Source organism: Corvus hawaiiensis, chromosome 13, assembly GCF_020740725.1.
Source record: "Corvus hawaiiensis isolate bCorHaw1 chromosome 13, bCorHaw1.pri.cur, whole genome shotgun sequence".
Taxonomy (NCBI): Eukaryota; Metazoa; Chordata; class Aves; order Passeriformes; family Corvidae; genus Corvus; species Corvus hawaiiensis.
The window spans coordinates 8,302,106-8,424,001 of record NC_063225.1 but is presented as its reverse complement, the minus strand read 5'-3'; the positions used below and the strand labels follow the sequence as shown (position 1 = coordinate 8,424,001).

The window sequence follows — 121,896 nt, the reverse complement described above, 5'->3', positions numbered from 1 at the left end:
GCATAGAACTTCCTAAAACCAGAGATAAACCACGAACTTAAGTCCTCCTCCCCCATCCCGGAATTAAACAGGTAAATACACTACAATACATCTGCTACAAACTTACTGTGACAAGTAAACAAATCAATCGCCTATGGACTTAAATGACTGCAAATTATAGAGAAGTAAGGTGGTTTCTGAAAGACATTTATGACAGCCAAACAAGTTTCAGATATCAAATAATATTTTAATTTCTGAATACTTTCAATTTTCCTTGGAATATAACACACAAAGACTCGACCAAACAGTTCAGTTATTATAACTTTTACAGTATACAGAAATGTTGCACTTAAAAAAAAAAAAAAACCTTCAGTTTTTTTAAACACAAAACTGTAAACTCTAAGATACTGAATCAATCACGTTATCTATAAGTGCCAACAGTGTTATTTTGTCATGCTGATTTCAATGGTATTTTTTAAAAAGGGAAAATATCAACAATTATTATAATACAAAGGGCTTGCAAATATACAAACAGATAGAGGAGTTTAATAACAATTCATGATGAACTATGTGGAACCCAATTCAAATTACAAAAGTTCACTTTGCTTGTTTGTTTTTTTTTAAATCAAAACCGTAGTGTGTCTTGGACACAAAATCCTTCTACCTATAATAAATCCCCACAGTTCATTTTCTGTCCGAAATATCAAAAAACCTAGATTTGGGGGGAGTTATATGACACGTGTGGTTCATTTGGGTCTATATAATTATAGCTCTCTCAGCTTCAAGCTAGATTTTGGGTCACCACCTTAAGTGCGCTTCCATCATTGTGTTGTTGAAGGGTTTTTTTTTTCTCTTTTCCTTTCTTCCTATGATACTTTCGTGGACTCAGTTTTAATTCTTTCAGAACATATATTTTTAAGGATACACAGTTTATTTTTTTTTAAAGAAGCCAAGGTTATATCAAAAATTATTATAGAACCACAGAATAAACTGGTTTGAAACCAGAAAAATACAAAAAAGAACAGCTATAGGTACATAGACACATAGGACAATTAATAATTTGGAAAAAAAAGACTTACTTTCTTCCGTTCTGCTAATTTTCTCCAAATTTCCTTTAAATGCACTTTAAGCGAGATTTTTTAAAAAGTTTACCCCAAAAAAAAAGAAAAAAAAAAGAAGAAAAAAGAAAAAAAGAAAAAGCCCACCATCGTTTCTTTTCTTCTTCTTTCTTTTTTTCTTTCCCTCTTTTTTATTTTTTACAAAAAAAATGATAAGTAGCAAGTTTTTTTTCTGAAGAACATGGGAGTTTTTAATGCATTCTGTAAAAGTTCATTTGACAGTCTCTTTTTTTAATTCACAGTCCATTAATTTTTTCCTGTCTTCTCTTAGCAAACTTGTAACATCCTTTTACATCCTTTCTTAGCAGAAGGAAATTTAAGAAACAACCAGAACCCAAATGTCATTTGCTTTCCTTTCACTCTCATCTCCCTTCTCAATTTTGAAATTTTTTTAAAATTTTTGTTTTGTTGTTTTGTTTTTTTTTTCTCTCTCAAATGTTTTATTGAATGGACATGTAAGGCCAGTTAAAACTGCTGCCAGACAGTAACATATCCCTGATTAGGGTTTCTATGGGGGTTTTACCTACCAAACGGACGAAAAACAATTGCTCTATGACAGAAGAGGAGACAGTGCGAAGGGAGGGGAGACGTAGTAATAGCTTCCCGAATCGTGTTGGCTGGTTGGGATACTGGCTCCTAACATACTCTTCCAAAGCACACTGTGACTTCTCCTGTAAACTTTCAACATGGGCTACATCAGAGAGACCACAGGCATCTAGAAGAAAGTGTATTAAAAAAAAAAAAAAAAAGAAAGAAAAGAAAAAAAAAAAAAAAGAAAGCAATCATCAGATTAAAAAGGTTTTGGTGGTTTTTCTTTTTTTTTTTTTAATTTTTAATTTGATTTTTTTTTTAAATTTCTAGGTTTAAGAGTCGATTGTGCGCCATCACCTCGCCCCCCAGAGTTTAAGTGGGTTTTACCAAAAGGGACAATCTCTCTGTGCATGTGTGTGTGTTTGTATTTCTCTCTCATCTAGAGGGTCTCCTTTAGGACTGAGCACAGCTCCCAGAGTCGAGATTTCTAATGGCACAACAGACCTGAGAGGTTGGCAAGGAGGTGCTGGCCAAGCTTCATTTCATATATCTGTATTTTTTGGGGGAAAGGCTGGGGGGGCGGGGAAGGCTTGAGTCGAAAGGGGGGAAAGGGAGCCACTATTTCTCCACACCCCCCCCCTCCTCGGAAAATAATTGGGGAGAGCCTAGCCCTGTGATGAGAAGGAATACTACTCATAGTGATAGAAATCATAATAATAATAAAAAACTGGCCCAGCCAAAGATAATGGCGCCCCGGATCCAGCAACAGATTCTCCCCCAAAGAAGACAACGCGTTTTTCTTCAGTCTTTGAAACTGATTTAAGTGGCCCTTTAAAACTGATCTTGTCAGTTTAGCCTATTCAGAGGCAGCCATGCAAACTGTGATCTCTCTGTTCATTTGAGCTGTTTCTTTTCCCCCCTCTTTTCTTTTCTCTTTCTTTCTTCCCCCCCCTCCACTCCCCCCTCTTTTTTTTTCCTCTTCTTCTTCTTTTTAAACCTAAAGGCCCTTACAAGAAGAAAACTCCCTGATAGGGTCTGGACATTTTTTTCTTTTTTTTTTTTTTTTTTTCCTGATACGCTAAAATACAATAAGTTCCCTTTAAATCAGAGACGTCTGTGCTGAAAGAGCACAGGTTGTGACCTGACCTCCCTGTGGCTTTCCTAGGCACAGGGCTAACACATGCATATTCTGCGAGTCATTAGAACCCAGATTTTTCCCCCCTCCCTCTTAAAAGAGGCTGCAGCAAACATTATATGCATCTATGTGCGTCTGCTTTACATCAGGGAGGTTATTGGGGTGCTGCAGAAGCTGCAAGCATCACCCTATATTTTTTTGCATGCGGCTGTCTCCCCCAGAATCAGATAACAAGAAACGTTTATCTAGTTGGGAGGCAATTTACACGCCAGGCCTCACATTTTGAAAATAGTCATAAATTAAACAGTTACGACAGGATCGGACGATTGTTTTCTCAGAAGGCTAAAAAAAAAAAAAAAAAGAAAAAAAAAAGAAAAAAAAAGTGATTTGGGAGAAAAGGCAGGATTGGAAATAAACTCCTTGGTGTGGGTGTGAGCTGGGCAGGGGCTGGGGAGGGATGTGAGTGTGTGTGGGATCCTCGCTGAGCGGCTGAGCGAGGGAGAGGAAAATGCATCCTAGAAAAACGACAGAAAAATAAAATAAGCACCCCACGGGCACCCCTTCCCATTCGGGATCCCTGTCTCCCTGTGGCTAGATGTGCCCTGCTCATTGATCACCTTAGGATTTAGCACGAGTAATTTGGGGGGGGAGGAAAAAAAAAGGAGAAGTTTTTTATGTGTAAAGCAATAATATATAAAAGGAAGTTTAGGTCACGACCCAGAACCTGGACAAAGTCCAGAAAATGACTTCGTTCCCCAGACCCCCTTTAACACAACAAGGAATGGATTGTGAGCCCTTCTTTTCCCACATAAACTACATTTTTTTCCTGTTTCCTGATATCAGGCTTTAAAAAACTCTGATGAGTAATTATTTTGCAGGTCCTGCTTCCATTCATATGTTTATCGCGTGGCCACTTTCCCAAACGTCCAAATGAGTTACAGATGAAATATATGTATTTTTAAATTTAATCCCCGAACTTCGAGGGCTCCAGCACACTGGGTTGCCGGTGCAGCCTCAAAGTTAGTGATCTGAGATAACGTATTGCACAAATTAGCGAGCAGATTTTTTTTTTTCCCCTCAGAAGAAAAAAAAAAAAAATTTAGCCTCCAGAGTTAATATCAGGATTATTACTCACTCAGGTTAAACTCTAGTGCAAGCTAATTAGATTTCACAACGCACTCAATTATTGCTTTATAACTCATGCACTATTTCTAGGCAGCAAAAGTTGACACATATTTCCCCCCCCCCTCCCCTCTTTGATTATCTAAGAAACACCTCGAGGTCTTTTCCTCGGGAGAGTCATGGTTGTGCCACCCCGGAATTACACTGCAGAGCGGCAGCTTCAGCCTCCTCTTACTTTTCCATACTATCCCTGTCTACTTATGGTAATGATCTTTTCGCACCCGCTACTCGCTTTGGACTATGCAGTTCCTGCTGGGTACAAATGCAAACTTTTCCCCTTAGCTTAAATGACACAGAACTGCTCACTGCCACATTCTGTTTAAATCAGAGACAGCTCTTTGCAAAGTTGATTTATTTTATTTTATGGGATGGCAGGGAACATATTTTAAACTCAGCTTTGCACATTTAACTTTTTTTTTTTTTTTAAATTCAATTTTTAATCCTGCAGGGCTTTTTTTCCTTCCTGGCTGCCCATAAAATGATCCTCTTTTTAAAGTGGTTTCACTGATAGGACGACTTGTATTTAACAACATCAAACAGATTTTGCTGCTGTTCGGATGCGTGTCATTAAATGCAACAACCCAGAGCTATACTGTTAAATAAAATATTATTTTCAATGGGAAGAGCGCAGTCTCTCGTGGCGAATGGGTGCCTCTTCCCAGGCCCCCTTCTTTCACAGTCCCCAGCATTATCCAAGCTAGGGTTGGGGTGTATTTTGGCTGCCTGTTTTTTTCTTAAAAAAAAAAAAAAGTGTGTGTGTGTGTGTGTGTGTGTGTGCATTTTATTTTTATTTTATTTTTCTGATTTGCACTCCCTGGAAGATAGGATGCTCGGATCCGAGGCCCTGAAGGGGAGAGCACAGGGCACCGCTTCCTAAAAGGAAAAGAGACCGCGCTGGTTCTCAGGGGGCAGGGAGCGGGGATGGGGTGCAGGCAATAACACTTTGCAAGAGCAAACAGTTCTCAAGGGGGGCCCGGGGAAGGAGAAAAAAAAGGAGCAAAGAAATGCCGCCTACCTGAGGTGAAGAGGACTATGGCCTTTAAACAGCTATATTCTGCAGAGTCGACATGCAATGCTTTCAGTTTTTCTACTTGCTCTTGGAAGATTCGTATGTGGTCCATAAAGGCGACCACTCGGTCAGCAGACATTGGCGAAGCGTGAAGGCCAGCAGCTGCCAGGAGCGGAGCTACGTGGAGGGGCATGGAGCACTGGGCAGCGTTGAGGACAAATAACTCGCTCCAGGTCAGCCTCAGGAGGGCCACCTGGTCTGTGATCTGGAGGTCTGGGAAGAAGGGGATATTCCTGGCCCACTCCACCGCGCTGAAGAGCATCCTAGCTGCCAGTTCACAAATGTTCTCGATGCCCATGATGTTGTTGGGTTGCATGCACTGACTGCCAAAGCGGGAGGTGGGGTAGGGCTCTGCTCTCAGAAGAAGGGAGATATATCCGGATAGGTAGGAATGGCAGTTGAGAGGGTCCCCATTTGTCAAGGCGAACTGACCATGAGTTGGCTGTGTGGGTGGCATTCTGCCCCTCTGGACCGCTGCAGTAAATAAAGAAGAAACTACAGCTATTAATATCTGAATTGCGACCATCGGTTCAAATACAGCCTGCTTTGTGTGCTTGTGCGTGCCTGTGTGACCCCGGACCCGGCCAGCTTCAGGGGGAGCATGCATTTTCCCAGTCAGAGTTCAGCCCCAGCCCCGCTCTAAGGCTCTGCAGTTCTCGGGTCAAGTCAAAGCAACAATAAAAGCTGAGGGACACTGTGGGCTCGGCCAGGGCTGCTGCGGGAGCCCAGCTCCTCACTTCCCAAAACACACCTCAGTTCAGTTATTTCCCCCCTCCCCTCCACCGCCACCCCCTCCTTCAAGGGGTGCAGGATACGTCTTTGTGTGTTTTTTCTCCATTACATCTAAACCAGCTCATTGATTTGAGGCTGGGGGAGCGGGATGGGGAGGGAGGAGGGGAGAAGGAAGAAACACTTCAGTTCGAAATCCCCGGCTCTGGTCCCACACGCGTTTCTCGCCCACTGAATACATTGTTGCTGCTGGTATTATATATCCCCACTCTCGTAAAAAATACCAAAGGAGGCGAAATCACCCCACAACATCCCCGGCAGGTCCCCTGGTGAGGCTGAGGGCATTATCCAAAGGCACCTTCCCCCGCTGCCCATGGAAAGTGGGCCTTTCATTTTGTTAATAAATTTACACGGTGACAGCGAGAGAAAAAGGAAAGAGAAAAAGGGCTCAGAGGCAGAGAGACGACAAGAAGGGAGAACGCCTAAAAATGTGCTTGATTTATATTTGTTATCGCCTGTATTCCAAGGTTAGTTACTCTTGCAGAAACACAAAGAGAGGAGCCCGGCGAGTCCCAAGCCCCCTCACCCTTAACCTACATAGCAGCGTCCAGACACAGAGCACGCACTGGAAAACTGCAGGCTCACATTTCCCGTCTAATTTTATATCACAAAGACTCCACTTGCAGAGATCCGAGCACCCCACACTTACTTCTGGACTGCTCCCTACACCCCCCACCCCATCCCTTCTACCCCCTCCTGCCTCTCCTGGAGGAACAAGAAAATAAGAGGAAGAGGAGAAAAGTGAGGTAATAACAACCAGTGAAGGCAGGCACACTGCAGTGTGTATATACACACACACGCGTGGAGATGTGTGTGTGTACATATATTTTTAAAGGAGGAAAAATCCGGCTGGAAATCCACAGTGGAGTGCTGTAGAGCCTCGGTAGGGTGAGTCCCATTGTAATAGTAATTTGAACCGCCTGTGTAAAATTGCAATCTAAGGCAGGGTGCTGGAGGATATATGTGTGTGTGTGTGTGTGTGTGTGTGTGCATCTCGGGAGGCTCCGTGTGTGTGTGCACACAGAGGCACAGACACACACACACAGGGCTGCTCGGGGGACGGGGGCTAAGGCTGAGCATGCAGGAGGAAACACGAAGGAAAAGTAACCACACGTCAGAATCATCATCTCGCTCCTAAGCAGCGTGAAACTAAAAATCCACTTTCAATAAACCTCCATCAGCAAAATCAAAACAAACACAAATCAATTACGAGTGCAGGAGAAAGCATGCGAGAGCCCCTGCCTCCCTGCCCACCCTCCCCAACACCGCTTTCTTTCATTACGAGAAAGTTTCTGGCTGGTTTATTTGAGGGGGGTGGGTGGGGGGGAGGAAAGGTTCTGGTTGGGTTTGGGGTTTGGAGAAGGAGGTTAAAAATATTAAGAGTAATTATATATATTACTTAAAAATAATAAAAAAAAAAGAAAACCAAACAAACCCCAAAACGCAGCGAGTGAAAAAAAATTGCAAAACAAATGAAATCCCAATACCTTCCCGTCTCATGCCAACTTTGAGGCATTTTTTGAGGCGGCAGTACTGACACTGATTGCGGTGGTGCTGGTCAATGGGACAGTTCCTGTTGGCACGACAAGTGTAGCTGAGATTCCTCCTTACACTCCGCTTGAAGAAACTCTTGCAACCCTCGCAGGTAAACTGGCCATAATGTTTGCCACTAGACTTGTCCCCACAAACCACACATTCAATGTGCTGCTGCTGCTGCTGCTTGTCTCCTTGGTTCTGCTGGCTCGGCGGGTTGGTCTGGGCTGGCGTACTGGGAGGGCCCCCGGGCCCCGGGGTCTGTGGGGTGTGCGGGGCCCCGGCCGGGGGTCCCTGCACCGGCGGGGCTTGCGAAGGCTGCGTTCCCTGAGCTCCGGGCACATCGTCCTGGGGGTCTCGCCACGCACCGACTACCATTGCCATATCTATTGGACACCGTTGCCAAACTTCCTGTTCCCCCTTTATTTTCAAAGTTTGTTTGCTTTGCTTTTCAGATCAGCTTTGCAGCAGTCTTTTTATTTTTTGTCCTCCTCTCTCTCTCTCTCTCTCTCTTTCCCCCTCTCTCTTTTGTTGTTTTGCCTTTTTTTTTTTTTTTTTTTTTTTTTTTTTCAGGAGGGTCGGGGTGGGGGGGATCTCCCGGTACCGGCGAAGGTGCAGAAGCACGGGGCGATGGAGGTGTGTGTGCGGGGGGGTGAGGTGCGAGTCGATTGTCTGGGCTCCAGGAGAGCAAAGTAAAGGGGTGGTGGGGGTGGGGGAGAGAGGGGGAGAGAGAGAGAGAGAGAGAGGAGAAAAAAAAAAAATCTCTTCAAAGATCTCCCTCTCTCTCTCTTAGAGCTGATCTGCAGCAGAGTAGTTGAAGGAGGAGAGGCGGGTGTCTGGGGGCCAGGTCCAGGGAAGCTCGCAGTCAGCCATTCAGGAAAGCCATCAAAATAAGAATGAATAAAAGGTTAAAGATTACACACACAGCGGAAAAAAAACACGCACAGCAGAGGAGACTCTTCTCGGCGCGGAGAGCGGTCGGTCTCGCCGTAGTTTTTGGAAGTCCAGCTTGCAGCAGCAACATCAACTGCGATCGCTTTGTTTTTGTGGGCTTTTTTTCCTCCTCCTCCTCTTTCCTCCTCTCTCTCTCTCTCTGCTCTGTCTCTCCTCCCTCCTTCGCTCGCTTTAATTCTTCCTCTCCGCCGCTCCGCCCGGCCGCTGCGCTCTTGCTCTCTCTCGCTCCCTCTTTTGGGCTCGGGGGTGTGGGGGGGCTGTTGGCTTTTTTTTTCTCCTCCTCCTCCTCGCTCTCTTTTTTTTTTTTTTGTTTTATAAAAAAATTCTTATTATCGTTATGATTACGATTATTATGAATTATTATTATGATTGTTTATTTGTTCCTCCTCCTCCTCTCCGGCGCCGCCGCTCTGCTCTGCCCCGCTCCGCCGGTTCGCCGCTCCCGCCGCGCCGCGTCCCCGCCGCCGCTCCCGCTCCCGCCGCCGCTCGGGTGCTGCTGCCGCCGCTCCCGCCGCCGCCGCTCCCGCCGCCGCTGCCGCCGCCGCCGCGCTGCCTTATGCTGCTTCTGCCGCCTCGCAAGTGGGCTCTCGCCTCCGCGCCGCCGGTGCTCACGGCGCGGGCAGGGGGAGGGGGGCCGCGGGGCGGGGGGGAGGGAAGGAGTCAACTCGCCAGCGCAGCAGCGCCCAGCCAGCCAGGATGATAAAAGAGGGGAGCGGGAGGAGGAGGAGGAGGAGGAGGAGGAGGAGGAGGAGGAGAGGAGGAGGAGGAGGAGGAGGAGGAGGAGGGAGAGAGAGAGAGGGAAGGATCATAACCCAGCGCGCAGCATCGTTCCTCAGCCGGGGAGGGAGGGAGGAGGGGAAAAAAATCACCACGGGGAGAGCGCGCCAGCGCTCTCCCCCCCCCCGCCCCAAAATAAAAAGAAGCGGGGGCTCCCCCCCGCTCCCCTCCCCTCGCGGCGGCGGGGAGGGGCGGCGCGGGGCGGGGCGGGCGGGCGGTGCGGGCGGCGTGTGGGCCGAGGAGCGGCGAGCGCGCTCCCCGCCGGCCGCTCGCCCCGCTGGCGGGAGAGTGAACTTTGACACGGCTGCTGCAACTCAGCGCGCGTCGCCATGGCGACCGCGCGCCTTATAAGGCAACCGGGCCGGCGCCTGACTGGTCAGGAGCGCGCGCCCCGCCCCTCGGCCCTCATTGGGCCGCGCCGCCCTTGCGCGGCCCGCCATGGCCGCCGCCGCCGCCCGCGCGGTCCTAGCGCCGCCCGCCGCCCCGCGCCCGCCGCCCCGCGCCCCTCGCCGCGCCCTCCCGCCCCGCCGGGGCCAGGGGTTAAGGCGAGCCCGGCGTGCGGAGCGCGGCGCCGCCGCCGCCGCCTCACCTGGGGCTGCCCGCCGGGGCACGGCCTCGGGGGTCGGTGCAAAGCCTCGGGGGGCGGGTGCAAAGCAGAAAGCAGGCGCTAAACCGAGGTAAAACTCCACGGAATAAAGTAAAGCCGAGCCCCGGCGCTGCCGCCGCCGCCGGGAGGAAGGGGCGGCCGCAGGTTCCGCGAAAGCGGTCGGGGCGCACAATGCGGGCTGGCGCCCGCCGGGGATCTCACAGCGGAGCCCCCCAGCCCCGCTCTGGGCACCTGCGCTCGCCGTGGCCGCCCCGTGTCCCGCCGCCCGCCGGAGTCGTGCCCCGGCCGCCCGCGGAGCCGCGCCGAGCCCAGCCGGGCTGAGCTGAGCCGCGCCGAGCCGAGCGTGTCCGCGCCCGGCGCTCCGGGACCGGCTGCTCGCACATTCCGGCGGGACGGGGGGGGGCTCCGCCGCTCCGCCCGACCGCTCCTCGTCCCCGCTCGCCCCGAAGCGAGGGAACCGCGGCTCCGCTCCAGACACCACCGAAGCCCGGCACGCCGCTCTGCAGAGCGTGACACCCGTGCCTTTTGCACGGCATCGCTACGGCGTAGCTCGTCTCAACCCCTTTAACTTTATTTCGGGATTTTGCGGCTTCGGGGGTTTCATGACCACACGTACCCTGACACTGTAACACGACCTCCGTGCCGTGCCATGAGCAGGTAGCAGAGCTAAGCACGGGGACGTGTTTATTTCCCGCTGAATGGAGCTACCGGCCAGCGGAGCGGGGACTCGAGTCCGTCTCCCGGTGAAAATGGCCAAAAGACACTCGAACAAGCGAAGGGACGGAGAGATAAAATAGAAAACAGGTTAACACAGACAGATAAATGCACGGCCGGACCATTCCTCCTCTGCGAACACACGCGTGTATGAGCGCTTACATCTGAGCCGGTCACCAAGCACGGCCGCGGGGACACAGACCTGGGCACAACTCTGTAAGGGATTAATTGCCCCTTACCTCCTCACACACACTTTTTCATGTTGCCACATGCCCACCTACTCCTGCCGCAGAAATAATACTAAAGCCGCAGGTGCGGAGATGATTGGAAAGTTGTAAAAAGCACCTCGACCTGAGAGTGTCCTGCCTGGAAACCTGGTGTGTTCAGACCCCACGGGCGAAGATGTTTTTGCAGCTCAGTTTCAAAGACAAGGCTGCACCGTTCCCACTGATCCTCACGGAGCAAAAAATAACCTTTACCAGAAACAGGGACCAGGAGGGACTGGGAAGCCAGAAAGGGGGAAAGCAATCTTTCCTAGTTAAAATGTGGGGAACTGCCTTATGATTTCCAAACAACCCAGAGCTGAGGAGGTCACCTTTCGGGGAGGGTAGGAGAAGGTGGAGGGTTCAAAATGCAGAATAGTCGCACATTGTTGCTGATGTTGAATTTCCTGAGGGAAAAAAAAAAGCCAAAACCCAAACCACAACCCAACACCAACCTTTCCTTTCTCGAATCTGACAAAGTAAACAGGATTAATTCACCATATGAAAAAACATAAACGCCATCCTAACAAATGCAGAAATCAGAAGAGAGCGGTTTTAACAGGACGCACAATATTAATAGTTTGAACGTATGATCGTAAAAATGAAAAGCCATTGATATACGCTTAAAAGCTGCCGTATACGCTGATTGCTCAAGCATTAATGAAGAATGCCCCAGATTAACTATTTGCTCTTCGAGGGATGCAGCGATATAACTATCTATTAGCACCATTAGATGCTTTGCTATTTATTTGAAAACACCCCTGCGAGTGGGCTGAGAGAACAGATGAATGTAAAAATGAACTGCAGCTAATTTCGCTATATAATCCTCGAAACCTGAGCGCCTCGCAAGGAAGGGGGAGATTCTCCACTGTCCTTCTCCGAGGCAAATGACAATAGAAATGCTCTGGTTTAAAAGTGAGACCGTGTTGGTTTTCCAAATAAACAAATGCATCCCTCCTGCCATTTTACTGCAGATGTAAATTTATTTTAATGAGAGGGAGTGGAAGGATTTATTTTGCTAAAATAGAGTTGGGGATAGAGCCGGTGTAAATCTTTAGGTTTCAAAAAGAGAGGAGGAAGGAGGGGGAAGCTGCTTTCCTGGCAGAAAGCTGCCTAACAGTCCTCTAATTCTTTCTAGATTAAATCGCAATATGAATACAGCATCGAACAAATACCGAGTTTCGCTCTGAACTCAGTGGAAAGCAGTTACGTCTGACAGAATTCAATGAATTCCTCTTCTCCCTCAATGTAGTATGTGTGTGTTTTTCTCTTCCACCACACTGAAGTTCCATGAATAGGGAAAGTGGCTCCTATTGTGTGCCTCTGAACTTCCAAGTCAATGCAATTTTTAACCACTGGCTTGTGGTACTTTGAAAATCACCAGGGGCTGTCAGAGTTGGGTCCTCTGAAAAATTTACAGTGCTAAATCAGAGCATATGCTGTGAGAGAGGAAAAAAAATTGCTTAAGATTGGAGCAAGTACAGTATCTGGCTGCCCCCTAGTGTAAGTCTCTTATCTGCCTAAAATTCAACTTTAAAAGAAAAGGATCTCTTAAAGGGAAACGACTTTTGGCTCACGTATGCATACGAGAATGAAACTTCTGTACATTTTAATCTGATTAATTCCTGAGGATTTAAAATTAATTGGCTTGGGCACTCCTAGACCGGACTATAAGATTTCTGCATCAGGGTTTCTGCGAGAGCTGTGCCGAATAGGTATTTTTAAAGGATAGTGGTAAGGGATTGGGGGGGGGGGGGGGGGGGGGAGATCCTGTTTTGTGATTTTTTTTTTTTTTAACGAGGATCCGTGCCTCGCTTGCTGTTGTCAGAGCAAAACACTTCTGCTGCTTAAAGTCAGATCTACGTCTTTTGCAATAACACTTAAAAAAAAAAAAAGGATAAATAATTGCCTTAAAGCCTCAGCCGAACTGCCAACCACACCTTCGGATGGTGAGTATATTCCAGCTTCTTTCCATTGTACTTGCTTAGCCAGGGAAGGGACCGGAGGGGGAGAGGGGATCTCGGCGCTCTACCTTCCCCACCGACCTTTTTTTTTTTCCTTCCCCCCAAATAAACGCTGCCAGCTGCACACGGCGACACGATCCCGGGCAGTTTAATACCTATCACTTAAGTTAAGAGCCTCGTCCTGCCCTCCCACCCTCCGGAGCAGGTCGGTCCGCGCTCCCCCCGAGCAGCCCCGGCGCCGGGCAGGGGCGGCAGCGCCCGGGCGCTGCTCCTGGGGAAATGACTTGGAAGCGCTTTGCCTCGGACCTGGAAGCTGGGTCCGGTCGTTGGGTTTGTTCGCTTGTTTGTTTGTTTGCTGCTTTGCTTTATTTAGCTAAAGGACGTGCTAACTGATGGTGCTGCAATTACACATACTTGGGTCTGCCCCCCTCCCCTCTTCCCCTCCTTAGAGCAACCCACGTAACCTTAGAAACGATCGTTTAAGACGCACGTTAGCTAACATTTGCTTTTTTGGATTTTTTGTTTTCCTTAAAAGAGAAACACAAGAATCACAACACATTGCCCGAAAAAAGTGTCAAAGAAGAAGAAAAAAAACTATAAGTAAACATACCAAAACCATATTTGCCTTGTTCAAGGTCCCAAATCGCTTGCATCTTCCTTTTTCTACCTCTCCTTTAGTTTGGCAGGTGAAACAAACAAATAAAAAAAAAAAATTCAGACCGCTGTTTGCCCCCCAGAAAGATGTGCGTTGGGTAATTAAAGAGAAGTCTCCTTCTTGGTGTTTATCTAAGCGATTGTGCAAACTGATTAAAAAAAAAAAAAAAAAAAGAGAGAGAGAGAAAAAAAAAGTAAAGTTACAGCCTTCGGGGGGGAAAAAAAGGAAGCAAGGTGAAGGGAATAGATTTCCCACAACCTAAAGGGAAGTGCTTTCGATGTATTATTAGCGATCAGCCTTGGGAGAGAGAGGAAAAAAAAAAACCACCCTGAACACACTCTAACTTTACACAGACAAGATTTCGGGGGGGCTTTGTACACAGCTGCTTAGGAATGTGCGCCTTGCCTTTAAGAAAAAATCCCCAAGCCCAAGGTAGGAGATGTCTTTGAGTGATCCTTGTCTCATTTCATTCCTTAGAAGGAAGAGCGTCTCGCTACACCTTGTTTGGAGCTGGAAAGGCGAGACTTTAAAAAAAAAAAAAAAAAAGGGGAAAAATATTCACAACCCACCCTTCCAACTGGGGAGAAAAAAAAAAATAAGAGAGGGAAATCTCCTAAGTTAATGACTGTGGGGGTAGGATGGATGCGACGGATTTCAGCCCCCCCTCCCCCCCCTTTCCCACCTCTCCCCTCCCCAGCAGGAAAAAAAAAAAAAAACGAAAAGGGTAAAAAAAAGCCAACCGCAAACAACTACAGGCTGAACTATCAACACATGCACCGAAGGGGAAAAAATATATAGTGTCCTGTGTAGGGTCGGCAGGGAACGCAAGCACACGCTAAAGCAAGTTGGGAAAGAATCCGAGCTAATCAGCAATCTCTTTCTCTCTCTCTCCTTCTCTCCCTCTCCCCCTCTCTCTCTCTCTCACTGCCCCTGAGATCCCAGCTCGAAAGAGGTACTCCACATTTTTTCATTACCAAAAATCCGTTGCAATAATCATTTGTTGCTAATTGAAACCCTTGGAGACATTTTTCCCCACCCCCTTCACAAACATGGCAACTTTTAGACATGGGAAGCACGTTTAGTTTTATTTTATTAAAAAAAAAAAAATACGGTTAGGAAGAGGCTGAATCTTTCACCCACGAGAAATATCAGCGAGTCAGCCCCCTTCCCCGGGATGGGAGGGGGGGAGTGGGGGGAACGGGACCCCGGTACAGTGAGGGCTTGGGAAAATTTGGAATACATTATACCGCCTTTGGCAGGAGAATACTCTCCAACTAATGGATTCCTGGTCCTTTTTGTGTGTGTGTGTGTATCAGTGTGGGGGGTTTCTGGAAAGAGGGGTGGTGGTCGTGGTGGTGGGGAGCCGAGCTTTTATTTTAAGAAACTGTTAGGGTAGGGAGTGTGTCATACTTGACAAATGGAACAAACGCTCTTCCATTTCTTGCTTGTCCTTGCCTTAAAACAGGAATTAAGTTAACCACAGTGCTGCATGTTAATTGCATGTTTACTGGGCTAATGAAAATTACAAAAGGGTTTTGCCACCTCGATCGGTGATGAAAAAGTATGAAGGCGATTGTCATTGCAGCCTTCGGGGAGGGCCCGGGGGGTGGGGGGGAAGGACCGAGCACGAACAATATTGATCAGAAGAAGGATAAATCTTTTAACTGCTTGTTAATACCATAAATATGGTCTACACAACTTTCCACTCTTGTTAAGTCTAATCAGTACATGGAAGATGGAGACATAGCCCACTTGAATGAATTTTTATTATTGCCAGAGGGGTACTTGCATCTGTGGGCTCCCTCCCCTCCTCTATTTGAGCACCCCCCCGCCCCCCCTTCCAAAATCACCCCTTGCAGAGGAGGATCATGAAGGTGTGCAGAAAGCAAAGGAGACAAATCCAAGCTTTTCATCCTTTCTTCATTTTTCCAAATGCTCCTTTTTTTTTTTTGTAAAGCTGAATGGGTGGTGGTGGGGAAAGCCTAAAGGTGGGAGTCCTCTCCCCGACCCACCCAGCCCCCCTTTTATCCTTGAGCTCTCTGGATGAAAGGCTGACCCAGTAATTCAGTTTGATGATAACCATTTTCATGCTTGAAAACAATCTGCCAAATTAAACCTAAATGGAAAGAGCAGTGGGAAAGGTAGTGAGAGCAGGGCATTTTGAAATCCCCCCCACCTCTCCGAAAGGGATTGTTTGGCCAAAGGAGGAGGGAAAGGCAATTAAATAGACTAAAGATGATTTAAATCCCAACCAAAAATAATTCCAGGGAGAAGTTTGCCCCCTCCGGTGTTGCCCAGCCCTGGATTTGAAAACTTTGGCCCAACTTGTGGCAATAGCTACAACTTTGCTCTGCAGGGGTCAGAGGTGAGGGCTATTTTAACCCTAAAAGCCTGCGAGTGACCAAGGTTGCGGCTGGGCTCGCAGCACTAATAGCCATAATTACCTCCTCCCCTTCCAGGGACATTCCTCGCAGCAGCAGTGTTAGACGCCGAATTGAAGAAAATCCTGGAGTTGAACATATCTTCGGGGGTAAATAACAGCAATATGAAGGAATTTCAGAGCTCTCCCTTTTGCTTGGGGGGATTGAAGCTTTTTTCCTTTTTTTTTTTCTCTTTTTTTTTTTTTTCCTCCTTTTTTCCCCCCCCTTGCCAGCATTCCCAAGGCGCTGGGTCTTTGTCTTAGAAGGAATGGAGTGTCTGAATGGTGTGAAAGGGACAGAGAGGGTTGCTTCAAATCGATTTTACTTGTCCTCTCTGTCTTTTCGGATCAACGCCCTTCAATGGACACATAGGTGCTCTTTCAACCAAAAACTTGTGCAACATTTTCTGCCTGTATTGGTGCTAAATACAATAAATGCTGGGCAGATTTTTTTTTTTTCTTTCTTTCCAAAGCAGAAAGAACCCTAATTAAATTGTTTTATATGGACAGTCAAGACAGACCAATTAAGTATGCATTAGTATAAAGATATATTCGAGAGATAAGCGCTCTATAGGAGCCCTGTCTAGGCAAGGTGTGGAAAGTGTCCTCTCGCAGAGAGGCTGTGAGCAGGGTTTCATATGGATTTTTCCCCACCATTGCCTCCTATACTCGAGTAACGGGCTGAATAAGTTAGCGAAAAGCCATTAGTGAAAGTGGTTTCTAAACAAAGTTAACAGGTGGATGTAGCTGGTTTTACATTTGAATAACAGTCGCACATCTGTAATACACAGCCCTGGATTTATGCAGCGCCTGTGCAGGCAATGTCCATTTGCAGAGATAAACGCCTTCGACCTAGAGCTGAGGTGCAAACGCACACGCACGGGAATAAAGTAAATATCTGGGCACCTCTGTGGGCTGCAGGACACGATGCGAGTGAGCACAAACAGACGATGCAGATAGAACTGTGAAGCCATTGTGCGGAGGCACCCAGCCTGCGCCAGACCGGCACCCACACACCAGGCACTGCTGGCTCTGACATCTCACCGGGCACAGCACACTCCTGGGGTAATTACAAGGGGAGGCACTGGCTTTCCCAGGAGTGAAATAGCAGATCAGGATAAAGCATACACATACACACGCGAACTTCTCTTTCTGCCCATTTTATCACTCTGGGAAAGCTCTCGTTATGGTTAACCACAGGAAACGGTCTTTAAGCTCTTCTCCATTTCCATTATTATTACTTTTTTTTTTTTTCTTCACTGCAGATTTTCCATGTCGTTCAAAAAAAACACCCCAAACAAAAACCCAGACAAACAAACAAAAAACCTCTGAAGCCACAGCCCTGCCTCAGCCTGGTCCTGGGGCAGGCAGAGCCGCGGGATGCGAGGAGGAGGAGGGAGGTGGGCTGGAAGTTGCTGGGGCACCCTCCATCCCTGGGCACATCATTTCCACCCGCTGAGGCTGAGCTGTGGGAGCGAGCCCTGTGCCCGAAGATGCTGCAGGGTGCGACTGGGGATTCGCCCTTTTGCCGTGACACTGCATCGCAGAGAGCGGACGGGGTTTTTCTGGAGGGGTCGGGGAAGAGGGGATCGAGGGGTTCAGGGATGCAGAGCAGCGGTGCGGGGGCTGCCCGCTTTGGTACCCATTTTCCAGCAGCGCTCTGCATGTGTCAGCCCATCCCAGGGATATGGGAGACGGGGAGGAGTAAGCCATTCCTTGCTTAGGTGCTTTAATGGCACGGTAAACAGGTTAGAAACAGACGTTTTTAAAGACTCAATTTTTCTTTATTGGTCACCTTCGAGGATAAATCATAACAGACAGTATGAGGAGCAAAGAATTCATCTAAAGGAGATCTCAGCAAGTCACTACCCGGACAATAGTCCACCTCCTGTTGGGTTGCGTATTGATCAGGAGAGGAGCTGAGGATGTCGCCACACTAAATATTTACTGATCACACACAAATAGCCGCGACTTGAACGATTTTCTCCTGTGAGGAGAGCAGAGAGAGAAGGGTAAATCATTTTATTAGTGTGTATAAAGCAAAGAGCACACTCTGGCTTGGAGTGTTTTAAGATGTGTCTTCAGCTGGATGAAAAGAGTTAGGGAAATCGATATGGAGTGATTAGACGAACCAGTCGTGTCAAAGAGAGAGGCTGTGAATTTCATGGATTTGGTTATAGCGGGAGGGGGAAAATATACCGAGAGATTAAAGGGAGGAACCCATTGTAGCAGAGCCAATGAAAAAATAATATCTAATCAGAGCCGGCAAAGGTAGGGACGGGATAAGACCCACATTTCTAAAGAATCACATCAGCTGGAGAGGGATCAGGGACACACATGAAAGAGGCAAGCGGGGGGAGAGCTGGAGAGTAGGAGCCTAGAAATGCTACAGAGCAAATCTAGGAAGAGGCAGAGAAAAGTCGACTCTGTGGAGCAAAGCTGAGATACCACGAAAATGGGGACAAAAGGCTCACGAGCGAGGGAGAGGGCTGGAGTAATCGGGCGCCTGCCTTGGAGGTGAAGTTGAGGGGTCCCCAGCCCTTGTACCCACCAGGCAGAGAGGGCTCTAACAGCAGAAGCGAGGGCACATCCAGCTCCCATCCGAGGGGTTTAAATCCTTCTCCTACAAGTTTGTCCTACCCTCTCCTTCCCGCCCCCCTCCCTCCCCACAAGCAAATGTGGTGAGTAAAATGGATTTTAGCGTTTAACCACCTCATTTTATCCACCTAATGACAAGGCTCGTAATATGTAATCTACAGATTACTGCCATTCGAGGGTGACCACAAGTGGCATAAAAAAAAATTTAAAAAAAGAAGAAAAAAAATATCAGCATTTCTGCAAATGAAAAAAAAAGGCTAAAATCAGTCCTTGCTTTAAGTACTGAAGTTGGGGAGTTGCTGCTGCAGGATTTTATCGGTCGTAGGGAGCAATGTAGCCGTGGTTCAGGTACAGCCTTGGGGTGTCTCGGCGGATTAAAGAAAACTTTGCTGGAGACAAGCAAATATCTGAGTGCCAAAGGGCAGAAAGCTGGGAGTAGGGCAGGACTCTGCCAAGATACGTTAAAATACGTTCTGTAGGGATGCTCGGGATTATTATTATTATTATTTTGCCTCGAATCCGTGATGTTTGGCCCGTGTTCACATGCTACCTTCTCTCCGCGTATTTTTCTTTAGCAGAAAATAGGATGCGACTGCAGAGAACTAAGTCAAATGAGCGAGAGAAAGTTTGAACCGCACTTTAAATGATGCTGTTTGCTGAGAGGGAGGAAAGGCATCTCAAGCTAGGAACCGAGGAGTAAAACTAATGTGAAAACAGCTTTTCACTTCTCCTCCAAGTGCTAATTTTGCTACTGTAAACAAACACTGAAGTTAGAAACAGCTGCAAATAGCCTGCCGGGCACCCAGGGCTCGGGGACCGGAGGGGGTTGACTTTTGTTCATTTCTCGGGCTGAATGTTCCCCCAGCTTTGCCTTTTTTTTTATCCCGAAATCAGGGGCTGATGCTGATTTCAGTCGTGGAGAGGGGACAAAAAGTATAGGCATATTAAGAGCATTTCATGTGAGCCTGTGGAGTGCAGGCAGCTCGGCTGGATCACTAATGCAACAGGAAACCTCGGGACAGACTCAGCCTAATTAACAGTTTTCCATAGCTGAAGCGATTTTTAAGAATCCCAGTGGATTAGCCCAATATGTTCAGGTGTGAGGCTACGAGGGCCTATAACTCCTTTCACTATAATCTTATAACCTCCTTACCTAATTCCTTAGATTGCAGATAGGAAGAGTCTGACCCTGGAGGTCGTAAAGAGCTGGGTTTCATTAACCCTTCCCTCCCCGGCGCCGCTCCAAGGTTAACTGCGCCGGGCTGTGTGCTCGGGGGAGCGAGGGAGGGCGGCCAGGAGAAAGGGATTTGCAAGAGGGGTCGATCCGACGGGAGGGCAAAGCTTAAAATGTTTTCTGCTCCCTTCATTCCCTCCCTTCAACCAAAGGAAATATGGAAATAGGGAACTTTTCTCTCCCATGCATCCGGAGGTGCATAAATGTACGGATGTTTGTGAGGCAATTCCTCCCCTTTACACCATTTCATTACTGTTTATTATTTCTAATTTTTTTCCCCCCAAACGTGGAGGAAATGAAACATTCTAGAACCATCAGCAAAAAGCAAAGCAATCTCCATCTTTAGGACCAGCACCAATCTCTTGAGCTTCTTGTCCACAGTAGAGCTGTAATCTTTAAAGAAAAAAAAAATACCTAGAAAAGCTTCTCAGACTGTATTTGCCTGGGAACACACCTGGTTTATATTTTAATAGGTAGTTACATTGTATTGATTCAGGGTACATCACTGATGTTGAAAGTTAATAACTCTCAAATTATATCTATCTGCCTACATACATAATTGCATACACAGTATAACACTGGGGGAATTTGCATTTTGCAGCACATTCTTTGTTCTTAAATCTTTTAACACATTGAATTGTTCCTTTGAAGAAAATGTTATTGAACCACATGTTTAAGGAAAAGATGCTTCTAAACTATATGTTTAAGCAATGAAATTGTTGAGTGAAATACAGATTTCTTTGTATCTCACACAAACCTTGCCACACGCCAATCTTAACCTACACATCGAACTGCCTTTTTTTTCCCCCTCCCAGTTAGAAGGCAGAAATATGTGAACTGCTGAGAGAGGTGGGTACTTTTTGGTAAGTATGTTTAGATATGATCTTCAGATACATTTATTGTACTTTCAGATTCTTGGGATACTAATTGAGCTAGCAAACAATATCCCAGCTGAATGTCTCAGCTTCTTGCCTATTTAACAGGCTTTAATATAGAAGTATATTGTAGTCACCCTTCTACTAAACAATGCAGCTGAGGAGTCAGCAAAAAATGAAAAAAACGTGTTAAAATCAAATTATAATTGCTGCCTTATATCTGACTCTTCTTCCTTTCCGCAGTCCTAATGAACTCTTTAAAGTTTTATTTATTTATTTTTTTATTTCTGAATGACAGATCAAAAATAATTAGCAGAATCAGAAGCAGCCGGGAAGCTTGAAATAATGTGTCTAAATATTTCATATTGCTACTTATAATACCAGCCCTTCAGTTGTAAAAAGGAGCCATTCCCTATTTATTCTGTGGTGGTTTATAAATACAGAAGGATAGATTCTTTTTTTTTCCCAGGGCCTGCCTCAGCGATGCCATAAATAGAGATAGGGCTATCAGGAAGAAAAAAAAAGAGAAAGAATAAAATAAAAGCAAAACCCTGGACAGGAATAGAGACAGGCAGATAAATGTATAACTGCATCTGAACAATGTTACGTAGCACATTAGGAGTTGGTAAAAAAATTAAATCTATCGCATATTTATAACCTCATAATTAAAATCCATTCTTATCTCTCCCTTCTGAAAGGTTGCAGCTTTCTTGGAAGTATTTTGAGTGCATATTTTAAACTCCATGTCTCGAATTGAATTAAGATGAGCTGTTTTGCCCAAGAGTAAAACCCTTGTTTACAATTTAATGTTTAACTTTCAGCTGCCTACCCATCGCCATATCATTTTCTTTAGATTTCACCTCCTCACATTTGCAGACTTTATTTAAAATGATATTCGCTTATATCAAATCCTAATTTCTTATCATGAGAGATGAGTCAATATAATCCAAAGCAGTCCCCCTGGTCTGATCGAGGTGAACTGGATGAGAATATTTCACATTCAAAGGGTTAAAGCTGAACCGAAAACTTTAAAGCAAAGAGATACCAGAAAACAGTGAAAAATGGTACATCTGCTCTCTTTTGACAAGCTTGCATTATATCACATGTAAGGAAGCCCAAATTTTTGAATCTAAGACCAGTTTTAGTTTTTAATAGGAAATAATTACATGGAACTTTATTTCCAGAGAGAATGTCCCTTCCAGCTACAGTGTTTTGCTTTGATCTAGGTATTAACTGGTAATAAAATAACCATATTTTGGATCTTAAGCATATTGATGCTTAGAGGAATGTTATGCTTTCAATCAAATTTTAACTTTATATCCGAAGGTATTCATCCCTCTTTTGTCAAAAACCAATTTGCTCTCTTACTCCTACAGATACTCACATGCGGTTTAGTATACTTTGTTATTTTATAGTGGAATTTGCACTATCGAGGTGGAAAACTTTTAGATGGAATGAGATCATGTTCCAGCCTGGCAATTTGGGCTGTTTCTCATACAGGTCTCCAGTCCAGCCCTTCTTTACACTTGTTGTGCACCACCGCCATGGCTCACCTCTGAGGGCGACCGCCACGTCAGGATTTTGTTTTAAATATTCAGATTTTTTTAGGGTTTTTATTTTTAACCTGGAGAATCAATCATTTGGACCCATCCTGAACAATTAACCTCCCCTTTATATTACAGCCCCAAGTGCAGTACTTCATAAAGACATGAAAAGGACATCCCAGTCAGCAGGACCCGAGCCCAGGCCTGTCACAGAGTATAAAAGGAGAGAGAAGGGGAGTTTTTATCTCTTTGCCCTGCCAATTCTTAATAGTTCTAAGTTTCGATGTGACAATAAAACAGTTTTGATAACATAGCTCATGGGTTTCTCTGCCACATAAAGTTTTCTTAATAATAAAAAAGAAGAAACTTTATCCCTGCTAAATTAAAATAGGGCAGATGTTGGATATGGTTCATATTAGCCAGCCTTTCACCCCTTTGCCCCTGGCACTAAAGTTCTGACTTTTTCTTTCTACTATGTCTGTTTCTAACTGAAAGGTATTATTCCTGCCCTGGCTCTCTTCTTCTATTTATTTTTTCAGTGTCTAAAATTAAACCTATTCATTTAGTAATATACATTCTATTTCACATTGCTAAACCTGGCCAGGGAGGGGAAACGTTTTCCAGAAAAGTGATGCACCACTGACCTTAAAAGAAAACATGCAGCAGGGAAAGCTGCTCTTAAAAGGTTTATTTCTAGAGAATTTTGTAACTCTGTTGACATTATAGGGATAATGGCTGTATTGCAATGGGCTTTCAAGGCCCAAGAGGTTTATGTTTCCTTCTGACCATAAGTCTAATAAAATTTTAAAGGTGCACAAAGTCTCATCACTTTAGATATTTAAAACTAGCTTGAAAAATCTCTTGGGAAACATACACTACGGTGGATAGCCCCACTGAGAAAGCAGGGGATAGACAAAAAAAATACCCTGAGTCCAAATCCAAATAAGCCCCCCCCCAGTTTTTTTCATGCTAGCTCTAGGAAAATCCTGGCTATTAAACTCCCAAGGATAGTATAGCTCTTTTCTCCAGGGCTGTGCAGATAGAATTTATTGTCCATTTGGAATGATCAGGTTTAGGCTAATAAAAGGTCCTCTGTAAGCAGAAATGCCCAAGTTGATGTTTGGCAGAGTTTTCAATGGTGGAGTTTATACAGGACAGGGGCTCTGCACTATTTGAAATTACTCCTATCCCAGCAGCTGAAGATGATCTGACACACAAGTAAACGTTAGCAGGCAGTGACTGAAGGTTAATCAGCACTGCTTTCTGAGCTGGGTGCTTGAAAGCAGGAAAAAGTGAAAGCTGCTCTCTCTAGCCCTTCCCTATGCTAAGGTGCTGCTAACTTTTATGATTTTTCCCCCCTTCCTCTTTTACTATCTGTCTTTATGCCTGAGGGCCAGTGAAAGAACACTGCAGATTCTAGATTGCTTTCAGAGTTTCCCTTTGCTGATGATGGATTACCATGTCAATTTAAACGGCATAGGATTAATTTGTTTCAATGATTTCTCTTTAGGCTGAATGCCAGTCTTTTTTTCTATCTCTCTCCTTGCTCTTCAGAAAAAATAATAACAATAATAATAATAAATCCTTAAACCCCCCAAACAGTTTTGATATCCCATGTTAAAAAGACAATAATAGAAATAGACAAGTTAGGTGTAATGTTGCAACACAGTTGTAGGTTTGAGTGTTTTTATCTCATTCTGAGGGGCTGCAGCATACAGTCAGTCACATTAAAATGAAATTGGATCCAACGTTTATTCAATAAATACTTGTCTTGTAGGTAATCCAGAGCAGAGTGCTTTTGACACATAAGGACTTAATTTGTCTTGGATAACAAGTTATTAATATGGCACATTTAAACTTGCCACCTACAATAAGGTCATTTAGATCTATAATACGACTCATGAGAGAACTTCATAAAGCCAGAAACAAAGTTTGAAACTGCCTCTGAGGCGTGGAGCAGACGCACGGCTCACGGTTTGCTCTTTTCAGAAGAAAGTTCAGAGCAAGTAGGAGCCACCCAAACCCAAATGGTGTGCATCTGCTCCTCTCTGAAAGGCAAACGTAAATGGAGTAAGGAGGGGAGAAAAAAAAAAAGGAACCCAAACACACATTTTTGAATGAGTAAGCTTTAAAGCTGTGCTGCGTCTGCTCGCAAACTCATCGCAGCTTTGAAAGTGAAAAAACAACATTTGGTTCAGAGTGGAAATTCGCCTGCATTTGCACCCTACCTCTTCCATGTGCTTCGCAATTTACTCGCTTTTAATAATAAGTGAGGAAGTTGGAACATAATCCACCCATAAATGTTATTGCTGTAATTTTGACTGCTCTGTGTTTGTTCATGCATTAGTTGTATGTGTGAAAGTGAAGTGTGGGGATGGATGGTCGGGATCCCTGTACAGCACGAACAAACAGAGGTGTTTTGGATTTCAACACCCAAACATCCTGCAATTGTTTTCAGTTTTGGGGTATTTTGTTTCAGACCTGTCCTAACCCAATGGTGCCTGCAAGAGGTACATCAGGAGGGGAATATCGTTGAGAATGCTGCTCAGGACGTGTTTGGTGATTGGCGATTCGGTCTCCACACTGTGTCCTTGAGCTTTATTATTCTGCTTTTATGTACTAAGCTCTTGGTTGCTCTTGGCCTGGCAGATTCTGTCTCTTTAAGTAACTAAATCTCGTTTTTAAGCTATTCCTGGGAAAAGGATGTTACACATGAGTAGAAAAATGCAGGCAAGAAAGGCTAATTGAATGAAAAGAGAGAATTAGGTTAAAAATAGAGTACAATCTAGTATCACATTTTCACTAGTGTAACCTGAAATGAAGGTGTCTCCAAGTCCCCAGTGATGCCAGAGAGTTTAGATGTTGGGCACAGATGGAGACACCTATTGAAATGTGTCTGAAGAAGATTAATAGGACTTGTCAGTGTTGGGAAAGCACTGCTTTGCTGTAAATTTCTACTAGCACAAGATGAATTACCGATGAATGCTCAGTTATCAACCCCATCACTATCATTGGACACTAAATCAAATTGAGCAGTTATCTACAATCAGAAAATTTCTTTTAAAAATAGGCATACACCTTTAGGCTTAAACTCTTTAATAAGACAATATCCTCGATGGTATGTGTGTGTTCACAAAGGGATATGATTTAAAGTTTCTATACAGAAAGCTTCTGTTCAGAAATGAGCTCCAAGTTCAGTGTGAAATCAGGGTTGTCAAACAATAGAAGATACTCAGAGAACGCTGGTTACATAATACAGAGTTCTGCTGGGGGTCTGATCCAAAATGGATTTTCATGCATGTCATTAGATTTTGGATCCATCCTTATTTATGAGAGGTTTTTTAAATCTCCGCTCTCCTCTTATTTATGGTGATGATAAACCCCCCCTCCCCTCTACCTTAAAGACTGAGCATCCAAATCATACATTAATGCAAAATAGCCATCGTGACTCAGGATATTTGTATAATAATAATACCACCCCCCAACATATTTAGGAAATTACAGTTTAGTATAATGAACTATGTGATGAAAGAGTCAATGAATAATGTTTTAACTGAGAATATTTCTTTCTCTCCTTTATGAAAAGGGAAGCTGTCACAAGTAAAACTACCACAAGCATTTACCAGCCTACTCCTGAGAATATTACCTGCATTTGCCCTGATGATGCTGATGACAGTGATATTAAATAAGCGTTATATACTTTTAGTTTCTAGGATTTCTTTCCCTCTCACCCAGGCACTGCATATTTTATCCAAGGAGATTTATCACGGTGTGTTTTCCAAAGTCAAATTTTCCCTTTTATTAGAGACAAGGGCAGTCATTTGTGTTGAGGGAGGGAGACAGGTACAGAGCCTTTATCTGATCTGCGTCCCCAGCCACCACTACCTTCTTAATCGACGGCAGATTCCCACTCTGGAGGATCTGGCCCTATCTGGGTTACTTCTTAGCCAAGGAATGTATCCTTCCCTTCATCTCTACATATCACACCTGTGATGTATGCTGCTTTTTGAGAAGGGAATAATATGTTGTTTACCACATAGCACAATTTCAAAGCCTTTGTGTGTTTCTCATCTCCAGCCAAAGCTTATTATTTACCACCTTAAAAATTTACCAGGATAAGAAAAAGCAGAAGTTATTTTCTTCATTTTTACACCCTAATTTTCACGCAGCAAATACCCTGCATTAGGACCAGATTCCACTCAGATGGAAGTTATCAACTTTCAGCAGAACGGGGCCGATTTCAGCCAGCCACAGCCTGTGCCCTTCGAACACAGTCGCTTTACAGCATCCCTGTGTTTATTTTTTTTCTTTGGAGGGCATGATTCTTTAAACATATTTGTTTTACACAGAGCAGCAGTTGAATCCTAACTTTTTTCTCCCCACAAACACGTAAAGAGAATATTAATAGGGAATATTAACAGAGGTGAGTGCAGCATGATGCTAGTTAGGTTGTAGTAGCTGAGAAATATGAACTAGTGAACATAATCCATAAACTCCATTTGGTTACTATAATATTCCAATCTGTATTTATTACAACCCCACTCTGATGCTTATACAACTGCAATTGCTAGATTTATACACTCTAATGGTTTCACAATAAGAAAAACCTGTGTCTTTATCTTTCTTTTCCTGTCCAAAATAACCCCTTCCACATATACTTCAGGCTTCTCCGGACCTTGTCTGGGTTTAATCACAGGCTTTGGGACAAAATGTGCATTATTAAGAAGTATAAATATTTTCAGAAGCAATCAAAGGGTTGAAAGATTGATTCGGCATGTAGATTGGATTTAATTCGAAGCAGCTTTGTTCTAATGAGGACTACTGGGATACAAAGACGGCAGCCGCTTATGGCCACCAGTTGGGAACTTTGACTCGCTGCAGCAACCTGTCAAGAATTCCAAGAAACTTCCAGGTATTGAACAGTGAAGCGGTGGGGAAGACGGTCGTCTATTGTTTGCAGCCTCCTTCGGAGGCTGGGTTAAGATTTCATAAGTCCTTATTTTACTAAAATGATAATTAAGCTTGTTGCTGCCCACACGGCCAAATCCTGCAGTCCCTCACCTGAGGAAAACCCCTATGGACTTTGTGGGTGGCTTTGCCTTGAGGGAAAGGTGGCAAAGCTTGGCTGAGCCTCAGCTCCAGCCAGTCTGGGAGCTGTGTAGCAATTTGTCCTGCTCCCAGACCTGGTTGCTTTTGCAGTGACTTATTCCATTCAGTTTTGCTATCTGCACTTCTAGATGTGATGGGACCTTTTTGCATAGGGAGGTGTTTATCCCTAGGGAGAATTACAGCTCTGTTAGGGCTTGGAAGCTCCTGTCCTTGTTGGGTGACCCAGCAGAACTGATGGACCGTCCTGTTTCCTGCCTGCAACATCCAACAAAACATTCATGGGATGATGCCGAACCAAAGGGGACCCTTGACTGCTTTCCCCTCAGACTAAAAAACCCCAACAGTAAAATGTGAGTGTGGGCCATGGGGGGTGTCACGTCACAGGTACTTGGTTTCCTAAACGCCGAGCGTACAGTCAGAATCACAGGATATACAGGATCAAACACGGACCAGTTTCTCTCTCCCCTTAGGCCCCCCCTTGCCTACTTTTGTCCATAAAAGCAATAGAAAGAGAGAAGGCTTGAATTTTCTGAACTGTTTCACCCATCCACAGCTGGAATTCCAAAGCGAAATGAAAATGCCTTTAAAATCAACCCTACATGGGAGCCTGAGAGAACAAGTTTTCCTTTGTTGTAGGGTATAGTATTATTTGCTGTAGGTTTTTGATATACATTCTAAATTAGGCCTGCAAAGGAATGCTTCATCTTTAATTCATCACTCTCAGCTGAAAGAGATTAGCAATGTCTAGCACGCACCCTTCGTATGGTGCTGACCTCATCAAGTATGGCCTGAAATTAATTAGCCTCATTCATTCCAAATGGAAAAGGATAATGGAGCTGCATTTTAGAGATGACCATCACAAATTGTATGCAGCATATTTAAAATCTCTCCCCCCTCGCTTCCCTCCCCATTTAAAAAAAACCTATGTAGATTAAAATTCTTTCCAGAACTTGCAACATGTCGGAATTATCGAGGCATTAGGAGCAGAAACCATTCTGTTTTTATTTGTGGAACTGGGAGCCACATTTTGTATGTGTGGCTGTAAAAGCAGCAAGCCTGTCTTAATGGCAGAACACCTGGAATTAATTTGATATTTCCAGGTGCTCTGGCAAACTGGTACATCAAGCACTTGATGTTTAAACATTCTTCCACTGGCTTGCTTAAATCAATATGAAAGTGGTGTCCCTTTGTCATTCATACATGCAAAGTGCTAGCACAAACTCCAGCTTGGCTTCAGAGTCCTACATCACTCATAATCTAATTAGAAATCAGAGCAGAGCTGAAGCAGCATTCTTTGTGGATTCTTGGGCAGCAAATAGGGATACTTGTCTTTTGTTTCCCTCCTCGATTGCATCGTTCACAAGCTTTCACACCACATCTCTAAAGGTGGTTAGGTGCCTCAAGATGTTGACAGGCATGAAGGACAAGATTATTTAGGTGCCTAACCCGGGTGATTTCAAATGGAATTAAGCAACTGGATGTTACTGGGCTGGGGGGGGGGGGGATGGTGGTGATGTGGGGATGGGGAAGAAAAAAAAAAAAAAGCGGCCAGTGCATATTAAAATCTCTAATTTGTTTTCCTAAACTCTAGCAATGTGGGTGATGTTTTTCCAGGGTAAAGTTGCCTGCAGGGTACATTTGCTGAAGCCTCTTAATTTTTCCTGAGGTCAGCGGGTACCCAGTGTTGGGCAGCCCAGCCTCTCCTGGCCAGGCACGGTGGCCGTGTGTGCTCCGGCCGCTTCCCAAGAGACAGGGACAGTGACGAAGAACGCGGGATTTCCCAAAGGAATTTGGAAGAGGCCCATGTCTAAGACAATGCTGAGGATTGGGCCAAAATCCAGATCCAGCCCTGATTCCTTCATCCAAGTAACCCTGTGCTGACCCACGACTGCTGATGGATTGCAGCGATGCGGACCTTCCTCTCTCCTCACTGCCCTGCATCAGATCACCAGCAGGACCTGAGAGTACTGTGAGTAAGAGATACATTTTTTTCTCACACCAAATAATTTGTCGCAAAACTTCAGATTTTGAAATTACAAGGTCAAAATGGCTCATATCTGCTATGCTGGGGCTTGGGGAACATTCCTGCAGTTCTTATACCCAGGAGGAAACACAGGGAAAACATTTTGTGATATGCGCTATAATCACCTCATACCCAGAAAAATGGAGAATTAATTATTTCTCTTTTAACACAAACAAACATTTGTCTTCCAAAGACTCCATTCATTAAGAACTGCCATTGAATCCAAGATTGAACCTATTGTTATTAATCCTAAATGAATTCAAGTTTGTCTACCATGAACAAAGCTGCTCGCCATCTGATAGTCCAAATTTGCTCAGGAAAAAAATGAGCAAATGTTAGAAGCAGCAGGTGAAATCATACCACAGTTATTAAGCCTTCTTTCAGGGGAAGCACAGGATAGATTAAACTGTTATGTTAGGCCATGTTGTGAGTCCACGTCAATTTTGTCTGAGATCTTATCTTAGCTCAGAACTGTTTCCTCCTAAATGAAACTAAACGTTGAAGACATGAGAAGCATATTGACCCAAAGATTCAAAACTTTGCATTCAACAGACTTCTGGTCTTTTGTCCACAGAGTATCAAGTTGTAAATCTGTGGAATATTAAATAATCATGATTATCTTCAACTTGCCTAAGTTCATTTGTCATGCTGGGACACTGGCACAGATTTTCCTTGCTGTTTTTTTTTCAGAACCAGGCACTAATTTTGCCTGCTAGCTGGTGTAATTTGCCACAGACCTTATAGACTGTGGTCCTATATTAATATTAAGTCTCATGCACCAACTGTGGGCTGTAATTCTGTCTCTGGTGCTCTTAACCTCTCTTTTCCAAACACCATTGTCCAATAAAGCAGCAAACAAAAATCTTACAATCAAAACAACCGAATTATGCTGGTACTTCGATCAGCTTTTATCAGGCACAGGCAGTTCTTGAGATTCAGAAATGCAGTGTAATTCACCTGGGATAAGAAATCAAATTTAAAAATGAGCTGAACAGACATTTTTGGGAATAAGTAGATTTCTAAATAAACCAGCTTTTTTGTTCCGCCTTTTCTACATTAGAACAAATCAATATTGTCTGCACTTGGAGATGAGTTTTAACTGTCATAATTAAATATCATCCTGCTTCTTGCAGCACAGCCATACGAGGACTTGTACTCCTGACACAAGAGTTTCCTCAAGTAGGGAAAACTTCCTAAATTATTACAGCAATGATTTAAGCTCCACATGGTTCCATCATATTTTTAAAAACAAATCTGTGCCAAAACACATGGCACGATTCATCCCTGGAGTCAGAGCACTGCAGAGATGGAATAATAGAAGAAATAATATATTTTAAATGCTTTTTAAATACAAACATAATGATGATACATTAAATGTGATCTACTCAGACGGACTTCTAATTATCTACATGCAAACCTCATGTTCATTCATCACTTCATTCTCTTCAGCTGTAGTGTTGGTTTTTGGTAGACACTGACACTGAGCCATAAGTTTGAATGGGAAGGAAAACAAGGACAGTGCAAGGCTGTATATTAGCTTAGACAAGTAGGATGTCATTGCCAGCCTGAATTTGTTGATGACACCAGGTATTAAGCAAGTAAATCTTCAGCCACTGAAGCACGAGTTTGCTGACTTTAAGTAATGACATCCAGGAGGTGATGCAGTGGATTTACAGTAGCAAGTACCTATGGACTAATAATGACCACTTAGCCCTGACCATAAAATAACGAGTCAAAATGGAGGTTCACTTTCCCCTGAAAAGAAAGATTTTGTTTTTCCTTGTTCTAGCCTCATTTCAAATGTTCAAGAATCTGGTTTTGATCTTCTTTGAGGATGAGGAAGGACTTTTGTCTATGAACAATCGAGCTCATGGAGTCGCTTGGTGAATTCCCATTTGTACCCAGCAAAGACTATGGAGATGTTCAATGATACAAAAAGGCATCAGCTCCCAATCTGGGGGGTGAGTGTGAGGCTGGGCCTTTCTGTGGGCTGTGGTTTGTTTCCATTTGTACCAGACATCGGTGATCTGTAGTGGTTTCACCTAAATCCCTGGACATTGCAGGTCCACACACACATGGTGACTTCACGTGCTGAAAACAGAAGTGTGTCCCGTAGCCATCATAGTTTTTTGTCCCAGCTAAACTATTTAGCTCCCCTTCTGCAATGTTTTCTTTCCATACATCCTAATTCTACCATCCTTTTCCCCTAATAACAACATAAAGGAGTACTCAACAGGAGTAATTACAGTAATAGCTCTTTTACTGCAAATACTAGAAGCCTGTAACCTGTAATTCACTTTTTCTGATAGTCTCTCATTCTAACACTAGACATGTTATTTTAAAATGTCTAGGACCTGAAAGCTAAATTTATAGTGATAGATAGTAGCAATGGAAACCAAGCCTCCTCCTTAGCTCAGGCTTTAGAGGCTGTGTTGTATCTCTTGGCCAATTGTTGCCTTGTTCACCTAGAAATATCATACCCACCACTCCCTCAGTGATTCAAATATCAGAGTTAAACAGAAGGAAGCAAAATACATCTGCATTCGTTTATTTTAAGGTAAGAATCTGTAAAAACTCAAGGCATACTAACATGCAATGTCTTTTTTTGAATTATTCCATGGCAAATTCTGGGGCAATTATTGCTTCTCCACAGTGAATCTCCCATATTTCTGATAACATGAGCTACCCTTCTTTTCTAGGGATGCACCATCACAAACCCATTGGAAAGTGTGGGGACCAAGCACAGGGAGAAGGCTGATGCAGCTTGTTCTCTGGCCCTGGGCAGTGGGTCAGCTCTTGGTCATGGCACAAGCCACCAGAAGCCAGAGAAACATCATGGGGACTGTTTCTGTCTTGGCTGCTCCTCATCAGTGCTTTGAGCTGCATGAAGCCCTGAGAACCAAGCCAACACAAGTGCACCACCAGGGATTTTCTCCTCTCATGGTCTACACCTGAAGCACAGCACAAAGTTCCACCCTTTGCCTCTGCAGGTAGGAGCTCAATCTAATTTACAGATTTAGTTTTAGTGAGAAGCAAGGCAATAATGCTAAAATAACTCATGCAAATGGTCACCCTCTTCTAGAACCAACATTGTTTTGTCATTTTCTGTCCATTTTCTGGATGAAGCAGCCAGCGTGAGGAGGGCATGCTGGCACACACCCCACTTGATAGATGAAAAGAACAAACTGACAAACATTTAAAATATGCTGCAGCTTATCAACATCCCAGTGAATAAAAGGTGAATGATATTTTCCACTGGTTATTCATAGATCTACACGGATATGCTGATAAACTGCCATTTAGTCCAGAGACTGGACAGAAATAAATCACCAGGTAAAATACAATATTCCTAGTGAAATCCTTTATGGAATGTGTTCTTGCCCCAAACCCCTCCTGGAATAGGCACAGTAATGCTCCCTGAGACCTGGCAGCCCTTCTAAGTGAGCATATGGTCTGCTCAGCTCTCGCAGTACTGGTGCTTGGTGAGTAAACATGCCATACTGTCAGAGCAAACAGGGGGCTCTTTAATAGCATGAAATTCTGTGCATGCTTCAAACTCCATCAGTACTCCAGAAATGGATTTCTCTTCTCTTTTGGAGTGTGCATGGTTTGCAGGAGGGGCAGGATAAAAAGTGAGAGAGTCTCCTTGGATGGTGTCTGTAACCATCTCCCACAAAGCTGGTAATGCAGCGGAAGGGTCTTGGCATGTCAGAAGTTACATTTTCTGGTGATACTACATCACCTTCTCTGTTCTTTTGAGATGTCCCCTGATGCATTATAACTCACACAGTAATTGGAAAAGAAAGAGGGACCTGAAGGTAAAAATCCCGATGTTAATCAAGGCTGGTAAAGGCCAGAACATTAGCTGCAGTAATTGTTTTTCTGAGGGAGTCAACAAAGCCGGGCTCGTCTGCGCTAGCGAACAGATCCGGTCCTGCCTCTGTGTTCCTCACACTGGCAGAACAGTGCCCTGAAATCACTGGAGCAGGGATCGGGCCAGGAATGAGCAGCTAAGTTGCAAAGCAAATTAATTCCTGCCAAAAAAGTTCAGCTATGCTCAGAAGTATGCAAAGTGTCTGATTTGAGAAGTGTCAAGTAGCATTTGTGACCAATTATCCAAGATGAAGGGGGCAGAGCTATGTTTACATGTACTAATCTTCAGCCAAAGTTTGAAAACTCCAATTCATGGACACGCATCAAATTTCCTTTCCAGGCTTGGCATTTGCCTGTACGCACGCATGCACATTGCTCGGGGATGACAGGAAAACATGATTATGACTTGCAAATAATACGAATAAAAAAAAAGAAAAAGTGAGAAGAGCTGCCATGCAGCAGCAGTGTGGTAATTAAACCTATACTGCGATATGCAAAAAGAATCATGGACCACTGTATGAGTAAAATAGCTTTATCGACTGTGCTGAAATATGATGTGTGGTGTCTCTGTATTGTTATTTTTCCACAACCTGTGAAGACCTGGGAAATGATCTACACAAAAGAACAAGAAATAAAAGCTGCCTCTGCCATCTTCTGTTTAATTAACATAGGTATACCAATTTAATGCAATTAATCAAGATAGGAGGGATTAAACAGTAACTCACAGTTGACAATGACAGTGTTAGCATTGCTGTGGCATAAGAAGGGCTGCAAAATGAGAGTGGTGACTGGGAACACTGTGAGGAAGAGCAAGCTGGCTGCAGTTTTGGGAGGTTTATGCAGATGTATTGAAATTTAGGGGCAGCTGATTTTCCATGTGGCCAAGTGTTTATCTGCCCCTGCCCCTTCCTTTACCCTCTCAGACCTTCCAGGGTAATCCCCAGAGTGGCAACAACTTTTAAAGTGACTCCTCTTTCCTCTAACAGATTCCTGATGCTAAAGGTCTGACCTTAAAATGAGCAGTGCATAGGGCAAGAATGGGTACTGCAGTGAGCTTCTGGCCTTCAACCCTTCCAAATACAGCTATTTTGGTAACCAGAACAGTATATTCATGATGGGTGAGGGAACAGAGCCTTCCAGTGCAGGGCTTCTCAGCACATTAACTCTATCAGTGCTGGATGCTGCGTACCTATGCAAGATGTCTGTGTCTTTTTAAGACTATAAATGCAGATTTGCAGAAGTCTGCAGCATTCTGTAACTTCATGGTTGTGCTTTAGTGCCTGATGCACCTAAAAACTGGACTGAATTCTGTGGATTTCCACATGGATCTGGGAAGAACTGTAATCACTTGCTGCTGAGAGTAGCTCGGATTTGGATTTCTTGTTGGCAGGAGAGGCACAGACTAGTTTGCTACAATGCGACAGTCCTCATTAATGTTCTTCAAACCCTGATGTACTGGGACTGCCGCCGTTGGGTCAGAAGATGGCTGAGTTTTCCAGGCTCATTCTCTTGTCTTCAGAATGTTAAATTGGGTGATAATGAGTGGTAACTGTGTCCTTTTTTATGGTGAAGTTGACACTTGCCTTCTAGTAAACAGACACAGAGATGACCCTCCTCATTTCTCACAGGTCACCAAACAGCCCCGGGATGGTAGGGGTTATTGGCCATTTACCAAACTCTGTTTGACTTGGGTTCATGGGTGAGAGATGAAAGGCTGTATATTGCATTACCAATCCCTGAGGCCAGCCAGTCTCCCTAAAGAAGCATTTCATTTAGCAAGGCAACTGCTGGCCCATGGGAATCGGAGACTTGGGAAAAAGAGGACACAGTTTCAATTGCAAATGTTTCCTTAGGGCAGATGTCTTAAAGCCACACAGAAACTCACTGATTCAGTGTCACAATAGTTGCTCCAGGACACTTAATGACCAGCAGATTTTCCCCTTTAATTAATCTCCCCTTTTTCCCAACAAAACATCCGTTAGGTTACTTGTGGTGTTTCTGCCTCTGCCCTGCTGTTTTGTCCATCTCCTTGGGCAAGACCATTACAGCAGTTGTGAACCTTTTCCAAGAGCTTCAAAACTGACAGACGAAACAAGGAGTCCTCCTATCACGCTTAGAGGTGTTGGGCTCTTGGGAGGAGAAAAGAGTACTCCTCAAGTGTCCAAATATTTTCCTTACCCTAGAGAAAAGACGCTGACTAATTTTCTTGGCTGTAGTGGAGTAGTCATTGCTATTGCGGTAGTCCAAGTGCTGCCTTTTCACAAATGATGGATGCAGTGCTTGATGGTTACAGGAAGAAGGATATCTGGTTCAGACCAAGAATTCAACCCAGACTTGTCCTGAATTTCCAATGATCTGAAAATCAGTGCTGTTCCAAATTCATTATCACTGATTAAAATCCTCTTTCAGTTTCCTCCCTTGTTCTTTGTGATGTGAGTCATGAGACATTCAGAAGTTGCATTTGTAGTTCGATAATTTTACATCATTGTTGTATTAGTGCATCTGCCAAGCCAGCAGGTTTTTTTCTGTTTGTTTATTTATTTACCACTCCATTTCCAGCAAGTTCTTGTTACCCAGTTCCCACTGACAACAGGGAAAGAGGCACAAGTCAGCTCAGAAAATGAACGACTAGAAGGTAAGTGAAAAGAATAGTAAATGCAGGCCATTCATGTAACAGGATCCAATTCATTTTTATGCCAGGGAGATTTTTAAATGGGACTTCTCCCAGTGGAGAGCTCACAATGCTCAAGGCCTGTTTCACTATAAAGACAATACATAATTATTCTGGGCTTATTATTATTTTTTATCACTCCTTTTCCAGTTGCAGGGAGTGAAGGCAACGATGAGATCAGGACCCAGTTTATTACTGTGCAGGCTGTGCAGCACACGGGGCTGCAGGACTCTGTGGAGGCAGGTAAATGCACCCAGGCTGAAGGTTCAGGTGACAACGTCTGAGATGGGAGAACCCATCACAGCAAAAATAGGGACTCCAATCCTGGGATCCTACTGCTTGTTGCTTTCAGCATCTTTTTTTTTTCATGCTTATTCTGAATCACTGGAATGATGAATTGAAAAAATGCCATGTCATTTGAAGCACTCTTTATTGTATTTATAGGAAACAGATCATCTGTTCTCTCAGGATAGTGGAAACTCAGTATGATGAACTCATCAGGAAAAAATGTAGTTTGGGTGTGACAGAGAAACTTGTGTTTTTTACCACAGTGCCATCTTAATTTCTGGTTTTGCTATGACAGACTCAGGGATACTGAACCATCCTGGTTCCTGCTTTCAGGCTGGGGTCACAAGCTGGACTTGGAAGAAGAAACTTCCATGCAGAGATGTGACTACAGTGTGAATACTGTGCCAGGGTAAGAAAAATTTTGTTTAATTCAGGGTTTATACAATGTATAAAGTCCATACAAAGTCTGTTGTTCATCCCAGCCTAGTGAAACTGCATTTGACCACTACCACAGCAACACCTGCTCTATTTATATATTAAAATTATTTTGCCAAGTGAGCCCTCTAGGACTTAGCATTTCATTCATAAAGGATTTTATAACACATGTCCAGTTGTGCTCTTTCTCTACTTCCTGATGATTTGGGTGATTTTCTTTAGCCAATTTATATTTTAATTAGTTGTAACACTTCTTTACTTTCTAATTTTAACAACTGAGACTTAAAAAAAAAAAAGCTAAAAAATAACTCTCAAAGTCTGAATGGATACTCATTATAATTTTCTCTTCAGTACTTGCAGGACCTAGGTTATCTTAGGTGACATTTTCATGTTGACTGCTCTGTGTTAGTTCTGCTCAGACAGAAGGTAGTGACAATGGATCGTGTGTTAGAGGTTTCTCTGCAGATGAAACCTACAGAGTGTCCTAAAGTCCAGCATCTACTCAATACCAGCAACTTCCACATCCCTCTGTGCTCCTACCATTGCTTTGAACCAATTTATTTATTCATTTGGGCTTTAAGTACTCAGATGCATTCCTTCTTGCTGCAACAGCAGGGATACAGGAAGGGGTGTTTGAAACCACGCAGTCATTTCCACCCTGGATTTCATGAGGAGTTATTCTTGTCTCAGAGATGACGCATTCAAATATCCTCCTATGGATTCCAGGTGAGTTAGTCACATTTAGATGCTTCCAAGTAATACAGAGAAAGGTGCTGAGAAAATGATGAGTCTCTGCCTCGTCACAAAAAAAAAAAAAAAAAAAAAAAAAAAAAAAAAAAAAAAAAGCTTAGAAAAAGTAGATCTGAGCAAATTAAATGTACTAGCCCTCAAAATGTTCTAAGAAGACCTGGGACCAAAGGACTTTTACCTTAAAAACAGTAGGGAGGCGCAGTATTTACTTTACTGACTGACCTATCAGCTGCTCTCTGTCCCCAGAAACAGTTCAGGAAATAACTGGAAGTATCTGAAGACATAAAAAGGATAATTAAGTTTCATTGTGGAAATAAGAGGGTAATCTGTCCAGACAAATCTAGGACCCAGTACTGAAAGCTGTAGTATCTGAATATAAAAAATGAGTAATTTTGAATAAAGATGTCTATCAGGACTGTAAATTCAGAGAGTAAAAAGTATCTTTGCTTAATAGACCATCTCTCTCTCCATCTCCCTCTAACTCATTTTCTTATTCTCTTTTTTCCTTTTGTGTTATTGCAAAAATGCGTGCGAAATCTGATATTGAGAATGCTTTAGCTTCATTTCAATCTTCTATTCTCAAAAGGTTTTGTTCCACTGGGAAGGTTCCCCCTGTGAGATAACCTCAGCCGTGACTGCATGAGGCTTGTGGGGTGACTTATTTGCAGAGGAACAGCTTTATTTTGAGGTGGCTCTGAGGCAGCCAGGTCCCCACTCTTCTGAGGCTCTTAAAGATGTTTGTGAGCTGGCATGAGAAATCACCTGGGACTCAGAGCACACCACAAGTGCTTAGGACAGTGTTTTCTCTGCACCTTTTTTTGCTGAGCAGAATTGCAGCACTATAAACAAATGTGAGTTTTGCCTCATTCTTAGATCCTGTGAGTTATGAAAGCCCCCTCCAGAAGTAATGAATGTATAGATCATTTTGACCAGATCATAATCTATTAGTAAATAATGCTCTCTGAAAGTGTATAGGTGAAATAAAGAACTTCTTGCTACTATTGCTGTATTGGTATCAAGGATTACTGAGGAGGCCAGCATGATCCTGAGGCTTTGTGCTGCTGACATTTAAATACAATGCAGAATTAACTACAGGGTTGGGTTAGCAAATTCCTTTCTGGATTAGGATATTCAGGATTTACACTGCTGGAAACAGAACCCAAAACTATACAAGGCTTACCTGTGCCTTGGCTGCATCACCAACACCAACTTCAGCTCACTGACACCCTCACTCATATTTACAGAATTTTTCCATTAGATTCCTAATTTTGGTGGTGATGTTAATTAGCAAATCACACAATACTTTTCAGAATGAGTAGAGTCTGATAGAGCAAAACCCTATAAGACCTATGACTTTTCTTCACTCTCCCTGGAGGAAGCCCAAGGATACCAGACTAAGGCCTAAGGCCAATTTTCAGCACAGTCTATAGGCCATGGGAAAGTTAGGTTTAAAGAAGATGTCACTTTAGGGACATCTGTGTGACACATGCTGCAGTGTCCAGACATTGGAGACTATGTTTTTGCTCTAAATCTAGAGAGGAAGTCACTAGGAAAAAAAAAGGGAAAGAAGCACAGGGGAATAAAAGTACTTTTGAAAGAGAAGAAATCTACATTTCAATGAAAATCCTTTCAAGGCATTTCAAATAAGAGTCTGAGAGAAATAATTACAAAGTTTGGAGAGAAAGAACGTTAGCTTTGATATCTTTTTCTTCTATGAAGCAATTAAAATAAGCAATTTTTCAAATACTAAGCAGAAAATTACTAATGGCTGAACCCAAAAGCTTTCATTTCCTTCTTGGGGCCTTTATTCTTCTAAAAAAAGACCAAAAAAATGTGAAGGTGGTTTTCCAGATAGATTAATGCTTAAAGCAGTCGCTAGTTGGATGTCATAAAAACTACAGCAGCATAGAATAGCTGAGATTAAGGGCTAGATTTAAATCATGCAACAGTCCAGTTAATATCAATGTCTAATTAAGAAATGCATAAGAAGTCTGTAATGTTGATTTGATGGAGAAAAACTCTAATAGGGTTTCTTTTGGAATTTTCCATTTCAATTGCTGTGTAGACTTTTAATGGATGTCCTATCCAGTCTTTGGTATTAGCAGAAATCACCCTCAAATTAAAACCAAGGCCTAAAATGCAACACAGGTAGACAAATTAGCTGGTCAGGGAAGCAGCCTGGGTAGAATGATAATGTGAGCTGAAGCTGAAATTTTAGTACAAATAAAAGAGAACAAACGTCTCAAATCTGGTGTGGAAACCCTCTCTGCTTCTTTTTTGAAACAATCTAAAACCCTGTAATTTGAAACAATGTGATGTTAACCCATTTCCCCACCTCCCTAAGACTGCAGAAATCCCTGACAATTCATACTTAGACACCTAGACCACTAAGCATTATTAATTAGTCTTTTTTATTTAAAAGACTTTCCATAGTTATGCATATTAGTAGTGTGTAGAGGTGGGTTCTTCTCTGCTCACGATGGGATTTAGAGCACACAGGTCCCTGTCACCATCAGCGAGAACCATTAATCTGCCACTCTTCTTTGGGTAACTAAATCTCTTAAACCTCTGGAGCAAAACTAAGCCTGTAACATCTTCTGTGTCCCATGGATCAACCAAGATGTTTGGTCTCTAGATATGAAAGGGAAACTGGGTTTGTGTGTGTCACTAATGCCCTGAATTTGCTAAAAGAGCAGCAGTGTAACTCTTGCTATGCACAAATCCACTTAGCAAAGAGGGGGAAAGCACGGTGCTGGGTTAAAGCAGCGGGGTATTTGTTATCAACACTTTGTTGTTGACCCGACAAATCCAGAGGGAATGATCTCAAGAATCCAGGAAGATGGCACACTCAGAATAACCCCTCTGACCAATGCATGCTGGGAAGTATAAAGTTCATTAGAACACATTAAAATATAATACGTCAGCCATGGCAAAGCAAGGCACATGATTCCATCTGTCCACTTGTCTCTTTCAGTACTAAATCCATCCAGAGACCTTTCAGAATTCTATCATTAAGTCTTGTCACTTCCACAGAGAGTGGAAAAACTGGAGGTGAAAATTAGAGCAACAGTGAAATTTTGGTGTTTCTAAGCCACTTTTATTTTTGGGTCACTGCCTGAAATGTCATGGTCCAAATTCAGGCCTGACATTGCTCTGTTGATCCATGAGGCACAAATACGTCATATTAAAGAGCGATACCATGGCCCTGGGAGATGCTCCAAGGATTTTTCTCCTTGAAAGAGATGGGGACAAGGGCACTCCCAGTGAGGCATCTGCCTTCTCAACGGTACAGAAGGTCTAATGTGAGGGCATTCAGGCTGTTGGAGGAGTCTGGGTTTTTTTTCCCTGCTCTTGCCTGTAAGACTGGGAGGTGCCATGGGTTGGGATGATGCTAATATGATTATTATATGATTTATTATATTATTATATGATGATATTATTATTATTATATGATGCTAGAGGATTGTTCAGGTGGAGCTCTAATAGGGTGCTTTCTCTGCAGCCTTTATTAGATTTATGCAATATTTAGGGAAAAAACCAAGAATATGAAGCAGGCTGTCTTTTGCAAACACATGCAACAGAAAAAAACCCAAACCTTAACTTGCCCAACACACTTGAGAGCCACAAATTCTGTTACAGTTTTGCTAAATGAGAGGAATATTTCTCCTCTTTTCCATAAAACCATCCTTTTGGACATTACTGCAGTCATGACCTTACTGCAGTTCCTGGATTCCTTCTGAAAAGATTAAAATGAACTAATACACCAGTGATCTCATCACAGCGTAAAGGACATCTTACACAGGGGGAAAAAACTAATCAGGAGAACTTCAGTGCTGCATTTGTAGTAGCAGTAGAAAAAGCACTGTAACACCACTGTGGAAAAACAAGCTAAAGGTACAATGCCAGAGAGGCATTTTTCCATCTTATGACCCATTTGGATTTGTTCTACCTGATCCTGCCTGTCACACCTGTCATCCTCTTAGCTGTCTCCACATCTATCATCTTTCCTTTTTTCCTGCCTTCATCTACAATTTCCCTTGTCTCTCCTGTGCCCTTCCTGCCTGTTTTAATATTCCTGGTAACTTTGAATTGTACGCACTACTATTCTCAACTACGTCCAAAATGCATTTTGCAGAGTACGTATTTACAATCACCTTGCACAAAAATATTCACACACACTTCATCTGTAGTTTATGTTATTCTGGATTAAGAACACCTTTTCCATGTTTTTATACAGTTCTCAGACCACGGGGTCATGGATGATGACAGCTCTCATCTACTTTGGAGCTGTTGTATCTTCTAAGAGAAATCAGAAAGATGAGTAGAGAGAGATGCTTTGCTTTCTTTGGTAGGAGAATCTATAAATTAATATTTATGTAAGTGAGACTTTCACCACACTTTTCATGTTGTATCACATTTTGAGGTTGGAAACTGGAATAGCTTGGGACTGGGTGATTAAGGTCTTTTTCAACCCAAGCCTTTCTATGATTCTATCATCTTCAGGACATGATGAATACAGTGTTAATAATGCAATCTTATCTGTTGTGCCCACAGGTGCTCCTCAGCTCTGCCTTGAGGTGACACCGTTAAGCAAGAGGTGACAAACCGGTTTCCTTTCTCAAGCCGAATGTCACGTAACTGCCCAGGGGCCCGTTTTGGTGGGGGTTGCACCCTGACTTTTCGAGGAGAGATGTGCTGCTGTGGCCCCTTCCCACCCTGCACCCCTGGCAGGAGGAGACGAAATTGCTCATTTACAGCTGTGACATTTCTCAGGCAGGAAGAAAGGCAGAAGGCTGTAGGGGGGGATCAGAGTAGCCACTTTTAGACACTGACAAAGAAACCTCCAGAACCCATCCAGTGGAGATGACCTCCTAGTGGTAGACCATGTTGGTACAAAGGATGGTGGTACCTTTCTATCCACCCAACAAGACTTGCTACTCCTAAATGGGGGAGCAAATACAACCAACCCCAAATACTCTGCAGTTGATAGACCTGCTTCAGTGAAGAGAGCCCTGATCAGTGATGGAGTGTTGTAGGATATGTGCTGCAGCATTAGGAAGGTCCAAAAAGCCCAAGGAGCGGTGCAGAGCATCTGTTACCAACAAGAGAATAGCATGTGAAAAGCTGTTGTAATTCCTGTCCCCAGCAGCCTAACTGGAAACACAGACTTCCCAGGGCAGAGAGGATTTGGAAAACTCAGGATCTTCAGTGAGATCTCTCCCCAAGCCCTGCAGATTTACCAGGTCAGCTCAGTCCAGGCCAAAGTTGCCGGGAAAGGTCCTCGGCTCTACTCCAAGTTCATTGCTCTATTGATTGGGAAGAGGTATTTATTGTAGATCAGGATCTTGAGCCAAGAAAGCTGAAGCTGCACGGACTAAATGGTCTATTCCCAGCCCACAGATAAAACAAATGGCCAGTTTTAGCCTAATCATCACTTCTGCTGGAGGAAAGAGAAACTCTTTGAGGTAAGTTCCCTTGGATATAATTCTTTCTTTCTAGGTTAAAGAAGGGCCACAGCTAGTACATATCCTGAGTCATAATGTGGATTTGCACCTTTCCTGTTAAATATAGCTGGTTTATGTCCAAAGGATCCCTTCTTTCCCTAATGCTCACTCATATTGTTACAACTCCTACATTAGTTGCAGGTGTGAAATGCCAACTGATCTACACTTCTAGTGCTGTCAGCAGGGGAGTAATGTGTGTCAAAGGCCTGCTTCTCAGAGGGGAGGTCACACAGATCTCCATTTGCACATCTGCTTTGCTAAACACAAAACTCTGGAGGTTTGAAAAGCTCCAATATGCACAAAATGGGATGTGATCACTATGGAAGGAACTTGGAATGTGCCTGTCATTTAGTAGGCAGGACACAGAATTTTCCCTCTGTACAAAATACTTCCTCTATTACAACAGGCAATCTTTTACTTTAAAGTTCTATATTAATAAGGAAAAAACTACATTTCTCTGCATTCCATGAGAAGACAGGATACCAAGAGGTTAAAAAAGAACCTCACACATTAAGCAGCTTCAGAAAGATTCTAATGTTCAGCATGTCCCTGCTTGGAGTGTGCAGATACAAAGAGCAGGAAAGTGCCTGATCAGAGCTCCTGGAGGGACTGTGCTGCTGGAGCCTGCCTTACACAGAGGCATCCTGGTTTGGTTCTGAAGGCTTCCAGAGGAGCTTTCAAATGTTTCTATTCCCTGCTGTTAGTGGATTTTTTTCATACCTTGGAATAAGTCTTCTGATGGTAATGTGTTTGCAGTTGATGCCTAGATAATAGTTCTTGCTCAGGGGACCTCTAAAACACAGTATTTTATGCTTTCTACATTTTATTTGAGATCAAAGACTCCTCCTATATATACATATATGCCTAATTCTTTCTTGATTTCTGCTAGAATCCAATATATCCCCCAGTATCTGCCATAAGGATGCTCACAGGTAACCTATACAGAGTACTTTTTGCTCTTCATGCGTTTGGCCTTTTAATGTCACGTTTATGACATCATGATGCCACTTAGTCTGCGCTTACAGGACATTTTAAACACATGCATCCAAGCATCCAAGCATCATTCACCATTATGCACTGTATTTTTCCTCCCCCAGTTGACTATTTCCAAATTTTTTTGGAGGGTAGTGAAAGCAACATTGATCCTTATATCCAAAATGAGGAAACAGGGACATGGTCATCAGCTGTATGCTTTGTTACATGAAATTTAGACCTTGCACCCTCACAGTAACTTAGCTGGAATTAAAGAAAAGTGATTTCCCCAAAGCATACTGGGGAGAGCTGAGCACATAGGACAGAGCATGTTTCATGAACACCTGAAATTCCAACCCTGAGTGTCTGCTGCTTGTAATGGACATCTCCTTAAGGAATCTGTTGAAAATAATTTTCAACAGAATCAGAAGAGATTCAATTTTAATACTGAGGAAGAGGATCACTTGCTTTTTAAAGAAAAGTTTAATTCTGGAAAAGACTCTGTGTTGGTAAGTTAAAAGAACTGTGCTGTAGAAGACGGAGTTGTTGGTTGGCTCTTCATGGGAGTGTCTGTTGAATTCAGAGGTGGCCTTTCCCCTGAAATTTACACCAGAAATTCAGAAATTTCATCTTTGATCAGAACAACTTCATTACCTTCCTGACTAATAGGAATGACATTTGTTTCCCTGGGCTGTACAGTATAGACATAATAGACTCATGAAAAGAAATGGAGAAAGGGATACTGATTTTCTTGGAATGAAATACAGAAAGTTTGGCCTAGAAAAACATTTGAGTATAATATGCTGAAAGTTTAAAGAAACATTTTCAAAAAAATATTTTCCAGGAGCATGCCTGTTAGTTTTATCATCATTTTTGCCATGTATAATTATGAGAAAAACAGACAACTCATAAGATTTTTTTGTTTCTGTTGAGAATTGCCTCTTCCAAGATAATTCTGTACGCTATTACTTTAGCCCACTGGGTATCATGTAGGGAAGGTGTAAGATTATGCACATGAATATTTCTGTCTACCACTTATGCGTGCTGAGACAATATCAACTTATACTTTCTCCTGTCATTGGTCCTTATTCCATAGAGGATATTCTTAATTACCAGCAAGACAATTTGGTAATATCATGTAAAGTGTAACAGCATAATTTCTGTGATGATTTACACCTGCTAAGGATCTGAATACTGAATTTTAAAACATATTTTAAGTTCAGAAGACAGAGTATTTTTTATACAAGGCACTATTTCTATTTTTAATAGAAATACTCTCATTTATTTAATTTATTGTCACAGTTCTTCTAAATGAAATGGAGCTTTTGAACATGAAGACACCATTTTTACACATTTTCACTGCCCTGAAAAATTTAGAACACACTTCTGTACTGGATTAAATCAACTCGAGTCTAAATGCCTAAACACTATTTTTGACAACTGTGCATGAGGGACGTGCCTGTACAGGGATTCTAAAGAATAAAAAACCTAAAAATATCTTAGTTGCAAAGAAAATTCCCTGTATTCCTTCTTACACTTTGTAATAGTGGTTATATATATATATCTTTTTAACCCTCACGGGTTTATCCCTAATTCTGTTGAAAATGATTGAAATGATTCCATTGACTTTAACAAACTCTGCTTCCTACTGGATTAAAGGCGGTATTTGTGCATTAGATTTGCTGGTGATGTCCCACTAATGAAACAGGTAATTTTATAAACATGTCAGGGAGGGTAAGTACCCAATAAAAAGATGTCAGATAGAGATCCACAAATTACAGTCTATTTGTAATAGAAATAAAACCAGGAATTCTTACTATGAGTCATGAATTTCTTTATAATTGCTTCCACATTTGGGACAACATTCTCCTAAGTTGTCTACAGAAACCCTGCCATTCTTTGTGCTTTTGATGGCAGTTATGGTCACAACAACACATCTCATTTCTGATAAAAATTACTTACTTTGGGAAGGATTGTTTTTTTCTCAAATTGCTTTTCTGAGTCTTAATTTTATCTCCAACTATTTTCTTATCCTCCTCCTCATTTTCTATTTCTAATATAAAAACAGAAGTCCTTATCAATTTAGAAGAGCAATAAAACTAAAGAAAATTCTGGCAGAACTGTAAAGCATGGTCTATTTTAAAGTTCCAACTCAGATAATAAGACTCTGCTTGTGCTGCACCTCACTCATGGATTCAGTTTTTCATAGTGCATTCAGTGTTGTAATAATGCAAATCAAATACAATTTTAATAACTCCTTCCATTAATGTTTTAAGACTGCAACACTTATGAGCATGATTCTAATTGCATGATTTTGCTACAGGCAAGTTTTATAGATCTGCTTGATCTTTGGATATTTGCACCGTTTGGATTATTTTAAATAATTAATTTTTGGAAGCATTTCAGTCTCAGTAACAACAGTTGGGTTTGATAGTGGTTGTCTTGTCAGTAATTGTATGTATCTGCTTCCATGCAAGGATAAACTAGATAAATTTAGAACTCTTTGGAAGGAGATGGCTGAGGTTTATATCATGGCAAATGTCACGAAGAATGTTCTTAGGACGTGAATATTTATAGACTATGTTAATACAAGGAGCAAAAGAGGTTTAAAGTGAACAAAATTTTTTCATGCAGCACAATTAGTTAATTAAATTGCAGGAATTTCTGCCAAAAGAATATGAAAAATATTATCAACTTAAAACATTACATACCAGTAAACATTCTTGTTTTATGCAACTTCCATTGCCAGTCTCTAATGCACTGAGTGATAGGAATGGGGAAAATACCTCATGAGAAGAATTAATTTGACTTCTGACATTTTTCTGTATATCTGCTGGGGGTTTCTGCCACAGGGGTCATAGAATCATGGAATCATTAAGGTTGGAAAAGACCTCTAAGATCATCAAGTTCAACCATTAACCCAACACTGCCAGGTCCACCACTAAACCATGTTCCTGAGAGCCACATCCACACATTTTTTGAACACCTCCAGGGATAATGACTGCACTGCTTCTCTGAACAGCCTGTTCAAATGCTAGATCACCCTCTCAGTGATGAAATTTTCCCTAATATCCAACATAAACCTCCCCTGGTGCAACTTGAGGTCTCTTCTTGTTCTGTCACTTGTTACCTGGGAGAAGAGACCGGCCCATACCTGGCTACAACCTCCTGTCAGAGAGTTGTAGAGAGTGATAAGGTCCTCCCTGAGCCTCCTTTTCTCCAGGCTGAACACCCCAGGTTCCCTCAGCTGCTCCTCAGAGGAGATGGTGAGGGGCTTGCAGGATCTCTGGTGTAACCCAGCTGCTGATTTTAGGCAAGGTAAACAGTTGTTTGAAAGCTTGCTCCTCTCTCCAGAAACCTGTGTAAAACCTCAGGCTTTCCTGTCATTGTGCAAAGTGGGATGAAGAAAATGACAGGTCGTGGGCAGAAGGTAAGAGGGCAGCAAAAGTCACAAAGAAAGCATTTGCTGAGTGGCTGGTGAGGGCCCTTACCTTGACACTGTCCCCAGGGTTTCTCTCGAGTGGCAGGCTCTTGGCTCTCCTCCTTGTACCTGCATGTTCCTCTTGAGCATCACTTGAGATCTACAGTAGAAGGTTCCCTCCTTCAAGATGAAAAGAAACACCAACGAAATCTTGCCCACTCTTGATTCCACATTTCTTCTGTAGAGAGTTTACTCCAAATTTCGCTCGTGACAAATGCTTACACAAGGCTTGGACAAACAAGCATTAAAAGTAGCAGTGGGAATTTTCTTTGGGGGTTAAAGAATAACTATGAAGCAAAATTTGCTAACTGTATGCTGAGAGGTGATTTATTGCCTGCAAAAATAGCATGTTCTTCAGTGAGTATGGCTTTACCCCCACCAGTGGTGAAGGTTTTCCTGTCTATTTGGTGAATTCTGTGTTTGGCATGACAGAAAAGAAGAACATCTCATCTGAGTGCATTTTCCTTGCAAGAAAAAGTTCTAACAGTCTTTCTAGAGAGTTTACACACTGACAAAGAAATAGTGCACAAGCTGTGCAAAACATATGATTAACCTTTTCTTCAACAGAAAAACTTTTAATCAATTCTACTTGAGAGGAATGGAAGGGGCCATAGGCTTAATGACCTTTGAGAAATATAAGTTTTTCATGACTGGATAATCAGAAGTATGGATAATTTCAGCAGTATTTGAGAATTTCAGTGCTGGATCAACTCAGCATGAAATTCTCAATTATTCTTTCCCAGAAGTCATCCCCAACATACACTGAATTGATCATAAAAGTGAATTATGTCTAGAGTTTTCCATGAAAACTCTGTGCTGGGAAATGCCAAACAAGCAAAAAGGTTGGGATTGAATAAAACAGTTTACATGAAGCATCTCAGCTAAGAAAAAGATGTTAAAGATTTTTCAAAATAATTGCAATTGTCCCAATACATATTGTTCTAAAAGTGAACATATATTTGCTTTGAAAAATATTTTGATTTTGATTTTTAATTTGTAAGTGAAAGTAAAAAATTGAAATATTTTGAAACTACTGAAGCAAATGGCTCAGTTAGATTTTTCACTCTTTAGCAGCTTATTGGTTAGCCACAGAATTAGCTGAAAAAAAAAAGGAATCTTGAAAACTCCCAAAGGACAGAAAAAGCACTTCCCTGTCAGGTATAAAATGAGAGAAAATTATAATGACATTTTCATTTAGCACAGAGATTTACTAAAACACCCACATTTTCACAGAAGTTGCAAAGACTTGAACTCGGACACACTTTTGGTTTCTCCCCAGGTGTGATGCTTAATGATAGCGTTTTTACTAGACCTGGTCACCCAAACTCTCAGATAAAGAGCTGGAGGCATTCCAGCCTCTACAGGAGTAATAATCTCTGTTTCACACGGCACGAGAAGGAGGGCAGGAAGCACAAGCAGGAAATTTCAGTTTTAGTCCAAACTAATGTGTTTAAACAGAAAATTAGAATTCTCAAATAAAATAGAAGTGAGCTATCCAAGGACAAAGAGCCCCAGATGCCATGAAGGGTTAAGCTTTGTAGGGGAGAGAGGGAAGGCCTGTGTAGCTTCACTGTGCTAATGGTGTGGGTAAAGAACGTTCTGAGATGCCTGCTCAATTTGTCAGGATTTTATCTTCTGAACTATTACCTTCAGCTTTCTCCACAACACCCTTCTCAGCCCTTTTATCTGCGAGCTATCTTCAAGTTAACTGTCTGCCTATTGCCTTGGCTGAACCACACTAATAGTCAGCTAATTACACATGAACGCTCTAATTTGCTTTGTCTTCCTCGAAAAACCCACGCGTGTGCAGGCACGCACGCGAGAGCACTTCTGCTCTTGCCATGGAGTTGCACCAGCTGAACCAGGATAAAATTTGTGTCATTTGTTTTCTGCCCCCTCTGATGCTTCCCCTCACCAGGCCACCACCAACGCTTGTCATTCCTGATTTGCAACATCACCTGTTGCTCCAACACCAGGCTCCTGTAGAGCAGAAACTGGAGCAAAGAAGAGAAATACGTGTTTGTCATTGAACTGAGCTGAGAAGAAGGAAGAGGAGAATGATAAGATCATAGCCTGCAGCACTTTGTTTATGAGAACATCCTTCCAGTGATATATGTCTGCACCAGGTGAAAGTATTGTGTCACCTCTAACATATTTTAAATGCCAGGGCTGTCATGCAAGAAGACAATGATGAACAAGTTTAAACAGAATATGGTTTTGTAGCCATGTACAGAGTTACCCTTTGAAGGTTTGCACTGGTAGTGCTTCTTAGCAAAATGTTTCCAAGCTCAGTTTTATTCCCCTACGGAACCCCTCTCACACAGAATTTAAACTAAATGGAGACATTTCTGTTGCAGGCAAACTGATGGGGTTATACATAAAGCAGTACATTTCCTCAGGCACGATTTTCAAGCCATTTCACATGTCCTCCCTGCCGTATTATCCAAGTTTGTCATAACTTCTTGGATAGGAACCCCGCTCCACTCAGCAAATAGGCAAAGAAAGGTCTGTCTACACTGTGTTCTGAGGACTGACCCCAGGTCACTGCATGGCAGAGGTTTACTCAGACTAGCCCTAGCATGCTCCTGTAGACTGAATTCCGTTAGCTGCTGGAGCTCCTAGACCACATCACCTGCTTTAATTCCACACGAAAGAATTCCGTTTGCATGCTGCCAAGCTGCCTGGCCTGGTGGGACAGGGTAAGCAGGGTCATTTGGACTATTCTCTTCAAAAGTGCACTCCTGGGCCAAAGTGAAAGGCTAATGCAGAGGCACCTTTCCTCACCAGGCAGATATGCCCAGAGCTATCATCACATGGCAGTTTTCTTCCCAGATATTTATCTGGAGCTCAACTGCACGAACACCATCCCTGTGTTAGAGCACTGTTGCACAACATCACTCATTTGCTCAGACTGACAGCTCAAATTGAGCCTTGGGAAAGCCAACATCCAACACATGATACTGAATATGGGCACGACCATATCCACCTTGGATTCAGGTGAAAGAGCTTTAGCCATATGTGTCACAGGGGGATGAAGGCAACCGTGACACCGTGGAGTTGTAGGTCCTTGAGGAAGACTAAGGTCAGAGCCACTCCATGACCCATCCAGGACAGCATTAATAACACTTTACAGAGAGAGAGGAAAAAAGCCTGAAAAAACCTTCAAGGAGGTAGAATTTCTTAAGCACTTATTAAGGTCCTGTGTGGGCTTGTGTAGTGCATTCAACATCTGTCCCTCAGTTTCCCTTTCTGTAAAATGGACATACCTTGTTTTCCTCACAAGGTTATTAAAAGGATTTTCCAATTAAGGTTTGTCATAAATGAAAGTGTCTTGCAAACAGTATTTAATCACCTGGCTAAAAATGGTCTCCAACTTTTTTGGGCAGAATATGAATTTTTATAGGGACTAGTCACAGTGTCCAGCTTAACAGAAGGCTATGGGATCACATGCTGCATCTTTAAGACAGAGTTTACTTCTGAATCAGTAAATGTACTAGACAAAGCAGCCATTATTTATGCATTCCTGCATACATGGCAAGGTGAAAATAATAGAATAAACATCATATACTTCATTATGATATCGGTTTACACTTCCAGGGTACACAAAAAGAGGCCATTTCATCAAGCTAATTGCCTGAAAGTAAAAGAGAGAGAACTTTAGCTATTAGTCTATTATGGGGCTTTTTTCTTAATCACAAATAGGGGCCGTGTGTCCCCAGGGGGATGTGTATTCTAATTTACAATTGAACTACAGATCAGAGCAATCAATCTTGTGCAGCACTTTTACAGTGTAATTGCTGCAACATAACAAATAAAAAAAAAAAAAAAAGCATCCTAAGTCGAGTTTCAGCTTGAGGTGGAGATATTTACCAGGCATTGGTTCGGGGTGGGAGGGAGGCAGAGAGAGGAGAGAGGCACCAAAGCCATGAATATGCAATGAGGGCTCATTAGTGCCCCAGTGTTGCCATGACGAATGGCATTATCCCCAGACTGGTGCAGCCTAAACATGAATTTTATAACGACCCATTTATCATGACTTGTCATGGGTTTCTTTACTGTACTTTCTACTGACTCTCTCACCTTCCACCATCAGCACCTCAGAATCCCTTCCTTTTGTTCTTTCATCTTATTCCATCTTAGTTTGTGGTAACGATTCTCAGGCAATAAGGAGAGGAGGGCTGCAAACGTTGGTGTTCAAGAGTTTAGAGCTTCCCAAGCTGAAGACCCACCGCCAAATGTGTTGGTGGTCTTCAGTCCACTTACCAGTGGATAAGTGTCCTCATTGTCACAAGTATCTGCAATCTTGTCAGTTGACTCAGCAGAAAGGTCTCGGATTGACCGAGCATCCAGACAACTATCTTTTCACTCTGGCAGATGTGATGGATGAATCTGTTTTGTTGACCTAGGCCCGTCTAAAAGTGCTCTTCCTCAGCCCACTCCAGCTATGTGCACAGTGTAACAATCCACCCCTCATCTTCACATTGAAAATGGTACAAAATCAGATAAATAAACAAAAGCTGCTTTCTCCCCAGTTTCACTTAAACAAAAAAAAACTGTAGTAGATGTAAAACCTAAGTGATAGGGAAGACATTTACCTTCCAGGAGCAAGCAATATTAGTCACTCTACAGGAAAACAAAATTACTGTGAAGTAATTAGTGTCTGGCTTCAGCTCATTTTTGGTCACTGCACATTGTCTGTTTTACTGCTGTCCTTTTGGCCTACCCGATCCCACATTTAATATACCACTGCTTATAAAGAAATCCCTGTGGCTCAGAACGCTGAATTGCCACTGCTGGGCTAGGGCCTGCTCTCTACTATATAGAGGCTTTCATTTCCCAAGTTATGAATCTGACATCTCATGGCCAAATCCATGCCAGTTTATTTCTGAGAAGTCTGTCCTCATTATTTACCCCAAATAGTTTCACTGTCAGTCTGTCTTTTTTTTTTCCACTGTGAAGTGGCTGGAGTATCTGAAAGTATCAAGCCTCTCTTTGTTGGATTTTACACTTTTGCTATTACAAGAATTTGTCTTTAGGGATAGAAAAATCAAGCAACTTATTTCCAGCTATTACTTGGATAGGACTTCATGTTCTTAAACAAGTTGTGAGCTTCCATGATCTCTGAAAACAACTCTCCCGAGGTCTTACATCAGGGTAGTCCTACAGTTCTTTCATTACTCTACTGGATGTTTGAAAATATTAAAAGGCATCTAACATCCCAGGCCAGCAATTTATAGACTCAAAGTCTGGCGCTGTAGCCCTCAAAGCCTCTATTTCTTCCACAAAATCAGCACTTTGCTATTATTGTCGCCAAGACAGGCACGTGTTTCACTAGGAGTAGTTTGTCAAAGCAACAGTCCATTATCCCAAGATTCATCACAGGTTCCCACTCTGGTACACTGTGGAAGAGAGCCTGGATGTCAGCAAGGGAGGAGAAAGGAAAACTTCCTCTCAGAAAGGTGCATTTGGGAAATGACACACCTTGATTAATCAGGGCATAGCTGATTAGGCCAGCAAATGCTTGCCATTTTTTTTCCTTTTTCAAACCCATCTGTGTTCCTTTGGAGAATATAGATATATAAAGATATATGTATGTGCAGTTTTTTAAAGCCCCAGACAGCATCTTGCACAAGTCCCTGACCTTTGATGGAGAACTCCAGCTCCCACTACAATACAAACAATATTCTGTTAATTATCGGGAGACAAAAGAAGAATAGAAATTGCTCTTAAAGAAGCAAACCAGAAATGACATATAATACTGCAGAAAATGTCCACTGTCTTCACAAGGACTCAGGACACAGCAAATATTATCATTATTCCTGAGAATAAATGTTTGCCCTATGACCCAGGTGATCTGATCATCTATTGAGTGGAGAGAATGGAGAGTTGTCACAAAAAATGTGGTTTAATTAAATTATTTTAATTTAGCTCCTATTAGGAGTACTAAAACTGACTGTACTCAGTCTAAGAGATCAGATTGATACATCTGATTGCCAGACCATTATCTGTAGTTTATGTGATGGAATAAGCAGATTCTTGTTCGAGTTGCTTGCAGTAACTCACAGCTCCTATCTATGGAGCTTATTCCATTATCTTATACCAATACTTGCAGCTCCCTTTGGGAAACAGGCTCATCTTTCTTCCACTCACCTCGTCAAGCAGATAGACATGGAAACAAGGACTATTAAGGGCCAGCCAAGGCACATGACACTGAGCTCTGTGTCACTTTAGCACCCAGAACCACTGGAATCACAGAATCACATCAGAGTTTTCTAGGTTGAGATCAAGAGCCATATGGAGGGCAGCTGCCCAGGAAAGGAAAATGTTCACTATTCCTCAGTCAACCCACAAATGGCAACCATTAAAATAAAATAATTGCAGTCTTTAAAATATTAAGTCCTTGGTTCTAAGCCGACAGGACTCTAATGATAGGAAACACACAAATTTCGGGAGGAGAAAGGTGACTTTCATTGTCAGATGAATCCAGCTTCCAATAAAAATATCAGATTGTTTCATAGAGAAATTAAGAAATATAAGCGACATTTTCAAGTGGAAGAAAAATCTACAAGGTGGGACTAGCTGTTTATCCTGAATTTAGGGTAATTTTCATGACTGAGTGCTGTAGGGTCAGAAATAGGCTGTCAACAGACTCACATGAGAATTCTGCTTTAAATATATATATTTGAATGTAGTAAAATTCTGACCATATAGTAAAAATATGCAAAACTATATATGCAATAGTTTTCTACATTTACAGACAGAATTCACAAACTTAGGATAAAAAAAAGAACCTGAAAAAACTTCAGGTGTGATTACTATCTAATGATCTTCAATGTCCTTTGAACGGACATATATACAAGAAAATCTAAAAAAATCCTAAAACCAGATACTATTTCTCTGTGTAAAGTGACACACTTTAAAAGGCATCATAAAATGCCCACGCTGAACACAAAACTCCTTCTGAGTGAATACTGAAGTGTTTGAACAGCCAGGCAGTGCCAGGGACATATCCTCATGTGCTAGTAAGGGCTCCTGATTCTGCTAAATAAACCTGATCAGCCTTTTTTTGCTACTTTTGTGGAGAAATTAATCCCTCCCTCTTTAGTTCTGTTTGGAATATGACCTAATATAATTTTCTCTGTCCAAAGCTTGGCTTTAGTCATCCTAATGAGCTAATGATCTTTTCCTCTGGATATACTTCAGCTTTGTCTTGGAGGCTCCTCATCTTTCTCCAAGTGGAGCCAATGGCTTGCTGCTCCCCACGTTTAAACAAACAAACAAAACGTCCTTCTCCTCCACCCCCCCACTTTCTTTAATGACATCTTCAGTCATTAATGAGTTAATAAAAATCTCAAAGTCATCTGGGAATAGATAAGGGGGAAGAAAGAAGAGTATTGTACGCATAATGACAGGCTCCCTGCTGGCCCTAAGATGTCATGGGTCAGCCATGTCAAGAATGTGTGTGCCCAATCATCTGCTGATTTTTATCAGCAAGGCCTGAAGCAGAATCTGACACGGCCAGTTTGGGAGTTACAATGAATAAACAATGACTTCTTGGATTGTTGGCGGCTGTGTGATAGAGTGAGAGGGTTTATATATACTAAAACATGATGACATTAGCAATCAATATACCAATTACTGGACAAGTTATTGGATGAAGAATGCACATGTTCTGAGCTCTGTGCACTTTGAACATGCTACCAGCAAAGGAGACCACAGAAATAATGTTAATTAACCCGTTCCAAGCTTGGTATGCTAATACCTGATGATGCCTTGAAGTTTCTGAGAGCATGAGGTAGAAATAACCCTGGTCTGATATAGCACATTAAACATTTTAAATATAAGACACAAGCCTAACAAATTTATTTTTCATTAGGACTTGAGGAAGAAAGGAATAGATTTTTTCAAGTGAGCAACTGAGTGTTGGAGCAATGGATTCTAACAGACTTCAATTTTTCTCCATAAAATTTCACCCAAACACCCCCAGCACACTACACAAATTTCATCACTGAGAATTTAGAACACATCTCTTATGGGTTGGTTAAGGAAATATCCCAACAACTCTCACCTGCCTATTCTTAAGTAGAGAAAGGAAGATAAAACTCTAACACGCTTCTTTATTTCTGTGTGACTGGAAATGCATTTCTGCATCTGATCAGTCTCTGACATTCTTTAGTGTGCTCAAAATATTCAGTGTTTATGAGTTTGTCTTCTCTTATTCTGGAAGTGATTGTGAAGATAAAATGACAGTATTTTAATTGAAGCCAGAATAGAATGGGATTATAAAAGTCATCTAATTCTGAATACAATATAGAAGAAAACTGAAGTGGAGATAAATGTTGCAGGCAGATCTAGATTGGAGTTAAATGGTGTCAGCTCTCCATTAAGATGGACAAGTCCATGATCTAAAGGAAAGCTCATGGGTTTGCCCTGAGATGCATTGTTAAAATGATGTGGGAAAGACAGGTTTTATGATGGTTCTCCATCCTTTTCTGTGTAGTCTCTGAATGACAATTTTACTACTATCTGGGAAGCAGCAATGCCACAGACCCTTTGACTTTTGCTCAGGTGGGAGGAAACAAGGCAGGGTGTAAATATAAAATTTAACTCTGTCTGCCAGAGCACCAACGCATGCAGTAGAAATTGTGCAGAAGTAGGGAGGAGAAGAGTTCAGGCATCAGAGTGGCCCTGAGTACTTGCTGTGTGTCAGGGTCTGAATAAAATCTGAAGATACATCTCTTACAGATCACTTTTGTGATGTTACCTTAAATTACAATCAAATCTGCTCCTGCTGCTCAGAGCACTAAGCACTTCTCAGAGTTGTGTTGAATGGTGATGGCAGAGGGACCAGCCTCAGACAAAGGGGAAAAATAGATGAGTCTGCATCTGGTTTTAACTGCAATGGTTATGAAGTGTTCAGCTGGATCCTTCCAAATGGCTCTTCCCTTCCCATTGAGCAAGTTCTTGAAAAGTTTAAAACTGAATTTGTCCAGCATGTGTGATATGAATAACAAAATGCTTTTAAATGTAAATGTTTCATAAAAATAGCACCATTACCATACATTGCAGTGAATACAGTTTAAAAAAACCAACTCAATAATCCCTCCTCTGTAATTTACAATTAACTTTTTGCCTCAAGGTAACAGCTACATTCACAAAAATAATGGTAATAGATTGACCTTGTTATGAATGGATAACAAGCTGGAAACAATATAGTTTGTCACAGAGCATTAACTGTTACTGTTGAAATTGTAAATAATGTGTATAGAACTTACAATGTAAATGGCTCCCCTTAAAAATATTAATTATGTCAATTAAACACTTGATGCATAATGGATTATTCTGAAACCTATTTAAGTTCATGTCAGACTGAGTACACCATTTTCTAAGATCCCATTCCCAGACTACCGGAAAAATCTATGGCTGTGCTTTGATTGCTCAAGGTGGACAAAGGAATATCACCTCAAATTAAAGATATATGGCCGCTTCTTTTATTTGCATGCTTTTTCACTGAGTACAGCATCAGAAGATGAGACTGTCTACAGACATAAGGCTTTTCTGAGATAGATCAGTCCTTACACCTGGCTGGTTTCTCCCACCAAAGTGATCTAACTCAGCATTCTCAAGCCAGTGAAAGCTGAGGGTGATGCTGCTCGAATCTCCTCCTTGTGTGTCCTTTGGAGCCTGGGCTGTGCTCATCCAGGAGAAGGAGGTTGCTATCACATGGCTTTATGGAGTGATCCAAAGTTGATATATAACACACGGCATAGAAAAAATTAGTTTTCTCCCAGTGTCTGACGACCACTAATTCATGAACAAGGCACTGTAACACACTTTTTGTGCTTCCCAGCCACAGCTCCTCAGCTGTAGTTCAAGACTGGACTTAACAGCACAATACTTCAGTGTTCTGGCCAATTACCACGTATAGACTGTTGCCTTATAAAGGAGGGATTCCCACTAGATTATCCACATAGAGAAAGTGATACTAAAATGACAAGCCACCAAGAGGTCAAATAACCAGTTGCCAGAAGTTAAAATAACTAGACTGTGGAGTAGCAATATCTGAGGAGCTGGCATGTGTCCCAGGACTGGTTGTCACACAAATGAAAGAAAAGACAGCTGGAATCTTTTTGGATTGACTGCTATTTTCTGTGAATATAATGTAAATCTACCACTCTGGTTTTTTTACCAGATGCCTGAACTGGGAGGTGAGAAACTGGTTCAGTAAAATATAAGGTCTCTTTATATCTCATTTTTCCATGTATGAGTTTCATCTACTTTGTTTAGTTTTATCCTTTGGGAACAGGGACTGTTCAGACTGTCTGAGCACAAAAAGTCTGATTACAGTTTGGGCTCTCCAGTAATCCAAGCAAATACATTGCATCCTCCCTTGCCAAAAGGTGCGTTCTCCCATCTGGGCAGCAACAAAGTCTCCACAAATGTATAACTGAGCAGGCACCTCTACCCACCGTGGGGTCAAACTCCCAGCCAGGCTGGGTAAGCCACAGTTGGATTTCCCTCTGCTCAATGCTTTTCCCTGGGCAGCTCTTGTTTTTCCATCACTTAAGCTGTTTGCTATACATTCGGTGCCATCTCTTTAACGGTGTACATCTCAATGGGCAAGAAAGTTAGGGATTAGCAATGGGCAGAGGTCAAGTCTGTCAAGTCTTTAAGCATGTTGTTGGTTGTAAAAAAGATTACGTTACTGGCAGCCCTTTGCCAGATCAGTGTTTCGATGCCAAATGTTAATCCTTGCAGGGGACAAGATGGCTTGTAAATGTTATGGGAGAACATAGCTTTTCCTGTAGAAAACAGGCATTTATGGTTAAAACATGGATGGTTTTCTCATGCTTATGTTTGCATTTCATGCCAATTCACTCTTGCTTGCTATGAGCTTCGCTTCAGTACTTACATTTAATCACTTAAGGTCTCTAGTTGTAGAGTTGAGGAGGGAATGGTTGAGCTTTTGGAGCACTGGGGAGCAGAAGAGCCAGAGCTCAGCCTCAAGTTTTGCCAAAGGACTTGCACTGTGAAACTGGGCAAAGGCAACGTGCCTGCTGAACTTTTCTCCTCTGCAAAATGGAGCTCCATGTAAAAAAGATCCTGTAAAATTTTATTTGTGATGTCAGAAGTTCAGGGGGTATTGGATTTATAAAGCAATCTACCTATTTTAGTGTGGCTAACTATATAGCTGTAACTTTCTAAGTAATGTCCTTTCCTACAGTCATAGAATCACTGAATGATTTGGGTTGGAACCTTCGAGATCATCTTGTTCCAACTCCCCTTCTGTGGGCAGGGAACTTTCCACTAGACCAAGTTGCTCCAAGCTTTGTCTAATCTGACATTGGGCACATCCACAATTAGACACTTTGGAAGACCTTAGGTTTCCAGGCCAGGTGCTTACACAAGGACAGCCAAGGCATAAGCCAGCACAAAATTTTAAAATAACAGAAGACTCAGATACCCCAAAGTTTATCCTGCTCTGGACCAAGAGCACAACTGAGTGCGAGCAGCAGCAGCAGCTGTTGTCAAATGTGTGCAGGACACTGCACATGGCTGAGCACAGTCAGGATAATGTTGTACCAGTAGATCTCAGCAGCTGACAATGCTCACAGAGCTGTACCAGTGCACAAACTCTAGGAAGTCCTACAGCTGTCTCACATGAAAGGGAAACAAGCAGATTTGGGTGCAAACTACACTCATTTTGGCATCTAGACAACCTCAGTGTTCCTGTGGCTCTGTTTTTCACCCTGTTTTGGGAGGTAATGAAACTCTAAGCTAAGGCAAAAATCAATAAAGCTTCACTTTAAAGGGTTTGATGAGGTCAGGAAAACACCGGTGCCTGAAGCACATGAGTAGAGGGGGCCATGTAAGTTCCCAGGTAGATTTGATAACAGAGTTCATAAAATAAGAAAAGCAAATTCAGTCTGGGGAAACCTGAGCTTCTAGGTTTCATGCCGTGTACATTTAGTAGCTACAAAATTAGAATACTCTGGTAGAAGGGGATTCGACATTTTTTCTAGCAAGAAGTAAAAAATGATATGCAGCATCCTAAGTATTAAATTCTGTTAGTTCAGTTTTGTTATGCAGATGGATTTTTTTCCTTCTCGTCTACTCTTTAAAATGTTTTGAATTAAAATAGCTTACTCAAGGTCACCGAAGGCATATGGTCCTGCTCAAAATTTTAAACAAAACATTAGTTTTTACAACCTTTTGTAATTTGGTATTGTATACAACATGGTTATAGACGGAGTTTCTGTAATCTTTGCAGTGGGTGACAGAAATATGAGAGCCAAATTTATAAGCCATTTAGTGAAGCATTTAATCAATTTCATGCATAGGAAATAACTCCGATTGCTTTGCTTTATCAATCTTGCTTTCTCGGAGACCTGCAGTCACCCCAACCTCAAAACACTCCAGTGCATGCGGGGGGAACCATATGCAAAAATCGAATGCTGTACACATTGTCAGGAACTTCTGAGGGCTGTTTAAACTTGCCAGCATCAATAATCCCTCTTGAGGCTGCTAATATATTTCAGAAGGAAGGCAGAAAGCCTAATATTTATAGGAAGTTGCAAGGCCTCTTTTTAGAGTGATTTTCCTTAAACATCCTTTGTCTCGAATGAGTCTTTGACACTGTGTAGAGTTATGCAGATTGAGCTTGCCTCTAATACTAAAGTGTTTGTGAATGTTGCCTTTAGTCACTTGCAAACACTTAAACACCCTCCCTGCACCATGCCCCTGTTTCCATAAACTATGACTGGCATATCATGTGCCAAATTCAGAGACACTGCTTGAGATGACACTGCTCACTAAGGTCATAGCAAGAAAGACAACACAAGGTCTGGTCTGTCTTGCAGCCCACTCAAAAGTCACACTTACCCATGACTGGGACTAGGGGATTTCGGGGAGACTGAGCTGAAGGATTACAAAAGTTTCTCTTCTGGTCTACAACCCATGGCTCTGGATGGACCACCTGACTTTTTGGCAGTGGGCAAGATGTTGGGAACAACGCTCCTCACCCCTTCCGCAGGACAAAGGGTGAGCTGGAAGTTCCTGAGCCCTGTTCTGTATTCAGTTGCATCTGTACTCAGAAGGAGTTGGGAAAGATCTGCTCTACTGGTACATGACAGCACGAGGTACTGCTCTTTCTAAAGAACGGAAAGGAAAACCTTGACCAAACCAACCTCATCCCCTTCTCCTATATCTAAAATCCCCATCTGGAGTAAGAGATGAGGCTTAAAAGACTATTTCAGAGCACACTTTCTTCTCACGTACTACAACAGCTTGTACAATACCCCAAGCAGAGTACTACACAGTGATTTTTTTTCCTGAGTGAAAAATTCCTGAAGGAGCAAAAAGCCAATCTCTCTGATAATCATCAGCTGCTCAACTATATTAAATTTAGACAAGGCTACAATAGTGCCAGAGTTGTCCCCTGCCCTCTAAAATTAGAACTGAAAGAATAGTGGGCATAGTGCTAAATATATAACTCATTTAAAAATAATGTGCTCTCAGGCTTTCCTAATGCTTGAAAAACTGATCATCATAAATCCCTAAAGTTCTGTTTGCACAGCCAGCCTGCCTCCATCAGCCCCAAACCTGTTCCAGTAGGGTCTGTCCTTTCCTGAACATCCACTTTTTCTCAGAGTATATAAGGGAAAAAAAGCAGGAAAGGTTTGCTGCTGTAAAATGATAGTTAAACAGTAAACTTCCTAGTTATCTACCAGGACAGAAGCTTCACCTGGCCTCTGCTTTCTGTTTAGAAGCAAAAAAAGGAAAGAAAAAGGGTTAATATTAACTATCTCATAAGCACTAGTTCTGAAAGAGTTGGTAGGGACCATCCATTTGAAATGATCACAAGTGTGAGGTTCAGCACTTCAAGCCATAGAAAAACCATAACGATCCTCTACAGAATAAAAGAAGACCGACAATGAATAAAGAAATCTAATTCTTCTCCTGTTTCTCAGCTCTAGCAAAACCTAGTGCTAACAATTTCAGAATCAATAAAATCAGCAGGATGGATTAAGAGCAACTTTGCATAGAAAGAGGAGCATGGAAAACCTACATCTTTCCTTCCTTCAAGGTCAGAAAAACTTCTACCTAGATGCAAACCTCTTTTTTCCTTCCCAATTCCCTTCTAACAATGCACAGAACCCACCAAGGGAAGAAGTTGTATTAAGGAAATTTATAGAGAGTTGGGGCCTGCATATAAATTGGACTAAAGGAATTCTGGGACCTTGCAGGACTTAGAAATCTCCATCATGAGACAAGGGGTGTCTTGGAAAATGTAGGCTTTTATTTGCCAGTTTCTCTTTCTCTATTATTTTGGCTATCAGAGAATCTACAACAGACATCTTTGAGGAGAGTGACATGAGGGGAGGGGGAATATTTGTTTAGGAGGGTTTCATGGAAGTACTGAGAAAATGCTCTGCTGTCAGGAGTGGTTCTTCCTTGGGGTGGGGAAACAAATCTGGGGTCTATGAGAACCCAAAAACCACTTAGGCTGAAAAATTACAGGTGGAGACTGTGTGAAGTTGGGGGCCATGATTAAAAGAGAGAATGCTGCTTCACCACAATATTTGGTTAAAAAGGAGGGGTATAGGGTTTTTCCTTCTACTTCAGCTGCTCTTCGTCCCCCATGCTTGTGGGGTGCTGCAGAGGGCTCAGGTCTGTGCTCATGGTCTCCTGAAGGGCTGTGAGAGGTGCCTGTGCCACAAGAAGTGGGTCTGGACTTGATCTGCTGCAAATAGAAATGCTTGTTAGGGTAGCAAACAGGTCATATTACACTATTCTTGTACCTTAAATAAATCAAGGAAGGTGTAAATGTGCTAGTCATGAACTTATTTCTCCCTTGGGCTACTTCTATGAGATGTTTCATTCTCTTCCTTCCCCCCTCCTCATTCTACCTTTGCTCTTTTGGATGCCATCAGCTGATTGGAGGGGTTTGCTGAAAATAGAAATATTAAAAAGGCATGTTTTCTGTTTGCTCATCTGGAACATTTTGGGGGGGATTAACTCATTGAATTCTTCACCCCATAAATTTGGGGTTTCCCCTCTAGTTTTGCCTTGCAGAGATACTAAGGCAAGAGAAGTAGAAGTAAAAGAAACTGAAAAGTTTTTTTCTATGTAGACATGCTTTTGCAACCTTAATCTCCAGGAGACCTTCTTTCCTTTTAAATAGCAACTAGGATAAAAAATTCCATTCTTCTCTGCTGGAGGAAGCCAGATGCTACCTAGAAAAGTTTATCATAATATGAATGCAGTTTTTTGGGAGGGAAAAATAGTATTGGAATTCAAGGTTAATTTTTTACTTTAATTTTTTAAAAAGATATAGTGATTACCAAGCATGTGTCAATGGACAGTTTCTGGTGAAACTGGTGTTTTTAATGACCTTACTCTGAAAATGGTCACTTTGCCACCCCTAGGAGCTGTTTGTTCCTCTGTAGAATTCTCTGGACTTGGTCTAGAGCTGCTCAATTTTTACTAATGAAAGTAAATGAGAATTAAAATAAATGCGACTACCTGCTCACTTGCCAAAGGTGGTTTTCTTGAAGCAGAATAGACCCAAGCTGAAAACCTCAATCAAGTTTTTTACCAGCTAAAAACCACAGTATTTTATGGATGTAATTTATAAGCAGAAAAGAAGAGGGCTATTCCCAATATTATCTTTATCTTCTGGACATAAATAACAAACAACTCCAGTAATCAAAATTTACTGCAATTGTAATAGGTTTTGGCATCATTTATGTATGGCAGGGAATGTTAACATAATGTTGACTTTCAGGACTGAAGCCAATTTTTTTTATTTTATTTTTAAAATTTTTTTTTGGCTGGATTCATTATATATTTATATATATATATATAAAACCTCCCTTCCCCCCCAGTATATTTGTGACTTTTATGGCATTCGAGAGATTAATTCTCATACATAACGCTGTTTATATCTCCTAATCAGAAAGTTGAAATTATCTGTGACAATGTGAACACTAAAAAGTTGTATACTATGAAAATATTTCAATAATTAATGCATGCACTATCTAGAGCAATTGACAGTGAGGTCATAAACATAATGGGCCATCTGTGTTTGATTTGTATCTGAAAATGCTTAAAGGGAAAGGCAGGTAATTCAGGCTTCTCTTACAAATGTAAACAGGCAAGATTTTTCACCTTTTCAGAAGGTTGTTGAACCATTTCATTACTTTAAAGAAGAAGGAAAAAAAAAAGGTTTTTCCAGGCTAGAGGCTTTTAACATGCTTGCATTTTGTGCCTGTATCCTCTGACAAGCAGCACACACCAGTGGGGCTTTTAGTCTTCTTTTAGAGTACACGGAGGGCTGTCATTCTCCTTTATTTACTTTATATTGTTTGCTCTATAAAAAAATGCCACTTCAGGCTCCCCAGCAATCCCACCAGCTCACTTTGCATTCTGAGACCTGGGTTTAAATAGTTTCCTTTGGACCTTTCCAAGTTCAGATCTGCACTGGGCTGTTGAAAGACAGCAAAAGGTTTATGCAGGGATCTGGCTCATTGCGCCTTTATGACCCTTCACTGGATTTGTCCCAACTTGTCTCCTGAACCTTTTCTCCCTTGTGAAAGTCGAGATTCAGGTTACCTGCATATCTGGGGTTGGATTTAGTTTAGCACTGGATTTCTGTACTGAGATGGGGAGAAATGGATTGTCCTGCTATTGTTAGGAATAACTTTTTATCTCTGAACTTATATGCAGTGGCATAAAGCCAATATCAAGTTGGAATGACTCAATAAATAAACAACCAAATGCCCCTCTTGTTTTCACTGGCTGATTCGATGACAGTCGGGCTCCTGCTCTTGGCACCGACCGAGGCTCTACTGAAGGAAATGCCATTATCTTTCCCATGCCAGGCAGAGATTAATACATTCTTAGAAATTGAATCCAGACAGGACTTCTAAATGATTTCATGTGACCTCCAGTATATCAGGGCTATTAAATACTACAAATTACCTATGATAAGACCAGAGATTGCAACCTATTTAAAACTCTGTACATTTTTCCCCCTCTGGTCTGCCCTTTCTTGTTCCTCAAATATTAAGTGTCGGCACAGAATGGGTCGTAGCAAGGTAATACTAAAGTCTAGAGAAACTGGCTGTAATATATCTGGGTATTCCAGCACAGTAAGAATCCTCTCACTGTCCCTGATAATCTGATCTGGCCTAATTTCCTTCTCAGATCTGAAACTGGTGATCAGCGCAATCCTGAATATGACAAGAACAGACACCACCTATCACTGGTGAGACCTCTTCATTGCCCCCCCAGACTTTGATCACCTCTTCAGCATTTCATATCCAGCATTGCAAAACCCTGGATGTAGCCTAGGGAAAAAAATACTGCACTAAAGCAAGACCAGAAGCTGAGTTACACATCAAGGTGTGAGAATTATTCTTGACATTGCAAGTACCTGTCTAATGCTTGGGACACTGAAGCATAAATATTTTCCTAATGTTGGACTACAAGGTTAATAAAAGGGGACAAGGCAAAGCTCCAGATTCTCAGAGTGGTAAGAGAAAGGCTCTGGTTTATAGATGTTGAGCATTTGTATTTCTCTCACTTGCATAAAGATCCTCCTCCTTTCTCCATATCCTCTCAAGCAGGAGGGTGTATAAATGGCTGGATGTTCCAAGTCAGACGATGAAGAAGATAAATTCCATGTTGTCCAAGCCAAATGGTCTCAAAGTTTAGCAGTTTGCAGTTCTGGGAAACTGCATCTTACTTCAAAGCTGAGTTTCTGTAATCCCTGTTTCCATTTTTGCACCTTGTCATATTGTTGGCAGCAAGGTCAAATGCCCCATGTTATCCGATATTCTCCCTACACACAGGTCCTATTGCTGAGAAATCAAGTCCTCTTCCTCCCTTTTTGTTCAACTGAAGAATTTGAGTTTACATGTTGCACAGCAGTGCTTGTTTCTAGTACCTAGATTATTTTGTTCTCCTATGGTCTTACTTTGTTATGGCTCCCTTTTGAAAGTAAAGTCAGACCCAGCTGTCAAGTGATTTGAATTACCAGTTTTTGTCAGAGCAGATAATTTCCTTGTTTCTACTTGAATCTCTCTTTTTTTTTTTCATTCTAGCTCTGGACTCCAGATAGTTTTGGCCTCGTTATGCTGAGTAGAGGTGGAGATTAAATACTTCAGGTTCAAATGTTTTGAGACAGTTTCCCAATCTATAAAAGTAGCCTTGTTCCCTGATTTTTGCTGTTTAGCTATATTGCAGTAAATACAGCATAGCAGACTGCCCTGAACCAGAACCTCATCCTCTCCCACTGCTTGCTGAAATAATAATTCTTCCTGTCATCTACAGATTTTATTAGCACAATTTTATGTACTATATGAAAATTTCATAATAAAGTTCATGATACTATTAACTGCAATTTGTGTCAAACCAAAGTAAAACCTGACCTAGCCATAGTCTGTGACAGATTAGGGAAAGATTATTGGAAAGACAACTCTGTACCTTCCTGATTTCAAAATCAGCAGTTAAAAGACATCCAAAGCTGATGTTTAATATTACTCAGTGAAGTTTCATGGTTTTTAAAATCCATATATTCTTTTGTTGTCTCCAAGATTTTTGAAAATGAGTTCCATCATTGAATTCACACTGAGGAGAAAAATACTTCCTTGTAGCAGGTGCCCTATATCATATTATGAAAAAGAGTGAATAATCATTCCCTTCTTACCTTCTCTATTCCAGGTTTTATAGGTCAGACATTGTGTTCTCTTTTTCTTTTTCAGATATCCTTTACTTAAAAGAAGCAGGAAGGTGTTATAATTTTCTGCATCTCTTTTGAGTCAGAGTGACCAGAACTACTGTGGATTTATACATGGCATGAGGATATTTTCTACATTTTCATTCTCTACTCATATTCTTCTATCTTATTTTCCCTTGTGCGGGGCACTGAATAGATGCTTTACAGTGAATTATTCACAATCACTGAGATCTTTCTGGCACAGGTGCATCTACAGCCTCTGTGTGTGTCTGTATTGCACTTTTATTACTCTCCTCCCAGTGATATTGAATTTCTCCTGTTTTTCTAGTACTCTGGCACTTAGTATGGTGAGATATTTTAGCTTGGATAGTGTTGGATAATTCTCTATCACTTACACGTATTTGATCAGCATAGTTGGTGACAGACTCCTGGGGGGCCCTGCTCAGTAACTTCCCCCACTCTGAAAACTGAGTATTTACTCTTGTAACCATCACATTTACATCAACTCAGTTTAAAGCATTGAAACCTTCTCAAAGCCTGTCTAAAAATCTGTGTGCCCTTGCTGGAGATGCACATGAAGTTACTGATTCCTTTGGCAGAACCTTGCTAAAAGGACTTTGTGCAGAGCAAGGAATGGTTCTGAATATCACTTGGCATTAAAAGCTGTGGTGGTTTTGCTTGGTTAAATTTAAAATAATTTCAAAAGGAGAATGTGTTTTTCTACTTAAGACTATGATCTGGCATTTGGGATATACAGGTTGTACTCCTTCTCTGCCAAAAATCTGTCTTACTGAGCAAGTTGTTTCATCTTCCTGCAGTGCAGTTGCTCAGAGGTGCAATCATTACTTATTTCTTCCATGTCCTCTCTTTAGCTTCTAAGCTTTCCAGCATAGGGGTAGCATATTTATAACTAGATTTTTCTTTAAACCATTTTGTTTGGTAACTCTGGATGATGTCATGATCCAAGCTGATAATGCATTTGTTAAGGTCAGATAGTCTGATAAGGGCGTTAAGTCACTCCTTTTAATCAAGCTCCATTTCACTCTTTCAGTTAATACTTTTTTTCAATTTCAGTAATACATTGTCTCAATGAGAATATTTGTTTTGGCCACTCTATCAACCAGCATGCCAAAATACAAAATCCTGTGTTATTTAGAGTAAAATTAATTTGCTTTTATTCTGCTGTTTTAAAGAAACTGGTTAATCTCTAGCAGTAGTAATAAGAGTAAAGGAAAAGTCATGAGAATCTAATTTCATGAGATTTCATTAAGGTGTGATAATTAAGAAACAGGAAGAGGACAAAAAATCACAGAGCCTCAGCACTGAAGATGTTGTGCCTTCAGAGTTTGAGTAATAACTGTTGGGTCAGTGACTATAAACCAGTCCTATAAATGCAGAATATAGGATCTGAACAGGGCATTTCCTCACAATGATTATGCCAGCAGCTAATGGTCACATCCAGTGGGTCACCTGTTCTTCCTCCCTCCCCTTTTGAAGAGACACCATCCCTGTTTTCACTCTGCATCTGTCATAAGGACACATTGATTTCCTTTCGGAGGGAAACACATATTTCTTCCCTCCTGCTAAGAAGATAAATCTGACAGATTTTAATCAAATGTAGTTGTTCACAACTATAGAAATGTTTCCAGTGGCACAGATGAAAACCTTTTTTTTTTCTTTCTATTTTTTTTTTAAAGGGGGTTTCTGGAAGTCAAGTTTATTTGGAGAGTGCACCTGTGCTAAAAATTTTACTATATGCACCAGCAGTTAACATTTGGGAATGCCCTATGGGCAGGTTTAACTTTACTGCCCTCCAACATAATGCCTGTCTTGTAGTGGTAACCATGAATACTGCCATAGTTAAGGGTCTGTCAGTGGTTCTGTCATAAACTCCCCTGTTTCCAGGGTTTTTATAACTCAGCCATAAAAACTCTCTCCAAGCTAAAGCGTAGCTTACCAAGGCAGACCTGATTCTGATCTTGGAAAGGCAGATGATACATATCCCTCTGTGTCTTCTGAAATTAGCTATGATCCCCCAGGAAGGGCTCTCACAAACCATGGGTGCCATACATGTCCAGCAATATATGATAGATGAAGGGGAAATAGTGTCTTAGAAAGGCTTTCATCCTCTTCAAATGGCAAATAAATTGGCCTTTTTACTTTGAAGGAGGAGAAGTCAAACAACACAGTGCTTTCCAATTTAAATTGCATTTTTACTTTAGCCTTTTATTTCTTAAAGTAACATTAGGAGTTCATTATTGCTTAGCCTGGGCCATAGGAAAATATCTGATAGCATTTAGAGATGTGGAAAATCATTCACTATTTAAGTATTACTCTGGATTTAAATCTGTGGGAATGAATGTAGAAATGGAAATCCTGAAGAAAAAGATCACTCAAGTCTGAGTAGAGCCAATGTTCAGCAACACAGAAACCATGGCTATTTTGACCTTGAAAGAAAGGGAATGGTGTTAAAAAAGTAAAATTGCAATTTAAATTTCTGTTAATTTGTCTGTAGATTTAACCCAGCTTGTAGGCAAGGCTGGCTGCAAAGAGCTCCAGGAGTAGAGCAAATATTGGTGCATAATAAAAGTATTCTAAAATGGCTGCTTGTATAGATTTGGAAATAGCTTATACATTCCTCAGTAAAATTAGAATGTGATAGATGGATGTTAGCTGAACGATGGTTCTGATGCTGTGTTAATGCCCACTAATTAAAAAAATACAGCAAACTTTGGATGCTGGATATATTAGGGTTGTGGAAGATTTTTTTTTTTGGGAGCAGAAAGAATTGTTCAACTCTGCCAGGATATCCACAGGCTTTCCATTCTACACTGAATTCTATGCTTTCCATTATCTCCTAATGGTTGAGGTGCTCCAGTCCTCCTTATTTCCTTCCTGAATGCTCCAAAGATGAACACTCACTTTTAAACACTATTTCTGCTGCTTTGTTATAGGGAACTTTCATGGTTTGTGCCCTGAATCAGATAATTCAGATCTTACTCCTCTTAGGAGGCCAACAAGATGATCTTTTGGTGACCAAGGTTTCCTCTAACATTTGTGTCTTTATGAGTCTCCTCTCTTCAAGATATGAAGGAAGTTTCTCCTTTTAAGGAGTCCAGTCTCCCAGTAATCTTGGGGTGGATTTGCGCGTTTAAGTCCCATCAAATGCTAATAGGAATTCCTTGGTCAAATCCTCCACCCTGTCCCTCTTCATGCCTCACTGGGAGAAAAGAGCCATTAGTGTGTTCAAAAGTAAATTTCAAGGTTTCCTTTTTGTGTGTTCCAATGGCTGAGGTTTATTCCTCTCCTCCTTTTTATTTTATTGTGAGGCACCTTGAGTTATTTGCATGATAAGAAACCCTGTAAATGGATTATATTGTAATGCATTGTGTAGGTTTAATGCTGACAACAGCTTGGTTTGGAAGTAAGATAGCAACTTAGATTTTTAGTTTCTGATGTGCCGTGCAGAGAAATGCCTTTTGAGAAGCATGAGGCAAAGCAGGAGGGATGAGGAGGAGGCAGCCAGAGTTAAGTTGTATGAATAACATGAGGGAAGGCCGGCGTTCAAGACAAGATGAATGCATTAATTTCTTGGCCCTCAAACTGGGGAGAATCAACAGCACAAATGCCAGTGGCTCCCTCTTCTATACTCTAACACTTAATGTGTTTTTCCCCTTCACTTTTTTCCAAGGATAGCAGAGAGATGGCAATGTTTTTTGGTAACAGCCTTTCACATGGGGTGGGTGTACCTTTGCAGACACTGTGCCTAGAATATTATGTCATTATATACTACCTATTTAGAGGATGAAGTCGGTCCCCTGGAGAAGCCCTATATTTCAGAAAAAATGGCGAAATGAGCAAAAGGTCTGTTTTTTGGGGAAAGTAGATTGCCCTTAAGTCTCACTGGACCATGTAATGAGTGCTGGTGCAGGAGGTTTGGCAGTCTGAGCATGGAAAACATACACTTCCCAGGAACAGTATGCTTAAATCCTGGCAGAAAGAGCTTGGCTTTTCCTCCCAAGGTAAGAATGGAGTTTGCATGGAGTGGGTATTTTAGATAACGCTATAAAAATATAAACTTGCTGTGGAGACTAAAGTGCTTTTCATCTCTGCTAAGTCCTGCACAAGGCTACATTTCACGTTACTTGCTTGAGATACTTTGTGCGAGTGGCAGAAATATTCCTCTTGCTCCCTTTCAGTTGCAATAAAGCTCTCCAATTTCTTAAACTTTGTTCCATATAACTCACAGCTTGACTAAAATGATAGCAATTAAATCAAAGGTGATGACTTTGTTTCACTTGTATCTTGTTGCCTTGATTCTTCATGGTACCCAGCACCCTTGTGTTGGTTTAAAGTTCTTGGGCATTTTAAAGCTCTTGGGCATGTCTTCAGCTTTTGGCTTGTACATGGTATAATTTCACACTAAGAAACTATTCACATATCCCACGTATTTTAAATAACTCTTTATTTTCTGTAGTGGTTGAATGGAGGAAGCTGAGCAGTCGTGCAAAATTTATGCAACACTTAAATTAAAATGAAATGCTGCTTGGAATCACTTTAGGTTTCATTTTTTAGCTCAAAGTAGTAATGAATAGCATTTTGAAAAGCACTTTGATCATTGCTCTGTTAAAAAAACAACAGAGGAGAGAGGGGAGTATCTTTAGGGGAGAAGCCTTTGAAATCATAAAGTGTAACTAAACTTAGTCAGCATACTGTGACCTGTCAGGAAAGAGCTGATCCTATTTAAGCTCTGCTGCATGCTGCCAAAATACTTTAAAGAGAATTCTGTAGATTTCTGTGTTTCCTGACATCAGTCTGGCACAAGAGGAAGATTGGCTGCTATTTTTTTTTTTTTAAGAGAAAAAGAAATGCTTAGAAGTGCCACCAAAGCATTCCTTACTTAGGCCACTATGCTGGTGACGCTGCAGTTTCTTGGACATATTGTCACTCGATCCAGCTCTGAATCTGTGATTGAAAAAGGGAGAATTTTGGTTTACCAATCCATTCTTTTCAATTAAAATATGTAGAGCATCCTGTCTTCCCTGCAGCTGGAATTGACTCCATGGTTATGAGGAAAGAATTAGGCACTAACCATCCCTTACAGATGAGTGGCGTGTAAATCTGGATTAATTCTAGCAACTTGAGGGAAGCAATATAAGGATCTGTCTCACTCCAGTGCATGGTCTTTATGCCATTGAATACCTACACTGATAAAGAGATGCTGTACAGTTGTACATCCAAAACCAGACTCGGGGCAAGAAACTTTTGATAATAGTTTAAATTAAAACAACTGGTGCTTTTAAAGAGAGGAAGAGGTTCTTTGTGACGTACAAATAAATTCTCCATCTCTCTCTGTGAAGACATCACTAACAACTCATTTAAACTCTTCTTGTAAAAAGAGTGTTTGTGTTCTAATAAGAAGTTTTGCAATCTGGAACAAAATGTTACTGATTGGGGAATTTGGATCTCAGCTGCTCCTTAATGACTCCAGATTGAATTCCATTCCTGATGGTGCTATTATTCCAGACTTGTATAAGGGCAATAGACCATACATTAGGGAAATCAGTGTTACTGAATTATTATTTGATTAAAAAAAAGAAAGAACCTTCAGTTGTCACTAAAAGCAGTACTTTGATGGCTTTTTGCTGTTGAAATTGTCTGAAGCAGTCTGTGCAAATGGTATTGCTTTCCATAAAAATATCTGTCTTGGAAAGTGTCCTTTCCTTTTGTGGGAACACCTGTTTGCGTGGTTTCTGCACTACGTGGGGTGAGAGCATTGGATCCAAGACACCCCAGGATGCAGTAGAATATTGCAAAATAAATCAGCCTGCCTTTGAAATCTGAAAGAAATTTTGCTTTTTATACAGGGACACAAAGCCTGATACAGCACTGCTGTTATCTAAAAGAAAAACAGAGTGATCAAAATTGGTAATAATTCTTCCATTAAGTGGCAGATAAAACTTTAATTAAGACAGCCTACTGGAAGCTCAGGATGCTTCAAGTGTGACTAATCCTGACTGGAAAAAATATTAATTTTAACAAACATTAATTAGCAAGTTTTTGTCTGCGGCTGAGAAGACAGCTGTTGCACGCAGTGTCCGCGCAGCAGTGCGTATGGATGTGCACATTGGAGCATGTGACACGTGCTGATGGAGGGGTCTCACGTGTCCCCCAGTACTTAATGCAAGGCGGATTGGTGTCTGAGCAATGCGTCCAAGGACGTGGACACATGAATTTCTCACTATGATGAATGTAGCACACATCAGCACCAGAAACCCAGTGGCCAGCATTGGTTGTTCGTACATGGGGCTGCACCAGCACCTTCCAGTGAGTCACCAGGTGGGCGCTGATTTGGAATGTCTCCATTTTTGTGTGCCAGGGTGAACTCTTGTGACACTCCACCAGGAGTTCTGCATCCAGCTGTGAGACCCCCAGGATAAGAAGGATAGGGACCTTTTGGAGTGAGTCCAGAGGAGGCCATGAAGATGAACCAAGAGCTGGAACACCTCCGCTATGGAGACAGGTTGAGAGAGCTGGGGTTGTTCAGCCTGGAGAGGAGAAGGCTCTGAGGAGACCTCACAGCACCTTTTGATGCCTAAAGGGACTCCATGAGAGCTGAGAGGGACTTTTGACATGAGCATGGAGTGACAGGACAAGGGGGAATGGCTTTAAACTGAAAGACAGCAGGGTTAGATTAGATATATGGAAGAAAATCTTTACTGCGAGGGTAGAACAAGTTCCTGGAGGTGTTCAGGGAGAGGTTGGACTGGGCTTTGAGCAAGCTGGTCTCATGGAAGGTGCCCTGACCATGACAGGGGTTGGAAGAAGATGATCTTTAAGGTCCCTTTGAACCCAAACCATCATGTGATTCTCTGAAAACCTGGCCCCACTAGTTCAGGCTCCTGGCGGCTGCAGGGAGCGGCTATACCTCTGATTGTCCCCTTCAGCTGAGGCATCTGGGGCTGTTTTCCTCTTCCAGAGCCCTGGAGTTTCCCCATGGCTCATAGCCTCAAGGGGCTGCACAGCTGCTTGTCCTAGAGCCAGATCAGACTGAGGTCAATGGCATAACTTGCCCTCCAATTTTTGGGGACTAAGGTTACACCGCTGATGTTACAGGAGAAGTGCCAGATGACAGAATCAGCTGGATGGAGTGGCTACTTTAGAGTATTTTGGCCTTGTGGCTTGAGCATTTGAGTTATATTTTAGCAAGTGAGATGACCATTCTTTACAGATATTAAGAATGCAGAGCCTTGTGAATAGCGGAAAATCTAACATTTCATGGATATCACAACTCATGCTCTTTTTTCCGCAATACTAGTGGGTTGTAATTCTTTTTTGCCCTCTATTATCCTTTTACACTGCCACAGAATGTACTTTCATCTTTTGGAAATGACCCTTTAATGCAGTGGCTAAAATTTAATTTAGGATCCTTTGTTTTAAAAAGTGTGTGCCTTGTTTCACAGGAATAACAATGGGGCTTCCACGGTTTTTATTGTGACTGTTAGAGTGAAAATGCATATTTGAAAGATATTTATGAGATTTTTTTTTTCCTGACTGCTCAATCTGCAAACTCTGCTCAACCTTGGAGACCAGGCTGTGTTCCTCCTGGTGTGAGCTCTTGTTACCAAGACAAATTCTTCCAGTGATGGCTTTGTTGCCTCCTTCGTGCTAAAACAAGCATAAAGTAATTAAAACTTAATTTTTTTTGCAAGACATGGAAAGAAACATGATTTTAAAACACCTTGGACAATTCTTTCAAGAACCAAACTGCTTTTTTGAAAAGAATTGTTTCTTTTTTTCCCAGTGTAAAACATAATTTTGAAAAAAAATTGAATCTCTATTACCATCCTGTGTGGGCCTGAATATGAGAGTTGTTACAACTCTCAACTTTTAGAAGCTTTCAAACCATGTTTAAGTGGAACATCAGTGACAGTCCCTTCAGCTGGTCAGAATAATTTCAGTTCCAAATGTCTTCATGAAGAAATGCAAGAGCAGATGTTTGTATCTTCTTATCATCTCAGTGCCTAATTAACTCAACTGCAGTAGCTACAGAGGACTTTTGCCTCTATTACTATCACTTTTAAAAATTTTTCTGTGTAGTTATCAAAGTTTTCTTCCATTCCAGCTACTGATTTTATTGCCTAATGCTGGCAATACTCTGTTATCTTTATCTCATCTTGATCTATGCTTTTTATTTGAGTTGCAAAAGACCACAGCCACAATTCAGCCTAAGAAGATAAACTAAAGTAATTCAAGCCCAGTGAATGGTTTTATTCTCTTGTGTTCGTACTTTCATAACTTACTACTCGTCTGATCCATTTTCAGCTGTAATGTACATATAATCAACCTTTTCAGAGTCCTCACAAGAAAAGCTTTTGTTCGCTGGCAGTAATCAGTATTAAAGGCCTTTAAAATGGTGAAAGTCAATGACACTGGTGCATTGTCCAGATACATTGTTGTTGATGAACAGAACAGATATTACTGTGAAAGACCAATTTCATCTCAAAGTTTCTTCATCTGCCATGATCACAACATTTTTCACATATTGTTCTTCACAATCATGTAACTTGGTGTCCACCTCTGATATTTCATTCTAGCTTGGGTAATTTTTTCCACCCAGAAAAACTACAGAATGATTTGATGTCTTAGAATAAAGTAGTGAATGGTCTCAGTCCATTAATGAAGCCTCTACAGACACCATTATATATGAGCTATATATATTACAGCATTTGAATCGGTGAGGAAAAAAATCTTACAGCAAGAAGACACTTGATCACAAATATAGTTGTGTCACTCGTAGATTTTAAACGTAAAAGAGCATCGCTTTAAAAAAGAATAAGAGGAGTGAAATCATCACATTTTTTCTAAGGGAGCACTGTACTACAGGCCTAATTGTAAACCTAAGACTGGTTCCAGAGATTTCAAATCCTTTACCATTAAGCTTGTGATTAGATGCTTTGATGTTTGCCACTGTTGCAGAGAGAGACATGTATTCTCCCAATTTTTAAATCTTTATTTTTGACCCATTACAAACCAGATTTCTCTGTGAGGTGTCAGGTAGAAACAAGGGCCTTTAAGTTTTACAGTCCCCAGTTAAATGAGCAGCTCGCTGTGGTCTCCACTGCTTTACAGCCTGTTAACTCCAGTGACATTTGGATCTAACACGAAGGTGGGGAGCACCCTCACGTCACCCAGACCTGTCCCATGGAGGAAGAAAACACTAACTGGAGTTTCTGGCTCTGATTGCTTTGTTTGCCTCAGGGTGTCCAGCCGCTGCAGTACAAACTTTTATTAGTTTTACAACTCCATGAAGCAGCTTTGAAGGTAGTTGATTTTGGGACACCTTCACTGGGGTACCAAGTGGAAGTCCTTACAAGAGCTGGCCTTCAAAATTAACTGTATCAGACACAGATTTATCCCTTGATACTGCCCTAAATCATATTTAGATGCAAACATTGCTACTTTTTAAACTAAGTGAAAGGCTGTTAGGTGCAATGGCTTTTGTTAGATCCCATAGTAAAGCTGGAAAAGCAAGTATTGGGCATTGGAAGCTTTCATTATGTCTGAAACACGGCAGCAGACTTGGCTAAATACAGCTGAAAATAGTTGCCACATGTTCACTGTATGAGTCAATTACACAGTTGCTGACAGGGAAATGGTTGGCATTCACAAGAAAAGACTAAAACAAAAGCTTCTTTTCAGATTTTCCTATTTCTTTTGTTTGGAACAAATATTAAACACCTATTTCCCAATTTTTCCTCTTTTTTTCCCTCTAAGAATAAGCAGTAGTTTGGATTTTTTCTTTAGTTTTCTTTTTCCCTCCTTTTGCACTCCTCATCCTTCTTCTCCTTATTTTTCCTATTTTCAGACTAATTCTTACGAATTGTTAATTCTGGAGAAGTTACAGAGGAGAACAAAGGAAAACTGAAACTCTCTAAAGTGGTTAAACTAGTTTCATTTTTCTTTCTGCTGTTATAGCTTTTCCAAACCAAACTGAAATTTTGGATATTATTCACTTATTCAACTAAAGCAACAAAAAGGAAAAATGAAAGGAAATGGACAGGGAACAAAAATAATTCAAGTGCTTACAAAAATATCATGTAAACAGTAGAAAAAAAAAATTGTTACATTTTGTACCTTGTCCAGGGGAAAACAATGGAATTTTGAAATTTTTAATGAAAAAGTTCTTCCATTTTTCAGCTGTTCTGAGAAATCCAAAGACCTCAGCTATTTTCATCACCAGTGTTACTGCATTTCTACTTGTCTTGGATCTTGCTTTTACAAGATGCTATCACAGCTCTGCTGTGTCTCTTCTGAATTAACTGAGCATTTCAGCTGCATATTTTAAGTCTACATGAGTCAAACGTTCATTGGACTCATCAGTCATCAGCCCCATATATCACTAATGCCAACTTTGATACTAAGATGACTCATGTCCTAATCATTTTGAATAACAAGCATGCTCTTGTGGTAGGACAATATGATTTTGCTTGCTACAAAGTGGATCAGCAGAAAGTTGCCATATAATTCAGGTTAGTAAAGCGATCGTGAAAATGCATGTTGGTACAAAATTGTTCATTCTTCATTATTTTCACAAGGATGATTTCCCCCCTCCCATTAAGCAATTCCTGGCTTTGTAGATAACAGGTAGCTGAAATTTTAAACATGACAATAAAGTACATTATTTTAAGTTACTTTTATGCTGTAAAATTATTTCACCTGTAGACTACTACGAAAAACACCTAGGCAAATGATCCACCAGAGAGGCTGTGGCTATGTGACCATAATTTCCTTTTTGATTGTTCAACATCTGTAATTCAATAGAACATTGACAGCACTACTTTGTGCGGCTGCTGAGCTATGCCGGGCTGTAGATCACAGTGCCCTCAGTGGTGGCACATCCTGTTCAGAGTGTGCCATAGGCCAATGAGTGGAATGAAATTTTTGGATTGTAACTGCCTTTCCTGTCCCAGATTTATGTAATACCTCAATGGTTTAACACTCCAAGAATTTGCCAAGAAATAGCTGGTGCTGAAATTTCAAATAGTCTCATACCAATACTTGAGCAAGCTGGTTTAGTCTCTCTGTGCTGCTCTTTGGCTCACTGAAGACCTTATCTCTACTTACATCAAACACAGCAAGGCATCTCTTATTTGCAATCTTTAGATGTTATCAGAGTGGTTGCTATGTTATAACGTCTTTCAGATCCATGTGACCAGGAAGGCCATTGTGCAGTTGTTGTCCCCACCTCTATATCCTGTAGCTACATGTTAATAGGTGGAATTATTCAGCAGTTTTACAACTGCTTTTACCATCAATTATATTGCTACTTCAGTGAGCAAAGTTTCACTTCTGAGTTAGCGTCTTTGGAAGTTTTTCTTTCCCTCTTTGAGATGTGAAGTTGTCCAGACTATCCATGTTGCAGGCTGGAAACAGCAAAATGCTTGGCAAAGTTGTGTCCCAAATCCCTCTCAGAGGAAAATAAATTGTTTCTGAGATGGAGTTGCCTCTCCTCTTTTAGCTCAGATGGAAAACTGGAGAAGGTAAAACATAAAGGAGCATGTGGACCACACAAAAAGTAAACAGCCAGCTGATCTTTGGCCTGATCCAAACAAATGCTGTTGAAATAATTGAAAATATGCCAATTGACTTCTGTGGGATTTGCAGCAGGTTCTAAGCTGGCAACTACCCTTTCTAGCAAACAAATCTTGTCTACTTTTACATCTCAGGCTTATAGTTAATCAAGTTACTGAGACAGAAATGTCCTTGGCATGAACATGTTTCTCTGTTTCTCTTCCCTGCAACTAATAATGTTTCTCCAGGAATCTCTTCCAAAAAACTCAAAGGCCAGTATTTAGATAAGCAATATCAAAATGCTTCAGCATTAAGCTGTGGTAAGTATTTCCTCCTGTTTGTTATAAGAAAGAAGGTTTTACACAAGCCATGTAGTCTTAACTTTCACCAAGCTAAATAAAGGTTTAGTAAAAGGATTTTGTGCCCTTTTAACCCCCAATAACCAGAGTGCATCCTGTGTGACCATTCATTACATATGAAATGGCTGTAATTTATACCAAATGGGGTAGGTGAATTCAAACAGAAAGATACCATCGATGATAAAAAGATAACACTTCCCTGTAACAGATGCTTCATTTTATGATGGAAATGGGGAAGCTGAATGCTGCAGGTGCTGGGCTGACACCAGGCCTGTGGAGAATCATTAGAGCCTCCTCAGAGATCTAGGTTTACTCTGTGTTTAATCAGCCACAGTCAGAAGAAATGGCTTCATTTCAGCTTGATGAGAGCCAGATTACAAAAGGAAGATAGATGGCCAATAAGGTTCATCACTGTAAGCATATTGTCTTAATTTGAAGAAACAAGCTGGCATTCTGTGCTGAGGAAAAGTGAAGTGCAATATGGCTAGTATCAAACCCTAGTTATTTCAAGTGTCTGTGCTCTCCACAATGAAAGTATTCTGGCTGCTCTTCCTTTGACTAAAATATTGAAGAAAAATACTGCAAACCCTGCAAATGACCACATTTACTCATGAGATGTCACTGCTTTGGGTTCCAGAATGCTTAAACCTCTTGAAGTAGTTTTGCTCATCTTAACAATTCTCCAGCCACTTATTTATACGTACATATATCATAAACATAAACGTATTTCTGTGTCTCCACAAGTGAAAAGGTTCAAAATGGCTATTGATCAAAAAAATGTCTCTGAGCATAACATGAACATGCACCTTCTAAAAGGGTCGGGGTGCAACCATCTGTCATGACTTCCCACGACAGCCATGGGGACAACGAGGCTGTCAGCTGGGGACTGATGGGGGATGGGGCATTCAAAAAAGATAGGGACCCAGACCAGGGAACTTGTCCACACAAAAGATAAACAAAACTAGAGCTCTCTGCTTCCCAGATGAAACACGTGATTCATCGCTATTGCTTAGCTTAGCCTTGGTGCTGGTTTTCTCTCCCTGGGCATAGACAGACTTTTCATATAATCTATTTCTTCAGTGCTCTTCAGAAGAAAGAGAGAGCCTGGGAGCTCTCAGGATAAGAGTATGGGAGCCTAACATTTTGATGGGAGCAGTACAGCTTTTACTGTATATTTTACAGTAGAATCTGGATGGTTTTATTAAAGTCAGAACCTTTTAGTACCAGGAAATCTACAAATATCTAAACTGTGATTTTTCAACTCATTTTGAATTATGAACCCACAGCATTTTTGTCTTCTATGGCAGATTTAAACACTCTAAGAATCAGGTTTACATATATAAATTGCCTCCCATGGATCTCTAAAAAGATATTCCTTGCCTCAAGACTAAACAAAAAATTAATGCAGAACTTGAGGTGCAAAAGTGCTCAGTCTTATAATTAAGGTAAATTTTGAGTGGTAGTAAATGAATCCCTACCCCAAAAGGAATTGTTAGCTTGTGGAGTTTGAAATTTTTTGGGGACAAAAACAGCTGAGAAGAGTGTTGTGGAGGATTTAACTCGTAAACATCTTTGAATAAAAGAAGAATTTGCCTTAATGCAGTGGATGAAGAGGAGGCACTGATGGAAAACATGAAGCAAAGGCGGGGTAAAGCCAAAATTGGGCCTGAAGTTGGTCTTAAACAGTATTTTAACCAAGTCCCAGAAGACATTATGCTTTGTCTGAGGCATGCACAGCCCAGAAGGGTCCCCACAGCAGAAGAAATGGAAAAAAGATGAGCAGAGGACTTCTCAGAATCCAGGATCTGAATAAGTATTATGAGATAAAAGTATGTTATGCAGAATTGTAATTTGCTTTTGTCTTTGTCCTTACACTGAGAACATTGCTGCTTCTTTTGGTCTTCCTTAAACTCACTTTATTAAAAACCAACGTATTTATTTTTTTCCACCTTCCTTTGTTCTAACTTCACCCCTCTTTACATGTTAAGATGAAAGTGAAGCAACTCCCGCTGACTTTACAGGACTGAAGGGAATTTGGATTTTGACTCAACAAAATTATCTCTCCTCCCACGCTTTTTCCGCCTGAAACACTGAGGGAACACACTCCTTTGTCCCTCACACATTCTCCTAAAGTCTATTTGGACCCAAAGCAGAGAGCTCACAAGCAGGCAGCCACTTTTGATGAGCTCAGCCCCAGCACATCTGTGTTTCTGCAGGACCTGCTACGCTGCCAGCCTGAGACAGCTTGAACGGCCGCCTTATTTTATGGCTGTACTGACACAATCCTCCAGTGAACCATGCGACCCCCAAAGTGTTTAGAATGGTGCATTTGTGTAAGGAAGACTTTTTTCCTCTGGAGGAAATCAGAGCCTCCAAGATAATCTGCACAAACACGTTATTGACTCGTCCCTTTCCCTAGGCAAGGAGAGCTGGGTTTTTCAGAAACCGATCTGCTGAAGTATTTGCAAAGTGGAGACTTAAGAAGCTTAACAATTGGTAGAAATATTATCATCAACTATCAGGGTAACATTATCCAGTCATTCCCACCCACAGATACACACACACGCTGGATTTCGGCTCAGAAAGCCCTGCAAATAACGCACTGTAGGTGTGTGGTCCTCAAAGTGTTTAAATGTTTGAAGATGAAGTGAGCAGGAACATCTTGCGTGCACCAGCTGAAAGAGGGTTGGGAGGAGTGGGGGGTGGATTTCCCTGGACAGATGATAATTCTCCATCCTTCTATGTGCTGCCAAACTACCTCAACTGGTGGGGGTTTATAAACTTTTTTCTGGTCTCTGAAGAGTAGCTTTTTTAGTGTTTTTTGGAACACATCAAATGCAGTACAATTAAACAGGAGAAAAAAAATATTCCCAGGGCCCTTCATTCCCTTCCTTTCCCCTGTCAAGATATTACTTAATTTAAATGCTGCCAAAGTTAATAATGAAAGACAACATCCTCTGGTGTGTCAGAGCTCAGTGCCCAAGAAGAAAAGCAAGAGGGCCTTTTTGCACTCCCATCTTTGCTAAATTCAACCTGGAAAAAAACTAGAGCAGATTCAGGGATACTGTAATTAGCAGGATTTAAAATGATCTCTGCAGGTCACTTTTCTTGGCCCAGAATTGCCCAAGAACTCGACACCTGAACCGAATATCTGAGGTGCCTGTGCCATCATATGGTGCCTACAGTGTAAGGCTGGAGGTGCCACCAAGGCAGTTAACCCGGGTATGTGCCACCCACAGGTACTCCAGAAAAACAAACTGCCTTGGGACAACAGCTTTCCCTTCCAAAAAGGATGGAAAGTGGGCAGAGCACGGTCCAAAGATTCATACCAGGATTTTGTGAGTAAAACCACAGGGCTTTTTGAGGGGGTGGAAGGAAAGGATTTGGTGCTTGTTGAGGACCTGGGAGTTTTGGGGTGAAGGAGGTGACAGGAGTGAAGGGACTCCACATTTTCTCCCTCCTCCACATTCCCACAAACCTAATACACTACTGAGGCACTGAACAGAGCAGATGAGCAGTGCCAGACTTCACTTCATTGCTTTTTCTTAAACCACCCCCCCGAAACCTTTTTCTCTTTTCTAAAAATAATTTGTATGTGAATCAAAGGGGGAAAAGAAAGGTAATGCACAAAGATACAGAGAGGCTTATTAATTAGTGTGAGGTGCTCTCAGTGCTCCTGTATATACAGAAGGGCTGAAAACGTAAAACACTGAGGTGACATTTTAGCTGGTGCTGGGCCTGTGGAGTGTTACTGTGATGTGCAGAGCCCCCTTGCTTGGGTAACTCACTCTCAGTGTCATCCCAGCTGCTGTCTTACAAAAACAAACAAAAGTTGCACAGAAGGATTTGAGGTTTTGGCACTGAAGCCAGGGATTGGGATTCGGGCTAGATTTATACAAGAAGGAATATTCTCCCACAACTTATCCACTGTGTGCATGTGGTATTTGGTGGGTTTGCACTCCCCTGTCCTTGTCCTCAGCAAAACCCTATGCCAAAGCCTTCTTGCAGGGAGTGCTCCATGTTCCCTAACACAGCAGCCTTTGGAGGTTTGCTGGTACAAAATGAATATTCTTTCCAGGGAAGACCTCCCCAAGGTGGCCTGGTTCTCTCTGCTCTCTAGCAAGGCAATCACAGACCCTACTCCAGACAGCACAGGAGGAGTGCTGCAAACCATGGTATTCACCTGTTAAAGGTCAAGGTCAGAGCCTGCCTGGCTGCAGCCCAACACACCTTAATCACAGCAGCCTAATGGCCTCGCTCTGCAGCCGATGGAGCAGAACATCATGTGATGTCTATCACCGACTTCCCGGTACCACCTACAGCTCAGTCCTGGCTTTAAAGCAAAGCTTTTGCTCCTCTCTCTGGGCCTGCAGGAAGGCATCGTAACCACCTCGACCTTGTGCCTCTGTCACCAAAACATGGAGCAAGGGGAGCCCCTGGTACCCTAAACTGCATGGAGGTGGGGACCCACCGAAGGGTGGGAACCCCAAAAGGGAACTGCAACAGTGTTTTAACCCAGTGACTGTTCTGCAGGAGATACTGCCTGGGGGAAAGGCTTTTTCTCTCTTCCATCTCTGGCTGGAATCTCTCTTCTTTCACCTTTAGCTGTGTGAGCTTACAGTTTAAAAGAAGAAGAGCGGAATAATAACCCAATGCCTAAGTTGTTAATGAAATCAACTGGGGAGCACCTCATATATGCAATGAAACAGAAAAGTTGCCCTTGTCTTCCACAGCTAGTGCCAAGAACAGGTTAAATTTTTCTCTTCAATGCAGTCAATGACATTATACCAAGGATACTTCAACTTCTATCTGTCTATAACCATTCTTCCATAAATAACTACTGTTTATCAGCTACAAGTTTTAGGGAGTTTGTGAATGGTTGGTTTGGTAAGAGATCAGGACCTGTATGATACCTAAAAGCACCAAAACGAAGGGAAAGTTATTACTAGTTTTGAATGATTTCTGAATCTAGTCACTTGCTTAAATGAGATTAAATTGTGCAAATCTAGGAGACAGTGAAAGGCCATGCCTGGATCCATCACCCAACTGCCATGTACCTGTTTTCCTGCTCTATGTCCCCTCATTTCCCTGCTAGATAGTGGGTGGAAAAAAGGCTGGTAATTTATGACTCCTGTTAATACTGTAGGCTGGACGTGTTGACAATATATCAATAATTATTTCTGGTGAGACCTGACCAGTGTAGTATGGGTCTCTGTAGGATGACTCATTTTACCAGAAGACAGATATCTGTGACCTGAGTTTTATGACAGATGTCAAATATATCGAAAGGTGGTGTGAAGAAGATCATCTTATTGGCAAAGTAATGAGAATCTTGTGGGAAGATTAATGTTAAAACTGAATTGTGTGGTGCCTCCTTCACTCTGTGTTTTTGATAAGTGGTGCTGGGGCAGAAGGGAAAGGGTTATCCTCAGCTTGGTGTGGGCCAAAAGTAGGAAATTTTGGAGAAACAATAGTATTAATCAATGTGATACCTTAACTTTCATGAGGAGATCAAAAAACAAACGTCTTTTTGAATGGGAAGGAATTGTTGGGGGGGTTGGTGAATGTGGCAGAGTGAGGGGAGCAATCAACTAACCAGACAGCGTGGCCTAAATCTTTCAAGGTGACTGCTGTCTTGACAACTTATATGGGTCTTATTTTCAGCGAGTGTTAAGCCTCCCACCTCCTGAAAATCAAGCCCTCATGTTTCGCGCTGGCTGCCACTGAGCGGAGGTCAGCTGCCACCTTGGGAAGCGTAGGCTCCAAAAGCCTCTTCTCCTGCAAAGCCAGCACAGGGAGGGTCCCTTTGCAGAGATGGGCTCTTTGCTGCTGGAAAGCAGTTCCCTGTCTCAGGCTCCCCTACTGGTGCACCTCTCTGATGTCTTTGGAGGCCTGGGGTGGGCCAGCATGGTATTCTGGTGCCATCAGAGAGGTGGCTAGAAAATAGCCACCATCACACTGTTCTGCTGGTGAGCCCTCCCTCCACATCCCTGGGCTCCTGGTCATCCTCAAGATAAAGGAGTTCCAATGGAATGTCAGATGAGAGCTCAGGATGCCAGCCTTGCCCTGGGCACGTGGCCCCGTTTTGCTGTTGCAAAGACCACCTCTTATATAGAGAAGTCCAAAGGATCAATTATCATAAAATCATTGAGTCAAAGAATGGTTTGGGTTGGAAGAGATCTTACAGATCATCTTGCTCCACCCCCTGCCCTGGGCAGAGATGCCATCCACTATCCCAGGTTGCTCCAAGCCCCATCCAACCTGGCTTGGAACACTTCCAGGGACGGGGCATCCACAGATTCTCTGGGCAACCTGTGCCAGGGCATCATTACCCTCACAGAAAGGAATTTCTTCCTAATATCCAATCTAAAGTTACCCTTGTTCAGCTTAAAATCATTACCCCTTGTTCTATCAAATTATTGTCCCTCCATCCTTGCTCCTGATGGAAAGACGGTAAGGAGCTGCCTCCTCTGGCAGTAAGGAAGAAAGTCTGATTTGTGGAGGCAGGAAAAGAGACCCTCTCTGTGTCTTGATCATATTTGGTTGTGCAAAACCACTGCTAACATTTCACAGGGACGGAGTTTTCTGTTACCCAAAAGTGCAACTTTCTCCATGGAGGAAAAATGTGGGGAAAGCCTGCAATATTATTTGAGGAGAAAGGTTTTGGGAAAAGCCTGCATTGCAATGCATAGATGTTTTTTTCTTGTTTGTGCAAGAAGGGCGCCTTTCGAGTGACATAGGTGCTTCAATGTAATAATAAGGTCAAGCTTGAAAAAAAAATTATATACTTTGAATAATTGAGCTGTATTTTTAGCCCTCATTTTGTGATCTGTGTCACATATATATATGTGTGTGTGGCTCATTTCCCTGTTCACCAGAGACACTTTTGCCATATTCAGGTTTGCTACCTAGAGAAGAGGCACATGGGCACTTGGTGAGCTAAAGGCACCTTTTGACTTCTTTCAGCACAAAAAGAGTTGCAGGATTTTTCTTGCTTTCCCTTTTTCTTAGAAAGGTCATGATTATAATTTCACCACAAATAGGACAATTTTCTTTCATTCAGCTCTAATAGTGGCACAAATTTAACTATATTGTGCTAGCAGGCACTGATATATTAATTAAAATATAGACTAATTATTTACCCTAGTTAGTTCATACAAATCTCAGTAGTATAATCAGTGGACTCCCTTAAGAATTTTTGTCATATTCAGCAATTGAAATGGTTTCTCTTTTTCATTCTATTCAGGATCAGATTTAGTTTGGGGTTTTTACTTTCAGGTCGGTGCTTCAGTGGCCTCCACAACCCTGATCTATGCAAATCGATTGTGCAGCCACAGCCACAATGACTGGTGCTAATAGGTGAATAAAACCTGTAAAAAAGTTATCCTAGTAACTGTGGCATTGTGGCTAAGTGACTCTTCCCACTCTCAACTTTGAGGAAATTCCTGACCTCGTGCTGGTTCCTCTGCGGTACATTTGGTCACACATAGCCAGAATGGTTTCTGGGAAGTGGTGCTCTGATGTTCTTCAGCATGAACAGATGTGGAACAATGTTTACATGGGGAAAATGTTCAGCCTGTTTCGTAAGGAAGAGAAAGGAATGCCTCCTGGCAGAACAGAGGCAGAGCACTAAGACGGTGCGGATCTGAGCCTTTATTAAAAGGACAAGTGAATCTGACATCCAGAGCTGCAACACAACTTGGGATGCCCAACTTGTGTATACTTAGGGCTTATTTGATGCCAGGTGTTTATTTTAAACACAGGTGGTGTGAAAGTTGCAGATGGCCTTGTTGAAAGGGAAGAAAAAACCTTTCAAAGCAAAGGGGTGAAGGAGAGGAAGGATGAGGTGAGTCTGAGTAGGAGGGAGACTGACCCAACCTGCAACTTGCAGACGTGGCAACCTCATAAACACCTTTTGTTCCTCCAGCATACAGCCATCGGTCCTCAAACACTGTCTCCAGAGCATAGAAAATTGAAAAGAGCAGGTCAAGATTTCCTAGTTTTTCTCGCTTTGTGCTTTTCTTTCAGTGCCAATCCCTACTTTCTCATCTTCCCTCCACTTTTCTCTTTTTCTCAAGAAGACTGAGCAGCATTGAAGAGAAGAAACTGCATCATCTAACTGCTGGAAGAGACAGTGATGAAACTATGTACAGCCCTTCATATTTACAGCCCTTCCTATGTACACTGTAATTAAAAGTTGTGTCTTTCCCCTTGCTGAAGAGAGGGCCTTGACCAATTTGGGGTATGGAACACCAAACCCAAGCTGACTGTTGCTGGTATCAGTAGTGTGGGTGGCACCTGTGAACCAAGTTCTCTATAACCCTAGGAGTTATAGCCTTCTTTAAATATATACTTCCAGCAAACAAGCGCTGAAAAGATCAAGCAGAAATTAACACACAGGCTGAGAATGAGACTTTCCCAGTGAGACAGCGCAAGACTATTTAAAAACCTGCCCTAAACAGCAGAGTCATCAGCGTTCCTGGTAGTGCAGCTGTGTATCTTTGAAAATCAGGCACCCTTTAAGCACATTTTCATCATCATATAACTAATATACATTTTATTATATTTCCTTTCCCTGTTCTACTTCTGCTTTAACCATGTGTGAACCAAGCCTACATGATTAGACACCTTGTTTTTCACCAGTCATTTCTGTTTGCAGTCTGCCATAAAGTGTTTCAAGTGAATTTTAATATGTTGATGGTACTTACTGGAGAGATTAATATTCATAATAAATACCTCTTAGAAATAATCTTCAGCAAATCCTTTTGACAGAGGAGTTAGGGCTGCTAACGACAATAACTACTACAAAATGCAATTTGGTCAATTACTTTAATTAAATTTCACTCTGTAATGTCCTCTCGTTTATATAGTAAACTAATAGGGAAAAAGTACATCATCCTTATTTGCCTTCACTTAAATGCCCAAAACTGTTTCCTTATGTTTTTCTTTACCATTTGCAGCTCTCTCAGCTTCTAGGAACATTTGAGATAATTATGGGTTTTACAAATAAAGCTTATTCTTCACCAAGAAAGGTTGAGACTTTCTTTTGAGTACGTTTTCCTAGAATAAAAACCTTGACTACACAGATCCTAATCTCGTATTTACAGACTGGCTGATTTTGGATGGTGCCAGCATTCCAGTGTAAATGGTAAAAGTGTCTACATTTCATCAAATGCTTTTTTAATTATATTGTTTGAAATTGGAGTAAAAAGGAACACAGCTGTCTGGAGATTTTGGTAGCATACAGGTTATAATGAACTCATGAGAAATAACATAGCAGTCTTTTTAATGCACTTTACTGCACTGAACAAGGAATTTTACACTGTGGGCTACATTCTCAGCTGGGGTAAATTGCCATATCTCTGATTTCCTCGCTGTACAACAGCCTGGTTCTGAGCCCCTTGCTTAAAAAAAATGTAACTCTCATTGTCAACAGTTCATAACAGGAGAGGATTTGGCCTGGGTTTATTATGGTGCAATTGTGTGTAAATATTAAGGTCATCTGTTATCTGGAAAAATGCATGAATTAAGTTAAAATCAGTAACTCTGAGCCCACTGTATCAGTAAAATCAATAAAGCTGTTTCCATGAGCACTGTGAATATTCATGTCAACAATCATAATAAGACATACGGGAATGTAAAACATGCATGTATGACAATTTAGTGATAATTTTAGGGCCAGCATTGTTTTGGGGAGCTGGTGCTGTAATTCCTCTGCTACAGACTAGCAGCAAGTAAAGCTTCAAGAGGGAGAAACAATTCATTTTTATTATGGGGCGAACTGGGGAGGGGCTGTGGAGGGAACTCTTCTAAGATGCTGAAGTAGAAACCACAATTTTTTCCCCTGTGGTTTCACAGAACTCCTGTAAACTGCAGCAGTTTCTTCAGCAGGCTTCCAGTTTCTCTGCCAATGCTATAAATTTTGTTGGGAAGATGAAGTCCTACAGTGCAATTAACTCCAAAAGTGGTACAAAGCAACAGCGCGCAGATACCGGGCTGCAGTACTTAGCACTTAACTCTGAAATTCTGATAAGCCCTATCAACTCAGGGTTGTGTTTAATGTTCACTCCTGCTTATATACTGAAGATACAACCTAGCGGTCACAGTGTTAACACTCCCCAATATCTATTACAATTAGTTTTTGATTAAGAAGCCTAGCATGGCTTTTGAAGCCTTTTATGTTGTGTCAAATGGCTAGTGATGGAGTGAGATGCACAGACACCTCCCAGTAACAAAGCATCTTGTAAAAGGTTTCAAGTGAACTATTTTATCATCCTAATGGAAACCAGATGACTCTAACTCCCCCTTTAATTTCAACTATTTACTGAAGAGTCCTTGTTTTGAATTACTTAAAGATTTATTCCAAACCACTATCTCATGCATTAAGAATCACTAATAACAAAGCCATTCGGAGCAGAGCAAAGCTTTTAAAGAATGTGACTATGCCATTGCATTTATTCTTAAGTTTAAACCACGTTTTTTAATGGCTTTCACGTTTTTATTTCTCAGTTTATTTTCTTAGTGTGTTTTTTTATTTTTATTTCTATTTTTTTCCCTTGAAATCCCAAACACATTTTTCTACAGCCATTTCCAGCTCAACCTGCAGCTGAGCACTGCGGGCTGGAGCTTGGATGGTGGAGCAGAACCTGTGCATGTGCTCCTTCCTCCCGTCTTCCAGACAGCCTCTATTTTGGACCTCCTCTGTATGTTTAGCTCAGGAAGGGCTGCCAAATTAGGGCCTTGGGGGAAAATTGCGTCCACCATGCACAGCTTCATTATTTCCGCTGAGCAGTAAAATTTTCAGGGGACGAAAGTGTCGCTTCGTGTTAGCTGTTGTGGCCTGATCGCCGGAGACACCCTGGCTTGCCTGCTCTCCCTTGGAAAAAACGGGAGGACCAGGGGGAATCTGCTGCTTTGTCCTTGCCCACTATCTCTTTCGGGCTCATCCCTTCCTCCCAGGCACGTCTCTCCCTGCATTGCTGCAGAGGGAACCCTGAAATCACCGGGATTAGCTGGATTAGCCGTGCAAAGCGAGTCTCCTCTCTCTGCGGCTGCAGTATCTGCTGCCTGGGGTGCAGACCTCCCCATTTCCGTGGAGCCTTGCAGAGACACAGAAATTGCTCTTAATGAGCACAACCATGAACTGGTTTTCATCCTAAAATGTGACACTGTTATTTACATCTGTCAGTATTTTACTGAGCTCTCCTTCTCCCTGTGGACACTATCTTCTAAGATGTTTCAGGCAACACAGCTGCAATATTCTTTTGCCAAAATACCCTTTTGACTCAGACTGTAAAGTTCTTCAGAATACATTTTAGTGGCATGAAAAGGATTATAAAATGACATATTTAATTATAGATAGTTTTTTTTAAGGTAAATTTATGAGAAAAAGATACATGTAAAGGAAGAAGGGGGAGAAATATGGCTGTCCAAGGATAAGAATAGGTTGTATATTAAAGTGTAGCCATTAAATGTCTTGAAAACCTTAGCTGTATTGAATAAGGAATTTGAACAAATAGAAGATGGTCTATTTCTAAAAACATTAAACAGAATTTTGTTGCAATGAACATCAATAACTATTGACCTTTTGCTATCATGAGTCCCTGAGCCACAGAAACAAGCAGTTGACAAATCAGACATCCACACCAAATGGACATCTCTTCATCCTTCACAGAGATTTCTGCTGTGTGAAGACGTATTTTCAAATCTAGATTAAATCTAAAGGCCTTTAGTAACTCTAGACCTGTGCTGGTCTTTGGACAGAACTAGAGTTCATAGGATGAGTGGAGGGAGAGAGTGAAGTGTTTTAGGTGGGATTGAACCTCAGGTCATACAAGGGCGTGCAGTGATAGGGCAAAGGGGAATGGCTTTAAACTCAGAAGGCTGGCTTAGATTAGATATTAGAAAAAAACTCTTCACTGTGAGAGTAGAGCGGCACTGACACAGGCTGCCCAGAGGAGCAGTGAATGCCCCATCCCTGGAAATGTTTGAGGCCTCGTTGGATGGGACTCCAAGTAACCTGATCTAGTGGAAAGTGTCCCTGCCCATGGCAGAGGGTTGGAACCAGATGATCTCTGTGGTCCCTTCCAAACCAAACCAGTCTGTGTTTCTATGACACCAAACAGGGTGCCAAAAGGCAAGGCATGTTAAAAACATCGAGAGTAAAAACCTCTTCAGCTGCCCTCCTCTTATTCTGCTGTAACAAGATATATTTTTAAAAATATTTTTAATATTTTATTTAATTTGGTGGGTAAAACAGATATTAATTAATAGCTCTCTATCATTAACTCGTTTTCAGAATCATGAACTAGATTTCATTTGTCAAACAGGGAACAGGAACCACAAAATAAAATGGTCACATGTTCATGAGAAGATAGAAATGCTAATTCTCTGTTCTTCAGCCAAGTTATTAGTCTGAGTTGCATTTTTAGCCTGAGACTGCCTATAAACTATATAAAAACATAAATACTTCTGCATTTGTAAAATCCATATGCTGGCACACAGAGAGGGTGACTTCTGCATATCATTAAGGAAACTTTAATAAATTACATTTTGGTGGAACTCAGGGTGAGTTCCAGCATAGCATGAATTGTGCGTTACATCTCCAGGCCCACAGCAGACTCTTGGCTCTCCAAGTCCATAAACGGAAACCCTTTCAGTTGCACCACAAAATGGGCCATCTACCTTTCTTTTGGCACTCCTAAAATGCCCTCTGCTTTCTGGCTGTACATTTTAGATGATCTTAGATGCTTCTCCAATTTTACTCAATGTTCATATAACACGGCTTTGCTTATATTCTAAAGCAGCACTTTTCTAAACACTAGAAAATTATAATGTTTATCCAGAGAAATATTCTTCCACATTTTCCCACAGCATGAGGACCATGATGATTATTGTTGAAAAACTGGAAGTTCCACTCCCTTCTAAAGTAAGGTTCCATACGTTTTGTATAATTTTTAGTTGAAATAATAATTAAAGGTAAAAACCAACTGATTCGTGTCCACTGAAGTTTGCATGATGAAAACATGGCAGGAGAGATGCAATTAGTCTCAGATCTGGCTGCCTTCATTTCCCAACCTGAAAAACCAGGGACCTATTTAGAGCCAAGTCAACTAGGACTAATTGCGGACCTAAGAGTGAGGCCTGGCTTCATGGTGAGTTTGATATTCATCTGGAATAAACAGATAGGACTGCACAGGAAAACTGCTGCTGAGCTGACAAGCCTAGAGGAACTGAGAAAAAAAAAAAATCTCAGCTTTTAGGATGTGGGGGAGAAATGCTGAGAATTTATATTTTAGAAAAAAAAAGGTGTTGGTAAAACTTTTACCATTGGCAACTTAAACTACAGTTAGAATATATTTAGAATTAATAAGCAGTTCTAGTGGTTGCTGATGGAATGTTAAATCCAAATATTCATATATTTTAATATCTTTCCTGTAATGAAAAAAGGGACTAGTGATATGTTTGGGGGTGAAACCAATTCTTTAAATATTTTATATTCTGCAGGGTTGTCAACAGGACAGCATCAGTCTGAGAATCAATTGCAGAATGAACATCTGTGAAGTACTTTTTTCAGTGATTCAAATAAATTTGCTCTCCATGAATTAAAAAATAATTTGTTCATAAGATGAGAGAGAGTAGAAAAAATGAGAAATGAATGTCTTAAAATTCAGGCTCCTCTAGGTTTGACTTTCTGATGCTTTTAAAATATTGGTCCTTGCCCTTTCCAAAGTTATTTCTATTAGCTACTTTCCTAAGCTTGCTATAAACTGCCAGTTTTCCTCTCTGTTAATTATTAATATGACCTGTTTATGTACCAGTTATCCAGCTAACCATTAATGTCTGTTTACTCATTGATGACCTTTGCAACTACATGCCAGGCACTTGGCCAGTAAATGTCAACATTTTTTAATAACCTAAAAAATACTCTTCATAGCTTATCTACCTAAATTTTTTTTAAGTGAAAACCAAAATTTAAATATTACTTATAATTCACATACATCTGTGTAAGGGTTTTTCAGTCAAATGGAACAGTGAATGTAAAAGAAAAAAAAAATCTTTGCTTAAATTCCTTACTTATGGTTTTGTTTTAAAATACATTAGAGCAGGAAAAAGTGTAGGTCCAGCATGCAGGCATAATAAAATGCTTCACAAAAAGAATTACTGTGGGCAAATCCTCATTTTTTTTCTTCATAATTTCAGTATTAACCTGAACACAAGTAAGATGTCTCTTCCATGTGTTCTACTATTAGTTAAAGGCTACATGATGGACACAACTGGATTAAGTCTGAAAGTGGTGACACTAATTTTTACCCATAATAGCAAATTTTATGTATATTTTTTTCGCACTAAATGGGCCTAATTTAAAAAGACAAGCAGTAGCCCAGGATCATAAAGAATATGAGGGCACTTCCCACCCAAATTGATGTAGGTGTAGGATGCCCTCCTCCAGTCTGCTATGGAGATAAGTGGAATAGGCAGGTTTCTTTTTCCTTGGTCCACTAACATCCTTTCCTAAGAAAAGCCTTGAAATATTGTCTTTGTGATTACAATTTGCAGGTTGGAAATTGGCTTCCTATTGAAATATTTTCAAATATTAACATCATCCCGGCCATAAGTAATGGTGATGGCATTTACAGAGATTGCAGCTTTGATATATACATTGGTATATGTTCACATTTTCACGTTCACTGGAGTTCTAACTTCAGTAAAAATTAGGTTTCTTTTTTTTTTTAGTTACAGCCTTGAACACTTGCTGTGACTGTCACTTTATGTGGAATTTATGGTACAGCATATGAGTTGTAAGGCTGAGGAGCAATCTGTCATAAGCCATTGTATCAATAATCTCTGAAAGGGTTTGTTTTGGTCCTGGCTGGGAGGTAAGCTTTCTAGATTTGTACCCTCGGTTACAGAGACAATTTGGGATCAATAGTATTGTTTCAAAGGGGTTTGTCTGTGCTGTAACACATTTACTTAAGCCCTGTGCTTCTGTACAGGGTGGTTATACAGTACTTCAAGCATATAAATGCCTTTCAGGTTTTTTGTACTGAATGATAACTCACCTTGTCTTTCTCTGTGAGGTAGGTAATAAATAGAAATCTGGACTGTAACTGAGACATTCTGACTTAGTTAGATCTTCTGGTGTCCTGAAAAAGACAAGTAGACTCAATTACCATGCCAGCAACTACATAAAGATTGTCAAATTAAATCCAAAAACCTATGTTTAAATAACGGTATGACAAAACCAGAAAAAAGGCAAGAATATCAAGCTCTTCTGACATTTTGACCTGGAGATACAGCACTGTGGAGACAAAGAAAAATATTTTTTAAAACATGCATTACTATCATGAAGGACTGAGGGGCAGGACTTGGTCAAATCCATCTTAGCCTGGAGGTATGGACAAGTAGTGCTGCAGCCATTAATCCATGCTGTGTTCCTGCTTTTTGCTGTGATAACCACAAGGTTTATTTGTTAAACATGTAAATATACGACTAAAAGAGAAAGAAAAAAATATATATACTATACTTTCTTGAGAGTGTTTTTAACCAGCACCTTAATTAAGTCAGCAAAAACTTTGTGAGTTGGATGAGTGTTACATGGAATTAGCATCACCCACTGCTGATAGGGAGTTATCCCAACGTTCAAGCACAACAGCTGTCTAATGGTGTACGGTGACACTGCACACCAGGGTAGGATGCGAGGAAGCATTCCACATCCGATTGGAACTGCAGGGAGACCTGAGTGGGAATTTAATTACTTCTGCTGGAACTTCTTCAGAACATTGGCTTTGGCACCCCGGCCTCTCAAAGCGCGCCGTGGAAACTTTAATGAGTTGCAGTTGTGGAAGGGAGGCTTTTTTTTTAGACATATTGAAAGGCAACAACTCAGCACACCTCAGCATCGTCAGGCCAGAAAAGGAATCCAGTGCTGACTCAGAGGACAGTGCATGAACTGGAATTGTCAGCACCATTCCTTGCAATAGCCAGGGCTTGCTCGGAGGTGCCTCATCTAAGACTGACCTAACTTGACACATCTTAGCCTGTGAGACATGGGACAAGGCTCAAATATAATATTCTTGAGGGAAGGGATGTTCTCTGTTCATCTGCTTTTATGTGCAAAGCAATGACATATTTAATCAGGGCTTCCACCTTCCCCCCCTCCAATGCTTATTATTTATAGGGAGCTGTTTAAATTTTCCAGATAAATATGTATTCAGAGTCTTTCCAAATCATATAATGTGCTCTATAGATCAGAGCAACTCCATTTAAAATTGTTTTTTAAAAACGCAAGGTATAATTTGATAGACGGGAACAGCTCTATTGGTTTCATAGATAGCTGAGCATTTATTTTCCACTATAAAGATCATAATATTTACCCAATGGACCAGAACAGCTCCTTCTTAGCCTTTACTCCCTCTATTATGCCACAATTATTTAAATACAGATTCTGCTTGCATTACTTATTTTGTACCCAAGTGGATGGGGATCACCTGGGTGAGTGAGTAAAAGGGGCAAGGGTTGTCTCATACAGCCCATCATCTTCTGAAAGTCTGGTTGCAGATCTAGAGATAATAGGGAGAGATTAAGGACCAACTATTTCCATGGCTATTTTTATTTATAACGTATCGCTCATTTCTCCCTCCAGTTCAGTTTGAGAGCAGGTTATTCAGCCATGTGTTCTGTGCAGTGCAGGTGGGAGATATTTTAAATGCCAATATGCTGACAAGGTGAGTGGTTAGGGCATGATTTTGTTATATACATGTATAGGTGTGTGTGTATATAAGGAAGCATGAGGGTAATTTCCATGTGATTATTACTTTCCTGCTTTATTTTTGTGTGACCTCAGAAGGCCGGAGCATAAATCCATACTGCAGGGATAGACACTGTCTTGTTATTTATTTTTGGAGAGCCAGCAGAGTGCTTGATACCATAAGGACTGCAGCAGAGGAGATACATGTTCAGAAGCACTTACTAATGGTATAATTAGAAGTACTTCCTAGTGGTATAAAGGAGATATTTCTGCTGCAGTAGTTTCCTCATGTGTGGGCAATGCTGCCTCAGACTTTCAAAAACCTTGGGATTGATTCACCCAGCAAGGAAAATTAGCAACTAAAACTATCAGTGTCATCAGTGAGCATGGGCTCCCTGATGTTAAATGATGGCCTTTACATACATTTTACATGTCCTTTTAGATCTCTTAATTCCTATCCTTAATTCCCATATTTAAATACACATTTTATCTGCATCATATTCCCTTATTTTTGATCAGGCCTTATTCTTCCTTTCTTTTCTTTTAACAATTTTGTTTTATAATTAATTAATACAGAGAATCAAATGTGGTCACTACAGAACTAAGAACAAAACATACCCAAACCATTTTCTCTCGTGCTGAAATATATGATCCATCAGGCAACACCCTTCTCTAACTTATTTTTCCAGACTTTGTGTCTCCCTTAGCCAGTATGTTAATATGCAGCCGTAGAAGCAGATGTAGACACCAGTTTTGGTGTATACAACTTTCTTCATTTAAGAGGTTAACCAAAGATGCTGCATGGTATGGTTGTATTTTTCACCTACATGTGATGATGGCTGAACTGCAGGACGACTAAACTGTTTAATTTCTTTTTTTTCACATTGTGCATTTCGTCCGGCTCTGTGACTCCTTTCTCTCACAGCCCCTTTCTTCAAAGAAACTGCCCTGTCAGCAGTTCTCTGTCCTCTGTCATGTTCTCCTCATGCCTCCCCATAGTCAGCTGGTTCAGTTCCAGCTCCACTACAGGCCTCTAAAAACACAAAATATTTTCTTTCTTCCAGAAACCTAATTTTGATTTATATCCCAGATGAGCAATTCAAAAAGCATTTGAACGGTGAAACATAGTTTGGGTTTTGAAGTTATGCTGAGTTACAAGAACTGAAATCTCCTGAAGTTCTGAAACTGTCTAGTGTGGGGTTAGAGCCAAAGGTATTCTCTGAACAAAACCACTTAAAGAAACTTTTTTCCTGGTTGAAAAAGGAATGGATAAATATCAAATGTTTGAGCTGCAGAGGTGTGTAGATACAGGAGTGGTTACACGGTCAATCTAGCCACAGGTTGACAATAGAAGGCTGTTCTGGCCTTAGTTACATGCTATTGCAATTTAATTCACATCTACACCCAATATCTATCCAGGTGAACCTGGCTGACAGCTTCTGTGTCTTTGACCCCTCAGTAAGGTTGGTTTTCAGCCTGTTCAATGACCTGACCCAGCTGCGTGTGCATCCACACAACTGCCAGTACCCGTGCAATGGACACGTCAGGGACGTGCAGCCCACAGAGAAGATGAAGACGAGATTGGCAGCAGCTTGGGCACCAGCAAAAACCTCTGCCAGGGCTGTTTTGACCAAGACAGCACTACAGACATGGAGGTTAGGCCCATCCATTAATGTCTGTCTAAACAGGGTCATTGCAGGGTCTGTTGGAGGGATCTAATTAGAGGTCTGTTTTTTCTTTAAGAGTCCTTGCCTAGTATTTCCCTTACTTTTCCAAACACTCTAAAGTAGACAATACATCACAATGAGGTCAAAGTGGAGGAAAGGGAAAAAAAAAAATATTCCCAGCAGCCTCAGAACAATGACAGTTTTAATTTATTATCTAGATGTCATGTGGGTTTTTAAGTCACCAATCATCATCAAGAGAAGAACGGAGATACACGCTTGACAAGAAAGATGCTGTCTGTGGCACCATAATATTCAATTTACTGCCAAGGCTACTGACTTCTGGAGCAATAGGAGAATAAGTGAAATAGTTGATTTCATACCTCAAAGGTAACATGGCATAAGACTTACACTACCTATTTCCATCATCTCTTTTTAAGCAACTTTCTGGATTCTGTATTAGTCCTCTGTAAAAGCAGAAGTTCTTAAGGCTGTCTTGGAGCCATACTATGAAAAAACCCTCTTTCTTAGTATGTTAGGGGTGCAAAGAAAAATCTGAAATACATGCCTACCAAAACGCAGGTTATTTTGACTGCCTGAGATTGCAAACATCCTGCAACAAAACCTAAACTGCCCCTTTGCCACGCATTGTATTCTGCCCCGAAAGCAACATGTTCGTGTTGGAGCTTTGGGTGGAGGTCCTTGCAGAATGAGCAGAGGGCATCGGATTTCCTTAACATGACCCTGCCCCATTCCTATGCCTATATATTGTCTATTTAGGGAAACATTCCACTGTCCTTGCTCATGCTGAGCAGCCCTGTAGATATAAATCATCCCGCTGTGGAAGCAGGCACAATTCAGCGTGACTAACGGACCCCTCTGTGCTGATGAACATTAATGGATCTGGCATCCTACATCCTTGTGGAGTTGAAAGCAGTGGTACTGCTCATGGAGTAAACTGCTACTCACTGTGAGTAAATGCAGCAACATGTCAGCTATGGATAAGTAAACTACCTGGTGGGAATCTGCCAAGTGACAGAAAAGCATTTTACTGAGCTGGATGGTTTAATTAAGTCTTAAATTATATGTTTATACCAATAATTACACTTCACAGCTGAAAGGAGCTGTAAGAATGCTGTAAGCCACCAAAATACACAGGGGCAGTAGTGTGGTCTTAGAGTGTGGGACTGATGCAGTTGTCAAAAGTGTTCAATAAAGGGTAGTTTTTAAATGCTCAGCAAGGGGTTAAATTCGACAAACTTAAATATTTTCCAAAACAATTTATATTTATTAATGGCTACTACAAAATCCGTTTGCCCATAATCAAGTGAAACTTGAAGGTGCTGCCTTTCTTAAGTGCCGACAGTCAACAATATTAAAGTAAATAGTGGAGGACATTCCAAGATAGTATTAGCACAATTGATTTATTGATGATTGCACAATGGGAGGTTATCTTTTGTTAATTGACTCTGTAAATAAGCTCATAGGCGTCTCAAGCGAAGGAAAAAAAATCTATTGCTACTAGAAAGTCAACAGGGTGAGCTGGCTATGCCACTCCGTAAAGTGTCTGCTCTGCTGTAAAACTCATGGGGTTGGGTAATGGCTGAGAGGCATTTTTAGCAACAAAACTCATGCATACATGGGAAAGAAAAGTCCAAATATTGTTAGATTGGACTATCTTGCATGGAAAAAGCAGGAACCATCCCTGGAGCTCACAGATACATTTAGGTGGAGTCCATACGGCATAATTAGGTGGAGTCCATAGGGCAGCCAGCTCTGATCTTGTACAGTTTGGTCTTTCCAGGTGATATATGGAAATATATCTGTTTCTTCACTGTGACCCACCTCTATCCCCTCAGACCTAAGGCCAAATCATTGCTGGTTTATCCAAGCTTTGCTGGTAGGTACCTCCCCGTGGCATGCTTTATAGATGCTCAGATCTTATCATTGCTTCCTTTTGAAGTTCTTTATCTGCACCCGGTTCTCTTCTGGTTTGAGCAGGGCATTGCCCAAGTTGTGTAACACTTTTACCATGTCCTTTTCTTTTTATGGCATCAGGACATTTATGGTGACTAGCAGGGACACTGCTTACCCAACAGCTAAGGACTATCTTGTTCAATAACATCTGACCTTCTTGCCTCAACAGCCCAGTGGAGACATTTGGTAGAGACTTGGTAGCCTGATTTTTCCACTTTGGTTTCCATTTTCCTCCCAGCTTTATTTCTTTCTTTCCTTCTGATCCCCTTCTGTTCTTGTCCCCTCCAGTAATCTCATTTTCATCCCACTCTGACCCTGCCTTGACATTTGGAAAGAACTTTAATCAGTCTAAATGTCCTACTTCACTTGGCATAAAATCCAACAGGAAAAGTTCTTTGCTCCTAATTTAACAGCCCTGAAATGTGAGCAAACATGATTTGTAGTTTTGGCAGACAACAGCAGATAGATGGGTGGAATAGGAGCTCTGTTGCCACAGAGCTACTGTGCAGGGACAACTCAGAAGAACATTTTTATTCCTGATCTGTGAAATGTCATGAGATTCCAAAGAAGCTGGCTTCTAGTCTGTGATTCTTATGAATCACCTTCACTGAGTCATGATCCTTTCCCTGTCCTATCAACAACCTCAGTATACAAAAACCAAACAACTTCTGCCACTCCTCCAGAAGAGCACTCAGATTGTCAGAACAAAGGCCCTGCTCTTTCCTAATCTCAAAAACAATTGGGAAATCAGATTAATAAAATCTTTAAATGCTTTGGTGGATGCAGGGGGAATGCTCCCTGTTTGCAGGACTATACAGCCTATCAGTTCCCCTGGCATTGAAGGGCACAAGGGAACATGAAGTATCAGGGTTGCTAACAAGACCAAGCGTGAAGTCTTGCACTAAACAAATTAAAAAACCAGCATGTGTCAGTTGTTGTATGTCTTGTTTCTGAAGCTTCTAGATGTCTCCAAAGCCCAAAGTTTACCTCTGAGAGGACAGGGAATTCCCTTCCCTCATGAGATGTAGTTTCCTTTTTTATCTCCTTCCCCTTGTTCCTCAACACAAAATTGCATTCAGCGCTTCACTTAATGACTGTAGTGCCCTTGGTTAATAGGATTTCACTGCAATTTCCTATCCTTTAGCTTGACACGGGAGCTCGGTGTGCATCTAGTGTTAGCTGGGTATTGTAAAGCGCTGTCTGCCTGGAAACAGCACGACAGTCAATTCTCCCAATATGCGGAGTAGCAATCTTTGGAATTACGCTGGATCAGGTAGTAGTGAAGATTTCATCTAGAGGACTCAGATTTCTCTGCTGGGATCACAGCTCATGCAAAGATTAAAGGCCATATCCACAAAGATATTTAGGCACTTCAGTAGGAGCAAGGTGCCTCAACAGCTCTTGTGGGACTGGCCTTAGCCTCATTTAGCTCACCTACCTGACAGCCAGGAGTCAGAGCTCTGACCTTCAAAACTTATGGGAAATGCCCACTGATTCCTGTTAAAAACAGCTGCAGGATTTTTTGTGGTGATTCTAATATTCTGAAAAGAAGTCCTGGCTAAAAGGAAGCCCTTTTGGATCCTTCAGTTGAGGGAGAGAATGGTGAACTTTCTTTTTTTTCCCCATTTTTTACAGTTCAGGAGAAGGTGAATTTCATATTTTCCTTTTCAATCGTTTGATCTGTCGTGACCCCTCCTGTGCACTTTGTGACACCAAAGTGCTTTTCCATTCTTTGTTGCATTGCTTTGGGATCTATAAAAAGAGCAACAGTGTTGAGGGATTTCTGTTTCATTCCTGTCACTGTCCCAGGAGGATTAGAGTTGTGGAAGCTTGGAGTTAGGCTCATACTTCCCTCTATCCAAATGCCTGGCTCAGAGATAATGGCCTTTGTTTAGGAGGCCTCAATATTCCTGAGGCAGCACTCATCATGATGTGTTTCCCCATTTCCTCTCTCCCTCATGTTTGGTGCCCCTGTCCCTGTATGGATTCAGTAATCCAAGCCATTCTCTGGAAGCAACAGTGACTCCCGTTTACGTCTTTGCCACCTTTTCTGAGAATGTGTTCATTTCATTGATCCCGTATTTCAACGCAGCAGTTGTCCCTGCCATTATCCTTGACCTACTCATAGCATTTCAGGATCCGCGTGTCCCGTGGCCATGGATGAGCACATGGACAGAAACTGCTGCACAGGCCTGCCCATATAGCTTGCTTTAGATCCATGAGAATGGTGTGCGAAATTCCTGCTAGGTCCAGTTTCTTCTGAGCAGCGAGCGCCTAGATAGTTGTACTTCATAATCTGCTGGAATGCTTCTTAGCTGGCTTGGCATAGCCAGTCCTGCAGAGGGAAGAGGGGGGAGAGGATGTGCTCCAGCCCTAAGATCAGATGTCGGGCACAGGTGCTGGCAGCGGAGCAGCGCCACAGCTCCGGAATGAAATCGCAAGCTGGACCTTCTGAAAGCAGCCCAAGATTGTGTATCATGAGTTATGAGGGCAATATAAAACGGAAAGCTTGACTGCATCTGTTAGTTAAAAATTGCTGTGAGAGCTTGGGAGGCTGCGAGCTCAGTGTATTAGTGAATCTCAAACAGGGTGGCTGTACTTTACCTTCCTAATTAAACACTCTCTTAGTTTTTGTTGCCCAGGTTAATTTTTATTTTCCCTTTCTCTCACTGACACAGATTAGCACCATCCATGGAGACATCTATTCACCACATAAACTCTGAATCTGGATTTGTATTTTACTCTCTCCCTCAACTGTTGTAATGTCCTTTGACATGGAGCCGCCGTTTGCTGTCCCAAGGGTCATATGTCTGGGGAAGAAAAGAGATCTCCTCTCACAGTGAGCAAAGTTTTAGTTGACTGGAGACATATGCTGAAAGAGAGTTGGTGTTTTATTCTCAATTACGCCAAGAGCCTACGTAAATACTGGTCCTGCGCATCCAGTTGTGCACTTAGCAACTGAAGAAGGAGCTTTGCACACAGATACAGAGCACATGCAGTCTTTAGCACTTTCATTTTGATAGATGTAAATGTTTGGGTTTTTTTCCTCAGGGTCTGTCTCGCCACAGAGATTCTGCTGTGTGTTATTTTCTCATCTTGTATCACAAGCGAAGTATCTGGTCCTGTTCCCAAGCAAATGAATGTTAGACATCTCCTTGGCTTTGAAAGGGCAATGTCAGACCTAAATGAGGGAGAGGTAGGATGGTGCTGGGATGAGACACTCCTAAAAGCCTCTTGAGTGACCCAGGAAGGAGCATTTGTAAGGGCTCCTCTTCCCTCTAAGACACTAATGAGTCAGTCCTTAATCACAAACTGCCTATGCAGAGCACTGCCCTCCTGACACAAGGACAAGCTTCACCTCTGCAGACCTCTAAAATGAGCCCTCTAGGCTTTCCTTCTTTTACAGGAGATAGCTGACCCCAGTGACCTTGCTCCTCTCCAAATCATGAGCTCATCCTGTAGAAGTGAGGGTATATAGCATTCCTTCCACTTCCTGTCTTAAACTCTGGCCTCAGCCTTAGCACGGGCTGTCCAGGAGGTGGCTGTTTGTCCCGTCCCTCTCCCAGCACCAGCACTGCTCCTGTCATGGCTGAAACAATACTTTTACATAGATTCCACATGATTTTTTGGGTATGTGGAGAACTAGGGGTCATTTTGAGATAAAGTCATTTGGACTATATAAATGGAATTCCTTATTATTAAATCAATAAATAATACCAGAGTTGGCTCCTTGCTGTCAGACACGCTGATTTTCACCTTGGTTGCCACATGCACAGCATGGCCTGAATTTCCCACTTCTGTTATGTTCTCGGTGGCTGAACACACTTTCGAAAATGATTCTTGTAGAAATTTTTACGTTGGACAAATGTTTTCAGCACAGGAGGGGCCTTGCAGAGTTGAAAAGGGAAACTTGCCTTCCTAATAACTCATGGCTGTTGTGGCTACTATGCAAATCTCTTTATCCAATCAATCAGACATGAAATAAAATACACTGACCTGATGCTTGGCTAGCATGTAAATTCCAAGTCATATGAGGCTTGGGGAGCTACAGTGCAGAAGAAGGAGTTTTCATTCCCCATTTGTAAGATGATATCTGCTGGGCTCATTAAATGAAAATATTTTGGGGCCTGTGTCTTGCAAGGTAAACTTGCTCTATTGTGCAGAAGAACATTCACTGAAATAGCTAACATGGATCATCTGATGACATTAGCTTTGTAAGTAATTTCCATGATGTCAAGGGTACACTGGAGATTAAAGGGGGATTAAGGCCTACTTGCACAGTCAAAGCATCACAGTAAATTGACTTGACTTGGCAGGCAGCACCTAAAGTTGGCAAGTTTTCACTGACTAATCATATAAAATCCAGGTTTGTGGTGTTAGTTGGACTACACTTTCACAGAGGCCAGGAAACGTTAAGCTTTCAAGGTGGGAGGTTTTAGGAGGAAAAGGGAGGGGAGAGTGACGAGGAGAATTTTGCAATGTCAAGGTGCCAAAGTAAAATAACAACCCGGTTTTACTGGAGAAGGCTCTGCCTTCCAAAAGCAAGCTGGTTGGATTTCTACCCAAAGGGCTTTTCCTCCAGCAAAGTTTATTTTTTCCCTCCCACTTGCTGTCACAAAATGCAATCTCCTCTTAAAGGATCAGACCCTGCACAGGAACTTCACTGAATAAAGATGAGTTTATATTTTAAAAAGGAAACAGCTGGATTGCAAAAGCAAGGGAGGTAGGCAGCTCTAGTTTCATTAGCTAAGGGAAACTCAGGGCCCCAGAGGAGAACAACTGGGAGAGCAGCCATGACAGAAAAAAAAAAAAAAAAAGGAAACAGAAGATCATAAAGAACTAATAATGAAAAATGGAAAGTGAGAATGAGCCAAGAAAAACATGCAATAAATAGATTAAAAAAAAAAAAGTTGTGGAGGGAACAGAAATGTAAAGCAACCAAGCAGGAAAAGAGCAGGGCAGAGAGTATGGATTTTCTGGAAATAAAATAAATAATTCTGAGAACTCTAAAGAATCTGATGAAAAATTGGAAGTGTCTCATGTTTGTTCTTTGATCTCCAAACTGGTGGCCCTTTCAATATGAAAATGAAGGCAGACCACTGTGTATAATTGGCCAGCAATTTGTTTGCTGCCTCTGCTGGGAAAAACAGCAATTTTGGCTGGGCAAGAGAGTCTGAACTCTATCCATGCTGATGAATTAGGGCCCTCTAAGAGCAGCTTATAAAAAAATGTATCTCATGATTGTTTAGAAGGATCCAGTCAACTGTTTATCTGTGCAGTAATCACTGGATGATGAGTTGGAGGTAACCTGGGTGTGGGACTGTGCATAGCAGGAGTCTGAATGGTTTCAGATGAAGAAAGAGTAGAGATTGAGGGAAGAGAGGGCTAGGAAGAAAAACAGATACTAGTCTGTCCTTCGTCTTGAAATCTGTTCATTGTGATAAAATATATAAACATGGCCAGGACTTCATAGTCCAAGAGAGAACAGATTTTTTTTCAGCTGCCCTTCAATTAGATCTGTAATAATCCTGCAGCTTTATATGGTTTACAGACGACACTTTGCCCAACAGAAATGGTGCTGTTCTTTAAATTGTGCTGTGCTCATTAGGTTTTAATAGGAGCAGTTGTTTAAGGGGTGGGTGGGGGCGGGAGGGGGAATGCACTTGGTGATGCATAGTGGAATGTACATTAATCTTGTTAATGACAACACAGTTAATGGCTGGCAAAACATTACTTTTGAATTAACCTTTCTCTTGTGCAGGCTCTACTTGAGAAACAGAGCCAGGACACCGAAGATACAAGGAAAGTGCATGAAGACAGGGATACAGGATTTCCTATGATTTTATGTTGTTCTTAATTAGGAAGCATATTGGCAGCAAATGCTAACATGTGTTGGGATGTTTAGCTGTAGCCAAATAAATGTTTTCTATTACAACTCTGAATACTTTGCCTAGCCAGAGCTCATGCTGTTCTGTTCATGTCTTACAAAATCCCTTTATAAGTCATTTTGGGGGCCAATTTTCTGTTGGCTTATGCAGCAGAGTTACTTTGAACATATGTATACTCAGACTCCAGAAGGGTCGTTGTCCTCACTTTTTTTTTTTTTTAATTTCTAATTTTTTTGAGTGATAAATGGGGAAGCCCTTATTATGAAATGCTTCTGTAATCCAACTAAACAATAGCCTATACTGAGCATGCTCATTTAAAGCAAAAATCCAGGGAATGGATATAACTGGTTTTCTCTGGTCACGTGTTCACACATAGGCTGAATGAAAAATCCATAGTGAATCATTTATCTGATATATAATCTCTTTCTCCTGCTTATGAATGGTCTGCAAATAATCTGCTGCTCTTTTTTTTTTTGTTCTGTTTATCATTTCAAATTATTAGTTAAATATTTTCTGATCTGGCTTGCAGGTTATTTGAGAACACTTTGCTTTGAGTATGCACAATTTATAACTCCTGTTACTTCACTGATGTAAACATAGAACTAGAGCCTGACTTGAGTAGTGCAAGTCATTTTTGTGCAAGTGAAAACTTAGGGTTTTATCTTTCCAAATGTACTGCTACTTTTACTTTAATTATTATTAATTTTTCCTGATGATATAGCCACCTCTAGGTAGGAAATCTGATTTGTGTCTCCCTCCCACCTCTGAGTTTCTGTCTTGTATAATCAACCTATTCTAGTTGTGGTAGAAACTTGCTGAAACCCCTTTCAGCTAGAGGGGGAAAGAAGGTGCTCAGGGACTGCCCATAAAGTGTCATGTATGAAAGACAATGAACAATGGAGCTAAAAATATCTCCCAAACTTAAAACTATAGCAGTTGTTCTGGGTTGCTGCAAATATCAATTTATGGTCAAAAAGAAGGAAGACAAGTTGCAGTATTTAATTACTTGTCAATGTGATTAGCTGCCTGAAAGCGTAAGGATCGTATCCTATCAAAAATCCATAGCATAAAAAAAACCCCTTCATCTTAAATTTCTTCTCAAATTGGACCCCATTAATCACTGTAAAAGTTTCAAAACCACTTGGCTGAAGATCTGGGATAACAGGAGGTTTTCAGGAGGTCATGCTCTCTGATTGCCATCCTTGGCCCTCTGCTGTCTGAGTTTCTGATCTTCTGGCTTCACTCTGGCTGTGGTAACCTGGCTGTCTCTGGGCTGAGCTGTGGTTACCAGTGTGAAATCGTCCCTGGGCTCATGTCCCTGGGGACTGGGCTGCTCAGGAGAGCACAGAAGGGAGAGAAGTGGCACCAGTGGCTCAGCCCTGCCTTAAGAGTTCAGCTTCAGAAAAGGTAGGGCTGCAGTGGGGTGGTTGTGAACCAGCAGAGATTATAACTAGACCTTTGGAGTCCAAGCTGACATTTAAAGGCTTGAGGCCTGCTGGAGAGCAAAGAAATGTCAATCTTTAAAAGAGCGGACTGGGCTGGTTAGTACGAAGGAATGTCAAAAGAGAGTTTATAGGAATCTCTTAAAGTTGAAGCAAATGTATTTCATTCCTTTGATATGAGCACGTTTCTTCTTGATTTACCTGTGAATTAATGTCACAAGAGCTAGAGCTGGTTAACAGATGCTTGAAAGGACAGGAGGGAAGCACAGAGACTGGGGGACTGGTTAACATTTGACTGAGGGCACATAATGTGTAAGCCTGCCTTATACTGGAACTAAATCATCCCCTCTCGTGTGCTGGGAGCTGGATCTCTGCACTCATTCTTGTGGCTCAGAGAACCATTGAGTGGTTATTCACACCTAGCCCTTTTTAGGATCACCCATTACTCTTATTAACAACAGTGAGCACTACCAAGGAGAAGGAAAAAAATAATATTCTTTCCACAAAAAGGTAAAAACATAATAGTGAATTAAAGTTCTAAATGATAGGACTGTTAACATAATGCCTTTTGTCTAGAATGAACTATAAAACACACATATATACAATGGAGAAAACCCTGTAAATGTGTAATGGACAAAAAAATATATATATAATAAAACTGTTGAAAGAATGCATTTTCTCAGCACCAAGGCTATCCATAAAATTTTTACAGTTTTCCACTATATAACATTATCCTTCATAAAAAATGATATTTTAAAGCAAAAAGGTTGGCAAAAGAAACAATTGGTAGTTAACGGAAGGACGGGATTACAGCACTGTGCCTTTGCTGTGAACGGTGGAAGAGAAAATGAAAAACATTTGGGGCATTATATGAAGCCCAGCAGTCATGCTCCATATGGTTTGAAGAGTTGAGCAATGCTTGACAAAGATTTTATGACTTCATTTTCTTAACATTGAATATTATTCCTTCAATCTAGTCCTCCCACCCCATTCCTTGTCTTAAATTTCTCCTGTTTTTCAGACAAAGAAATCTGGTTTATTAGTATGTCCCATTTATATTGAGTTTAATCACATCTGGTTCAATACACTCTTTTGTTACCAGCAAGGCCTAAAGCCCTATAACAAGGTATTGGGGAAAAATTGAGATAATTTGGTCCCCAGACCCTCTAATACAACTTCCTATATGACTTGGTTTTAGGATAAGTAGCCAGAGTCCTCTGTATAAGAGGACAGGTCAATATTTGTGGATAATTGGATTTGGAGCACAGAACTTCCTGCCCCCCAAACCTATACTCAGACAGATCAGGTTAAAGTTTTATGTCTCTTAGCCCACATCACGACTTTCAAAAACAAATACTGCTCCCCTTTAGTCATAAAATACACACAAAAATTAGTTAGTCATTCTTCAGTCTACAGTCGACTGCTATGTGTGCTGCCAGCAGTGGAAGTGCACAGCCTTCCCCAGAAACACCTATGGATTACCCTTACTTTGGTTTGACATTGAAATCGTTAGGCACAGCTGGGGATTGGGCCAAGTTGTGCATTTGTAATCATAAGATGAAAATTCCTGCTGCAAAATGCACACCATAAAAAGAAAAGATGTTTGTGTCTTCCCTTCAAAAATACTTAGGAGGTTCATGGAGGTCTCAACACTGGCACACAATCTTCTATAGAAAGGCAAACAGCACGTTTACTGTTGCTACAGCTGACCTAAACTGAAAAATTCAAACCTGGAACCAAACTTTTTGAAAATCTGAGCATTTGGATCTGCAGCCTTAGCTTGGATGAATCTCTAAAAAGGAATTACTGTTGTCATTTATTACATCAATTCACGTACTGTGCTACACAAATAGATCTTTCTTGAAACATCACTTTTCATTTCATTTATTTTACTTCACAGTGAAAGGCAGAGTTCCTCTAACCCTTCTCCTGCCATAGAGAGTGCATGCCCTCACATGTGGATCTCACATGCCGTGGTATTTCAGATGGCATGTTGTGAATTAGGTGGATAGAGTATCACTGATGGTGTGTTTTATCCCATGGACTCAGTCCACTGGAGAGCACTCAGCTGGTTAATATTTCATATGGATTCTTTTCTCTTTTCTTTCCAACCATCTATGTAAACTCTAAGACAGCCGGTCTGGTTTTAGGAGGTGATTTCCTAGCTGTGGATTAAGGATCCATTTGTGAGTCACTCTTCAGGCACTTCAGAAGAGGAGATTTCAGACCTGAAAGAATGTATTGTAAACAGAATAATGTGCTTTCAAAATTAGCTCCTGTACCAAATTATGTATTTACTTAATACACCTTAATGGCTTTTGAAGCAGCCATTAGGCTCCATTGCATAAATAGTATATATACCAAAATATGTATTTAACCTAGATAGGGCAGTGCCCCATTGTTGGTTTTCCTTCCTTCTTTACGAAGTTTTATCTTCATGGCCTTTTGAAAGTCTATTATTCCTGAAGAATTTATCCTCCAGGAGATTGTTTTGGACAGCGGCAGCTGAGGGGGCAGGGAGGAGAGGGGGTTCCTGAGTTTTAATGTGTAGGAAGGAGGAATAGCATTCAGGAGGGCTATAAGACTCTTCAGACTTTGGAGTGGGGAAGGGAGAAGTTCAAATATTATTGAGCAAACCAATTCTCTCAAAGGGCAGGATCCTACAGGGCTGATCCTAACTTAGAGAATAGGAGTGGGTTCATGCATCAGTCAGCTTTGTTTTCACATTGGGCTGGATGTGAATAGTCCTACATGTCCATGAAAAAGATGGGTAGAAAAGAAAGAGCCTCCTCTCTGCTCCCACCATTGAGGTGAAGGACCTGCCCATGCTGGAGGCACTCTGCCATGGTGGGACTCTCATGGGACTCCTTGGGAAGCTCCTTGAGGTCCCCTTAGGGTCAGGACACTGTCAGCCTGGTATTTCAAACAGGCCTTATATGCTGGGAATTCATACAAAATACCTAATCTTTCCGTTGGTTCTCCATCTGTATATAAATACAGAGAGGTAGGATAATGATCCTTGACAGTGGCTTTTTAAGGATAACTTAATGGAACAGATTTCATTGTAGGAATGTTAAATGTGAGAGGGGCACTACACCAGTTGGGACTGGTGGAAAATAAGTGGGGAAATAAGTACAAAGAAGCTGAACCTGCTTTGTTTCACTGTTTACCTGCTACCTTCTGTAACTGGCACAGCAAGTAAACCATATATCTGCTAATGTTGCAGGTGTACTCTCAGCTAGCTCATAATGGAAAAAAATATCTGTAAATAACAGCTCAGTTACAGCAAATGCCAAAAATTACAGTCCATGCTATCCGCAGGTGATTCCACCAATCCCAGACAGGCTCATCAGTTCGGAAATAATAACAAATGCGAAAACTTCAGAAAATGATGTTATCTTGCTCAGAAAATGAGATGAGAAGGAGCAGTTAAGGGCTGAAAATAGAAGTGTTGTATGAGGCCTTGTAACTTTGGCACAGAGTCACAAAGTGCAGAGTGAGAGAGGGTGTGGAAGGCACTGCCAGCGCTGGGCAAGAAAGAAATGTATGATGGGCACACAGGGATAGCCAGGATAAGGGGAGAAGAAAAGTTTCTCAAGTTTTAACGGAATTTGCTATAGACTTGTGTGTTTTCTAGGGCTCTGGAAAGTTCCTGTCTATATTAATCAGTCTATTAAACAAACACTTCTGCAAACAGTCTGTGCAAACTCCTCGAGTTGGTTCACCTGGGTCAACCTGCAGGATGGAAGGGGGCAAGACTTATTGGTCTTCTTAAGAAATGAGTTAACTATAAGTACAATCAACATAATGAAAATGAAAATTAATTCAGCCTGAATCTCTGAGAGGAGTTGCTCTCCTCCTAAAATCTGTTTTTAACAATCCTCTTGCCTATATGGCTTGAGACAGGTATCTCCAGGTAAAGTAGATTTTGGATACACTCGAAATTATCCTGGCTTGATTTCTGAAAGGAACCAAATGAATCTGAATTTAAATTAGGAAAGGTGATAATAATATTAATAATAATAATAATAAACAACTGGACTATTGCTGGTAGGTCTCTTAATGATGCAGTTTCTCATCAATAACTTGAATCTGAGTATGACCATAGAAGTATAGCAGAAATAATTTTGTGCAAATATATTCAAGCAATGTTATCAACTGCAGGCCAAAAATGCACTTGGAGCTGTATTGTTCTTTTTCATTGACTTTTTGTTGACCACAGGAAAAACAGGTTTTAAAGTTCAACACAGTAGCCCAGTCTAAAGCAGTGGAAAACTCGTAGAGCCAGTTTGAGTTGTTAGGGTGTGCTAACTTGTGACCCAGACAGGATGGTGGTTTTAAAATAAAATTGAAACAAAAAAGTTCTGTTGTGCTGTTTCCATATCCTTTGTAGGAAATCGTACTCCGTCTCCTCCACTCTTGTCCCACACATCTTCTTCCCATCTCTCTCATTTACTGTGCCCTGCTTTCTCATATCCAAGATCTTGTACTTTGTTGCTTCCCTGACCCTCCCATCCCTTCTGAAATACCTCAGGCTGTCTATTTTTTCCCATTTTGTTTATTCTTACTCGGTTTAATAAAAATGTAATTTTTTTCCTGCTTAGTGATTGACTTTAACAAATATTTAGGATGTTTTTGGTGCCAAATTACATTTTTATCCTTGGTAAAAAGGATGAAAAACTGCCCTAGAGAGGCTGACTTTACACATTTAAAATATTTTCTGATTTATATGATTATCATCATGATAGATTTTTAAACATATTTCTTGATGATATAAGATTTCTAAATAACATGTTGAAAGACTTTTTTTTTGCAAGTGAAGTTAAAAATATTTCCTGAACTTATTTGCAAAGTTTGACCAGAACTAAAAATATTGCTATTCCCCTTTCGTCCTCTGTGAAATAGTATTTTTATTTTCAGTGTTGGAGGAAGGAAGAGAAAACTGAGCTGCTCCATGGTTAAGATGAGACACCATTTATAGGGTAAAATTTTGGTATTTCATAAAGTTTCCATCACAATGACATATTTATTAATCTGTAGCTGCTCCCTTAAAAATAGGCCCTTTGCATATAATTTTTTTCCTCAGGTACTGGGAAATTGTTCATTCCTGGTGTTCCATCAGGCATGTCAAAGACAAATATTTCTATGTGCATCTGTATTTGGGCCACCCATCCTGAATATGTAGCTCAGCTTTTCATGCCAAAAGTCCTCTGCACTAAATTTCATGCTGCATTTTCTGTGGGTTACTTAAAGGTGTTATTTTTCTTGTTTTTATTAAAAAGCTGAAACTGAATTGTATTCTAAATCAAAAGCATTTTTTTTAGAACCTGTGGGTTACTCTAAGTTCATCACGTGAGAGAAGTGCTGTTTTACCTTCACTAAAGGACTGTGGTTTCAACAGTAAGAAATTTGCCCCCAGAGCTTCTAGCAGCTTATTGATTGCTAACTTATATTTGTATGTTACAGATTTCTACAAATTCTGCTCAGATAAATGTTTAGAGACACCACCAAAGACCTCTTTTCATACATGTTTAAAGATGTTAGATGGCTTCCAATTCTATACATGTGGATATGCACAATTTAAGAAAAAACTGGATACTGTTTGGAATTACTGTTCCTCAAAAATTCATAAAGATGTCGTGAAATGCTTAGACTGTATAACTTTAATTGAAAGTATTTATCCAGCTCTGATTTCAACAGATGTCTGGACAACAGGGGAAAAATAACCCCCACCCTGTAACAAAACATCATCTGCTTCCAGATTTCCCAGGCTAAAGGTTTTATGGCGGTCAGTGGTAACACACATGTACTTTTCTCTCATGCTTTTATAAAAACTACTTATCTTTTTAAAAAGTCTTATTTTTCCCTTATGCAGATATGCCCTCTGTGTATTTTTACTTGAAGGTTGAAGACATTTTCACACTGGGGACACCTGTTTTTGAACCCCCATGTTCAAGGGAACTGGGGAAAAAAATACAGTGAAACATTTGGATCCATCTGGTTAGATATGGGAATGTTATGATCATCTGAACATCTGGATAAGATGGTAACTGCCACCAAACAGTTTGGCAAATAGTAGATTTGTCCCTGCTCAAGCCTTCTATGGATTGTTTAGAGAGATTTTTTGCCTGATGATGTGCTTGGCCATACTTCTGTTCTTTCTGTCCCCACTCTTCTTCACCACCAGTGGGGATATTCCCCTCCTCCAGCGACAGAAACAGCTCCCCTGCTCTCCCTGCTCCCTGTGCTCTCCTCAGATAATGTTTTTCCATAGGGCATGCACAAATGCTGTTGTTTTACATCATATTGTCATTGCAGCCACAGGCATGTGTCTGCACTTGTCCCCGAGCAAGAGAGGGAGACGTGTTTCCTCGTGCCTGTGCTTGCAGCGCGTGTGACCCGCTCTGCTCCCCCAGCCTCTCCCAGCACACATCCTGCCTGCTGGAACTCCAACCAGAGCTGTTTCCACCTCAGCAGTCCATGTGGAGAGGAGATGGGATTGTGCAAGTGGGGAGCTGAGCTGCCCTGGGAGGGCTCAGTGTGGTTGCCTCTGTATCCAAATTGATGCTGCTTTGGAGCAGAGCACGGCTCGGTGTGAAAATACACCCTGAGCAAAGGGACTGGGCTGTGTCTGTGGCCACTGGCACTGAAAATGCCGTGTATTAGGTTTATAACAAAAATATTGCCTTAGGCTCCATTTCCTAGTCAAAACTTATTTAATAGAGCATTGAGAGCAGCCCATGGCAAGAGGAAGGTCAGTGTGTTGTACCCCGCGTCTGCTGGGCAATGGCTGGAAACCTCCTCAATGCCACTGTGTCATTTGATGCTCCATGTGCCCGTATCCGGCCCATGAGCCCATGCTGAAATTCCTGAGCATGTGCGTAAAGTTAAGTACTTAAATGCTTTGCTGAATAGGAATTGACTGAACATGTGCTTAAGTATCCTGCTGAATTGCAGCATTAATCATTTTTACAGCTGACAAAATCACTGCCCCAGAAAAATATTCTCCAATTAGAATGAGCGGGATTATTTCTTTCATTTGTGTGAAATAAGTGTGTTCCCAGTTGTACTGAACATGTTCTGTTTTCTGTGATATTAGAAATCATTTTCCATAAGATTTCATATTGCTCAAGAGAAAACTTGTGAAACTTTGGAGTTGATCAGGTCCCTAGATTTGGATTTATATTAAGAAAACATTGTAAGAAAAGGCATAATGGGCCAAAAATACGCACTTTTCTTCACTGACTTCACCTAAGGGCAGAACTTGGGCCACTGTGCTTGTTCATTAATTCTCTCTTGTGGAAGCTACTTTTTCCATATGTGATTTTAATTTGTTTGTAGATGCTGAATGTAGTTTTTCATATGGTAGAGTGCTCCTTTTTTTCCTTATTTCTTTCACAGTGTTCTCATAATAGAGTTTAAACCCAGAAAAAAACAACAAAACAAACCCAAATCAACAAACCAAATCCCTTTGTATGTGCAGCCAGTTAAGTAGATAATAATGGTAATTTTTCTGCTCTACTAATGATGATAATATTGATATTTATCAATAACAAATAGCATGCAAGTGCCTGGGTGAATAGAGTATTTTGCACAGTGGGGTTTTATATCTATTCATGAAACATGGAGTGACGGAGGCTGCTAGAGGCAGGTGAGGGAAGCTGAGCAGAGAATTGCCTCACAGCAGAGAGCCCATGAACAGCAGAGGGGGAATTTAGTCCTAGCCAAGAGCAGAAATAATCCCTGCAGTAAAAAAGCTGCAGAATCTGTAATCTCAATATCCAGCCCAACAAAGACCATGCACCTTGGGGCTCAGCTAAGTGAGCCCTTACTGGAAACAACGTGGGGCTCATGTGGGGTAATTTGGGAGTGGGAAGCTCTGCTGGTTAGCAGAGCTAAGCCCAAGCAGCCTGGATATTTCCAACCTGCTCCTTAGACTGCTTCACAGTCCCTTTGGTACTCAGGTCTGTTTTATTTTATTAAGTCTGCAAAGGGGACTTTGAGAGGCGTTATCTTCAGGAGATAAATTTACAGCTGCTTTGCTTCCTATATTATGTTTACATTTTGAACCTGTGAGTCTGAATATTATCTGTTGGTAAAGCTGACTCTGTAATTATTGATTTTGAGGCTTATGATTGTTCTATAGACCAGGGGAAGGGGGAGAGACTAGGGTGGTCACAGAACAACCAGCTATTCCAAGACCTTCAAAGGTGACTTGAACAAAAGCTCACAGCCCAAATAATCTGCTGGAGCAAAATATTGAACCTTCTCATTTCCTGGGGCCAATTTAGGACGTGACCTTTGAGTTTTGTTGGAGCAAATGACTTGGGGTATAGCTAGAAATGTTTGTAAGGTGTGTCATGTTCATTTTCAGAGGCCCTGGCTGGAAAAGGGACCTGGTTGTGGATTGTCTGAATGCATTGAGTGCTAAATCTTGGCATGAGGGTGACTGGAGAGAGCTTAGCTCCTTGCTCTTGGAATTGTCTGTGGTTCTCACTTGGAGCATGGCCCCAAAGCAGCTCTGAATATGTACAAGTTCAGGGTTGCCCCTCCCTGGATGCCACATACATCTAGCTCCACTGCTCTGCTCACAGGTTCACAATCTGTTATGCTCATAGCCACTACCAGATCCAAGGAGACAAGATTACCTTTTTAAACAAAACAATAAAGCAATAAACAAACCATAAACCCAACACTCCAGATGTCTTTCCTATGTTAGATAACATAAAACCAGAGAACAGCCGCAAACACACACATTTTTCTATTTATTATTTTATTATCAGCTAGAAAATATTTCTATAGGAGTGTCCACTCTGGAAAAATCCCATCTGTTTGAATCACAACCATGTGGATATTTTATCTTCCTGGGGCTGAATGTATTTCCTAAATAACTCAAAAATTTTGAAGTTTGCATTACTTTTCACTTGAATCTTCAGCAGCAGCACCAACATGTGCAATCCCCTCCCCAGTTGTTTCTCTTGACATGTTTCATGTTACAGAGTCTGTGTGAGAGACTTTGAGAGGCGTTATCTTTGATAGAGGAATTTATGGCCATTTTCCTATCTACCGTATGTTTACATTTGGAACCTGTGTTGAACATTTGTTATACTCACATGTTGTGTCTTGTCTTTAATTAGATCATAAACATTTTGAGGCAGGGACCATGTCTTCCTGTGTATTGCTGCTCTATTTAGGCCCTACTGACGTGGAACTGACTGGGAGTGATTGTAACAATAAAAATCTGCTAGGAATTCTTTTGTCCTGATAAAGAAATGTGCAACTCTTGTTATCAGAACATATCAGAGAGTAGGGTGCTTAAAAGTGGTTGTAGAGTAGTAATCACCTTTGCAAATGCTTTGAACCTTGATGTTGAGAAAAGGGAAAGGATAAGAGTTATATTTTGATTTATAGAGAGTCCTGACAAAACCACTCCCAATGTTGCCAGTATCCAAATATTACCCATAGGCTTGCATGTGCATCTAACAAAGGTTTTGAACAATTAGCCCTAATTGCCCTTTTCTAATATTCTGGTTAACAGAAAAATCTTCATTATGAGAACACACGGCTTGTAAATGAAAGGGATGAAAGCTCATGAAAGGACGGAGGCAGACCATACGTCATCCCACACCTAGGCACAACGGGATGCATTAAGGAAGCATTTATGGAGAGGCATTCCATCAAGCCAGGGTGTCAGAGGACATATGGTCTCTTTCACCATTAACTCTGTGAATTTCCATAACTTTCCACTGGTCCGTATTAATCTCACTTTGTGTGATGCTCTGTTTTTTTTGATATAGTTTGGGTTTTGCTCTGAAAATGTCCAATTACACACGTGAAATTCACAGAAGTACATAACAAAAAATCACCTTTTTTGAGCTTGCTTTTTGCAAAAGATAAATTAAAAAAAGAAAATTTGGGTCAAGCTGAAAAAAATTCAGTAGTCAGGACAAAAATTAATAAATATAGACATGAATACATAATTTTATCTGTATGGATACATACTTGACCCTGTTTCCTGACTAGAAAATATTGTTAGTACGTCTTTGAAATATAGTGTAGCATATTGGTGCCAATTTGTTTGGCATGTGAAGATCCATCTGAGTCACTAGCTGTGATCCCAAAGATATCACTGGGATGCTGGTAATTGCTGAGAAAATACAGGTGTAGAGAGGCTTATGATGAATATCAAGGTGGGAGATCATAGAGCCAGGTAAGGGTGACAAAATGAAATCTTACTTTTAGTCCTTCTAAACTCAGAGTATCATAGAATATCCTGACTTGAAAGGGACCCACAAGAATCATCAAATCCAGCTCTTGATCCGGGTCCAACAAGATACACTTCCATGTTTTAACTCCTCAGATGGTTTTGGGGACCTGCTGGAGTACCTAAAGTACCTTCCTTCTTTTTTGGGGCTTTTCTGCACTCTCCTGTGCAGATCTATCTGTAGGGTTTCTAAATTTAGGTAGAGGAGTGTGTGCTAATCCTCTGTGTGGATTCATTGTCATCTCAGAAGATATCACACAGGCACCATCAAAAAGATGTTGAAAAGTAGTTCCCACATATAAGATCAGACTAACTAGAAGTTAACATTATTATTTTTTAAGATGTACTCTTTTTCTTTTTTTTTTTTATTTTTGGCATTTCTTAATTAAGCAGTGATTGTAGCCCTAAATCTCTGTGAGGGAAAACTTGAATATAATGACGTTGTGTTTTTCTTACAAATAATTGAAAAAATACTAAAAATTCCAAGAAGCCCTAATGCTGGGGAGGGGGAGAGGGAAGGAATTTGTGAAAGTGCTAGGTGGGAATAAGAAAGCTTTTAAGACAATCATTATAATAATACCATCATAATAATAGCTTTATCTTGAGGAAAAAAAATGATCAACCAAGCAACCACCATTGAATCTGGGACTAAAATAATCTCTCTGAATTTTCAATTGTCTTAAAGCACTGGTGTTTTCTAAGGTTAAAAAAAAAAATCTAACAGGAATATGTCTTGGTTTTATCATATTATCACAACATCTTGTTTTTCATGTTACTTCTCTCCTGTCTTAGACCCTTTACTTAGACTCCCTGAAAAGTCTCACTCCTCTGACAAAGTAAGTTGAAGACACATTTAGGTTGAACAAAATATTGGCATTGTTAGGAGTTTAAAATCAGGGGCCTTTTCATTAATGCTCAGAAGCATTGATGTAGAAGAACAGGAAAACTCCCTGTGTACATCTATTCCACTACATTTTCCTGGCAGAGAAAATGTTTGGGAGTATTCTTCTGTATACTCACATGTACCACTTCCGTGTTTAATACATGGAAAATCCCTAAAATGTTTGCACAAAGAATATTGTTATTCCCTGTACGTTTCAGCTGATGCTTACTGGGAGGAAAAAAACCCAAAACAACCAATGGGCTGAAATTTGGAACGAGAAGTCAAACGACTTCAGATGCTTCACTTAGGCTAGATCCTCACAACACGTTGTCCAGTGATTTAGAGTATGTGCATTCAGAGGATCAAGCTATTAGAGAAAAATTCTCCATCCTGAAAAACAGGCTTATCACTGAATCAGGAATTGCCAGTAATGTCTCCTCTGGGATGCTTGTTTTTAAATTGCCTTTTGGGAGGCTTTTATGACTGCATCCACATCAGTGCTGTGATTCAGAGCAGTGATGCTGTTTTGAAGCACATCCTCCAGACTGTCCCATTTACTGTGCAGTAGTTCACTTCCCAAAGTGGTTTTGCAGCACATAATCTGGATTCTGTTTGGAGAAAACTAAACTGGGGGCTTTGATCCAGGCAAGTGCCAAATGTTCTCCAACTCCTATTACAGGAATAAGAGGCCAAACCAATGACTAGACCTCCTGAAATCTTGGAATCACACCATGGTATATTTCAGTTTGGGGATTTGGGCTAAATCAAGTTTAAAGCAACCCTGTCTCTATCTCCCTCATCGTGCAGATAAAGAACCCTCAGCTCCAACCGCTCCAATCTATTGATCTGCCCCTGTGGCCACAGCTGCCTTGAGAAAGTAGATGTAGCCTATGACATCTTGAAAGTATTCCAGATTTTACAAATGTTTTCTGTGTTAGTTGTTTTTCACTTCTCTTTTCCTTGGATCTGGTGCAAATATTCTTAAATGAATTTTAAATGATCTGAGCTTGTGCCTGTTTCTTTTGTTGCAAAATTTAAGAACAACCTAGGTGTTTTCCCCCCAAAGATCATGCTGCCCTGTGAAACTATTTGGGCAATTTCCCCCCCTCATTTTCATTGAAATTGCTGTTTATGGAGATATTTAAGAAGATGATATACAGTCCTGCTCTCAAAAAGGATAAAAGGAAATTGCAAGAACTGTAAGAAGTTTATCACAACACTTTTGTCCTTGGGTTTTCAAAGCTGTCTAATATTGCCTTACAACTGAAAACATCCAGCTCCTAAGTCCACTTATACCAGTGGGCACCAAAGTTTATGATAAGTATAAGCAACTTGTGATATTTCTATCTCTTGGTAGAACATGTTTGCACTATAGGTTATTTAAATTACAATTTTTAATTTAGACATCCATCTCTCTTGTATGTTTTTCCTAACGTGCTCAGCCTCATTAACCCATCCAGTTGACCTGCATCATTCTCGTGTTGACAAAGATAGGCGTTATGAACCTTAGGATGTCATAAACACCTCTAAAATGTGACCCTACTTGCATGCAGTGGGGAAGGTTTGACAGCATTACACCAGTCATCTGATAAGCTCGGGTCAAAAGTCTCCCAATTGCTTGCCTTTTGTTTGGGTGTCAAGGAGGCAAAAGCTTTTCATGTTTTTAATAAGCAAATTAATGAAATACTTACAGTATACTGCATACATTAACTCTTAGGTAGCTGGTTTTCCTCTGGGGCCATCTTTCCAAAGGTCAGAGGCCATAAATGGAGTTTCAGTTTTCCAGGAAACAAAGGGGACAGTATATTTCAGCAATCCTTTCCCGCATGTAGTTAAGATTCCTCTTTTTTTTTTTTTTTTTTTTCCCACTTTGGCTTACTTTCTAGAGGCATAGTAACACTTGCCAGCTAAGCCAGATGTAGCATTTCAACCAAAAAAATGCACCGGATGCACGTTCCAAGTTTGCCAATGGCTATGCATGAGGCTGGAATGTCAGAGCAGGAGCAGCGGATTAGGAAGATTGTGTTCGTGTTACTCAAAGCAGAAGGAGCCCAGAAAATGTCTCTGCAAGTTCACTGTTTCAGCCACTTTTTCTTCTTAGGTTTAGCACATTTGTTTGGTAACATTTTCAGGCTCCTTACAATCACTATTTATAGAGTTTCTTACGTTTTCAGGATATTAACCAATTAGTCCTCATTTGTAAGCTACAGGGTACTTTAGAAAGTCTGACATTAATTTCTCTAATAAACAGAAAATAAAGAAAAGGGACTTTTGCTTACCTAAAAGTATATTAAAACAACGGCAAACTATCTTGACAGTATCTCCTGTTATTCTCTCTTCCCCAGACAAATCTACAATTTCTTAATTTTTCTGAGCAAAAACTGATTTAATATATACTTGATATTAATGATACACCTGTGTCTGGATTGATCACCTACTTTTCTGTTCAGATGACCTGGTATAACTGTGTGATGGAAGAAGTTAAACTCCATCTCAGTTTCTATGACTATGTGGTGGCTTTCCTAACTTATATTTTATACTTATTTAAGCCATGATGTGGTATCTGCCATCTAACAGTTCCCATTTTGGATCCTCAACCCCACAAGCAGGTGTGACAAGTGGGTCAGCACCTGCTGATTCCCTTTGCAGACACAAAAACCAAGGATGAGAAGTGAATTGAAACAGGAGGGAAATACACATCCTACTGGGAGCTTTAGCAGAGGGACTTTCATTGACTTCCAGACTAGACATGGACACCTTCTGTTTCCTAAGGCAATTCCCAGTCTCCGTGTTTTCAGAACATTAGTAGCTGTTACTTTTACCAGACACTTCCTCAATCAGGTACTTTGAGTGGACAAACAAGCCCTTGTTGTTTTAAGTGTGGCTTTTTGCCTGTCTGAAAATGCTTCTGGTGTTTTAAATCCAGAATCAGATTGTGGCAAGCTATAAATGCAGTTCAAGGTGTGCTTTACTGAAACTCACTGGATGCTGTGAATTTCCAGGAGGAAGGTTGCTGGTAGTAATCAAAGCTACTGAAACAAATTGACTTCTCAGACCTGTGGTTGGATGAAAAATCAGCTCTTCTATGAAGCACGATGCTGACTAGGAGAAAAAGGGCTAAGTGAATAGAATATTCAAAGAGAAGGGGAAACATACTCTTCCTTTCATGCAACTGAAAGCCTGTAAGCATCTTTAAGTGATGCTTATCATCTCATTTCATACAGGTTTCACTCTTGACATCTAAACCAGCAGCCACAGACTGTTTCTCTTGCAGACTTAAGTAACTGGTGTCTGGAACATGAAACATTCAGCAAAACCCCATAAAATGAGACAAAAAGTTGTAAAACACTGGCTAGAATAAGCTCTCCCTGCTACAGGCCATGCAATCCAGGCTAAACTGAAGCCTGTGTTTTGGGAAGCACCTTCCTTTAGCCCAGGTCAGGCTAAAGCACTTCACTCTCTAAGGTTCCATCTACAGCTCCATGCACAAGTGCTCCACAATTTACTACTTAACAGATATCTAAGTTACATAAAAGACATAAGAGATACAACCACGAGATGATTTTATCCCCTCTCCACTGGTTGGACTGCTTTCACTCTAAAATGAAATAAAAAATGCAGGGAAAACTGCCTTATTAACAAAAGCTATTAAAGTAATCTAAGCATCACATTAAGCTTTGCTTGCGCAGCAGTAGACACAATAAGAAAGACGTATTATGGTCATTTAGATGCAAGATAATTTACTATTTTTAAGATCTTATAGCATCCTTGCTCCAAAGTTTTATCTTTCACTCTTTTCTGTATCTGAATATTTCGCCCCTTCCCCAGCTCTAATTGCTGAGAAGCGTAACCACTTTAAGCCGGAAAACCTTCCTCGGAGTACGTGTCGATTCTGTGCTATCAAACTGGGTGGTTGTGCCGTTAGGGATCCTACAAGGGTTTATCCTAAGCCTGGTTTGTTCAATATTCACCAGCCTCTAGGACTGTGCAATAGAGCATGGCCTTATCAAGTTTGCAGGTGGCACTGAGCTGCCAGGGCGCAAGCGCCTCTGGAACAGGATTAGAATCCGGAATGATTCTATTAAATTTCAGAAGTGACCTGCAATTCAATAAAGATGTCTTGAAAGTACTGCAATAAAAAGGGGGAAATTTAAAGATATAACTGGTGTTCTGCAGAAGTAAATTGGAAGGTTAGAGCTGGACCACAGACTGTAAGTCAGTAGTAGGATGCTACGTCATCCCAGGGTCAAATAGGAGTGTGGCACGTATTCCTGAGCCTCTGGTGAGATTTTGGCTGCAATTTTGAGTCCAGCATTCAGGACCTCACTTCAAGGCACAGACAAATCTGAGAGAGTCCACAGGACAGCAACCAAAATGATGAGAGGTTTAGAAAAAGTGACCTATGAGGAAAGGTTGAAAGAACTTGGTTTGTTTAGTCTAGAAAAGAGAAGACTGAGGAGGTACATGATAACAGACTTCAAGTATTTAAACGGTTGTTATAAAGAGGAAGGAGATCAATTATTCATGTCCACTAAGAACTGGACAAGAAATTAGGAATGTCTTTAATTTGCAAGAGGAGGATTCCAGTTAGAAAGATTTCTGATGGCACTAGAGCACATTAGCAATTTCCACAGCCTCCCTGGGTACTAAAGGTTTTTAAGAATGAGTTGAACAAACTTTGTAAGGGATGTTTTAGATCTGCTTCTGCTTCAAAGCAGTGCTTAGTACAAACAACTTCTTAAAGCCTCTTCTGGCCTTATTCCTATAGTGTGTAATACAGATTTGTAATTTACATATCCCTGTGTAATTATAGAAGTGTTAAATTAGTATCTGAAAACACGCTCCTTCTTTACTTACAGATACAGATTTGTGATGGAGTGATAGTGGGGAAATATCTGGACTTTGCTGTTTGCTAAAAGAGAATTGCTCAAGAGTTTTAAAAACTATTTCTCAAAATGCAGCAGTGGAAAATCAGAACTCATGCCTGACCTCATCTGACAGCTGCTATGGCCCTTATAAAGGGATTAACAACCTGGACATAAAACAAAGGTTATTGCCGGTCATTAAGGTGTGATATCGCTCAGCACAATTAGGACATGTCACAAGTCTGCATGGGGCTATGCCTGAGTGGAGAATTACAGAGAAAAATGGTGATTTGCTGGTCTCTGTGAAGTAGGCCTGACACTGTGATGAAGGGAAGGCTGAGCAGGGCTTGGAAATGTCCTGAGAGAAGCTGGAGGCCATTGATGCTCTGCTCCTAGACATTCAGCTGACACCATGCTTCCTTGTTTTTTTTACTATCTACGT

The 121,896-nt window shown here is 41.4% G+C and overlaps 1 protein-coding gene and 1 long non-coding RNA gene across 15 annotated transcripts; one reads left to right on the top strand and one right to left on the bottom strand.

The window, feature by feature from the left end:
- Nucleotides 1–205: 205 nt before the first annotated feature.
- On the bottom strand, nucleotides 206–13,577 carry NR2F2 (nuclear receptor subfamily 2 group F member 2). 2 transcript variants are annotated; one of them, XM_048318330.1, is made up of 3 exons: nucleotides 13,226–13,577; nucleotides 4,961–5,488; nucleotides 206–1,812 (listed from the first exon to the last, which is right to left on the bottom strand). In XM_048318330.1, exons 1-3 carry the CDS (start codon nucleotides 13,266–13,268, stop codon nucleotides 1,538–1,540), a joined length of 846 nt encoding a protein of 281 aa, XP_048174287.1. In that variant the 5' UTR covers nucleotides 13,269–13,577; the 3' UTR covers nucleotides 206–1,537. The 2 variants fall into 2 exon arrangements, with proteins under 2 accessions (XP_048174287.1, XP_048174286.1); XM_048318329.1 differs by lacking the exon at nucleotides 13,226–13,577 and adding an exon at nucleotides 7,291–7,834.
- LOC125332930 lies at nucleotides 10,077–72,463 on the top strand. 13 transcript variants are annotated; one of them, XR_007206674.1, is made up of 7 exons: nucleotides 10,077–12,366; nucleotides 12,453–12,600; nucleotides 20,337–26,852; nucleotides 28,664–29,018; nucleotides 30,862–31,033; nucleotides 31,772–36,313; nucleotides 36,952–45,381. It is a non-coding gene; the product is annotated as an uncharacterized LOC125332930 (long non-coding RNA). The 13 variants fall into 13 exon arrangements; XR_007206682.1 differs by lacking the exons at nucleotides 10,077–12,366; nucleotides 12,453–12,600 and adding an exon at nucleotides 72,168–72,463 and having other exon boundaries at nucleotides 17,039–26,852; nucleotides 36,952–42,554; XR_007206681.1 differs by lacking the exons at nucleotides 10,077–12,366; nucleotides 12,453–12,600 and adding an exon at nucleotides 64,255–70,614 and having other exon boundaries at nucleotides 17,039–26,852; nucleotides 36,952–42,554.
- The last annotated feature ends 49,433 nt before the right edge of the window (nucleotides 72,464–121,896 follow it).

Coding starts and splice junctions, on each gene's coding strand:
- NR2F2 (XM_048318329.1), bottom strand. CDS start 7,720: ATGGCAATGGTAGTCGGTGCGTGGCGAGACCCCCAGGACGATGTGCCC. Junction 5,489..7,290: donor AGTTGGCATGAGACGGGAAG/GTATTGGGATTT, acceptor TATTTACTGCAG/CGGTCCAGAGGGGCAGAATG. Junction 1,813..4,960: donor CATAGTCCTCTTCACCTCAG/GTAGGCGGCATT, acceptor ACTTTCTTCTAG/ATGCCTGTGGTCTCTCTGAT.